General features: G+C 46.2%; 1 protein-coding gene across 1 annotated transcript; it reads right to left on the minus strand.

The window, feature by feature from the left end:
* Nucleotides 1–9,560: 9,560 nt before the first annotated feature.
* On the minus strand, nucleotides 9,561–105,031 carry LMX1B (LIM homeobox transcription factor 1 beta). The gene is made up of 8 exons (XM_057401645.1): nucleotides 104,596–105,031; nucleotides 104,077–104,263; nucleotides 18,065–18,297; nucleotides 14,569–14,747; nucleotides 13,637–13,714; nucleotides 13,168–13,234; nucleotides 12,206–12,367; nucleotides 9,561–10,698 (listed from the first exon to the last, which is right to left on the minus strand). Exons 1-8 carry the CDS (start codon nucleotides 104,732–104,734, stop codon nucleotides 10,541–10,543), a joined length of 1,203 nt encoding a protein of 400 aa, XP_057257628.1. The 5' UTR covers nucleotides 104,735–105,031; the 3' UTR covers nucleotides 9,561–10,540.
* Nucleotides 105,032–144,179: the final 39,148 nt, after the last annotated feature.

The following is a 144,179-nucleotide window of genomic DNA, read 5'->3' on the forward strand; positions in this document are numbered from 1 at the left end:
AGCTTTAAAACTCCATCATCCTGATCACTGTCATCTTCCCTGTGACTTTGTGTCTTTTGGCCACTACCATTACCTAACTTCTCAACACTGTTTTGTCACCTCTGTTTCTTCATAGTTCTCAAAACAATGTCCTGAACACTGAACTAAAGCAGCAGAAGAGCTAAAAGTATTTTAGCTAAAGTATTCTTGGGTAGAGCTCTGTTGAGCTGGTCATAGTCCTGATGCTGCAAAAGGAAGTTAGTTGTTTATGCAGGAAATAATATTTCAGGTAGAAAGCTGTAAGAAATCCTTCAGTGCCTTACCCTTTTCTACAGTAATTTGTATGGAAAAATGGCTCAGCTCTGACAAAAGCACTTGAATTCTGAATAAGCCTTTTTAGAAGTAAAATATTGCAGAATATAGAAGGATTTTTTTGGGAAGGGGAGGGACAATGTGAACAACCTGTGTGTCACTGACAAGACAACATGAGTGGTTTGAGCAATGGATCCAGGCTTCTGGGCTCTGCTCACAGCTCCAGCCTGTCATTCTTGATGTCAACTATTAAATACTTGTCATAAAAGCACTGCTTTTATCTGCTGTCTTCCAAAATCCTTTTTGCTTCAGACATCATCTGTGCTAGGGCCTAATCAAACCTGCTGCTGCTAGGGAAGGATCACTACCAGCTATCAGTGGGTAAGCTGGCACAAGTGGTGGGCAGGAAGGTTTTCGAGTGAGCATATGTCGTGTAAGTCCCCTGCATAGTTCCTTGTGGAAACAGCAGCCCAAAGGCCCACAAAAATATCACTGTTTCCTAAAAAAGAATGCAGTGCCCTCTTATTAACTCAAGGTCAAAAGATTATCAGTTAATGTAAATCCAGAGGGTAGAGAAGAGCAAAAGGGTAAATCTGGAGGGTAGAGAAGAGCAAATACTCTATCAAGACTCAGTAAAATGTGCATTGCTCATTGCTCTAATTCATGCTGTGTTTTACATAATTCTCCACTCGGTATTATTCTCTTTCCTCTGTATTTTGGGGGGCAGCTTTGGTTATGTATAATATCATGTCTTGCTCAGAGTGTGATACTAAAGAGCCAGTGGTCTGCAGGAGCTGCTGTGAGCCCTGAGCAGGGAGTCCCACCCCAGCCACCATCCCATGGGGTGGGAGCAGTCAGACCCAAGTGAGGAACTGTGGGCCAAGGAGATGAACATGTACAGATCATTCCTGAATTTAAGGTCTTCCACGCATACGACTGACCCTGTGCTTTCACTTCAGAGTAATTCATGTTTAGTTCTCAAAGAAAGCGAAAAACCAGTTTGAGAATGCAAATGGTGGCTGTTGCTTTGATAAATACTACAAGCCAAATTCATTAGCGGGCTTTCAAAGAGAATTGTTTTGTTTTCCCATCATAAGTAAGCAAAGAAATAGCATTCTCTATCATTACTCTCATTTCAGAATGTACCTGCTGGTTCTAGTGCTAATTACCACATTCCTTCTGTGATGGAAAATAGCCCCAGAGCATCTTAAGTGCAGAATTTGGTTTTCAGGAAAAGAAGAGTTTTCTGAGCATGTAAAAATGTGTCTTACAGAGTAATCAGTTTATATTTGAATATAAATGAGAGGCAAGTTTGCAATTTATTTATTTAATAGCATTTAATATACAATCATTTATACAGTGGGGCCATACGTGTAGTGGGTTTTTATGTTATTAAAAATATTGATAAAACACTAGACGTTCATTAGTTACACCATTTCCAAGTGCACAGAAGGATGAACAAATGCGTTTTCATTATAAGAGGTAATAATAATTAAGAGTGACAGCACCTTATCCTTGGGATCTGCCTCCCAGCAGCAGTTTGGCTGATAAAAAACCAGAAGTTAAGATAAGGCAGCAATTATTAAGACAAATCTTTTGAAGGGCTGTTTGAACTCCTGTGTCCAGCAGATAATCTGATTTTACAAGGTGCTCCAAGGGGGGGTAGACTGTATGGGAAGCAGTACCCAGGTGCAGGCCTTTAGCCCTTTGCACCGGCATTTTTACCTCTAGCCATTTCCCTGGTTGCTTCTTCTTTTGTTTGCTACAGCTGTGGCATATAAATCAGTCTTCATTCTGTCTCACTGACACCAAAGAGAAACACAGCACAAACAATGCAGAACACCAAGCCCCAAATGTATTAATCATCTTTTTTTCTTTTTTGCTGATCCCTTTCACCTATCTTTTTTGGGAGATTCAGAAATGGCTATGGGCAACTCAGTAATTCTTCCTTCATAAATATTAGATGCACAGAGCGCATGAATATTTGAGTAGCTAACTCTGACTTAGGTGAAACCAATTGCTAATGGCAATTCATTTTTCCTCTGTGACACTCCACCAATAACAAGCATGAGGGGGGACAGGATGATGCAGTTTGGAGCTGGACAGCAAAAGGGAAAGAAGGTGCTGAGTGGGAACAAAGATGTTTTATTGATCAGGCCTTCAGATGTATCCCCCCTTACCTTGGAGAGAGTTTTAGTAGAGAGGTCCCTGCTCAGCAGTTCCGTGCTTTAGGAACTTAATATTGGGAAAAAGTTTTAAACATAATTGATTTTGGTTATGTCACCGAGCTGCCACCTCTTGATGCGCTGTGCTGGCTGTGATGTTGCACACACAATGTGCAAACAGCAGTGGGAAAGAGCAGTCGTTTCTTTAACATCCTCCACCCGGGGTACCCCACATTCCCACTGCTAAAACTGGGGCTTGCCATGGGAAAGGGCAGTTGGGATTCCTCCAGCCCAGCCTCAGCTCCCCGGTGCGTGGCCTTTCTCTCATTGACTCTTGCAGCCCTGTGCTTAGAGCACAAGTCAGATTAAGCAGCTCTTCCAGGGGAAAAATGCTCTCATTTTGGTCCTTAATGGAGTGTTTTTCAAGCCAGGCGAACTCGCCCTGCTGCACGAGGATTGCAAAGGATGTGCTGGAATGGTGTGACTGGAAGAAACAGAGCTTTCCTTTTTGGTGCTACCAGCTTAGCTGTAAAACTGTATGGTTTGATTTTTAATGAAAAATAGAAATTGTGAATTTATGCCTGAGGCACAGAAATGTAGTGTGTCTGGACCTGGGGAATGGCAATGAGTGAGTAATCACATGTGACCAGATCAAACCTCAGCTGAAGTTCATGTTCATGTTTACATGGCCCAAGAGACACCAGCATGCATCTATCATTTTATATTGGTCTCAAATTTGCCATTCCTAGACCAGTACTTTATAATCTATCGGTAATACTTACACACATTTGTCTATTTTAGCACACAGCTCCCTTTGCATGTGTTTTGCCTCAGGAAAGACCCCGTTAGGTTGCTGAAATCACTCGAGCCTTTTTGTTAGGGCTTCTGCCAGTTCAGGGCAGCACTGGTGGTAGTTTGAACAGAAAGGATGCTCTGGGCTTGCAGCAAGGCCTGTGGCTGCTTGTGCTGCTCTGTGCTCCTCCTGTCCATCCTGGTGAGCCCCCAACCATATGGTCCTGCCAACCATGCAGGACAACGTGGGGACCCAGAGGGATGTGGTGCTTGGACAGGGCTGTAAGGCAGGACAGCTTGGTCCCTGTGTGCTGCCTGTACATACCATAACAACTGCCAGCAGAGAGGACTTTCTGAGCCCAAGCACAGAGGATACTAGCACTCTGTTTTCCAGTATGAACCCTCTGTGGCAGGGACCAGCAGAGCAGCACAGTTCCTGTGCCAAGGCAGGCTGTTTGGGTTGGCTCCCTGTCCCCAGGCACAGCTGCCTGAGGAGCCAGCCCAGCTCAGCAGCAGGATGGACCATTGGGCTTTCTCATAGCCCCTGCATGTCTCTTCTTGTGCTGCTGCTTCAAGTCAGCAATACCACTGGCCTTTCACTTAAGGATAAATAGCACTGGTTAAGGTAACAAAAGAATAGCCATGGCCACTTCTCTGTCACTTCAGCAGAGAAAAAGTGGTTAAACCCCTTGGCCCAGCTTATCTGGCTGCCTAGTCCTGGAGCTGGTTCACTTTCCACACCTGCATTTGCTTTGCTTTGCTTCGCTTCCCTTTAGAGGAAATCTTGCAGAATGCGTTCTTTTCTCACTGTGTCTGTTGAAAACCTAGCAGGTTTTGGTCAGAAATTTTCCATTTGAGATATTTTACTTCTTTAAAAGAAATCAAAATTTTTGCTGGAAAACTAAGCATGTGTTTTCTGTAGGTGAAGAGCAGCTTTTAGCCGGAAATCAGAATTCTCAGCTTAAAATAGTTTAAATGGCAAATTTTCAAGGGAGCCTAATAACAGTGTCTCACTCGCCTTACCATGAAACTGGACCTGATAGGACCAGTCCATGTCTCACGTGGTGAGGAAAGGCTCGAGGCAGCCTTTCCTTGCCGGACCACTGAGTGCTGGGAGGCTGCACCAAAGCACTGCTGCTAACAGCAGCAAACAGCCTTTAACTCTGCAAGCTCATCTGGCTCTTGGACATCACCACTGCAGGTGGTGGCAATGAGCACTGTTGTCTTGCCCTAAAGCAGTTCATGCAGAAACACTGCTCATTCTCCAGACTCTACAGTGAGTCGCTGTGTTCATGGTATAAGCTGTTTTCTGTAATGAATAGGTATTTCCTTGGTTTCTTCTATAGCTGCACCTGTGCCCAGTGGCAGAGGAGTGGTGCACTCAGGCTTGTCATGGCCCCAGGTATGCCCAAAATGCCACTGGGCTTATTGCAGTTGACTAGTCACATCCACGTGCTCCAGAATGAGCCTTCCTGGCACTGCCAGGAACAAGAAGTGCCTGCTCCACACATATCTTGCTCCTGACAGAGCTCTGTCTGAGTGACTGGGCTGGTTGCACCACCTCTAATTCCTACAGACTTTTCCTGCCCTAAACTAGGCCATGCGAAAATGGCAGAGGATTGTGATAGCATGGTTTGGGTTGGAAGGGACCTTAAAGCTCATCCAGTTCCAACCGCCTGCCACAGGCAGGGGGTATAAGAGAACGCGCTTTCAGTCTGCAAAAGCAAAGAAAGAACTGCACACTGAAAGAAAATCCTGCTTTGTTTACAGGTTGCTTTTATTTACAAATATACTGAAGTGTCATCTCTCTCTTTTTTTTTTCTTTTTCTGGTTTTGTTTAGAGTGTGTGTGTGTGTGCGTGCACGCACGTGGGAAGGAGCATAATGTATGAGAAACTCATCACGTATCTTAGGTGCCAGGCAATGGTGGCAGGAAAAAAAAATGCAGTGAATTGAAATTTCAAAACGCTAATAAATAATTTAACAATGACAAGTAATTAAATTAAAAAAAAAAAACAAACCAAAAAAACATAATAAGAATCCGATCTACATACATTATGGTGGTTTGTTACCAGCACAGAGGGAAAGGAGCAGAGAGTCTATGGTGAAAGGCAGCTGGTTAAGTATGAGAGAGCATAGTCATATTTTTTTACAAGTTAAACAAATTGTAACAGACAGCTACAAAATACTACATTTCGATAACATAAATACAGAATATATAAATATACAAGTAATACAGCCATACACAGCTAAAAAATAGGGTGTTCACTTAAAAACAGAGTTCCCAATGCAAAGGAGCTGGCAGTCCCTTCACAGTCACTGCTGAGCAGAAACAGGGTGTGCAGAACCAAGGGGACCTGGCTGCATCCTTGTGGAGGGCAAATAGTTGTCAGTTTATTCAGCTAGGCCTCAAACAAGCAAGACTGTGCTTAAATCCCATCAAAGCTGAAAGACTTCAGGTACCTGCCAAGAGGTACCAAGTCCCAGGTACCCCCCTAACCAAGAGAAGAGATGCCTGAAGCCCTGGCCACGCTGCTGTGGGTGCAGCACCCGTTGTCCCATGCCACTGGGCTGGTGATGGACCCAGACACACAGGGAGCATCTGCTGTTCAGAAACACATGACGTGGTTTGGGCATGGGGCTGTGTAAAGCACTATCCTGAGCACTTGAGACTGTGCATACTGTGGCTCCAGCTCCCATGGCTTTGACGTGCCTCAGTAGCTTCTCGGTCCTTTCACTGCTGTGACCAAGCTGCAGGCTTGTGAGAACCCTTCCCTTCCTCCTGGGTTCTGCTGTTAATTTCTAGTGGCTTTTAGGGACAACCAGAGTTATTATGACATGGTTCAAAGAGGAGCTCTCCCAAACCCCAGCTTGCAGCATCCCTAGCAGCATCACAGAGTCGGGTTCCCTGGGGCACCTGTGGTGGTGGCTTGGGATATACTTCTGATCCTTAAGGAAACTGGAAGGGAGTCCTGAGCACAGTAGGAAGAGGTAAGTGGGTTCACATCATCCCTGGAAGGTTTGCCAGCATGGAGTACCTTCCCCATGCAGTGACAGCACAGTGAGGTGGCTGAGTTGCTGCTGACAATGACCCCTTCAAAAGACCTGGTAACACTCATCTGACTTGTGCAGGGTGGCTTCCAGAGATCCACTCACAACCATCATAAGGACTAATTTGAGTCACATTTCAGGCATGGTTAGCAGCAACTGAGCCAAGTGATTAGGATGTTATTCATGACAGAGTTTAAAGAAGAAAAGGAGATAAAAATGCCTAGAATAGTGTTTGAGCCATAGTGATCGCAACCACCATTCTTTACTTGCAGTAATTTAACTGTCTTCCGTGTTGTGACTGTGATACAGATTTACCACCAGCCCCTAACTGCTTATGATACAGGGTTTAATCCGCAGTGCTGCGGTAAACAGGGGCTGAGAACAGCAGTGCACGGTAGGAATTGTCCTCTCAACAGTCAGCTGTGCAACGGAAAGGTGCTGCTGGTCAGGCAAGAGCCCAGTGGTGGGATCAAGGGCCACGCTGCTCAGCAGCCATTCCTGAATGCCAGCAAATCTCTCATGTGCCACTGCTACCACCTGGTAACTGCACGCTAAGGACCTTTGAGGGAGCTGGTGCTTGGTATATTCATTCTGATCTCACAACCATCTTTTTTAAACGTTACTGAGCAAACACTGAAACCTAATCAATCATCTTTTACTTAATTGCATCTTGTCACCACTTAAGCTTAACATGTATTCCTTGCTTAGCCAAAACAACATGATTGAAACGCCGTCAAGAGCTCACTTGATGCACTTATATTAGAGAGGGGTTAATTTCCTAGGGAAAATGATCACTGTAAGGTGCGTGTAATAAACTGCTGTCATGACCTCTAGCCTTCAAGCTCCCTTATGTGCAATCATTGTTTGTGGTTTCCGTGGAAGTGCCAGATGCTAAGAATTTTTGGCAAGACTTTATCAATTTGACTCAGTGTAAGATATTACTGTGATATGGCCCATTAAACATTTTACTTTCACCTGATCAGTGAAGTTCCCTTGACAATAGAAGAGTAAAGCAGAAATCAAAAAGGTCAGAGGTTGCTCTATAATCTTTTACTGCAGGTCCCAGGTTAAAACCACAATGATCACACTCCAGTAGGGTAATTCATTCCACAAAAAAAAAGTGACATTTATTTTGCTTTAATGAACTTTGGCCTTTGCCAGATATAACGGGTCCATTGGAAATCATTGGCTATGCATTCCTTCCCTTGACCAGCAGCAACCCACAGTGGCATGGGAAACGTTATGTGTGCCAGAGGGCTCGACCGTGTCGTGCATGTGGCACCAGAGATGGTAGAATATGGGGGAACAAACAGCTAAGGCATCATCATCCAACACAACAAGAGAAGCGGGGATGGTATGTACAAGCAATGAAAAGAAAAAGAAAAGGAAAAAAAGGGTAGCAGTCATCCAAAAAAAATCAGCAAAAGATTATGGTTACTTCAGCTATAAAATGGAATATCTGATTCTTTCCTTGGAAATGGATTGTTATTTCAACATCCAGCCCACAAGCAGAGGTAGAGTTGGGACAAGGCAGTTCTCCAAACTGTAGGTCACATTATAGTTCTCATATAAGTCCCTGTAAACACTAAAAATGCCATTTTGATCCTGCCAGTAATGAGGGATGAAGTAAGGTTGTGCCTATGTGTAGAGGCTATAAACCCAGTGTGTTTGAGATGGTGAAGATGCTTTTCTATGATTCTAAAGTAGCACAGCAGAAGGGTGGGGAGGAAAACTTGATGAATCCATTCAGATTGGTGGTGACAAATGCTTAAAATGTGCCGTATGAAATCTGCTTGCCGTCTGCCCTGCAAGCAGTGAGGATCACCTGAGTTCTTTATAGATGTTTGCGGTCATGCAGAGAGAAAGGAAATTGTTATTTATTTTGATACACAGGGAAAGGGAGAAATAATCAAAGGGGATGGGTAAGAAAAGAAAATTCTTCCAATTTCAAAACATATCCAGGGGCTCACAACCTTCGACTGAAAATCCACATCCCTGTCAGAAAGCGAGCAATGGTCACTAGCAAAAGCACAGGGGTGCAATGGCCCCTTTTCCCTGGGTATGGCAGTCTGCAGATAGGGCTGCTGCCACACAGGGAGGAGAGGGGAACCAACAGGGAGGGGAGTCATCCCAAATCCTCACTGAGACATTGGTTTGCTTGGGAAGAGCTGTGTGCGTGGCAGACAGTAGAGGGAGGGTTTGCCTGGGGTCTGCACTTGGCTGTCCTGCACTGCACACAGTTTCCTCCCTGCTGCTTTCCTCACCTCCACAGAGTGAAAACACATGCACCTTTTGCTTTCGCAACCTCTAACATGCTTGGTCCATGTTTCCATGCTTGGGTAGGGAATGTGATCTTATTTACTCCCTTAGACTTATCATCTGATCCTTGTTATCCACCCCTCTGGGGCACAAGGAGAACCTTCCTCCATCAGTGAAGGGGTGAGCCACTCTCTGAAAGGCTCCCCAGCAGGACACCCCCCTCTGCCAAGGCCATATGTTCTCTGTGCTCAGTGGATTTGCTTTCTTCCCAGTGGCACCCCCACCCCAATGGGTGTCCCAGAGAATCCCTACAGAAGGTGCTGAGTCCCACGGGAGACTCTGCAGCGCTGGCCTGGTACCAGTCCTCAGCGTGGAGAAATCGGATTAGCCAATGCTTTGGACTTGTTTTCAGCTATTATGGTCAATATATTAAAGGTATTTATTTAAGAAAGTTCCTATCCTGCCAATCTTTCCCCATGAGCTCTATTCTGAACACACCCTATAATTACTGATATTACCCTGGCAAATTTTCCCCATGAAGTTTTCTCCACTAAGAGCCATGACCGTACTTGTCTGCCTCTCCACATTATAATTATCACCAGGCAATATTTATAACTATACTATTATTATTTATGTTATTTTATGCCCTACGAAAACCTATATGACATATGCTCAAACTTCAGCATCTGAGACATTCAGACTTCAGCTGGGACATTACCTTCAATTTGTGTACTTGTTCATCTTACATTTGCACTAACAGGTTACTTGAGTATTTATTGTAAATACAGGAGTCCTGTCAGTGTGAAACCTGCAGGACTCAGCTTAGACTTCAGCTCAACATACCTAAACCTCCCATTGTGATCTCTTTCATGCTGTTTTTTTCTCCAGTTAGAGCACGTTTCAGGACTTCTGATGGTTCAGGCTAGAACTGTGTATCACAGATTCTTGCTGAGGCGAGATAATTAACTAAAGGAGTGCTTAATTATTCCAGATGGACAATGGAGCACATTTATGCCTCATGCAAAACATAAATAAACAGAACAGAATGAACAACACATGTTTGCCAGTCATGGTCTAGACTTGAATTTGGCACTGCAGTACTTCCAGACAAATGTAAATGGTTTATTCTCACACTTCAAAAAAAGAGAATTAAATAAAACTGTCTTGTAAGCACCTTTAGTTTTAATTATTTAAGATCAATACTAACCTAAATGCCTCTGTCCCTAACATGCATCTCCTCTCCAGGGTCATAGACCTTTCTTATTATGAAATCACTGGCTTTCTCCACAAATATTACTGTTAACCACTTTCCTCAGTATCATATGCGTAAGGGCTATAAACTAATGAGCAGATCTAGGTTATGTAGAAAAAGTGTAGAAAGGAAACAAATGTTGAACGTCACATTTACATTAACTTCTCACAGTTCAAATGGCAATTTATCCACAACATAGTATGAATCATGCAGTAAGAAAAGGGAGGAATCTCCAGTTTCCTTGATTTATTTGTCATATGGTCGACTAATGTCAGTATCAGTGGCTTTAAAAAAAACCCAAACAAAACAAACAAAGCTTAAACATCCAAAAGAAAGGAAGAGAGAAAGGAGGAAAAGGTCTAGCTTTCCGCAAAATCCATTTCCTGTACAACGATGAGCTCAAAACCAAACCAAAGGCTTCTGACGAGCAGGGTCTTCTGTTCCTTCCGTGCTTGTCTCGTGGTCTGGTGCAAGCTGGGAATCAAGGGGATGGGACTGGTGGATGCGTTTTGTTTATATATATATATGTATGTATGTAGGTAGGTATTAATATATATGTACATACATACACATATATGCACACAGATACAGTCTTCCTAAAAAATGCTCTTTGCAGTCCAGAGGCAACAGGAGTCACTGTGAAGGAAGAGCTGGGCAACATATGGCTGTAGAGTCTGCACTGGAAATAGTCACTGGCTAAATATACGCCGGCTGTTTGTTTTCTTTTATTTTCATGAGGCGAAATAGGAGCTCTGCATAGAGTACAGCCTGTCAATGGGATTTCCTACCCTAGCCTGCATGGAGTTAACTTCAGAAGAGGCAAGAAAACAGTCGCTCAAGCTAGTTAAAGAGGTATCACTGTCGATATCATGAAAAATGGAGTCGTTTCCTGCAAATGAAACGTATATGTTAAGCTGGATTCTGTGCAGGCAGAGGAGGACACAGTACACACGATGCTCACATGTTGCACGCTGCACCAAAAGGCAACGCTCCTGGTTTTGTTTTTACATGTTACCCTAATTTTGCTCTAAGGGTCTGACCTACAAAGAGGAAGGCCAGCAACCAATCTGCAGAGTTCAGCTGGCAGCAGTGCCACACGGAACTGCCAGGATTTAATTTCTACTGCAGTCAGCAGCACAAAAGAGAGTCTTGGCTGATGACGGGAGCAAACAGTGCTGGGGAGGAGGAGCAAGTCCCTGGCTCCCTCTGAGTTGGGATCTGGCATTTGCAGGGGCACCAAGGCCCCAAGGAAGGTGGGACCAGACATTGAGTGCCCATGATGGGAAAAGTGGTCTGAGAACCATAACCAGTAATGATCTTCATTTACACACAAGGTAAAAGACAGAGCTACAAATGCGATAGGACTCAGGAGGAGAGACCCAGCTTCCCTGGCTTCGAGTTAGCTACAGTTGTAAACATGCTTTCATTTAAGAAAATTCCACAATTCTGGGGCTAGTTTGGAACAGCACCTTTTATTTCCCTTAGCAAATAAGATTTCAACTTACTTCAACTCTGAAGGTACGAGACAGAGCTGTAGCTCAAGTCCTGTGAGCATTAAGAAAGTGTTAGTCTGGCTCTTTTTCCTCATGTGCCCATTTGAAATGGCTTTGTGCTCTCCCCTCTATAGTGAAGTGAAGTGCTCCTGGTCAGCAGAAACAAGTCTGACATAGCAGACCCTTGTGGGTTACAGCAAGGCCAATAACCAGAGTCTGAGAAATCCTCTTAAATTTTATTTAAATGCCACACTGCAATTGTCCAGAATCAATTATTAGGCATTTAATGCTTGTGATGCATTTAGGGTACCTATCCACTTGAAAGTGTGTGGTCAGGAAATCACGAAAGCAAACCATCATCTTGATTTTGGGCAGAGAATAAAATTACACAGGAAAAATGTGCTGTGGTGACACATCTCTTAGTAGCTTAAAAACCTGTTTTTAACAAATCCACACATCTAATCTGAGGGATCCTACAGGGGTGTTTATTCATTTCGGAATGAATAGATTGCTTCTTTTTATTGAAGGCACTTTTCCCCCAAAGCTTCTATGAAAAAGGAAAAACTTGTGAGGGAGCTAGAATTTGGTACTGTTTATTTTTCACTGTCTTGGATATTGGTTTAAAAGAGTGGAGCTGGAGAGGTGATGTTGCTTGGTTTATCATTTCTCAGAATTACACTGTGAAATAGTTCTGAAGGGTGTCCAGAGCCTTGGATGAGCTCTCTTCTACCCCTTTATGTGTACATGAAAATATATACATATACAAAACTGACTGGTACAAATTCCCTGGTACAAATCCAGAAAACAATACTATAAAAGCAAGTAACTCTACTGAACCTGTGGGGTGTGAACCAGCATACGAACCCTGCTATTTCTGATGCGGCAGAATGATGCATGCCTTACCATAAGGGTTCATGTGGTCGCCTGGCATTTGTGGAGGGGTGAGACCCTGCTGAAATGGGTCTGTGCCATAACTGCTTTGATCCATTGCTACAATCTGCTGCTGTGGTGGTGCAAGTGGTGTGTAAGATGTCATCATCCCTTCCATTCGGTTGGACATTACTTCTGCAAAGCAAACAGGAGGGCACAGTCACTACTTAGGAGTAAAGAGGCAGCACACAGTAGCATCAACAGCAATACAGAACCCAAGCACAGAGGAGATGCAGCTCAGTGTGTCCTGTCATTCAGAGGAGGCTTCCACATTTTGTCTGAGAGTACAACCCTGAGCAGTAAGTTGAAAGACTTGTAATTTCTGACTAAATAATTTCTGAAGTTATTATTTAACTCTGGGTGTGGAGTTAAATAATACTGCTGGACCATATCTTCCCAAAGTCTGTCCCATGTGCGACACAGCCCTATTAATATCTAACTTCTGTTGGTACCAGTTTTTCTGGCTCTTTGTAGAGGAGGATTTGAGGCTGCAAGACCTTGGGAGTTGGAGATGCTCAAGAGCATCCATGGAGCAGCAGGGTAAGCCCTGGTGCCTCTGTGCAGATCCCTCTGCCTTGGCTGGGGCAGCGATGCCGATGATACCTTTGCCGGCAGCCTGCAGGACTCCTTTCTCAGTATCTACCTGGAGAGAGCCTCCTGGAGGTTTCCTCCAATGAAAGCATCTCTGTACTGCAGATTTATTCTAGAAAGAAGGTAACAGCTTCTGTGTAAGCACCTCCAGGGCCTGGCCGCATGGAAGAACTCTGGGATACCCTGGGATGGGCACTCAGACGGAGCACTGATGGTGGCACACATTATCCACAGACTCATGCGTGCTCTGTGGGGTTGTACTTAAGGCATTATGTGGGAAAGGCACTTCAAGAAATGTGGCGGATTCTTTATCCATTTCTTTGCCTTCATCACAGAGGCCCTACCTTGCCCTAGTCGCTGCGAGTTTTGTTGCTCCTGCTGCTGCTGATGCCTTCGTGCTAGTTTTTTCATCTGATAAAAGAGAAAGAACAGAACAATCTCATGGCTCCAAATGCAACAATTTTGTTTCCTTACAAAACTCTCTACAAACATAAAATCTATTAAAGCAGGCCATTTATATTCATGCTGACACCACTGTGGGTTCAGTTTCATTTCTAAGCTTAAACATTTTAGTTTCTATTTCATATTTGCATGCAAAATTTACCCCCAGCTTCATGTTGCTTTGAACACATGAACTTAATATCTGTGTTTGAAAGTTGCCTTTCCTGTATGGATGCAGACAGCAGCGCATGCAAAATATGTACAGTTCAGTCCCTGGGATCCCTGTGGTAGGTACTACATCTAGGGTGAGGGGGAAACTTGTGTTGGAGGACAATTTGTGTTTTACGTTTGAGAACTTGACAAACAACCTACCTTTGCTCTTTGGTTTTGAAACCAGACCTGGACAACTCGCACACTGAGGCCTGTTTCAGCTGCTAGTGTTTCTCTGACCTACAGGAGAAAAAGTTTAACAATGTCAATTTTAATATTTTTTAGAAAAACTAATCAGTTATGTGTGGAGGATTATGCCTGTACTTACACTAAAAACTGCATGTGCAGAATTACTTCTAAAAGTTCCTCATATTTTTGCACAGTTCACTCAAGTTTTGCCCTTCATGTCACCACCAGTTTCATAAGTACTGAATCATAGAATAGGGTTGGAAAGCACCTTAAGATCATCCGGTTCCAACCCCCCTGCCATGGGCAGGGACACCTCACACTAAACCATGCTACCCAAGGCTCTGTCTCTGAACAAATAGTCTGAGCTGTGTAAAATGACACACAGGAGGAAACAGGGAGCTGGGTTGCTTTTTGCCACCTTCATCAGTGAAGAAATAGATTCTACCTTTCCCTAGCTGCTATAAACAAGATCAACAGAAGGGTTAAGTTTCATAGAAAAGCAAGACTGGAAGGACAACAGTTGGTCCAAAGCTGAGCACGCTCTCATTCCCTCTCACTCCCTCTGTAGTGAGAAAAAGAAGGGCAAAAACCACTTTTACTGATAGTCAAGGCCTATTTCATGTTTTATAACAGACAAGTATTGTTGTTCAGCAGGAATCAGTCATGGAGCTGTTCTGCATGCTGTGAATACCAAGGGACAGCAACGAGCTGGTTGGTCCTGAGCTGCTGGTTGCTCCAGGTGGAGATGGCATTTGGGTGAGTATTACCGAATGCTGGCATGGTCTCTGGAATCACCCCAAGGTACCTGCTGCTGTCCCAAGAAAGGGCAGGGAGCTGTGGCCTGACCCTGTCACCCCTGCAGCCTGGTGTCAGAGCTGACTTCTGGTCCCTGATGAAGCACTTACCTTCCTACAGGGCTTGGAAGACACTTCAAAGGATGCTTTGAATGCTCGTCTCTGCTGCGTAGTAAGTATTGTCCTTGGTCGTTTAGGTCTTCTTGGGTCCTTCCCATCATCACTTCCTTTTCCTTGTGTTACTTGTCCTTTGGTGGGCTTAACATCCCCATCTTCATCATCACTTTTAACTAATGGAAAATAAACAGGATATGAAATCATATTTGTTCCACCAAGATAACAGGGTGTTTGAGAACTGCTCTTCAGCTGCCAAGCTAGTTAGCAGGTTCAACATTATCCCATATTTCTCTGAATACCTAAAGCAACTGCAGGAAGGAAGAGACTGACTTACATTTGTGTGCACTGCCTAAATCAAATGCCATAAAAACATAAAAATGTGTTTGATTTTTAATTCAGGGGTTTGAAATCCAGAATATGCTTCAATATTTCCAGGAATCAGGCACATAGACACTTTGTGCCCTTCTGACATCACTTGGTCCCCCATGTGCTCACCTCCTGCAACCACATCAGCTGATGCACACCCTTTTCTTTACAGCAGAGCCACATCTGCTCCAGAAGCATTAGCTGCAGACAGGTACTACTGCCTGCACCACTATGGCAGCGAAACAGTGTAAGTGCACATATCACAAAAATATCTCAAGCTATATATAGTGTAGATTCCAGCTGTGGATTTGAACATTTTTAAGCTCTAGAGACAATATTCAATATCATCTTTGCCATCTCATTCATGTTTCCCACAGAAACATCGGAGTTCTTTCTCTATGTACTATAGCGTGTCTGTATGTGCATGCAGAAATCTTCTCTTTCTTGGTAAATACATACAAGTAAGTAGACCAAATGGATGATTTGTTAAACTCTGAATATTCACACAATCTGATGATACAATGTTTGTTAGTGTGTTGTAATAGAAAATACCAATTGCAGTGGCAAAGCGTGAAGAGTCAAGTACAAATTTTGTTCTGAAAAACAACTTTTCAACTCAGCATATTTTATTTCACCAGATTACTGATTTTTCTTCCAGAAAATGTTAATATACTATTATAGGGACTTCAGCATAAGCAAACACTCTGCAATTTTTATATACTCAAAGATCATGTTTGGGGAATTAACAAATTAGACTTAAATTCATTTTAGGGCCTGATTATTATACACCTATCAATCTAATCACCTTTTACTTTAATAAGCATCTCTGGCCTAATGATTAAAGAGAACTTCAGTCATTTTAATAACCATGACATTATTAACTTTCCAGCATGCTATTTCTAAGGAAAGGTTTGTGAGGATTAACATTGCTCATTGGAGAGTTACTTTTGTGTCCAGTGAATAAATATTTGATTGGAGAAGGACAAATTCTCAGCCAGGGCTATGCGAAATCATCTGCTCTCACACAGGCATCTGGGAGATCTGCGTTTTCTATGCATTAGACAACGGGAGACAAAACATCTCATTTAATTTGTCAACTTGTTTTTCAGGTTTGGGTTTGGCTAACAGAGAATAATGGGGGGGGGGGGGGGGGGGAGCATCTCCAGGAGTAAGAAACTACCCCTTGTGCCAAGGGGAAATGGAATTGAAACCAAGGTTGTTTTGTCCCACTCTGGTAGCTTGCTGATCATCACAAAATAGAATATGTGTCCTGAAGGAGAGCCCAAAGCACATCTCCAACGCAGCTACCAGTGCCAGCATGATGAGGGAGGAAGGCAAGGGAGAAGGATCCCCATGCCATTGCTACAGCACGGGGACAACCTTGTACATACAGCTTCTCAAAAGGGACTTTGAACACAGATAGGCTGACAGTGGAACTTTGAGGTTGGAGAGGAGAACGAAACGCTGAAGGACAAGTAGGAAACTCACAGGCCTGGGGCAAATTCACAGACCTTGTGACGTGAGATTTACAGAGCAGAGCACTCAAGGCCCTGCAAATACAGTATGGCAATAAATAACATGCTCCCCCAAGAAAGACCCCGGTCCCGCGTGTCCTGCTGAGTTAGCAGTGACCTTTGTCTTGCAGCATTCCTGACATCAAAATACAAATTTCAGTAATGGGGAGAATATGGCTCTCAGATTAGAGATTAAGATAATTACTGCTCTTACCTAAATTAGAATAATGCATTTTCCCATCAACCAGAGGCAAACATTCATGTCATTTGTTCACTTAATGGAATGATAATTGTTGATTTTCTTAGACATTTTCTTGGGAAAGAAGTGCACAGTTATGATGGCTGGCAGCAATTTGTGTACACACTGTCTCTACTTTGGGGATCAGCCAGGGCACACTGGCAGCAGTTTTCCAATCTCTTTGAGCATATATGGCACGGGAAGGAAGCATCCCATGTCTCCTGGAACTGGTTGTGATCTGAAAGCCAGTCCTCACTGTAACCCCTGCTAAGTCCCTGGGATTTGGACTGGAGAACCTGAGTCCAGTGTGTGACTTATCTGGCCTGTGCACTACTGTGTTCTTAACCCTGGATAGACAGCAAACGGATTTTGCTCACTCTCTTTTAAAACTTTCCCTGGGAAACAGGTGGAGGAAAGGAAGCATCTGTCTCTCCATCACTGTGAAGAACTTGGGGAAGACCCCCATCATCTGCTATCAGGTATGAGGGCTCCGCTGTCGTTTTCAGGAGAAGGTAAAAGCTCTGGTCACAGTGTGGTGACACTCGCCTTAGCCAAATGTGCAGACTCTTGCAATCACAGCATTCAAAGCCCAGGTCCCTCTGAAGGCAGAGATCACTGCAGATTTGTAGTAGACCATTTTACGAAGGTATCAAGCCTGACGTCCCTTGATCCTAAACAGTTTGCATTCATCAGGGACAGTGCAGGACCTCCAGGAAACTCTGGAGATCTGTAGCAGGCAAACTTTTTATTATTATTGCTTTTATTTCTCTTCTAGGTGAGCCCACTTGTCTGCCTTAACACGAGCACATTTGCAGGCAGCTTCACCAAGCAGGCAGCTGCCCTGGCTTCCTGCGCTACACATACTATTGCTGCAGCACAAACCCACTTCTCAGTTTCATTCAGATTCTCCCAGTACTTCTGTGTTGTACTTAAAGTTACTCTCTGTGATTGGCAGAAAGAATACACTTGAAAATTCTATTACTACTTTGTCCACTTTCCTAGCTCAGTGCTGAAAGTGTATGTGCAGAAGATCCCCTGAAAAATATGTTAAGTGGATAGAAGAATGCCTATGGAAAACAGCACATTTGAGTGAGGCCTCGGGTAACTGAAGTCAGGCTGATTCACATTTTGGGATCTTACAGAAAAATACATTGACAAAACCTAACTGCTTTTGTCCTTTACTAAGCAGCAAGTTCAGGGAGGGAATCAAGCTAGGGAGAGCAGACTGCAAGTAGGGATTTCTTTTAGCTGTGCTGCTAATTTGCATGTGTATATAAATAAAGTAGATGTGCAAATGGATATATGTTTCTATAGGAAAGCTCTACGAACCCTTGCGGCTTTTCCAGTTGGAGCAGGTGTGGGAAAAGCTCACCTGAGTCTGAGTCGTCTGGGCTGACCGAGCTCAACAAGTCTTTCTCTTTTTCATAGTCACTTTTGCAGAGCAATTGCCCTTCCTTAAGAACAAACTCGTCCCCTTTCCTCAGCTGCCGTTCGCAGACACAGCAGCAGAAGCAGCTTAAGTGGTAAACACACTCCAGGGCTCTCATCACGAATTCTGTTGGGGCGATCTTTTCCATGCAGCCACTGCACTTAGCAGCAAACAGCCTGTAATAAAGAGAGGCAGCAAAGTCAAAGGGAACGTCAGAGCATGAATTCAAACACAGCAAATTCTCTAATTTAACTGCAGATCTGTTTGGCTCATGCTTTTTCACACTGCAAGACTTGCATCCTTAGACTTGGAAACATCACAGGCATGCACTTTATTCAAATCCCAATCCCTCTGGTCTCAAGATTCCCAAATCACCTTTGCTGGAAAAAAAATACTAAGATTTGTTCTTATCTCACCGTTTTGTTCTTCTTCAAAATGAGAAACAAAAAGGAGCTCTCAGAGTATAGATACCTTGTTCGAAACCAAATTTACTTTAATGCACCTTATAGAGGAAGGACCAATTCACACATTGCTTTACACAGGCTCTCTGGTTTCAGCACTTCAACCCTATTCTGAGCAGATTTCATGACTTTCCATTTTTGGTATTGTCTGTCTCTGAGGAGGCTGATCAATGAACACAGAAACCAGCACAAAACCTCAGTGCAGTTGCTGAGAAGACGACCCGCACACATGTGCGATCGCACACATGCAATTGATAAAGTCAGGAGTGAAATAACATGGCTTTTCCTTGGATGTTGAGTTATTCCAGAACAACCTGTCTCTGAAGGGAGTACTGTGCATTCGAAATGGTGTGAAACATCCTTTGGCAGAGATAGGCAGTGATACAATCTGCTAAATTACCACTATAATCACAGGCTCTAGAATATACACTACTCAAGACTAGTTCTTATTAAACCTTTAAAAATCCCCTTTCCTCCATCATTAATTTTCTAAGATGAAGTTAGGATGATTCAGATTAATTTTATTTTGCTTTTCTAATGGCAACTGGGAATCTCCCTAAGTGAGCTTTTAGGAAGAGGGCTGCTTCAAATAAAGATGAATAGCCAAGTTACGTCCCTGTATCACGCAGTGGCCTTGGTGATTTGAAATTCAGTATCTTTTATAGCAATATATCAAAGTGCAAGGTGCATTAACATTTACAGTTTGGCAATGAAATTAACACAACTGCACCCATGTACTCACAGGAGGGAAAAAGGAGATTCTGCCTTTTGGGATGGGGTATGCTGGTGGTTGTTTCATCCTCAAAATTACCACTTTTTATAGAAAAGGGCAATTATCTTCAATTTTAGAAGGCACACACTGTGGTAGTTCCTGATTCCTCCAAAGCCTCCATTTTGTCTGAGCTCAGTAGTACAGCAAAATGGCAGTCACTAGCTCCTCAGCAAGCGATGGAGTCACAGAACGAGCAGGAGGGAAAGGAAAATGTAAATCTATTTACACATGGCATCTAAAGGAAGGCTCAGAGCCCAGTAACTTGTGGCATTTCCCCATCTGTATCTTCTGATCTAATAAAAGAGATCTACACTATTAACCTTGCAGTCTCGGTGCGTACCTCTGCATGGCCACAGCCACGAGGTAACAGCTGAGCACTGTACGAGCCACGCAAGGTGGACTGAGCAGCTCTTATTTGGCTACATAATGAATTAAATCTATTAAAGAGACATTGATGCTACACAGGACCCACGGGCACTGCTAGTAAATAGGCCATCTTATTTCACACGGGCTTGTCTGCGAGGTTTTTCTTACAATGCTTTAGCTAGCAAATTCCCAAGCAGGAAATATTTTTATCTAGCCACAGTAACATATCTGAAAGGATTAAAGGACAAAGGAAAAAAAAAAAAAAAAGAGCAAACAGATTTTCAGCACTTTAAAAAGTTGTTTCTATTTAACTGCTTAAACCGATTTGACTCAGTTTAATTAAGCTTGTATCTTTTGTCTGAAGCCTGTTGTTATGATGGAGCGCGCTTAAGCACTCCGCAGATTAGCAGGTCTGGTGTGAAGGCACCGGCTCATTCGCACCGCTGCGCCGGGTGACACCCGCTCGCTGCCGGCACGGACGGGACGGACCCGACGTGCGGGTCCCGCTTCGGGGGCCGCGGCCGGGGGGAAGCGGCGGCGCTTCAGATCGGTGCTGCTCGTCTGAGCCATCTGTCGCGACAGCGCTGCGATCGGACCAAACCGCTGCGCGCCGGGGTCTGCCTCCAGAGGGATACCGCGGGCGCACAGGGCACCGAGGGCGCATCGGAGACCCGCTCCCCCAGCCTGGCAGCGGGCAGGTTCCCACCTCCCCGCCGCAGAGAGGAGAGAACGGGGGGGGCCTTCCCCGGGATGAGGCTGGCGCCTGAGGGGCCGGTGCGCGGCCCGAAGCGAGCGGGAGCGGCGCTGCGGTGATGGGCGCATCCCCCCGAGCAGGGCTGCGGCGGCCGCCGGGCTTCTTCCAAGCAAACCGCAAAATACATGCAGTGAAAGTGAAAACACGAACGTCACACGGGTTACACTTCATTCCAAATAGGAAAGCGTATCCACCCTTCACATTCCTCCTAACTGGGACACAAAACCAACCTCCTCTCTTCTCAGCCTTGTGCTGCGGAGCATGTTGCTCACCTGAGGAGCCCCCTCACTGTCACACTGCTTTACTGAGTGGGGTTTTTCCCCCTTTTTGTTCAAAATAAGATGTCTAAAGCATAAATAGGAATATTTTATGTTACCTATTTGCAACTCACTATTGCCACGAAGATGGGGCTTTCAGCACCGTTTCCAAAGGCAGTCTTTTAGTTATAACGAATTACATTGTTGTCAACGTAGTATTAACTCGTTCAAATTACCATTAAATTGGCCTGACAATACTGCACGAACTTTCCACCTTTAACTTGTCTGTTGTCAACGTAAGAAAATTCCTTGCTCTGTATTCAGATGATACTCCCTGCGTTATAACACACACACAAATACACTGCACTGCGTTGGACTGGATTCTAGGATTATAAAATCTTCAGTAAATTTATCTTATAAAGTGTTTATGGGCATTTTTTCGGCTCCCAGAGAGTAACCCAAGGTTATGCACTTTTTTTTTTGCACGAGGCAATCTCACAACAGGAAACTAATCTTGACAAATGACCAGACTTTGATATCTGTGATCTAAAATACTGCTCATTAGACTGTTCATTTTATAAACGAAAGGTAATAAACCTGTTGAGAAGTGTAGGATAGCAGGAATACTTTACAGATCACCCCTTTACAGGTTTCAATCGCAGCCATAAATTTGAAGGGGAGCATGCAGATACTGTGTGTGGAGACAAAGCCTCTGTCCCACACCAACCACACTTAAAGAAAGAGTTCTTTTGCTTTCTATACATTTTACAAATAATTTGCATAACTCTGGCTTTTTACCCCCATGGCTGATTATCTCCAGCTCTCTTAAGTTAATGTCAAACCTCAAAATCCTTGGACTTGTTAAAGTATGTGGAGAGTGGAAATCAAATGCCTTTATTAGAAGCCCCAGGAAATCTCCGACTCCTAAGCACAACGAAAACATTCCAAAGAAAATTGTTCAAAGAGGACAAAGGAGAAAAGCAGAACAAGAAAACCTTGTTTTGAATCAACGATTGCAAGAGTTTTATAAATAAATTCTGTTGCCTGGACAATTCTGAAAGACAACTCAATAGGTTTAGAAGTTTTTAAGTATGTTTGCCTCTATGCCTGGAACACTTGGGGATTCGGCTGAGCTAAAGCTTGGAACAATGGCCTGCCTGTCCATCTGAGTATTTGTAATAAATGCTGTAAAGCAACTTTACAGTACTAGAGAGTCAAAAACTCTTCACCAGCTAAAACTGGGTGAACTCAACAAATTAATTTTGCATAGATATCAGGGGCAATGAAAACGCTGAGACATGTGGTCCCGTCTTTAAACAGTAGATGAAAATGTTCACCAGCGGAAGAGGCCATAAAGATTTTATTTGTTAGGATATCCCTGTGAAGTCAGGCTGAATCAGTAATCCTTAGAAACAACCACAGTTACATGATCCACCGTGCCTTCCTGCATGGGCACAACCATCTGGTGTTTAATACGTACTACTGATTTATTATCTCTCGCGTAGTTATCTTGCAGTAAGTTTGACCCTGCTCTGCTCCAGAGAATCACGGCTCTGCTGTTTACTCTTCTGATGTCCTGACAACCCACCCTTACCTTCCTATTGCTCACCCAGGTCCTTCATTTCCTCCTGTCTGTGGGCAAATAGATTTTAATTGTTTTATTATAACTAATTTAATCTGTGCTGAGAGATCTCCATGTGCAGTGCGAAATTTGCTGTTCATATTAAGTGTGGTTCAAGAGGTTCGTTATACAGGACTGAGGTATAAAAACAGACTAATTCAGTCAGGTTGGTTATTTACTGGACCTCTGCCGTGAAGCAGTAAATAGGAAGTTATTAAGCTGTGTTTGATATATGCAAGAGGACAGATGCTGCTGTCTACCTATCAGAGACATTAAATCATTTTCCCTTCTGTGTTATCCTGACGTTACGTGTTGCAAGAAACCGCAGCAGATACCTGGCTCTTCTTGATTTAATAAATATGCAAAGATGGTGGTCACAGGCTTTTGTAAATATTGTAGGTATAGTCTGTAGCTCTGATGCTTTTCCTCCTGATAATACCCTGCATATAACATCCCCATCATCCTTATATAGCCAGCTGGGAGTTCACTTTGTACTTGTACAGTACAAAATAAGAGCTGAAGTAAAACGTATTATGCTTTTCAAACAACTGAGTGTTATTAAAAGAAGAAATTAAATTATTAATGAATGACTCTTTCTTAGGGAAAATTTTCTATACTTCTCTCTCTTTAGCAGACATAGAAAGGGAAAACCACTATGCACGGGGTTTAGCCAGCACAGGACTTGGACATTTTTGTAGTGTCCTACAGCTCATGGGTGCTTACAAAAAAGAAAAACTGTTGCTTGGTTACACTGAATTCTGAACATTCAAAACATCTCGAGTGCACTAAAGCAAAACAGAAATAATTTTATGATTTGAAAAAAAAAAAGAACCCTAAAAAAAGAAACAATCCATTTCAAACATTTTCCCTGCAGAAAAAATAATTACATAGTTTATTGAAGCTGATTTCACAGCTGAAACTTCAGTAAAAGGAAGATAATTCCCTTTCAGTGAGTGGTAATAAAACATGTGCAAAAATTAAAAGTTTCTAGAAAAAAAAATTTAATATTTGGAGAGAAACTAAAACAAAGAAACCTTTTTCTTCTTCAGGGAGAACTGAAGAAAGTATTTATTAACCCTCTATCCACAGGTGCTGCAGTAAGAACACCAACTACTGGTGAAAGCTTGTGTTTAAAACTGTGCTTCACAATGTGGATCTGGATTCACAGGTTAAAACATAGCTTATCTGGGTACTGAGATACTTTTTCTGCCTGTGAACGTTTCACTTGTACTCTCACAAGTACCATGCAAAGGCAACCTAATGGATAAAATGATGATAGAGACCACATGTTATCCCATGCTAAGTGAGGTCTTGCTCTGAGGCTGGTGGGAATTTGACTATAGACATAGTCAGAGCCACAAGCTCACATAACTGCTCTGCACACCAAAAATGGACCCACCACACATGGGGCCGATGGTCATACCTGGATGATGGCTTGAGTCACAACCACATCCATAAAAATACTACCCTTCATTTGAATTCCTTCCCAATGGAATAAGAGGTAAAACTCCCGTTTGCCTCAATAGGAGCAGGATTTAGTTCATCCATTTTAGACCCTGCAGCAGGACAGCAGTGCTGTGTGTACCTCTGTGCCACCATCACCAGCCTCTACTGCAACAGCCAAATGACAACTGCCAAAAGCCTCCTGCCCTGTGTTCATCTTCTCTCTTTAACAAAGGAAAGAAGCAATCTGTGGTCGGCGAGCTGATGTCCCCTCGCTGAGCAGAGCTTAGGACCCCACAGGGGCTGCTCCAGAAGGAACCTCGTGCAGACCAGCCATTCCCAGCTCCCTCCCAGCACACCAGGACAAGTCTCAGATGGCGCCTGCTCTGATGGGGGATCTTTGGCAGGGGAATGGACTGGCACAGCTGCCCCCTCACGTGGTCATGTGTCACCTTCTCGAGAGGTCCTCAGGCCATCAGGCACAGGACTCCCACTGCCCAGTCCCAGCTCCTGCAGCTGAGGCATCCCAAAATCCCTTCCAAGGGTGGGCCAAGCATTCGCTGGCCGCACCAAAGCTCTGCACAGTGGCAGTTCTGGGGTCAGGACAGTGATGCCGAGACAAACGGAAAAGACCCACAGATGGATTCACCAACATGTATTAAGACACACAGTTCAAAGCTGTCATCCTAACCTAACTTGCTCAAGTAGGGCCAGAATGACCTGAAAAGTTACATCTTCCTTAACTATAAAGTAAAACATAAAATGTAAAGTGCAGAGGAGTTTCTCGCTTCGAGCAAAATGTGACAGAACAGATTCTTCTCTTTGCTTAATTTTCATCCCCTAATTGACCCCTTTGTTCAACTGTCTTCCATCACTGCCATGCAATTCTATTTTATAGCATTTTTCCTTACAACACTTTGATGGAAAAATTTATGAAGAATCGAATTATTGCTGTTAGAAGGGAATTAAAACAATTTTTCATTTACAAAGTCACTGATATTGCTCTACTGTGCTCCACCTTTGGGAATCCAATTGCTCTTCTCAGCTACTCCCATTCCTCTTTATAGCACGGCAATTGCACTGTACAGATTATGGCTGCAATTTTCTCCTAATCTGTTCTGTAGAATAGAAACTGTTATAAAAGTTAAGGGCGCCAATTGAATTGATAAAGCCAGGGCTGCAATTAAGAAGCCTAATGGATTAACAAAATATGAAGATTTCGTTAGAATTATATTTTTAGGGAGGGCAAACATTTGGGAGACAATGTTATTTCTGTCTACGGGCTTAAAAAAAGGTTGAAGAGGCTTCTGCTGTTGTGCTTTTTGTACTGCTTCAAATGATACTGAAGTGCTATAAAAGCACAGTACGTGTTGGGGAGTTTGTACTTCTGCTGCAGCTCATTACCAAAACCCAAGGTTTTCTTCACTTTTCTTCCTGGAGTTTTATTCAGTTATTTACACATACTAAATCAAATCCATCTGTATATCCTACCTGTACAACCTGACTGACTTCCGCTGGGTGAAATGGCTTGTGCCCGGCATAGAGCTGGGCCTTATCCCATCACCCAGCTCGGTGCCAGGACCTCCTGCCTCCAGTGTGCTGGATATGCACTGGACCGGTCAGATGTCTTATCCTTCTTGTTCACTAAGTGGCACACTGAATTTACATCGCCAACAACGCAGGGAAATTCTTCTAATATAATTTTTATATGAAAATTCACCCTAAAGGCCCTCTAAAGCAGGGAAATTGTACTTCATTGTGATTCACTGCCCCGGCCTTCACTTTTACAGGAAAAAATAATCGTGTGTCAAACCCATTCAAATGTCATTCCTAAGTTATTTCTCGGCTGGCAAGAATGACTTAGGGAAAGAATTTACACAGGGCCTTTCCTCTCAACTAAGAACATTAAGAGGAAGAAACGTTATTTGCCAGTATAAAACAAAATAACTTCCTGTGCCTGCTGCACTGATGCTGTGCAAGAGCTTGTGCCCAAACCCATCAGCACAGCCAATTTAGCAACTGATTTGCAAGGGAAAGATACCTTAGTCCTGTGGTGTTAATGTCTTTACAGTGGGGGGTCTATTGCCAGCTTCTCCAAACTCATCAACACAATCTATTATTAATACCCAGAAAGGCTTTATAGTATCTTTATAGCACAAGGCAATGAAAGCTCTGTGGTGTAATCTGTTATCTATATTGCAAAAACATGTGAAATAAAACAAAACACAGACACTTCATAAACAAAATGTTTCATCTGTTACATCTCTCTGCCTCTCCTATATATAAAGCAGTAGGGTGCAGGAAAGGCATTCAGAGAGATTTGCTGTTAGATGTGGGACTGGCTTCTTTTTAGATATTATTTGTAATGTGACAAACTTTAAACAATGAAATTTCTGCTTCTTTCAGAGATGAAAATGCTCAAGATCTTTGCAAAACAGGCTGCCTTTGAACAGCAGAGCAAAGGGCTCTCAAAGCAAAATATAGCATCTAAACATCCTAAAGGTACACGATGAGCTGGTCAACACAGCGCAGGGACACAGCCCCTGCTCCCACAGCACCCAGGCAGAGGCAGGTACTTATGGTAGGGGTATTGCCATGGTAAGAGCTCAAGAATTTGCCTCCAGTAAGCAGCAGCAAAACCAAGAGCCCACTGGCATCGTCCTGGAAGCAGTTATTTGTCTGGAAAACATTCCAGAACAGAGTTTGAACAGTTGTTTTTTTTTTTCTTCTGTTATTGATCTACATGTCAATATTCTGTATGAAAAGCCCAGAATTGCCCTAGACTTAGTCCCTAGGAACAGACACAATCAGAAATATCATTTAGCAGCAAATAAGTACACTCACAGTTTAAAACCCAAGAAGATCTTCTTTGGAATAAACAGACTGTGGTAAAGGTGGAGGTGAGAAGGGGGTATGGAGGAAGTTTTGTATACTTTGTGCATATATGTTTGCAATACAGTAAAGAACCAAAAAAGCCCTCAGCACAGGCCTGTGCCTTATTTCCCAGATGCCCTTTTATGTTCTTTGCCTGCTGAAACTAAATTGTTCTTTTGTAGTGTTTTTCTTTTCAGTCCGACTGTCAGCTATTATTTTTCTATTTCCTCTTTTTGTCACTTTGCATTATTTTTGGTGCTGTAATTCCCATTTGTTCCCACTCCTATCTTCCTGTCTCCCATTGTTCCATTTTTTAATCCCCAGTTTTACTCTTCTTCGGCTCTTTTTTGGCCCATTCTCAGTAGGGTTTGAGAGAATACCCAGGCGTGACTCCCTGCTATAGCAACCACACCTCCCCAGGAAAGCCACAACAATCTCTTCGGGAGGAGGAAAGTCTTTCACAAGCTGGCAGCAAAAGTAAATCCTTCTTCAAGGAACAAGAAGGATTAGCAGAGAGCAGTGGGCTGCAGACTTAACCCTACCCCTCATTTCTTTAGAGCACCAGTCACTCAGAACCCTGCTGGGATGTACAATTAAATAGAACCCAAAAAAATCCTGAATGACACAAGAGCCGGATTGTGTAGAGGTTTAATTCCACTTTAATACCTTTCCAAGTTCAGAACTCAAAGATAGCAATTTAACCCAAGAATCCCCATCTGAGCATGAAAAGTTGCTGCTTGTCTTACAAAAGTCCCGCTATATTGTGCTCTAAATCATGCTCTATTAGCCTGACCTTTAATGGATGATTTTTACCCCCCCATCATCTCACGTAGTTTCTCTTTACTGTCCTTTCACAAACTTTGTTCTTCTGACAAGACACTGAGGGGAACTGTAAAAAGGACCACTGGAAAAGGAAAAGGAACACTGCAGAAAGAACAAAGTCCCAAAACTCAGGCAACTAAAGGTGTGTCCTGCAACATCTAAGGATAATTTATTCTTGTAATGTCAAGTCACTCTTATTAACATCATGTCAATCCCTTATTATTGTTAATACTATGATGGAAAATAAATAGCTCTCTTAATACAGGCTTTTTTTAAAACTCCAAACATCTGATTCATCTTTTACATTAATGAACAGACCAGCCTGGTTATTCTAGTATGGACAGTTACTGTAGCTGCTCTATGAACTGAATTTTTAGATTAACAGAAAACTACCAAAACTCCCTAGCTTCTCTAAGGCCAAATATGGTTGTTAGAGTCTTAAAGACTCAGCTATCAGCATCTGTGTTTGTATTCAGGCTTTGGTAAACTAGACCCTCTAAACCCATACAAAAAGATTTAGCAATAGGCAAGGCCCTATAGCATGTCCAGACCCTCCTTTTCCTGGAACGTTAGCACAGGTTTTAAGTTATTCCAGCAGTTAAACATATATCATGCAGGACACTTCCACATGTGTGAAAATGAAATCCCATTAGACACCAACAACATTATTAGGCATGCAAAGAGGATTATTTCCTTAAGCTCACAGGACTGAAAGGTTTGTCTAAACATTTTATTAACTTTTTCAGGACTTTTTTCTTTTTAATTAAATGAAAACTTGTAAGTCAGTCAAAGCTGGAAAATACTTAACTTTTGTGGATGTATATTATGCACACACATGGATACAGGAGGAAAAAACAGAGGTGCCTGTTAGAAAGTGTACAAAATCCCCACTACATCATATCAGCACAGCATTCCTTTCTTCTGGTGAGAAAATTTGTATGGCTTAGAATTGTTCTCTAAAAGCACAGAAATATCCCATGGTATTCCTGAGGGTTCCATAATTCTTTCCAAAAATTAGGTGCTTTGCTGAATATTGGGCTGGGAAAAAAGTCCTGCTCTGACTGTACTGTCCTTTGTACAAAGTTGACAAAGCACTTTTCAACCAGAATATGTGCTGAAATGGAATGCTGTTTCCTCACCCGTAATTCTGAGGTTCTTAAGATCATCTGCTAAAGATAAACAGGAGGAGAAGCTGTGTCATTTTTTGCTTCAAGTAAGTGATATGAAGAACTTCAGTGACACCATCAGGTCCTCATTTACAGGCAAGAGACTTTAAAACCACTCAGCCCCGTTGAGAGTTTGGTCCTAAATCCGTCTTCTACTACTCCCTTACAGAACCCCCAGCTTTGGCATTAAAGTTGTTAGCAGTGTCTCAATTTGCTGTTGGAAGGAAAACGATTCCTTTTTCGGGATCTCACATCAGCACATCACACTTCACCAAGCAGCTTGCGCTGGAAATCCTGGGAATGCCATAGGCGACGCTGCAGCACAGGCTCGTATGTGCTACCTGCCAGTCGCGAGGGACACGTCAGATGGCCACAACCGACCTGCGCATTCCTCTTGGTCTCATTTCACTGACAATAGGCATTAAAATATTTACGATTTGCTTCTAGCGCTGCACGAAGCAGGCAGGAAATGTAGAAGCTTGGGTGTACAAGTTAATGAAATATGGTTGGGTGAACATAAGCTCTTCATTTAGACAATAACAGTTACCGCTGCAGTTTCTTTGTACCCGCTTTATGAAAGTCATAAACTCTCCAAAGAAAAGCATGAGCTATTTTACCCTGATGGTCTTTGACTCCCTCTCACTACCTGCTGGCGCAGTTAGAAAGTATGAACTGCCTTTGAACAGATTAGGACCAAGTTAAAGTGTGACAACATCTTAAGCTTTCTCCACATGTTGCCAATGATTTCCAACTAAAGATGTTACCCTCATCACTTCTGCCACAATGATAAGAATCTATAGCCCACTCACTTGAGGAGATAAAAGCAGTTTAGCTGGAAGTATAAAGTACTCTGACTTGCTAAGCCAGTGGCTGGCTGTCCCAACCTAGCTGATTTTTTTTCCTCTACAAAGCACAAAATCCTTATCATTAGGGACTTAAGCTGCTTTTTATTTTGAGACAAAAAGAATACTGTTTATTGGCATCCAACTCAAACCAGCTGTAAACAGTTGCTTTGATGAAGAAGCAGCTACAACTTCACTATGCCTGAAGGCACACAGCCACTGAGTGTCAATCATTAAAGGAAGAATGTAAGGTGTATGCAGGGTCAAAAGAAGGCCAAGGGACATTTAAGACCTCAGGGATCCTGGATAGCCCAGCTTCCATTTAGAACCAAAAGAGGATTTTAAGCTATTCTGCTGCATGACCTTTATCTCCAGAGGCAGCTCTGTGGCTGGGCTCAGCCCCGAGTTTACCCAAGGGAGAAAGACTTGCAAAGTCAGGCTTCTCTTGCCAATGTACTGTGGAAGCAACAGGGTGAATTTTGATTTGACAGAGCCTAAATGGCTCCAGAATGCACATCATGACAAGCCCAGAAGACTTGGACAGCAAAATCCTGACGGTGTCTATAGATGTTTGAAGTCAGAGATGTGCAAGGCACTCTAGGTAATTTTAGTTCTTATACTGACCCTTTATGTAACTTATTTCTTTCATCAAAAATAACTTTACTGACTGCAACTACTATTTAAGTTAGAGATGCCCACCAACCATTTTGGTGCAAGAAGTATAAAGCTGTTACAGAATTAAAGATGAAATGGAAGGAAGATGAGAAATTTGAGTTTGAGAACCAACAGCAATAGCTCTGTCATGAAACGTGTCTCTACACTTATAAATCCTCTTGTAATCAGATACATAGCAGCAAAAAACTAAACCTCAGGACAAAAGTCTCAAAGAGTGCCCAGGCAACTCACAGATTCTGCTTGGAAAACAGTTGTTCTTGGATGTGGAAGTGGAAAGAGTTCATAGTCATCAGAAGAAAGCAAAATAGTCCCATTGTTGTCATACAGTTCATTCTTCTATGTGTCCTGGAGTAGGTCAGCCCAGTTACTACTGTCATCAGACTTGGATGAGGTCTGAAGCAAATAAACGGCACAAATGGTGCGCATTTCTTACACCTGCTTGTTCACATTACACTTGAACACCTTTATGTGGATGGTAGTACCTATTAAACACTTTTTAAACAGAGAAAAATGCAAATCCTGGCCCCATAAATGTAAAATTAAGAGAGAGAAGATCATGGCTGGACAGGTGAAACGGGTCCGTTGTTGCCAGGCCCCTGATTTCTCAGTTGCGGACTTCAACACTAGCAGGAAAAAAATCCCACTTCTTGCAGATCCCCTGTACTGTCTCCACTCACACCATTCCCTGATACAGACAATTAGGAGAGGCTAGTTGAGGGGGCAGATCCATCCCGTCATCCCCCAGGTAAACCTCAGCAAGGCACCATGTACGAGAAGCACATCCCATTCCAGCAGGGAAGAAAGGCCTGAAGAAATGTGCAAGTGATGCTGACGAAGGGCATACAACAGCATCACTGAGTGGTGACCCCTGAGGAGGGTCTGCAGAGTCCTGGGGACTGGTCTCTTGCACGACTCCAAGCCGGGGGGATCTTGAGCACAGACAAACCCAGCACACCCAGTGCAGGGCTGCTGCTTAGCTCTGTGCTCTTGGCACCGTGGCAGGGCATAGGTGGGACAGACTGCACTTCAGGCAGCCGGTGCCTCATTCCTGCAGCCCTGCACTACCCAAGTGCCCTGATGTGGCTCCATTTGCAACACTGCTCATCTTGTGCTGCTGCCTGCGCCTCCAGTGCTCATCAACTCCTCCCTGCAGGAGCTATACATAAGTATCTGCAGTCTGCACAGTTGCAAGAGACCCAGCCCACGGCCTGCATCTGCACACACCAGTCTCATGGCCAAGACTTAGCTCCCATAGCTAAGAAATAAGAGACCCCAAGGCCAGTCCTAAGCTCCACCATTGGTCTTCTGCCGGTGGGAAGAAAGCAGAGTGCCTGTCCTATGGCGTGCTGGAGAGAACAGGCCCTGGAAACACCAGGGGCATGGATGTAGATGCTCACTTGTCAGGGGAGCAAAGACATTCTGGGGAAGCTACAGCTTCGTGCTGCACCCAGACTGACAGAGACCCTTGAGGGAGGCCCCTCTGGTCACCTTTCCTCCCCATCACACCTTCTGCCTGGTGGATGCTGAAGTCTGAGAGCTGGCCCAGGCTTCCTCCGCTCCCCATCCCCAGCACAGCAAAATGAGCAGCAATACAAAGGGCTTCAGCACTGAACTGCAGTGCTTTGTCATTGAGTTGCAGAGTTTATGCTCTTTTAAAAGACCAGAGCAACTGTTTCAGTGTGAATTAACTTAGCTATGAGGTGGGCCAGGCTAACCAGATCTTATTCATGCCACATGAGCTGGAACAACTACATATTTTATAGGAAAATGTTATTTCTATATAGAAGGTCCTGGTGCCACCAGAGATGTGGCTCCTCCAGGCGCAGACTCAGCACCTCCTCCTCTCATGGCTGGGAAGACACACACCAGTTTTACCAGTTCCTGTGGCAGACACCGGGTGCATCTCTCTGCCCACATCCTCACAGACACCACACAAAGATACCCTTGTTTGGGGGCTTCAGTTCAAAATCGCTTCCCCAGGCTCAGAGCCCTCTCCTGGGCTCTTGCCAACCTCACAGCCTCTCCCAGACCATACCAGTACCCACAGCAGCATCTTCCCACTGCCAACACTAAACTGGGAGCCAGGCTTCCCACTGCTGCTCACCACCACCCCTTCACAGACCACATCCACAGAAACGTCCCCAGCCCCTGCTGCGCTGGTACCTGCCTTCCATTCAGCTTCTGCCATCATTCCACACAGCCATTCCCTCCCAGGTACACCTGGAATTGCATCTATTATTTTGGGCTCTCGTGACAGGCAAAAGAGAGTAGGAAGTCTGTGGCACTGTTAGATTGTACAGCATCACCTACACGGTATAAAGAAAAATAAGCCTTTGCAATTTATTCTGTTAAGAAATTTTCCTGCAGAAAACCTCATAAAATCTGTTTTAAAAGGGACAGTAGCTCATCTTTATCGTCACATTGATATCTTTATAAACTTACTCCAGTGATCTATAGGAAAAGCAAACCAGACAGCTCGGTATTTATGGGCATATTTTAAAGGGCTCTTATATTTAACAACTGCATTTAGCTGCGTTAACTGCAAGTTGCAGTAATAAAGGCTCTGTGCACTTCGATGCTAAATTAAAAAAAGTTCTGCTCTTCAATAATACATAGATGCTGCTTTTTTCATTACTCTTTAATATCATTTCCATTTAGTTTATAAATAATTGTAGCTAGCTAATGAAACGAAATAAAACCTGCCTCCAACCCATTCCCTAGAGCAAAGTAAACTCCTCTTTTTAAAGCTTCTTAATCACCGCCCAGTTCTTACAAAATTAGCATAGTAATGGGCTTTAAATTGAGCCTCTTTGTTTTTTAATTAAGCTCCCAGCAGGTAAAAATAAAACAGATTATTGAAGAATATGCCAACTCTAATAGCCTGAAACTCTTTTGACAATTAAAAAGATCCCATGTTAACCCTTTTGAGGAATCCTGCATGCTAATTAGTCACTCTGAGGCCCAAATCCATCAATATTCCATCTAGACACCTTGTAAAGTTGAGATGGTGAAGCCTGTCTCAATACCAGATAACATTTCCAAAAGGAAGGTGAGGCCCAAGCTCCCTGTGGCAGCAGAGCTGTGCAGTTACGGACCCACATGCCATTGCCACAGTGGCTGGTGCTGGACACACATGGGCTGGGAAGCCATGGGATGATGCATGTTTTGATGGCATCCACTGGATGCCCATGGCTGGCTGGACTTGCCAATGGGGAGTACCAGAACAGAGCACGGGGGGGGACACACAGCGGCCACAGATGAGGGGAAGATGGCACAGGTACCACTGGACCAGGCGCCAGGTCCACTCTGAATCCCAGCTCCACACCAGCAGCATCCCAGCCCCAGGGCCTCTGCTTCCAGCTCGTAGCTGCCTTACAGCTCACTCTGGTGCCCTGAAAGCCCCTCTCCACTCTTCACTCACTGTTTGGCGATGCCTCCTTGGAGCCTCTGCTGCATTTTGTACAAAAACATTAACTGGATGCCAGAGGTAGCAGCAGCCCTGGTCGGCATTTCAGCCCTGGAGGCTTATTTGAAGTGTCTGCCTAGCAGCGAGTGCCCCAAACATGCCGGAGACACAACCACTCTTCTTTTGCTTAGCAACATCAAGCTGCCCTCGAGGCAAAGGTAAATCTTGAGCAGAACAACGGGGGGTTAAGAAAGAGCAATGTTGAAGCCATGTCGTGGACAGCAGTGATTCTCTGGGAAAATTTAGTAGATATTGCTGGCAGCCAAGAGAAAGGAGCAGCACAAAGTTCCACTGGTAGCTCTCTGTCAAATATTTGGAAAGCTCTTTCTGAGTCCCACGCTTTATTTTCAGGGTCTGATTCAAGAGTCGGAGTGTGAAGTGCTGGCTGCACTCTGCTCACATCCAGCCAGGACTATTAATCCCTCGCTTTCAGGAGTGCTTGTGTCCATCCCCAGAAATGAAATCAACCACATGAAAAGCCCATTCATTCCCAAGAACGCTGATCACTCTGCATCCTTCAGAGACTCGCAATAAATGGTACCGAATGCTCTTGTGTACTCAGTAAAACCCTGTCAGGTCTTAGGCAGCTGCAGTAACTACTGTCAGCCGCTGCTTTATATTATACCTTATACCACAAGGGTCACCGTGATGGAATTAGGGGCCGACAGAGAATGTGATCAGATTTAAGGGCAGACTCCAGCCATGAATATATGCTGCCTTCTTACACTGAAGCATTTGGGAGCTGCTGACACATGTCCTAACGTTTCATTTTCAAAGACAAATGACATTTCTTGTGTCTCTTAACCGATACCAGATAATTTGGAGAAAGAAAGATGCATTTGGTTTATAATGGAATATAAATTCATTAGGTTAAGACCTTCATTTACCTTCTGCGCAGGGACAAGCATTACAAACTTCACTGGACATCTCTGGATCATGCCCTGTCACAAATAAATATCACCAGCAGAACCATTTAAAACAACATAAATCCATCACAACTGAATTAACTTCCCCTAACTACCCTGGAGTAGATCACGTAACTCATATAAGAGCCAGAGAGGCTGGACTGATGACTTAGGGTTTCTCAGATAGGATCCTCAGTCCCACAACCCCAGCTCCTCACTGCCTCTGCTGGACCTGATGAAGAGAGAGTTTGAGCGTACAGAAATGCTAATTCCTCCTGGGAGCATTTCAATTACAGGGACCTTTCCAGGAATATATTGTCTTTAAAGCAAAAAGCTGCAATGTTGAGAATAAGCTTGCAATGTTTTCAGCACATCTGGTTGAGAGCAGCTGCAGAGGCAATATGCTGTACTAATGTCTATATCCTTGTGCTTAGGGTTTGTGAGCTATTGGTGGGGCTCCAGGGTGGATGGAAAAGAGAGCAGCAACTTGTAAGTGAGGTATATCTCATATTCCCAGAGAACCCACCGCAGCAAACAACTGAACTCCAACCATTTCACACTGAAAACTTCCCAGCAAACTGAGGGCAACAGTTCCCGTGCCTACCAAACTGGAAAGCGTGCGTATGTACATTTTGCATGACATACCTTGTTCCATGTCACATTAAACAAGCTCTTGTATGAAACTGTGCTGGCATAACCACTTTGAAGCCATGCATTCGTCCCTGTGCATTTCAAGAACATGGAAATACAAGAGGAGCTCAGCACAATGGTGCATTAAAAACCACTTCTGCCTTCCTTTGACAGTTTTACCAGGCCCAGAGACATTCCTGACTGTATGAATAATCCCTCTCCCACCGCAGAATCAGCCAAAATGGAAGAAACTTTCTTTCCATGTCTAATCCCGATAGGTTTTCAGCTGCGGCTACAGATGGGACTACCAAGAACCTACCAACTTCTGCTGTGTGTGCACAGGCTGTTATCTCCACCAGCGTCTGACCTTTTGCAAGCGTGATCCAAGGTGACCTTTTACTATTATTGCAGCAGTACATGCAGTTTTTCAGGGAATTCTCACTGGAGCATGTTTTACATTAGTAGCTGGTATGCATCAGAAAATCCAACTTCTCTGCTATGCCGGGTTTATTAACAGCTATCTCTGTACAGGGGTACAATTTTATATGAACCTCATATGAAACCAGCATTATTATCACCAAGCCATTATCAAGCAGCACCTTTCAATGGGCATTGCAGCTGTCCAAACAGTGCCTGTGGTACCTGGCAGCATATAGGTACTTGTTTACTCTCCTCCAGCAGAATACACAGAGGTAATTCTTCTGGATTTCATCACTGTCCCTTGTTTTATGCTTTATATTCAACCTCTCAGGAAATCAGAGAAAGGTATTATTTCCTAACAAATATATCTGTCATCTGATCGTGGCTGGCAGCTTCAGCCTCCCCCCAGCCCCCCAAATGAGTGCTTTTGTTTAATGTCTCCTTGGCGGGAGTGTGTTTTATACTGCAAAGTGTAATACAGTTTCTTTTGGATAAAGAATATCCAGCCATTGCTTGGTGAAAGCTCACACCATCCTTTGTCTCAGAATGAAGCTGGACTTACAGGCTGCTCAATAGGGAAGAGGCTATGCAGGGATTTTCTGGTTGAAGTTAAGACTCTCAACAGATCTAAATGTCAGCCCAGAACCAATTCTGCTGATCAGGCAAAGGGCTCTCTCATAACTCAGCAGCACATTCAGAAGTTACCAAACCCAAATAACAACAATAAAATGTTAAGAACGGTGTTTGGTTCCCAATGGTCTAAGAGCTCAAGTATGGGGTAAAACACATCTGCAAGAGACCAGGCTCAGAAATGGACAGCACAGACTTCAACTGTTCACTCACCCTTCTTTCTGCACCCATCTGGTTCACTGAAACAATCACACAGCCCGGTCCATGCTAATCAGAAATGGGCACGGAGTTTATTCCTTCATGGCACACGTTTTAATCACTTCCAAAGAGCATCTGTGAAGCCTGTGGGACCCCAGAAGCCCTCACACAGCTTTGCTCCACTCCTGCTCCACCAATGTACAGAGCTCCCAGGTCCTCAGCACCCTGCAAAACCTCGGTGATTCTGCAGAGGTGCCCGTGGGCTCACCAGGACTCTGCAGATCTGTTGTTGGGGAGCAGGGATGATGCTTGCCCTGCGCCTCGGTCATTACTTGTTCACAGAACACATTTAAGGATCATCTGGCACACCCGCAAAGGTGGGACTTCCATTTCCTGCTGTTTAACTCTATTCAGAAACCTTTAACTCCTTTATCACCACATCACACTGTCTCATCCCACCACTGCATTCCCTCCACCTGTGCCCACCCCACAAGGGACTGGGACTCCAATGCAGTATTCACCTCCCTTTCACTGCGCACTCTTTGCCTGGCTTTTCCATGTATATTCTTAAGTTCTCCATGAAAGCAGCGTTCCTGTGCTGTACGGTGCCGAGCACAGCCAGCAAGGATCACTTCTGTAATAACCGTGACTGACAGGTCTGATGTAACCCAGCAGTGAGCATGGGAATGCCAGGGCTGGGGAAGGGCTGGAGGAGCCTGTTCCGGGGCACAGGGCCAGCTCCCTCCTCCTGCTGATCCACATTGTGTCCCGATGGCAGAGGGTTATGGCTCCTGTATTCCTCTTGCTTATAATAAAAGCTGACTTTGGTCATCAGCTGCCAAACGGCAGAAAAGGAATAGGATAAATGTACCTGGAGCTAAGCACCAAGCCCGCAAGTGCCATTTAGCCCCATGGTTGCTTTTGCTCCCACGCACACTTCAGTATTTGACATTTCACAGAATGTATCAGTCAAAGCTATCACCTAATTGCAGTAATGATCTCTTGGTTAAGAGCAAGCTCTTGGCAAAGCTTCAAGCCCTGATCATTTCAACTGAATCCAACTGCAAGAAAACAACTACCTTTAAAGCTGTCATGTCTTATAGCACGACCGTTCCTGCCACCCCATGAAGCATACATGCCACATCCTCTAAGTCCATCCTCTAGCTGACCCACGTCAGCCCACAGAATTCCAGTGGGTTTGTGATTCCCATTAAAAGGGCCAAACTCTGGACAGTTTCATGCATAAGGCAGACTTTTACCTGGCAGAAACTCAGCAAACAATTTTGTAAATCTGAAAAAATAGAATTAAAGAAAACACAGCAAAATCTGTCTCTGCACTCAAAACATCGTCTTCAAGTTTTCTCTCCTATTTTTGAAGCAATGTTTTCCAGTGTATTTTTGTCTATCTTAAATTACCTGAAAGCAAGATAAACAACCCATGAATATTTTATTAGACTTGACATTATGCAAATTAAAGAAGTTTGGACTTCACCATAAATTAGCTCTCAGCACCCCCCCAAAGGACTCCTCATGATTTCCCACCTACTAAACACTGACCCTCAGCATTCTTCTGCTCTGGAGGGGCTGAATGCAATTCCTGACTTGACCCTGCAGAGACAGAGAGACCGAGATAGGTTGGGGCTTTAAAAGGCAGCCTGGAAAGCAGACCTCCTCCGGCTGCCGATGGAGGTGTAATTATTTTTATAAACCTTTCAATGTGAGTGACATACAGAACAGCGGCACGAACCCTCCACGATTTCCACACCGAAACAGCGATTTTGATTGGGCTCATAGCACTGCAGTGGTTTCCTTCAGCAATTCTGCCCACTCATCTCACAAAATAACAGGGAAATACATAATTAAAGGCAGATTGCAATGCTGAACTCCAAGCCTTCTGACTTGGCTGTTCCTCCCCTTCAGTGTACGAGCAGGAATTAGGGCACCTAAGCGCAAATACAGCCTTGCAGAAACCATCTACATACGGCTCCTGATCCAAAAGGGAAAGAAACAAAAAGGTATTTCTTAGGGAACTATTAAACCGACTGCTACTTACAGCACACAGTTTATTTGCAATCTCCGAACGCTACAGGCTGGATGAATCTCCAAGCTCTTCTTTTCGTTACCCACCAGAATTATAAGTATGATATGCTTAATTTAAACCACGTTTCTCAAACCTCTAAGTGGTTTAGCAGAGCTGAAAAGCTTGTCACCCTGTAGAAATGATTTTATGCCATTTTTCTATCAAAAATTCACAAAAGTTACTATCACCCTGAAAACATAAATTACAAATGTGTTCTTCCCAACACATGTATTCTCCCTTTAACACATTTTCTTGAGCTCATGGCAGACTTTCTATACAAGCACGTTACAGCACAGCGAGATGCATTTGCTACAGGTATGTAACTTAAAACTGTTTGTAAGAAACATCCTAAACATGTCCCTTGCTATAAATGTGACATCTTTACAGCATATGCTTAGTAAATGAAAGCCCTGGGAAAAGGAGGAAAGTCAGGATACCTCCCATATAACTGATTGTAAATTCTTGGGCACCAGGTTTATATTCTTAATAACCTACTAGTTAGACTTAGTGTGTCTGTTCCATCTAAGTCAATTTAAATGAGGTGTACCAGATACAGTACATAAAGTGTTTCATACTTGTGGAGATATGTTTAACTATTGTTTCTTTAGGAAAATCTAATAGCTAGCTCCATTTAATCACTGTCAGATGTTCTACATGTTGCAAGTGGTAACTTCCTTGACACAAACTGCTTTTAATCAGGAATCTCCGACATATCTTGCATACATCTCAGACTGACTTTTGTGATACATTAAAAAGTTTTTATAGTATGTATTTTTTGGTTTACTTTTTGCTTTACTGAGTACTTAGGAAAAAAAACACAAGGTAACTTCTTCTTTCTCTGGAAAAGACCATGAATTCCATGGGGTTTCATAAAAATTAAACCACAAACGCAACACCCCCCACCTCCCTCTCTTCGCAAGCTCTCATTGCACTTACATGGAGCCTGGGTTAATACAATCAGTTCTGTCAAACCCAGCCAGGGCCCAGCGCAGCGTTACTGTTCTCCCTGATCTCAACTGTTGTTTGTAAACACATCCTGGGCTGAGAGCACGCGGATGGAGCACTGATAATAACAGCCTTCAAACTATGTTCTTTAACTTCTCTGCCTCCAAAAAGGCAATCAAAGCCACCCCCCAATGTGTGATTAAATATACGCAGGGGATAATCTCGCCTCCGAAAAGCTGGAGAAAAGGTGGTGTCGAGACGGGTTTGAAGTGGCCTCCTTAAGAGAAAAGGACGGTCCCTTTCTGTGTACATCATGATTTGCTTTGGGATTTCTGTTGTGCCCCGTAAGCCTACAGGATATTACAGCAGCTTTTGTGTCGCTGGTGACCCAGCTGTTCATTATTGAAAAATTCCACTGCTTGATGCTGAGGGCAGGAAGGCTGACCCCTCATCGTATGGACGTTACTATCTTTCAAAAGATACAGGATTAAAGGGCCGAGCAAAATCTGGAGGAAAGCTATGTCTGGTTTTCTGTGTTTTCATTGTCTTTCGCTATATTGGCCCAGAGAGGGATGTTTGTACAGGATTTAATTAGTTGGAATCAGGCTGAGATTATTGTTGAGACTATTTACTCAGCAAATCTCCAGTCTGAGCCGGAGCTCGAAATGAGTCTGAATAAGAAAATGCAGGAGTGCTCAGTCTTACCACTCATATTCTGTAACAAGCAGCAAGACACGGATGTGAAGAGTCTGATCATGTGAGGTGCCGAGTGCCCTTCGTTCCCACTGGGATCAATATAGCATGAGGGGAACTATCATTATACCACATGATTAAGCCTTAATCAGCTATAAATAGCAAGTGAGAAGATCACAAAAGCCCCTGAGGTTCAAGGAGAGCTTTTAGTGCATTCTCTCAGGGAGCATGGCTATAATACTAGCGTGTGATACAGCACACGAAGCAATAAAAGGCGTGTTGTTATCACTCCTACAGTGGTGGGGATCCAGTCATTCCACAGAGTTCAACTTCCTATAATAAAAAAATGTTAGTAATATATATTTAACATATTTTTTTTTTCTAAATGAAAGCATCAAGATTTGGATATGAGACCCTGGATGTGTCAGCTTCAATGGGAAAGAATACCCAGCATCTTCTAGATACAAGGTAGGCAGCTGGAAGTAGAAGCTGGAGGGGAAATCAACATGGGAGAAAGCAAGGGATGTTGTTCTGCAGTAGGAGATGAGCATCTCTGAGAACACAGCACATTCACTGGTGGGCCTCCCCTGGTTCAGGGAGGGAGGAGATTCTGGCAGGAGATTCCCTGGGAGACACATATTAAACTCCTCAATAATTCAAGGCTCTGAGCTCTCTGCATTTCAAGGGGAGGGTAGTCACTGTTAGGAAAGGTTTGTAGAGATCAATAAGCTGCTGTTCATACTTTGTACAATAACACGGGTGATTCAGTCACCATGTGCAAACACAGAGATACCGGAGGGAGCAGAAGCAGTTCCTCCATGCACCCTTCCAACAGGGCTCCACAGTGCAAGCACTCAGGTGGAAAGCCACTGCAACACACAGTTATTGGACTGTGTATTTCCTTGGAGAACGACCTCCACCAAAATGAATAGCTGCTTGGAGATGCAAGTGGTCATTATCCAGCGTACTAGACGAGATACCAAGATTGCCAGAGATGAGAAAAACATGTGGACTCAGCTCCCTTTAGCCAGGCATAAAACTCATCAAGAAATCACTCCCTGAGATTTATTATTCTTTGATGATGACCCACACCTAGCTGCCAGGACCTCATGTCTTGAGCACTAAGCAAGCCCAACAGTATTACTGCAGCAGCATCCCATGCTGAGATGAGAGTGCACAGAAACCAAGAAACTTCTACCACATAGAAGGATGTTTAAGGTAAGGAGGCTGTTGCTTTGGTTGCACTGGTTACTGTGGCATGAACCTGGCCCTGCCTGTGAGGGGACAGGATGCTCTGCAGGCATGTTGGTCTGCGGATGTTCCCATTCATGGAGCTGCTCTCCACGGAGGGGAAAAGCTCTTCCCGGAGGCACAAGGCCCCTTGTTGCCTGGCTGCGTTAGTTCAGTCCAAATAATATTGTTCTAAAGTCACACTTGCCAGACTGAAGAGTAACAGACACCAAGAAAGCAAACACAGGAACTCCAGCAGATCCTCACCCAGTCAGACACCAGTGACCGCCCGCTTCAAAAGACAAAGGCAGGCTCTGACCCATGCCTCAAAGCAGAAGGCAGCAGGCATACTGAGCATCTCCTCAACTACTGGAACACTGAAATAAAGCAAGGAAGTAGAGGAAAACTTAGCGCTGCCCTCAGATCCCAGCTCTGACTTCTTACCAGTTTTGAGTAAATTCTTGGCACTGGCTCAAAAGGCTTTCTGTGAGCAAGCATGTTGTCAGCATTTTTCCTTTAAAGACATATAACCTAAAGTAAAAGAATAAAGCCAGACTGAGATTTATGTTGCAGCTTTCTTTCACTACTCCCCTCTACCCCCTTTTGGTAAAGTACTGATGTTGATGTATTAGTGAGCTCTGCAAGCTGTGGGCATGCGACTTCAAAGGCAGAGGTTTAGCCCGCCAGGAAAGATGACAGGATGGACCTCTCCAGTGCTGGGGGTGTGGATCCTGCAGCTGAGCAAGGCAGAAAGGCATCTTATCTGTAGCTGCTGTGTAGCACTGGGGACTTCCCCAGACCTTTGCCAACTGTTCTCAACATGCCTGACGGATCACAGGGCCTAAGGAAATTATTGCCATGTTTATATTACATGATTATCTGCTTGCAGAAACCATAGCCCCCTTGTGCACTCAGACTCTTCTCCTTAAAGAAAGGGAGAGAATCTGAATAGAACAGAGTCTGAGCAGAAGCAAGATGCAACAGACAATGAACAGAAAAACCGCTTTCAAATATTATTGCCAGTGGTGCTGTATGAAGTGGCAGGTATGCCTTGCTCCCTGAAATGCACTGTGAGCTTCCAGAAACAACGATTCTTCTGAAAGTTAAGATATTATATAGATCAGAGTATGGAGGAAGAGCTGCATGGCTCAGCTCAGCTCACAGACACAAACCCGAGGGCACCACGCAGAGCTCTGTGGTTGGAGCGGGTCGTGCTGCTGCTCAGGCTTCAGGGGAGAGATGGCTTGGCTGAATGGCTTCCCATTCTCAGCCATTCCTGGACATGCTATATGTGTCTTGTAAAACTGGGTAAACCGTTTATCTCCTCCCAGGAAAATGGTATATATTTGCTGAATTATTAGTTAAGAAATTAAATGTGAATGTTTCTTTTTATAAGTACTCAGGAAAAAATGATAATTGTAAACAGGGTAAAGGACTCATTTAAAATAGCCATGCCACAGAGGTTTAGCTGTGTCCAAGCTGCAGTGAGACTCAAAGCCGCCTGTTTTAAAACACTGAAGCACAAAGGAACACCTCAGTAACACAGCATGGACTGTGAGCATGTCAGTTCCACTGTGAATGAACTGAAAGCAGGTTTTGGGCTCGAATATATGTGGGACATGGGGTTTTGGTGTGCTGTGGCAGATACAGATAGATGGTGGACACACAGAAGCACCCCAAGGGCAAACCATTTGAATCCTTTACTACTGATGTAAACAAAGACACCACTGAGTATCCATGATGTGAATGATGTGGAGATGAGCTACATCTCCAGCTCCAGGCCAACAGCACATCAGACCTTCACAGCCATTCTGACAGGCAAATCCCTGCACGGCACTGGCAGCACCAGGACCCTTGGTAGTTTCAGGACCTCCTGCCCTGACAAGGTGGGTTCCCTGTGCACACCAGCACCAAATAAAGGGGCTCTGTGAAGGTGAGGGCAGCCATGTCTCACACACCAGCACGGGCAGGAGGGACCCTACACAGTGCCAGCACCCCATGTGGCGCAGCATCCACCCAGGATGCTGCAGCAGCGTGGATGCAGTGGTGGAAAGCACAGGCTGCAAATTCAGCGCTGCGGCTGCACGGTTATTCATCAGATAACCAGAAAAACACTGCAGCAAACGCTCGTTTGTCTGGCTGTGAAGCCACACTTGCTCCTTTGCTGAGCTGACACACACAAGAACAGGGCATAAAATGACAGCGCTCAGGCTGCCAGTGCCACGCACCGTGTGCTGCGGTCACCAGGAGAAAACCCTTCCCCATCTTTTTTTTCCTCCCTCTCTCCCCTTTCTCCCCCTTTTCACAAAGAGCAAATGGATGTTTAAAAACCCCTGATCTGATCGCTCCGTCCAAGCTGCGGTGCACCTTGAGAGATTCGACATCCAAGCTGTTGACAGCGCCATTTCCCTTATCGGCTCATCCTCCCATGGAGAGCGACCAGGGCCAACGCTCCTGGTGATTTATAAAGAAAACTGTTTTCACAGACAGAACATGAAAGACACAAGCTCTAGATTACCACCGAGATTAGCATGCAAAAATGTATTTGAATTTCTGATCAGCAGGAGGCTTCAAAGGGGACCAAGTGCAGATTAGCAGGTGTTACGTGAAAAAAGGAGAGAGGGCTTTTGTGCTACAAAGTTGCACGAGCAAAACAAATATGTCTTTCACTTTGAAGAGCTAGGGAGGAATTTGTTGGCCATTGCCATGGAAACTCAACAGGCCTTAACGTTGTAAAGCCAGATTTTGGAGACAGAACTGCTGTTATGGCTCTATGCTGCTGAATACAGCGTGTCTTTATCAGAAGACTGGTGGGGAAAGTTAAATGACAACGTGACACCATTACGACACCTTTGTTTGCATCAGCTGAGTTTCCATTATCTGAAAAGAGAAAGGGCACAGCAGGCACTTGCTTTCTGTAACGGACACCCGGAAATTACATTGATTTGGAGAAAAATATAGAGGGCCTTGATTATCATAGAATGGCTTGGGTTGGAAAGGACCTTAAGACCATCCAGTTCCAACCCCCCTGCCATAGGCAGGTATGCCTTACCCTAAACCATGTCCCTTATCACTAACACCTAGCTAAGTTTTCTGGGCCGGTATGGTCCTACCCAAACATTGCGTAGGGTTGGTCTTTGGCTATATGTTTGTTAATCCTTTTTCCTCTTCTCTCTGCAGTCATCCCATCTCTGCATTGTAACTGACCGACACTCATGTGAATCACCAAGTCCTGACTAGTCTGCAATGGTCTTCAACCAAACCAGTTGTCTGGAGAGCACCATGATGCTGTTTTCAATCAGTGACCATGCTCGAGCTGTTACAAGTCCACATCCTTGGGCCCTGCAAATGGTGCTTTGCTGTGGTGCGGGCTGCTGCAGCCTATTGAGGGTGTCCCCATGCACCCACTGAGGGTGCAGCAACAGCAGGCTCAGGCTGCAGAGCTTCTGCCTACATGCCTCTGCCTTCGGCTGCCCAGTGTACCCAGCCCAGTTAGGGGTATTGTTTTATAAACAGAACACGTCCACAATTAACCAGTTAGTCCACCACCAACTCATCACCATCAGCACTCTTGAAACACACAATTAATTAACTGATGCCAAGATATTAAGCTTAAAGGTCACCGTATCTCACAGCTTCCTCTACACCGTTCAGTCTGTGCTTATCAAGCAGCCCAGCAGGACTGATGACAGATTTTGTGACTGGGGAGCCTGCAAATCCCTGCTGCTGGGGGCAAGACCAGTTCTGAGGCCAGACCTCCACCAATATGACCCCTCCATGCAAAGAGCCACTGCAGATGCTAGATACCAGTAGGCAAGGTCTCCTGCTTGCTCCCATCAAGGTCTGGCTGGACATTGCTTCCCAGAGGGAGCAGCAACATGAACACACTGGATGCAGGGCATTGGGGCACCTCCCCAGAGACGCTGGGGGCAGCTGGGGGCCACGCAGACAGCAGGAAGGAGGCATTAGGCTAGTGCCCATGAGAAAGGTGCTGTGGCTCCTGCCAGCCACCGCCAGCCCTGGCAAGGGGCACTGTGCCAAAGAGGCCAGTGCTTTGCTGGGGATCCTGTATACATAAAAAAGACTATTTTCTTAGTGAAAACATGCCCCTCAGTGTGGCTGAGGTCCATGGTGGATGGCAGCAGAGCCATCGGCACTGGGGCCATAGGGCCTCCTTCCCCAGAGGGCACACAGCTGTAGGGCCCTGCAACCACAGAGCAGGTCACTTCATGCACACTGGGAAGTAAGGCAGCAGTAAAGGCAGAAGCTGTTGATTTTCCCCTGGTTTGGATCCCTCCACGGGGAGGCTGCTGGCGCTGCTGCCTATAACTAGCCTTACCAGCAAGGAACGAGTGCTCAGGGCACCCGGGAGCTCCTCCCATGGGGTACAAAATATAAAGGAAACAAAAATCATGGAAGACTTGAAAAGGCAGGATTCAGAACCCCCTCCAGGGCCCGGGGTCAGCAGGGGACCACGCAGCGCTCTGCTGTGCTTGTGTTTCCACAGGCAGGATCCTGCCTCCAGGCACCTCTCTGAAGTGTGTTCAAGATTCTGTGCAATCCCTCCGGAGGAAGTTGCACTCCCTGGGGAACCTCTGGCTCTTGGGGGCTTGAGGAGAAGTGGGTTAAAAGCAGTAATTAGTTCTGCTCCACTTACAACTGGCCTTGATAGAAAACCATGGGAAGAGGGACCTGGCACCACGTCAGACACGAGGCCCGTTTGGAATTCCAGGGGGAATCTGCTTTCCTAGCTCTAAGATTAGCAGCGTCAGAAGACGCTTCTTGGGCACACTGGGGTTTGGCTAGTTTGTTCCTGTTTACGATCTGAATTGTTATTTAAGACGGCATGATCTACTGGTGCTTGAGTGAGAGCGAGCCTCACAAAACACCTTAAGATGCCCTGTAATGTAATGCACTACATTAAGGACATATTCTGCGCAAGGCGGAAGCAGCAGCACTGTCCAGACATTAGATATCAACTGCCCGTGAAAAGAAATGAGTGCAACAATAGTCAGTGGGAGCGCTTGAAACCCAGTATACTTGCTTGAACATGTATCCCCTGCCTTAGATCTCATTTTTAACTTCCACAACTACTTGCATAAGAATACTGACTTCCTTTCCAGCTTGACTTACCTTAGCCTACTTCATTCATATTTGCAAGTATGCATTTTGCCCCCGAGAAATCTGGCAGAAAACGAAAGTGCTGTCCTCTTCTACTTGTTGGCTACTTATGAAAAGACTCACAGTATTAAAAGCTAAAGAACTGGTTCCACAGAATTCCACAGAGATAAAGCACACAATTTGTTGCAGATACTGACTGAATTTCAGTAGCATTTACATTCAAGCTAAGAGGGAGCAAAAACTTTTGTTTTTTAATCACTAACGAGTCACAGGCCTGTTTACACGAAGTAAAGGGCAAGCAACACTTGCATGTGAAGAAAAGAAGCATGCTTTAGAATAAAAATCCTTGACGCATATTTCATATGGGACAGGCACTTTTAAACTAATTAGGTACATTGGAAGGGAATATTTAGATCTTACTCCACGCCATGGGTCTCTGAAAAACTACTCCTTCAAGTGTAAGCACACAAGAAATACGCAAACGCATCTTTACCTAAGGAATAAAAAATGTAGTCCTTACATTTATTGCCTGTTCACATTTCTAGTAAAAAAATACTCAAATTCATAGGTAATTCTAAGGCAGATGTGACACAACAATCGACTCAAACCAAACGAACATCATTGCAAAGTACGCATTGGAAATACCCAAAGATTATTCTGAACAAATGAAGCAAGAAAGAGATTTTATGACATGGAGCTAAGAAGTTGCGAGAATAACTTACAGTCAAATGCCAAGGTTTTACACTGTCAGTTATGTAAAACAGCGTAAGACAAGGCAGCTGAATTTGTACCTCACAAAGCCCTGACAAGTGTGGTCAACCTCCTGAAAGCAATAATTTATTATCAGAAATGTCACGCCTACACAATAGCCTTATTGTTGATTCATTAGGTAATTTCCCTTGAAGACCAGCTGTTTCTAGTGTGGTAGGATGAATAATGAGGAAGATATTCAATGTTCAGGGTACAAATGACAGACATAAGGAGGTTCTAACACCACCAGCGTCCCACTGCCTACGGCACCGGCTCTGTTCCAGGGGGTAAAGGTCCTACACCTCCCACTTGCACAGAAAACCTCCCAGGTGTCAGATTTGCTCAGAGGGCAGGTTGCTGTGCAATACCTTCAATAGAATCAGGAGACCCATGTGATATGGCCATGCAGGCCTTGGGCTCATTGTCACCTTCTATTTCCATTGACGTGCCCTGAGGGTAGATACTTTCTCCTCCCAGCAGACTCAATTTATTCCCAGGTGCTCTAGTGAATGTCTCACCACCAGTATAGCTTGCAAAAGACAGTCCCGATGGCTGCGCTCCAGGCAAGCCTTTATCCTATTTTCCAGAAGTGCCTCTTTTTTAACCTTAAGCCAAATGCTATCTAGATAATAATTATTAAACTATAATTTACTACAGCTAGTAGTACTATCCGCTACTTGTTCGTTTTGTGGTTGGTTGGTTCTGTGTATTTTTTTCTCGTAATTTTACACAAATACATTATTAGCCCCTCAAATGATCCCTCTGAGGGCTACATCTCCATCACGTTAAGTAACACTGCAATTAAAGTGAGTTAAATTCACCAATAAGCAGACAAGCACCATGTGCTGTATGGTTGGTGTTCATTATGCTCAGTACATTAATGCTAACAGTTTGTCAAGTCTTTTCATGCTACAGCCACGTAAACTACATTAACCAGAAAAGAAAAAAGGGCAGAACTTGTCTAAAGCCCCTTAAAGTGAACCTGGAATACAAAACTCAGGTGGACCCATTCCTTTGTCTTTCAGAATGTATTTATTTGGAAACAAACGCATGCTGAGCAGCATGTGGAAACACAAATGCATGCTACAGGCAGAAGCACGAACACAAGCTGCACAGAGCAGGATCAGATTAGAATCGCCCCTGCTTTTGTTGTGCTCCTGAAGGCTGCAGCAGGATGGAAGTCTGGATGTTGACAGTCACCTCTATAGCAGATTCAATGAATATAACCGGTGTGTTGACAGAATGCACACAATTTTAGGTGAAACTTTAAAAGAAAATAAACCCTCTCTCTACCTTGCCTAGTGACAGCTTAAGCTTTGAGACGATGGAAGAATAATTCAATTTCTAAAGGCCTGTCATTTGCAAGTGTCCCTATTCCTGCTACATTGCCCTTTGAGTTGCAGTTATATTAACACTTTCAATTATACATGGCTTTACTAAAGCCAAAAGGAACCCCAGCCAGTAAGCGTTACTTAAGTATTTTTCTGTTTTAAGTCGCACCTACACAGTACTGTACTAATGGTACATAAAACACAATTGTTTTTCAGTGAAAGTGTTGTGTAAGATACATACTTTAGTAAGTATCTTTGTCTGAAATCTTACTTGTGCTGCAGCCGAGATCAAAATCAAGCTATTGTCCTTACCTACCGGGGAAAGGGGTGTAATAAAACCCTGGATTTACTGTTAATCAGATCTGCTGACTTCGTGACTTCCCTGTGTGTTTTAATACTGTACCATAGGTGCATAACTGCATCCTTAGTCACCAGAACAGGTCCTCTCTTTCACCACAACTACACTGTAGTAATTTAGTTGCTTTTAGAACTGTACCTTTTTATGCTTCAACTGAATACAAAACAGTATTTTTAATATCAGAAGAAAATGTGTGAGAAAATATATGTGAAGACTTTGCGTCCATCCCCCCCCAACAAGGGGGAACACTAGTCCCTGTTGCAAGCTCCCCACTCTCGAGCTCTCCATCCCATCCCATGGAAAGGCAGCCCATCGCTTTGGGTGTTCTGGCCTCACCTGGCAAGCTTTAAGAAACCTCCCTCCACATTTGAAGCCTCCAGACTTTAAGAGTTTCCAATGGTCAGTAAAACATTTGCCTAATTCATGGCCTGATCCTATTCTCCGTAGCAGGATTTTAAATTTGAAGTCACCCCTGGTCGACATTTAAGTAGAGCTGAGAGAGTCGTTTGGGATTTATATTTAAAACATAAATTTAAATCCTGGTTTGCTGAAGTCATAGGAAAAATCACAGCTACTAGGGCAGCACTGCAGCCTCTGTGTGCCCCTCAGGCTTGTATCCTCCACCACCTTGTCCTGGGGAAGGTGGGAACATGGTCCTCCAGAAACATCCTGCAGCAAGAACTGCGGACATCAGTCACTAGCTGAAGCTGCTGTCAAAGTAAAACCTCACTGCAACTAAGATTTAACCATATCCTCCTTTCTATCAGCAAAAGCACAGCACTGACAATTGTGACTATCAAAAATCCAACCTTAGGAGCAGTTTGCACTTCTCAAAAGCCTCCCACAGCAGGAGCATCTCTTCTACCTTGCTACAAGACTCCTTTCCATGAATTACAGAGTATATTGCTTTAATATTAGCAGACTTTAAGTACAACCAAGACTTGGAGAACTCCTCCCTGGTCACCCAGCTCAGCAGTCTACTGGGACAGGAGCAGTGCCACTGACTCCTGTGAGACTTCACAGTGTTTCGGAAGGAGGGGATCTCTTTTCCTATTGTTTTTACCTATTCAAGTCAAAATGTGAAGATGTGCTCAGGACGACTTCTCCATGCAGAAATTCATACACTGCGCCCCACTACAGACAGTTGTGTCAGCAGAAGTAGTTTTGCAATTAACAAAATCTTGTCCATGGCTCCGTTTTAGAATCTGATTATTGTTCTACATTTATCTTAAGCAAAGTGGCTGACAAATAACTGCAAAATAATGTGATAAAAACCATTTATAATGCCAGCTTATTCCAGGTCTTTCTCCCTAACTATTTATGACAAGGTAATAATGCTGGTTATGCATTTGTCTGACTTTAAATTGGTTACTTATAGCCATGATGGATGAGGGGAAAGATCGCCTTATTCTGAAAAGCAGCTCTTGATTTCTGATCTCATTTCTGCAGGTAATGAATTATATCTAATTAGTAGGTTCCAAATCTAATCAAGAGGTTGAGATGTTGACCCAGAGACAGCAAAAGAGGGTGAGGAGGCCTCCTTTTATGTTTTTTTGCTTATCTTAAATAAAGAATTCCCCATATATAGTCTTCAGTACTTCACTAACTACACCGGCTAAAGATGGAATCAATTCTAAAAGTCACTGTTTCAGTTAACAGTTTAATGAAACTCATCTCCACAGATGTATTCTTTCCATTGGGAATGTAAACTCCTTATTCACCATTACAGTCTATTTAGTTTATTATCTAGGAAATGTACAAGAAATTGTGGTTGTTCTTGCAACCAAATCGGGCTCCGAATGAAAGAAATTACTTTTGATGAAAGAATTTTGTGACTTAAGAAAAATTTCCATCATAAATAAACAATTAAAAAATATCAAGGACCTGAAGTGGAAAAAACAGCACAAGCAATGGGTGGATGGATGGATAGATTAGATAGATAGGAAAATGTTTACAGTTTTACATCATAGTAACCATAAAACAAATAAAAAAGCTACATTTCTAATGACATTTTGCTCTTATAAGTGCAATTTTCCCCACCAGAGCCAGCAAAGTAAACAGAATATATCAGTACAAAACCTACCCCAAAAGACAGTCAATTGTCTACTCCTGTTTGTTATTCTTTGGCTTTCACACTAGACCCAAACTCACTGTTTTACACATAAAAAGGTTCAAATGTATCTTTGCAATGTTAATACATGCGCATCAGTGAATCATCTCCCTCTAAGACTGCTCTGAACCTCCCACAATTAGAGTACTGGAGGTTTGACAACCACTGTATTAAGCCCTGAAACACCAGTGTACAGCATGTAGAGCTTTCGTCACAGCTTCCCTCTTACTTTCCCCTTATGATTATTTTTAAATCTATGTTAAGATCTTTTAAAGAGAATTAGCTATTAAAATAAAAAGGGCATTTAAAAGACAAATATCTTATGAATTAATAATGAGGACCTATGCCGCAAAGTTTATGCTCATTAAAAAACCCAATACATTATACAAGTTCTTCAGATACTGTTGCTAAAGCTAGAATAAATCCCTTTAACTGAAGTCCTACATAGGCCTAAATTTCTCCTAAATATTCCTAAAATATTGATCATCTGTCTATCTAAAACTTCCACAGCTCCTAAATCCAGCAAGATAGCTTAGTTTGTAAAGGACAAAATCCTAATCCCTTATTTATAACTTGTGGCTCTATCCCTGCCAGCAAGCTCTATCTGAACATAGTTACAGAGCACCAAGCTCTGCAAACAAGAGTTGTGCCCCTCGCAGCCCACGGGGCACAGAGGCAAAGGCGTTTGGCAATGAAGTCTGCAAGAGGGAAAGTGAACAAAGTCAATTCCAGAAAGTGCAATGGCATCAGGAAAACTGGGAAAATCAGGGAAAACCCCACTAAGTGTTCGGCTGAGCCTGATGCTTTAACATGATCTGTTCTGTAGGGAAGATGCAATCTCTGCGCTCAGGCTGGGCATCCCTTGCCCTGCTCCCAGGACATGCCGGTACCAGCAACCCAGAGAAAGCCTGACTTCGGCTTGGTCAAGACTTTCTTGCTTCTGCAAGTGCCTTCTGCTGGATAAAACTCTCCCCCAGAGATGGATTTTGAGTGCAGCAGCTACAGTTCCCCAAGCCTGAGGGAAGGTGAGAGAGATAAAAAGGGCTAAACACAAACTGCAACTCAAACACACACAGGTTGTGCTGTACCTGCAGTGAATGCTTTGGGGTAATAAGCCATCAGCTTTCAGAGCTTGCAGGGATCAGAGGACACGAGACTAGAAAGCTGAGGTAATATACTTCTGATTCATTACAGCCAAACTTTTCCACAGCAGAACACAGATGTACTTGGAGGCCTTCAAGCGTACCGGGGTGATCTAAATTCCTGCTTTTGTGTGGTGACACTGCGGGCATGTGGAAGCTCAGAGGACACAGACTCCCTGCGTGACCTGTGCAGGCTGCATGCACCAGCCTGAAAACTGCTGACCCATCTCTGCTTTCCCAGGAGCAAGCACAATTTTATGTGATCTATTAAAAGTCAAATAATCATCAGTCTTCTGCTATTTTTTACCTGCCAGGCTCTACATAACCTTTATTTCTTGTTTTGATCATAATTTGAGAGTCTTTTCAGTGCTTGTGACACAGCGTCCAGATCACCACCCTTTCCAAGACTGTTCTGACAGGCCACAATCCAGCTTCACGCAGTCAAACTCAACACAACAAGACACTCAAAACCCCTGATGACTGCAGAGGGAGTGCTGGACTGAATAAACTGGAGCCATCCAGTGTTCCGCTTATGCTTAACATTGCTAAGATGATGCTACCTCTTGATTAGTATATTACTGAAAGGAACCATACTTTGTTTTTCATATTGGAGCACCCTGAAAACTCCTGGTACTTTGTTTGGATTTGCCAAGTGTAAAAAGAGAGAACATGCTGTTCTAAAATACACTGGTAAGACATCTGGATCAGGAGGTCCAGGGGCCACATAATTACTGAAAGGGAGACATTATTCCATGTTGTACTCACTTGTACTCACTTCATTACATGCCTGTCCTGCTCTTAAGCTCTTCCTGATCCTGCTGTCAAGCACTTTAGATCCTACAGTAGAAAAATGTAATGAAGGAACACTGTTATAATTTATAAGCACATATTGCACAGCAATAGCAGCCAAGGTGTTGCTCAGTGTAATTCCTTAACTAAAGGAATGGCTTAACAGACCATTGCAGTGTTACAGATAAAGCAACAGCAGCTCTCCTGTTATGAGCCTTAATTTTACATGATTTATAACTGGGCTGCAAAGCTATTATTGATTTAAATCCACCTATGCAAAGTCTCAGCATGGAAACTTCATCAGACATCTGAGGAATATGGCAAGATAGCCATAACAAGCTCTGTTAGGTTAAACTGGACATTTAAAACGAGGATTCAGCCATCCTTTCAGTTCTGTTTCTGACACCAGGTTAATTCCGTTTCAAAAGAAAAACCTTTTTTCTAGGAAAGTCTACTTCCTTCTCCTGCCTTAACGTGTTAAACCGTGCTTAAGAGCCCTGTGCAAGAACGGCAGTTTTGGTCTCAAAGCTTCTGCAGGTAGGCAGAGTTCATCTCTATGTGCTCCAGGCAGCTCGCTACCCCAGTGCCCAGAGGTGTCCTGCACAGGCTGTGATGTGCACACCCATCTGCCCGACAACAGTCTCCTAATCCTTAGCTTTTGTAGCCTGAAGTCACTCCTAAGAGAAGTATTTGATCCGCTGAAGCAAGTGAATAAGAGAAGGATAATCTTAGGGGATGCACCACTGCTTCCTGACTCACTGCCCCGAGCCTATGGCGCTGCTTTGGTATGAGCCAAGGCACGGCTCTTCCCTGGACCCCCTGACCAGTGATGCTCCTGGCCATCAATCCAAATACTGCTGCTTCAAAGAAACCTGCTTGTCTCTGAGCACACATCCACTTAGAGTGAAACTCTGCGCTACCTCCTGCTGTTTTGTGATCGCCAGAGACAGGCTTGTAAACTGTGTGGGTAATAGCAGTGGAGTCTTCGGGCAACAAGCAGGAAGATTCTGAACTCCCTGACTTCACATGGGTAAATGAACGTGTGTAAAAGGCATTCAGCACTGTCACTGCAAAGGGTTTTAAAACAATTAAAACGAAGAAGCATCAAGACAAAGGAATTCCCATTATACTGTAGGAAACAATGAGGATTTTTATTATTTTTATTTTAAAGGAAAAGAGGTATGCTTTAAAAATCTGTCAAGCTATTCATGCTTATTCTCCAGAAATACTCAGAAGAGTTCCCAGTATTTAACTCCTGGAACCCAACCACCTCAGAAGGGCTGGCCCTGTGCTCCCAGCTATTAAGTTTGCACAGCTCACCTTGTTGCAGGGCACTGCAAACACGCACCGTGCAATACCTGTTTGGGAAGGGTACCATTTGCTTGCCAGGCAGACTAGTAAAATGATGGATTCATAGAACTATGTCTTTCATCTGAAGAGGTTAAGTGACCAGTTCCAACTATGCCTGTTTCTCAGGCAATACCAGTTTTAAGAGCTCATTTTTAAAGCCAGACAACTCTATTTTGTGCATTTATCTATTTATTTATGCATTTCCAAAGATCACCACAATATTTACTCTGTTATTAAACTCCATGTGTCAGGCACTAATGGCCTGTAATTATCTTTGAAACTGGATTTGATGTTGCAAAGTTACATAGTGTAGACAAGTGTCTTAATGATGAATGTCAGTGTCAGGGCTGCTGTTAGGGTTTCATCATGAAAAACACTGTTCTGCTTCTGCAATTTACTCAGAAAACACACCTGCCATGCAGAGCATATGAAAACAGATCAACAAGAAGCCTTGCTTAAAAACTAAAACCAAATCTCAAACACCCTAAACCTGTATGTCAATCAATTTCAGAATAGCATAGAAAAGAAAACCTACAGTTACCACTGCTCATAGCCTGCAGCTCATACTCAACTGCACAGACTAACGTAATACTACTTTTCTTATTCAACGGAATAGTTCACAACATAATTCCACAAAATTAGCATAAAATCAGATGTCTGTGAGCAGTATTTCCTTTGTTCCCCCTCGAGTTTGGCCAAACCAGCGTGTTCTGTGTCATTCTTTTTGTGAACAAATGGCTGAGAGCTATCCCTGCCAATTCCCCATTATGTCCCTTTGCCCTCACTCATTCTGTCTTCATAGAGAACAGAAACCCCCCAGCAGCAGGAACACACTGCCATTAATTCAGTTACCCAGGGAATTTCACACCTTTGCCAGGCCCTTTACGGTTCTCATTTTAGTGCAACCTAATCTCAAATGGATGCAGAAAGCTGTGAAGAAGGGCAGCTCAAGCTGAAGGCAGCAATTAAATGATAATTAGGGCTTTACTTCATCTTGTGATTGATAGAGGCTTACAGGGCCCAAACTGCATCTTGTCATCTACTAATAGGCTAGGCAAGATACTCCACTAGAGTCTGAAGGATTTTGTCTTATCTCAAGAGAGATAATCTACTCAACAAGTAATCTCCTGCCTCTGGTAAAGTGCCACTGTATATTTACCAGGCCAGTATTCTTCACGGTTCAGCTCTAAACAAGCCTTAGGACTTCCTTAGGAGCAAGAAAGCTGGGGCTTTTCTTCCCCATATTCAGGCATTTGCGTGTCTCCCAGCTCAACTGGGAAATGGGAGCTGGCTGCTCCACCTCCCCTCCAGCCCAGACCCTTGCAAGAGCCACCACCCTGGAATCTCAGCAATGGAAAGCTTTCAAACTGGTTTTAATCTTCACTATTCCTGAGAAAGTGAACTGCATCGCAAAGATCAGCCCCGGCACCAGCTCCAAGCCAAACACAAGCTGGGCAGTTGGGAAGCAGGAGCCAAAGCACATGATCTGGGGCACCTGAAGTTCCTGTGCCTCTACACTTGTGTACTCATCTGTGTCATTTGGGCCTTAGCAGACCCAATTACTTATTATAAACAATTCAGTTTATCTTTATCAGAATCATTATCTAAATTGGCTACATGACACATACTGTTTTCCTAACTGCACTCCTGGGAAAATCTGCTATAAAATCTGTGATTTTGTACTTTGTAATTATCCCTCTATGGGCTATAAAACATTACACTTGTGTTTAAAATAGGTATAAGCTAGCATTTTCCACTGCTCAAAATGGAACATTCATTCTACCTCAGAAAATAAAATGCAGCAACATATTTGGTGCAAGCAACACGCACAGAGTTTCTGCAGCAGCCATGTTGAGGCTGCTGATCTGATTCCAAAGGCACAGGAGTTTCTCGTGATGCACTCCATTTTTATTATAGAGTTTCGATCTACTGCTTGATGTTTCTTTTTCTTTGGGCAAGGTAAAGATGACCTAAGTTAGTGTCAAGTGAAACATGGCCTTAGCTGGCATTTTAGACTGGAAATGATGAGGTGTCAACAATAACAGCTAACAGGATCGTACTCCCAGTGTCATTAATTTTTCTCTTTTCAGTATCCTCCACATTTCCTGCTGTAAAAACGCTGGCCAATTCTTCCCTGTTGCTGACTTTTGTTATCCTTACTGTTTTGAGAAATTCCTCCTTCCTCAGGATTTAGAAATCCATTTCACACAGTGCCAAGCCAGCAGCTCTCCCCATGATTAAAACAAAACACTTTAGTTCTAAAGAGCAAAGACCTAACCTCCCATCTCGCACAACATGAGGTGTCCCCAGCCTCCCTTTTTAGCTGATTCTGCTTGCTTGACGTACTTTCAGAAGTTCAGTAACTAGCAGTGGAGGGGTCATGTTTGCCCTCAAGTTGCTGCTTTTCATGCTTGACATGTTTTTCTACTGTCCGGTCCCTTAGCTGCAGCAGGGTCATGAGGATGGAGAAAAGGGTGGGGGTTACAGAAAGGGTATTGTATTACACAAACCCCAAAAGGTTTCGGTTACAGAATGTATATTGTCCATGCCTATTGGGCTTGTGGAGAAGTATCAAGTTCAACACATTCTCATTTGAGGACTTTGATCCTTTCAGTTAAAAAGAAGCTGCTTAGAATTACTCTGCAGAGCAAAGAAATGAATCAGTTGTACTCACTCACCCAGCACTGAGGAATGCCAATATTTCTGTTAGCCAGCCCAATCCTAGGGAGATTTACCCAGCTGCAGAGAGGCTGGAAGGGGCTTAAGTCTATCAACACAACCACAGGCTCCCCCCTCCTTTCAGAAAGGCCCAAGCACCTTTTATGTTGCCTGACTTTCAATGATGTGGAGCCTCTTTACACTTCTAGAGAAGTGTGTGTAGTGTCACACTGGGTTTGAGTATTTTCATGTTCCTTTCAAACTGGAGTATTTTTATGCTCCTTCTGTAGCCAAAGCAGCAATGTGAGCTACAGCCATGCATCGTACCTCCTCTCCTCTTTCTCTAGGTTATCCATGATCTACCAGGTATTCCTGCTTAGGTAGTTTATCAGATAAAAATACACATGGTTAATGTGACAGTGCAGTCAGCTCCCAATCCAAAGGACACTGACTTTGCCAACCCAACATAAACCTACGTCACCTACCACGAAATGTATTTCTGCTTCAGCTACGGATTCTTCTGTTACTGCTGTAGCTCAGGTGACTCCCTTAGCACCAACTAAATGGCCAAATAACACCCGCATGGAGAACATGCTGATGACCTGCTCTCAGCCCCCATGCATTCCTCCTTCAGTAGCAGCAGGCAAGGGGAACAAAAGCTACACCAAAGATCCCTCAGTCCTCTGGCTTCCCCCTGACCAGGACACTAGACTGAGCTTTGCTGGAGAGCTGCAATCCCCAATGTGATGCTTTGTTGAGTGATTGGAAGAGGAAAAAAGCACATAACAACAGGGAGCAGCAGCAGCAGACACCCAAGCAGCTCCTCTGATCTGCAACTGTTCTGTGGGAAGCAATGCTCTTGTGAATGGGGTCAAAAGGGACCCAGAAAGGCATAATGAAGAGTTAGCTGATTTTTCAAGGGGCTCTGTTTTGTTGCATTAGCAATTTTCTACAGCATTAAGCAGTTTCATGGTACATTGTACTGCGTTGCCTGAAATGGCACACAGACTATTTTCAGCCCAGAAGCTGGAGGATATGGGACTAGAACATGGTACTAACATCACAAGGAGACTAAGAACGGCCGCAACACACCAAAGCTTTCTACTGCAACAAAACCGCTCCTCCTTGCAGCAGCCCCATCAGGAGTCCTGCTCCAGCCTTCCAATGAACCGCATCAGTGCCTGAAGAACCTACATCTTTACTAATCACTACCTATGTGTAACCTGTACTCTCTCTTTGCTCCAACCCTCCATCCTTTCCCTCTTTCTTCCTTTCTCACCTTTTCTCCTTAAACAGGCTTCCTTCTTATTCTTTTTCTCAGTGAAATTGTCCAGAGATAGTAGTAAAAGAAACAGTTTCACTATGGGGCCAACTCTTCATATAACAAATGCAATATATACACTTCAATCACAATTTTCAGTTAAATTCGGATCTATACTTGTCCATTCTAGTTACACAAGGAAAACAGCAAGTTACTGGCATGTCCACAGTGAGCGAGGCTGTCACACAAGTGTCTTGGGATGATCACGCTGATATTCAGAGAGAACTCTGGACTCAGAGCAAAAAGCAAGGTTTCAAAAGGGCTAGAAGACGTATCGCCTATAGGCCGTAAGCAGCACTCCTGACTAAGAAACAACCTGGACCACATCAGTCATGGCATTTTAAAAACAACACACTCAAGAATAGAAAGTGGTATCAAGTGACATGATACAATATGTACAACATGGCTGTACTCCTCTAAATGGTCTATCACAAAGGGTCATGTCAATGCACAGAAGCTGCACTGCTCCTGCCTGAGCCTCTTCAAATAGGACATGGAGAAGAATTCAGGAGTATCTGCAGCTTGAAGGGAGATGAGAAACCCATGTGGCTACTGGGGGTCTTTATTCTTTAAGACCTTGCCTTTTAGACTCACGCAGCACTTCTAATAACAGTAATATTTTTTATTGCTGCTTGATTTGCAGTATTTGAATCAGGCTGGAATCAATGTCTTCGGCAAGGAAGAATTCCATACAGTGTTCTCCAATCTCTCCTTTTTATTTACAACTATAATCCTAAAATCATAGTTGCCTCACACTGAAAGAGTAAAGGAGCAAAGTGTTCCAGACACAGCCTGGTAAAAGGAGAGCTCTCATCTGTTACAGGGAGTTCTTAAAATTTCATGAACATTATTAGAGTTTATGATGTTACATTTGTCACTAGAATATTTCTCAACTATTAAACTTCATAGACCAAACTACAAAACAAACCCCCAAAACAGAGCCCCACCAAGATGCTCAGCACCCTTTGCACATGCTGCTGAGGGATCTGCCCCATGCCCTCCCTGTCAGCCAAACTCAGACTGGCTTCAGCTCAGGGAGACCTGCCCGGTAACAACAGGATAGGTCCCTTTGGATTACATCAAGAGAGAGGGATCTCTTTGTGGAGCACTCGATGGTCACAGCCAGCGTGGCTGCTCTGTGGGCAGTCACTTCATGAGCCTCAAAACACACAGACACCACCACAGGGTCTCCAGGGCCCCATCCTGCCTGACATCCATGCGGAGATGCTCCTTCACACAAAAGTACCTCTATAATCTTGTGGATAACACGCATTCTGATGTTACCCTGCCACAAACTGGGAACCACGAAACAAAAAAAGGCCTGGAGGTCTGGATCCATTTCCAAGACTTCTCACTAACTTTGTGCCTCCCCCCAGAGACGTGACTCCTGGTTCCCAGTGCTCAGGTGGAGCAATGCTTGTGGAGAGAAGGTCACTGCATGGGTCCAACAGCACAGAACACAGATGGAGGGGAGAGCAGGACCCGGGTGACTCCTGCCTGTCCTCCTCAGACAGGCACTCAAAAAAGACATTATCCATTTGAAGAATGAGACTGTGCATGCCAGAGAACCAGAGGAACATCTGTGCTCCAGTGCAGTGGAGGAGAGGGCGGAACCATGTCACAGTGTCAGTGAACTGCTGATCCATGTAAAATGCCAGGCATGGTATCAAGCACTGTGCAGAAAGCACTGCTCGTGAAAGCTGTGCCTACATGGTGGGACGGCCTCTGTGGAACTGTCTCCTAGCTGCTTACTGGGATGAGACCTGGAAATAACACATCCTTCTCTGCACCTTGATCGCCTTTGGAAAAGGGCCCAGACACAGAGGAGTGGCAGCCTGGTTGCTCCAATCCCAGCCACGCAGTGAGGGTGCAGCAGCACTCTGCATACAAGAGGTTTCTCGTCAAGTCTGCATGGGAGTAACCAAGCACAGAAGCTGGCCCGGCACCATCAAGTCATTAAGGGTATGTTCTGGTCAGGACTGAGCTGTACAAACATTTCTACTTCAGAGTGTGTTTTCTGCTGAAGCCTTGAGTTAATCCTCTAGGCGCACTTTCTCCAGCCTCAACATCCATCCTGCAAACCTCTATTCTAATGCTGAGGAAGTCAAGGTGCTTACATAGCTGATTGCCTTCTCACAGCAAACTGCTGTGCATTCAATTGCATCTGCTAATATCCTCTGTAATCTAAACTATGCGGGTGAAAGCAACCACCAAGGCTCAGATTAAACAGCAACAAAGCTTGTTGCTCCTGTTGGGCTGTACTGTCCTAAGTATTTACTCCAAACTGCACTTCACTTAACATTCATACTGCTTTTCTCCCAAGCAATAGAATCTTTCTGTATTTAAAGACAGCAAATTCTGTTCTTTGTCACCTTCTAGACAACAACTTGACTAAATGGAACTAGCCAAAACCAAACTCTCATTGCAGAGAACTAGAAGGCTGCCTTTTTTTGCTAATCTACATCAATCCTTACTGAAGGGACATTTTTAATAGGCAACCTACCCTTCTCAGCAATAAAGACTGAATAAAGGAACACATTAAAAGGAATACAAAAGTGTGTATGAAGAGCTGCTCACTGGAAACAGCCACAGATAAAAATCCCTGGAAATGTCATCTTACACTGTTTGTAGATACAGCTGTACCCATATCTCTAAATTACAAATGATAATGAGGTGTAAAGATTTTATCAGGTACCTAGCCTGCTTGAAAGGCCTTTGTGTGTTGGCTGGTGTAGTCTCATATGAGGTGGTAGGAATTTTGTTTTCTTTTCTAAGTGGAACATCAGATTACACAGGTCTTATTTCACTGCTGATTGCAGTCGTCCACTTAACATCTTGACAGATATTCAAGAACGGAGCAAGGCTGGTGGCGCTGCCGAGTGAGGTGCGCATTCATCCATCATCTGCTAACAGATCACTTGGAGGGCCAGGCCTTATGTCATTAGCCTGCTGCACTCCACAACTCAGTGGCTTTTTTTCCTTTTTAATTCCTGCTAACTAGGTTTCTGAACAATTCTGTGACAGCCTGTTAGCTTTTGTTCCTACAAACAAAAACGCCAACTGAAAACATCTTAGGCCAGAGCTTGAATAATACAGTATGGGGTTTGATAGATTTGCTGCAGATAACAAGAGCTGCGTGATGCTTTGGCCTATTTGCAGTGAGGATTGCCACTGCACAGCCTCTGTACTGTCGGGGAGTCTCCAAACACTTTGTTTTCCCCAGCAGCAGGACTGTGACTGCCTGCTGTGCCATCTCCTGCACTCCCATCCCAGCCCCTCCTATAGAGGAGATTGACTCCAGTAGAGCCTGTGATTCTGCCATCTAAGGGTCAGTCAGAAAGTAAGAAGGGACACTTTGGTGTCCAAACAGATGATGGACACTGGCTCAAATACAGGAATAACTAACCAGGACCTGAATGCATCACCAAGCCCCAGGCAGGGCACCACGGGGGGCTGGCAGCAGAGCAAGCCCTAGGCAGGACAGCAAGCTCAGCAGTGCCAACACCCTGCCAAAGCCCGGTGCTGCTCTCACCTCTGCTTCAGCTCAAAGGTGAAGATGCCCCAAGAACAATCTCTGCCCATGATCCCCGACTGGTCTTCCTGAAAAGCAGTTTTCCAGAGGGTCTGGCAGAGGATTTCCCTGATTCCAGATGACCTCTGCGGTCACAACCACACCAAGTGCCCAACCTCTCCGGACCCATCAGCACTGTGCAACAGTATGGGAATCTGTTGGTTGGTATGAACCTCATCCTGAAAGGAAACCGGTCCATCAGTCCAACATGAAATGTTCTGTGAAACACAAAGCTGATTGTTCTATACCCATTTATTAGCACTTTTGGCGCCTCATTCAGCCTCTACCTGGTTACATTAGAAGAGGAACTCTCTTGAACCTCTTTAATGTTCTTAAGCTCTTAAACCACAAAGCATGTACTATTTGTGGCAGCCTGTAAGATTTATTACACAGGCTGGCCTTGTGTTCACACCTCTGTTGAAAGACAGAAACAAACTCTTCAGCATTCAACAAAGAGAATTGTTGCTTGTCAACATGCCGCTGCATAGTTTGACTTCACTGGACTTATGAGGAGAGTAAGGTTTCTCTCTAACACTGCTGTCTGTGAAATAGCCCTGAACAAGAAGCAACGAACACAGAAAGTTGAAGCTACCTGTGTGCGTGACATAGTTATCATCCTGCTTGCTTTTGTCTAGCGCTCAGTGGAAAAATACATTTGCTCCTATTTGGGAAACACTCAGTAAAATCATTAAAAGCCATGGATGAAACCCTATAAAATAGATTTGTGTTTCCTTGTCCCAGCACACTTGACATAACAAAGGGCATATACTCCTTAATGTAAATAGATCACACTTGCACAACACTATTCTAAATAAATCTGGGGCTAATGTAGTTTATGAGATACACTGAGGAGGTTAAATTGTTTCTGACTAGGTGGTTAATTAAAGGATTTATTTTGCAATTGCAGAGGACCCATAACTCATGAGTTACTACACAATAAAAGTGTTGTAGATGTGTAAAATAACACCACGATTAACTCCCCCAAGCCACCTAGCCCCATGCAGCTTTGTGTGCCCCTTTTCCTTGTGCCAATGGCCTCAGACCAAAGCTCAAGACCTTCTACCAAACTGTGGCTTGGGGTTGGGCTTGCGTTGTTGTTGTTGGGTTTGGGGTTTTGGTTTGGTTTTTTCCTAGTGAAATAGATGCATCTGATGTAGTGGTGCTCAAGGCTTCTGCCAGCTACATCAGAGGAAGGAAAAACACATAGAAAGGATTAATTATCAAGCAAAAGTGGTCTGGAACAGAAGAGAGAAAAAGCCCAGTAAGACTTTTTAATAGATGGCTCTCATTCCATTTCTCTCTCAAAAGACTCCTGAGGATCTTTGAGCTGTAACAGTGAAGCCACCATCAGAAGTCATACTGCATTTGTATTTCGCTTGGCAAGGTCTAGCATTTGCTTTACCATTTCCTCAAAGTAATCTTAATGTTTAATGAAAAGTGACAAAGAGGAAGTGTGAAAAAAATAGAGCATGGTTTTCCTTTTAGTTAAAACTCTGATTGTTTTGGTCCATATTAAAAAAAATTATTTTCCTATATATTTAAGCCCTCTAAAATCCATGCCATTCGGCTACCAGCATTAATGACGTTAGGGTGAATTATAAAGAGAAATCAAATTTTCCATAGCATTTGAACGCCATTAAAATGCCAAACAATAAACTACCAGACTGCAAATTAGATCAGTGGAAATATCAAACACATTGCGGTATAAAATCCATAATTGCATTTAGCGCTTCGGCTCCCAGGGGACAGGCTGCTAAAGATCATCACCGTGCCACATATGAGAAGCTATTGACAGAACGATAAAAATCGACAGGCTAACCAAATAAACACTGCAGGCTTCATTAAATATTCAGCAACTGAAATTTGACTATCATGGGCCTTTTTTCTCCCCCCCCCACGAGATGGGTCCTGCTGCAGCGCTCAGGGTTTTCCCTGTGACAGCAATATGGGCTGCTGTGCCCTGCAGGCCTGCGCAGCGCCGAGCGGCGGCAGGACACGGGCAGCACCGTCAGGTACCGGCGCCATCAATAAACATGCTGCAGCTCAGACAGGGTTATTATTCTTCTGAATACATTATTAGCCTTGGCCCCAGGAATATCTGGCTCCAAAGGCTTTAATTAGAGGAAGTGTAATATTTACCAAAGTTTAACACTTCTCCTGTGAGGACAGGGACATCTCGTCCCTAACAAGGTGCTCTTTTAAGGAGCTGAGCACTAAATTACCTCCTTTCTCGCCCTCCTTCTGCATGGTGGGGTGATGCTGTGACTGGATGGTCCTGCACACCCTAAGAAGAGATGATCAGGATGTTCCAGGCTAGCCAATGCCAAATGGCCACCTGCATTTAAAAGGCTTGTGGTTGCCTCAAACAGCTCTCCACCAAGCCCAGAGAGTGCCTGCTGGCTTGGGTGCTGGGATGCTCATCACTGTATGGCTCTGATCTAGGGAAGGGTAGTTTGCTTTTCACAGCTGTAAAAGGGACACAAAGGGAGTGAGCATCCCTGGTAGAAGATGGGATGGTGCTAATTTTGAGTTTTATCAACCACTTATTTCTTGTTTCTCTCTACCTGCTGCCAGGAAAAGCCATGCCTGTGGCTTACACAGCCATTCTTCCTGCTCACAGAGAGATAAATGGAGCTACAGGAGAGCCTGGTACAGGCAGAGGGCAAGGAGCATTGCTACATGCTTGTGGAAGAAAAAGGCACCTAAGAAAAGCCAGTTCTGCAAGCAGAACAACACTTGCTGCTTATGGACCTGGCCCAACCAAAAGGGTGAGAAACTGAGACCTGGGACAGAGTTTGAGTATCAATGTGCATAAAATGCTTAATATATACTGGCATGTTACTTAAAATTACACTGAACATTTCAAGCCCCACTATCCTGTCAAGATCCATTTTAGCCTGCTTGCACGATCGTGTGTGCCGAGGGACACACTCACTGCTGCAATAGAAAAACCACGAAAAGCCTGCATGTTTCCTCTCTGTTCCTACAGGCCTTGGAGTCTGAAATTAGAACAAATAAAATGTATAATGCATGCTCTGGAAGCACCCAATAGGGTTATAAGCAGCCATTCCCTCTTCATGGAGAAAAAGTTTATGTAAATGACTGATGACAGTGTTATTGTGTGAGGAATATCAATGGAGTAATTACAGTTACATAGCTTGCTGCTGCACTGCTGCTCTAAGCCTGTGTTAATTTTTCACACCACTCCCTTGGGAAAGATCGCAGTGTGCTCCTAAGAGCAGAGCTAATAATCGGAGCTCTGAGCCACTGCCGCTGAAACTAGCCCCAAGGTCTTTCTGAGCAGACTGCTAAACACTGACTGTCTCCCCAGAGAGAAGAGAACAGAGATAAAATGATTAAAAACTGCCAAATTGGACTGGCAATCACTTGGCTGTACTGTCAGCCCAAGACAAGACAAATCTCAGTTATTTTTTCTTTTGTGAGCTGGAGAACCAGGAGAGCACAAAGCGGCGTGGCTGCAAACAGAGCAGCGGACTTGCCACATTTCGGGTCTTCACAAGTACTGTGTCAACATCTGCAGACACAGATGATGTGTCAGTGGTTGTATTTAACACCAACACAAATCAAGAATCTGAGAAAACCAATTTCTATTTAGGCCTACTGGGACCCTTATTATTATGAGTCAATTCCACTTGTTTGATCCCAGGAATAATTTCAGGAAGGAGCAGATCACAGACTCAATAACTACATCTTACTCTATATGAGCAGTTCCCTGAGGTTAGATACTGCTGATACTATTTGTCCTAAGATTTTAAACAAATGACATACCCTGGTCAGTTCTGCACAGCGAAAGGCAGTGCAAGGATAAAGTGACAGAACACATCTCCAACTTTGTACCTCTGCACCTCAGCAGTGCGAGAGCTATGAGAGGATCACAAGCCACATGTGATGACCAGTAAAACAAGGTTGAAAGAAGTACTGGGTTGGAAGAAATAATCCATATCAAGAGAGGCAAGTGTACCACAATTAACCTAGCAGCTAGAAAACAACAGCCCACAGCAAAACAAGCATGCAGTACTGCCATAAACCACTTCAGAAAGGGATGTCAGCCTTTCCTGGTGATGAGATGCAGAAGAACAGCCTGAAACATCTGTGGGTAATCCCACTGACCTAGCATGTTGGTGGTCAGCAACCCAGCATCTCCTGTGTATATCATGCCAAAATCAGCTGGCATAACTCCATCACAGTAAAGGGGCAAAAGCATGACAGCCGTGGACCTCTCCTACCTTCCAACCACAGCTTTTATAGCTTGAATTAACTGCATGAATTCATAAGTGCAGGTGTAAGCATTCATGTAACCACCCACCCAGGCCCTTTACTGGAGTCAAATTGTCAAGTGGCTCATGTATAATAAGGGAAAAGCTGTCCAGTCTGGAACCGGGGCCCACCGACTCCCCCCTTTCTACACACAGAAAAAAAAGATGATACAGGGATTTTCCTCCCCTGCCCTGCAAATTCCTCAAGCACTTGTTTGTGATTAAAAATACTTCTAGGCTGTTCCCTTCTGAAGCAAGGGGAAGAAATCTGGCAACACTGAACACTGGCAGCTGGCTGGGATAACGTTGGGCTACAGGAGGCAACTTCCTTTGATAAATTCTCAAACATTTCCAGTTTACACCAAAACACCCATTGCCACGTCTGTTCCTCAAATACCTCATTTACAGGACAACTACTGGAAGCTTCTGATAGAGTTTCACAGGGATTATGATGATGCCTCAGCTCTGGCTTTTTTCTTTCCAGGGCTGTGCCAACACTGATGCCCTTTACAGGGCTGCCTGGGGACTGCAGTCCCCTGCTACCTATGTAGGACTCGCATCTGCTGCAGCAACAGAGGGTACCCTGCATGTGGATCTTCACCAGCCCCTAAAACCTTGCCCAGAACCCTGCCTGACATCAGTTTCTTGTATGAGCAATGGGCAAGAGAACAGGTTTGGTCCATCTGAGCCTAACAGAGATCTGCATTTTGGAAACAGGGTACATTTGAAAGCCTGCACATGAAGGAGGGAAGGAAGCAAAGCAATCCTAACACAGGAATTATTTTGTTTCCATCTCAGAACAGCCCTGTTTAATGTTTTTGCTCTAGCTCAGCATCACATGGAATGGGCGGAAGGGGGATTCACGACAAGCCAAGGGATTTGCAAGGTCTGCGTCAAGTCCTCCTCTCTTCCCTCCCAGAGAGGGAAGTGCAAAAACAGGAGGTGAGAGCTGTGCCCCGAGGTGAGGGGCACACAGGGACACTTTGGGGCCTGGGGCTGAAACACATCCCCATAGGACATCAGCAGGCGCTGCTGAACTCCCAAGAGCAGCCTTTTCCACAGGAAAGCTGCGTGCCAGGGCTGGACTCGGGATTGCTGAACTAAAACCACATCTAAGGCTGAGTATACTGCAGTCATTAAATAAGTTTTAGTTTATTTCATTGATAGCTCATTTTTAGCTGATTCTTTTTGATCTGTCTCAGTGCCTTGTCTGACGCGTCCTGCAGGTTCACCCCGACTCGCCCTGGCTGTGTTGAAAAGAACTATCCCCTCCCATTAAACCCTATGGCTTCTCCTTTACATCAGAGTAAGACAAGCAGAACCCTTTCCACCTATTCTAAAACCGGTCTTGCACAGAGAAACAGCAGAACTATGACACAGAGCCCTGCAAAGTTCCTTTTATCACCTCCATGTTATCAAACAGTTAAAGCCAATGTTTCCTGCCTGTAAAAGCAGCTGTTAGGGTGAGCCTCTAAAATAAATTCAGGAATTATACAGCCACATCTACAACCCCTTCCCACTCAGTTACACAGACTGATAGATTCACACACAAACTACTCAATTAAAAGAGTCTAAATGGGCATATACCTGCAGCCTGGGAAAGTCTAAGCTACTGGAGCCCTCTCTGTAGGGCATCTGTGGAGTGGAAATGCTTTAGGCTGCTGCAGATTCAGTCTGGTCTGTGTGGATGTGACACAGGCCTGCTGGACAGCCCTCCCCTCCTGTCTTCAACATAACACAGTCATCTTGCCAGCTGACAGACCTTCTGCAGTGGGTTTCCTTACTGTGCTTGTTTTCTCATTCCCAGCCTTCAAAAAAGAAACCACTAAAAATCTTAACCTTCATACACAAAAATATACCTTTTCACAAACTAAATATATAGGCTACAACACGCAAGATGCACACTTACCATGCACTTAAACAGCGTTATTATGAGCAGAAGGTCATATTGTAAACAGAAAAACAACTTTCTACTTCAGCTGCTATAGATCCAGATGCTTTCTCTGCTGTGCAACACTCCAGACACGTATGATTAAAAAGAACATACCAGGTATTACAACTATTAAACTGTTAGATACAATTTACAATGGCAATAACCCCCTTGTCGTTGGTCTTTGCTAAAGTTAACCAGAAGTTTGTCAGATATTTAACAGCCCGTGGAGTGAGCCCAGTCTGTGACTCGTTTCACAGAAGTTTGGTCAGTTGTATCTTACAACCACCAGCTTTTGTTTTAACTCTGTTTGCTCAAGTTCAGAAAAATGTGAGGCTAACTGGTGCAAGGATTTTTATTTTGGGTCCACTTATACAAAGTGTTCCATTTCATTTGTACCCAGAGAAGCTGAGACCTGATTTCCTCCTGTGTCCTTGCCAAGAGCTGAGCACTAACAGTGCAGGCTGGCAAGCCACACTGGAGCAGCATGAGCCAAGCAAATACCTCAAGGACTTGGCTCTGGACAAAATGACCACTGGGCTTTAAGGGCAGAGGCTGCTGAGACATATCTGGGCACCAGCCTGGGCCCTCTGGACCACGCAGCTCCATGTGCCGTCACAACTGGGGAAGGCGAGCTTGGTGGCCCTCCTGGGAGTGCTTGATAGCATCCCAAGGGATCAGTTCTGAGGCAGAGGGATGGCAGGAGAAGACAGCAGGCTAGCCAGTTTGATGCACCTCCCTGGCTCTCCAACAGCACTGGGTAGATACAGTGCACCGATGCTGGCACAGACTTACATGGACAAGTGTGGTAGGACTGGCCAGAAGACAAGAGGGGACTGAGCATCCAGCAGAGTCCTCACTTCATGGGAAATTTTATTACCTTTGGTAGGGATGCATGAACCAGGAAAGCTGCCAGCGCTCATTCGCTGAGAGTAATGAGGTTTGACAAGATTTTTCTCAAGGCTTACGGGATACAGGCTCCCCCAGTCCTCAGAAGCAAGATGTTGCCTGGGTGATATCCATCTTTCCCACAAAATCTGAGCAATTTAAACATGTGAGAGCGTGTACAAATCACAACAAACTTACTCTGTGTCCCCACCGGGACGAGCACCGCAAACTCAAACCAGCCTCAGAGTGCCCACCAGCAAGATGAAGCAGTAAGAGCTGACGATGAAACAATGCCCAAATGAACTTTATCTCACTCCAAGTCTTGCAGCTCGCTGCCTGCCACCTCTGGCTAAATCCACACAGAATTTAGCCCCAAATTTCCCTGGATTTTTTGCTTAACAAAGCATCCCTGGGCTTAGCAGTTCTACCAGATGATAAGACCTCCAGTTTACGGAAATGTCTTAACTTTCCGTATTTATTTCTGGAGAGCTGGTAATTTAGGGCCTGACACCACGTGCAAGTCTTGCCTGAGCAGGAACCCTGCATGGTGTAATCGTTTCCTGCTGCGAGGGCACGGTGTCTGGATCAAGGCTCAGCAGCCGACACGCTGCTGCCTGACATCAGGCTGGATCAGCTGCTTCTCCGTGCCATCAGCACCATCCTGCAACCAGTCCTCACCCGCCAACTTTCTCTTTCAGTGGCACAAGTGTTGTCAGTGTATGAGCTGCCTTCCACCCCCCCCTTTTGCTTCAGTTCTCAGAGGAATGAGCTGGGAGGTGCAGATTTTATTACGCTAACGAAATAAGAACACAACAGCCCTCTGAAGCGTGCAAGCCAGAGTCGAGGGGCAGCGCTCAAAACTTCTCCCACAGGAAAAACAGATACAAGGCTGGCTTTGAAAAGTGGGCGTCTTCTACACTAACCACCGCATTGTCAGCAAGCCACAGCTGTCCACCACATGAGCAAGCTCCAAGTGGAACCGCGCCGGGGCGTGCTGACAGTATAGTGCCCACAGTGCGGTGCACCCCCAGGGTGCTCCGGCACAAGCAGGGGCAGCTCCTTCAGCTTCACTGCTCCATGCTGATGGCCTCACAGACCAGGATGTGGAAGAAGTAACAGCAGGCACCAGGTCAAACTGTGCCAGACTTTGTCGTCACAAGGTGAGGTGCAGTAGAGGATCCTCTGGGTGTTCCTAACATAGGAAGTTCTCACACACACACACACTTCTTTTTGACTCTTGTATATGACTCAATGCTTATCAGTGTCTATCTTGCAATGCAACACCAACAGCAGCAGCAATCTTCAGCTAAGAAGCTGCACGGCTCCTGCTGGATGCCTGATCTTACGAGATGCTGTGCATTACACCCCTCTGCACCAGCTGTTTGCCCTGTCGTGCTTTTACAGTACACACAGAACGGCTCAGATCTTCCAGAAGAAAAGGAAAAAAACCCAACAGGCCATTATTAAAATGAGTTTAGTAAACAACAATCATAGGAATATAGTTAATAAGCACAGCCTTTCTGTGTTAAGCAGGAAATTAGATCCGCTGCCCCATTACTATTTTGAGTGAGAAAGCAATGATGCCTTTAATTATGCATAGTCTGCTTTATTTGAACTGTGTTGGCTGTTGTGAGGGAAATAATCAATGTAAACGCCTCCTGAGGTCGCTCCTGAGGCAGACGTGAAATGAACTAAGTGAGCAGAGCAGTGTGTATAATCATATCAAGCAAATCCCCAGGTACTAGCCTGAGAATCACACATACATATGATTTATACACTCTCAACAACTCAACACTGACACCCCGAGCCATTTTAACAGCAGAGCTCGCATATTGCTTTGAATTCTCATCTACACATGACAAGTTGAATTCCTGAAGTTGGAATTAATTCTGTGCCTTTTAAAATGAATACAGCCTACACCGAGTTCAGTGCAAAGCCTGTGTGATTACAGGTCAGGGATCTCAATTCCTTTTTAAAGCACCATTTATGTTTTTTAAAGTTTGTATTCTAGGTGGTTTTTTTTTTTAAGCAGGGCCACCCAAAGAATTTCTTCAGAGTAAAGATAATCTTCAGTAGAAGTTTAATATGAAAACAGTTTTAAACCAAACTGCTTTAGTGAGAGATGCAAGCATCAATCTGGAGGCAATACCTTTTAATTCCTATATTGCTATAGTATTTATCCAATAACAAACTTTGATCTAACTTTGTTTCAAAGCAACTTGTTATTTTTCAAGTTTTTGAGTTCAAGCAAGTAGTTTAAATAGGAATACCTCTTTTTAGTGGTGATTGGCAGCATATGTGTAAAAATTGTGAAGGAGAGAATACAACACCAAAACAAGACTTTATTTTAACAAGACAAGGGTCAGAGTCTGTTACCAGTCATAACCCAGACATCACGGCCGTGGCACAGCTCACACCTTTGCAGGCACAATTTACTGCTGTAGGAAGCCTTCACCTAGAAGCAGAGTTAAAAACACAGGAACTGTGCTGTGATTCAAAGAATCTATTTGGCTGCTACAGCTTGTAGGAAAAACTGCACTGTACAAAATCTAGTCCTGGAACAACCACTAAAGCTTCTTCCAGCTCTGCTGGGAAGGAATTCGCTCCAGAATTCCTCAGAGCCTGACATTCCCTCCCCAGCAGCACAATCACTGCCACCGCTCCCAGCTGCGGGGCTTCCCTCTCACATACCCACTGCACTGCTGAAGAACAGCACTGATAGCTCAGGGAAGGATGAATCCTGACTGATTTACACCCATGTGAACCTAATGGCTTCAGTTTGCACCCTGTAAATCACACCTGACAGTGAAATGATCCTGCCACTCCCTCGCACACCGCCCAAGCCTGTGATGGATTTGGCAACAGGACTCAGGTATCACAAGTCCCAGGTCAACACATCCATCATTTATTGGAGATGTCACAGAAGTCCTACGCTAAAACCATTTTTCACAGCTGCTTGCTGTAAGAACTCTTCTTGGTTAACCCTGATGAGCTTGTTTTCTCCAACCCATCTGCTGCAGCTAAGAAAACATGATGCTGCACCTGTGACATCACCTCCATTGCCATGGCAACAGGCATGTCCTCAGCATCCCAGGCCCGCCTTGCAATGCAGATTTCTGTAGAGCAGGAGCACACACCACTCCTCTGCGCACAGCTGATGGGGACAGAACCAGGTCCTGTGGCCTCAGACACATTATCCTCACCAGGAAAAGGCCATTTCAGAGAGCTGGGCCAGCCCAACCTACCATGGGATTAGGCAGCATAAGCAGCAGGCAGCTCAGAGACAGTGATGCTCAACTGACTACATATTCAGCAGGAAGCTTTCTGCCTTGTTAGTTGTTTTCCTTCTGTGGCAACTGCATCCTCACACAGCTCAGAAACTCTGCTGAACTGTGAAATTTGTGTCATTTTTTCCCCCAAGAATAAAGTTTCTAAGCTGTCTCATGCAAAACCTTCTACTCTGAAGAGCACACCCGAAAAGATCTACTCACCGCTGAACTACCATAGCATTTACTCAACGCAGTTTCCTACCATGTCCTCACTGCCAGTGAAGGAACCATATCACAGTTATAAAGAAATGTCTTGGCACACGTTTGGATGTTTGTGCATGGACATCTGCTCTCCACTCTGAATGCAAGATTTCTGCAGGTCCCTTATCCATGTGTTAACGGGAGTTTGATCTTTCACAGAGACATGCACTGGCGTGAACTTCACCCTAAGGAGTTAAATCAGCTTTTGCTATGGAAACTCTCATGATAAAAATAGATCCTCCTGCTCTAAGGGATTTGTACTGTGCATGATTTAAGGGGGCTTATTGAACTATCCTGTGCAGTTGGTTTTGTGGCACAGAATCATCTTTGTCAAAAATTTCTTTCTTTCACCAAGATTGTTTGACTAGGTTCCCCTGTACTGGCCATACTGTGGGAAAACACTGGCATGTCCTTTTCAAATGGAAAAGCCAAGCTTATGCTTCCTAGTATTTTGGCTAGAAATGGAAGTTTTACAGAGTAAGAGCATGTGGTGGTCTATTATTATTATACATAATCCTCCAACCTATCCCTTTAGCATGTTACCATAAATCTTTAACAGTAAGTCTGAATAGATGTATCCAGGATCATGAAGAAGTAGAATTTCGTGTGACTGAAGACTTTTCAAGTCTACAAACCAAAACAGCTATTCCCAAAACATGCTAAAAAACATCCAGCAAGAGACTACAAGCTATTATTTATGTTCTTTGATGGATTTGACTATCTAATGCTCTAAAATAGAAACACTACAATGGTGATTCTAGAAAATGACATTCAGACCAGTTTTTCATGACAGTTGGCCAGACACAGAGCTGGGTATCAGGAGTTTAAGATTATTTGAATGCAGAAATTATTGCTTGATTTTTGTTTTATTTTTTAAGACTGCTGTTCTAGGCACCCAGAAATAAACCACAAAGGCAAAGGCACATCCAGTCACCAGGCAGGCCTGGAACAAAGTGACTGGCATGAGTTTCGAGTGAGGCGCAAGGCAATGGCCCAAAGAATTATCACCTTACTACCTGCCTAGGTAGTGCAACACGCTGAGGATATGATCATTTGAGTAAGTGGTATAGCATTGCTAATCCCAGCTTCTCACTTTACCCCTATATAGCATGTACAAGACATGAAAGTATTTTCTCAACACTTTATGGACTGCAAGCACCAGTGAGACGATGCATGTCGGCACTGCGATGCTTTAGCACGGCTGCCAGAAGAACTATAACAATGGGCTTTGTCAGCGCACGCAACCACAGAACGTGGAGATGCTCCAGGAGCGTTGAATAGGCTCCTATGCCACACACACAGCTGGAATGACCTGAAATTCCTGTCCCCTCTCTTGAAATACTATGGGCAGAAGCAAACAAGGTTTCCAGGATGGAGAGGCCAGCCTGTCTGTGGGACGGTGCGTCACAGGCAGCAGCAGCCCTCCTCCACCTGCGGGTCTGCGCTGCCCAATGCACAGCAGCCATTCCCAAGGGGTTACCCTTCAGGCAGAGCTTGGGGGATCACACAGCCGTACACACATGTGCACACAAACACATCTGCACACACTCACATTTTCCAGCCCCTTAAAGAAAATAAATTGCATGAACGTCATGCATATTTTAAGCTGATACCCTGGGGGATTTTCAGACCAAAAATGCCTTAACCAGAAAACTTTGTATTTTCCTTGCTCTGAAAAACTCAGAAGAATTCATATACAAACGATGACAAATACTTCATTCAAAGAGACAGTTACTCCCAGAGCAGAGGGAATAGGGCCAGCTCAAGTAGTTAGAATGGCTGCATGCAGCTAGCCCCTTCGCTTCAAGACCACAGGAATTGTTTATCACTGAGACTCTCCCAGGCTAATTGAAACCAGCCCTGACTTTTGAACCTGCCAGCACTAAAGAAACTTTAAGTGTTTTCTCCTACTGAGATTTGGCCTATAGGGACTGCTCATTGCTCACCCCTCAGTCATTTTCAGTTCACTTTATTTCCACCTTGAATGAATCCTTACTCTAAAAGATGCTTAAGTAATTCTGTGGAAAAAAACTTCACTTACAGGACAACAAAGTTTTGAGACTGTGCTGCTCATGTTGCATCCTTCTAAGAACACTAAGTAAGCTTGAGCCTGTACATTAAGGACCCCCATTATAAGACAGTTTCAACAGTATCTTTGCAATTTACATTTTACAACTGTAACTTACATCTGCAGCGTGCATCATCCTCTCACTTATGATTTCCACAAGCTCTTTGTAGCAGGAATTTGCACAGGGAATTGGAAAGAGAGTCCAGTCAACCTGAAGCTAGTTTAACATTTGCTAAAACCAACCTGAAAGACATGCCCAGCTAAAGGCAAACTTCCCCAGTGGTACATGCTACAGTAGTCAGGTATGCTGCCTGCCCTACACACCAACGGGGAATGAAGTTTTTTCCAGTCCATATCTTCATTTGGATGCAGTGATAACAGGACATGAATGTAAAATGCCTTCCTACACAAAAAACATGTTGGAAAGCTTTGCCACCATGACGCTCTACTGCTAACATGCAATCCACAGCCTTATCATTGATAGAGAAACCGATACAGGTCACAGCACCAGGTCCTGGCAGCTTGACATCCCAAGCTCTCTTCCAGCCCTCCCAATCCCCCCAGGACACTGCTCAGCGCATCACAGATTAAGTCAGGACAAGCAGGCAGGCAGCAGCACATTTATCTTCTCTGCAAACATCAGTTCCAAGAGAGATTCCACAGATAAGACAAGTTCATTCAAATTCATTCATCTGAGAATAGAAACCTGAGCCAAAACTAACATGCGTTTTATGCTTATTTACAGACCACCAGAGACTAAAGGATTCACCAAGAAATTCACAGGTACCTTCTCTGCAACTGCAGTGAAATGCCACAGACTTGTCCTCCTGGGAGGTTTCACCGCACTCCAGCCCGAGGTTCAGCTCCTTCCCAGGGCTTTTCTTCTTCGGTCCTGCTCCCATCCTCAGTCATGCTGTGGAATTGACCTTTGCCCATTCAGCAGCAAGGAGGACACTCTATGTCTGTTGCTGTCTGGACAGACAATCCATCTCATTACCACAGGAGCTACAGAAGCCCACAGGCCCCAAGAAAGCCTTGCAACTAGATCACAAAAATAACTTCTCTGTGCTCTTAGTTAAGCACATGCATCTGTTCAGAACCTTGGGACCCCCTGAAGAGCAGCCCTACTCTTGTGCTGCAGCCGCTCTAGTCCTACAGCCCAGCACATCACTCAGGAAACAGACCTGTGGTCAAGTCAGCATTTTCAAGCTTCTGAAGAGCTTGGCAGCATGTGAAGGTAATGAAGGGGAGCTACAGGCCTCACCTGTGCCTCTTGGGAGAAAAGAAGCAGAGTCTCAGGGAGGAGTAATAAAATGGTTTAGATCTTTGTCTCCAGGATGATTCCAATATGCAGTGACCACGCTCTGCTAGATCTCTTGTGTAAAGTCCCTGCAAAGATCAGCTCTTTCTCTGACATCTTCTCTATATGGTGCATGCAGCTATTAGTTGCCTCTGTATATGGAATACAATTAATAGCTTAGAAAGAAAGAGACCAGTTAAGTTGAAACATTCATGCAAGTTGTGTCCAGAGGAACCCATGTTCTCAGTTCATAAACAGTTAGTAGCCAGGTCATGTCATACATGAATAAGATAGCAGTGATGTCAATGAACAAGAGAGAGGGAAGAAAACTTTCTCAGTGAACCTATGTCACAATCTCCTTCAGAATAAAGGACAAACCCAACCTTCTTTTTCTCATTATACACCTTTTACCAGCTTTGCCTCTTTTGAGTGTGTAGCCAGCAGTCTGAGAACCTCATCAAAAGAGGGCACAGAACAGCCATACGTCTCCTTGTGGGAATGACATGGGAGAGCGAACAGCATGTGACAGAGGTTGGTCATAGGGCTTACACATAGCTAGATGGTGTTTGGGTCTGCAGACTCTACGTGCTGAAACATTTCACTATGAAAATCAGGAGGGTGAGAGGACTATGTGCCTTGGAGCTCTTTGTGCCCTGAGCCTCAGCCACTGCAGCAGTGAGTACTAGAGCAGGGGCTGGGGAAATAAAACCATCCAGGGATGTAATGGAGCCCCAGTGGAACGGGGCACACAGATCCAGCTGAAATGTGCCCACATCTAGGGTCCTGCTCACTGCTCTCACTGACACCACTAACCACGAGGCTGATGGCTGCTCCCTGGTCACCTCACTAAGAGGCTGCCGGCAATGCTGATGTGCATCATGAGGAGTAACAACTTCCAGGAACCCTGCAGGCCACAGCACCAGTATTTTCCACACATGCCAATACTTTTGAACTATGGGTACTCCCCCTTGACAGGAATGCTTGGGGGCTTTGGATTAGCTCCTGGATCTGGAACAGTCATGTCAGCACGGCACTGTGCCCAGGCTGAGAAAACTGGGGGCGTAAGAGTGAAGTTCACCTGGAAGTGGGACAGGGGGTAAAACAGCTTGGGAAATGCTGACAGAGGCTGGTTGACACTCAGCCTGTCCCAAGGAAGCCTCAGGAATGCCTTCTTGCTCAGTATCGAGCAGGGATCAGCCTGGCAGGCTTACACGTGCACACTGCTTGTTTCCCCTGGGACTGGAGCAGCAGCACCAACATCCCATCACCCTACGCGTGGGAGCAATCCCAGTGCGAGTGTTGAGGCAAGTGGAGAGTCACCCCCAGCTTGATCACCTCTTCATGTCCTCAGCCCTCACGAAGGGAAGAGCTTTATACCATGCTGCTGCTCCTTCTCCACAGTGGGTATTTGTGCCCAAGCCTGTGGACATGTGCATATGCCATCTCACAACATGCAGCAAATCAACTACCAAGATGATGTTGCCTTTGACAACAGTGCAAATGGACTCTGCCCGTGCTCTCTGTGTGCTCCCAGTTACCATATACAGCCCAGGTGCCCAGAACAAACCATGCAGAGCAACTTTGCTGGTAGAGCATGAAGATGTCCTTCCAGGTGCTGAGGCTTCCTTTGCGGGACACATTAACATGTGTCAGCCTACAACAGCACAAAAAGTAACTAGGACTGAACTGCATGGTACTATGGAGAAGTCTTCACCTTTAGGCTGCAAAAATGAGATTGTGGGCTGCAAGTTTGTGTGTTAAGGAAGCAGGAGATGTCAATTCAATCCTCCCCACCCCTTGAGGGGGTTCACACCTTTCACCACCCTGGAAAACACCCTCACCTGCAAGCTACAAGGTGTCTGGGGCAGGTCCCATCTCCACCCTCCTGCAGCTCGCTCCACCATGCACAGAAGGGTGAGCATCCTGGGTGCAATCTGTGCACACGAGGGGTGAGGGCACTCACCCAGGGGTGCCGATCCCCACCTAGGGCTGCCCAGGGCTCTTTCCAGGGCGCAGGCTCCCGTGAGCACTCCAGGCTGATGCAGGAAGTGGGGGGGGGGAGCGGGAGAAGCAGCACCACCACCGGCTCCTCCTCTGGCAGCGCTTTCAGAGGAGGTTTTGGCTGCCGCTGCACTCTGTACGAAACCTGATCTTGTCAGCGTGCGGTGCGCTCTCGGCCTGCCTCCCACAGCGAGCCCCGCAGGGCCGGGCGCTGGGTGCAGGCAGCTGGGTGCGAGCCAAAGCCTCTGGAAGGAACGGGGCACCCCAGCACCAGCACTCAGCACCCGCGCCGCGACAACTGCAGGCAGCGGGTATGGGATCGAGGACAGGCAGCCGCTCACCTCACGTGTGTCCACCCCACAGCACGCTGCCTCTGAGACCTCTGCATCGGTGATGAACTGGGACAAACCGTCACCCCCACCAGAGCCTGGGCTGCAGTGGCTCTGCTGGATTCTCCCCTCCACAAGCAGCACACGGGGTGACAAGGTTTATTTTCCCATCTCCCCACAACCACCAGCATAAACTGCGTTTGGGGTGTCTGCAGGAATAGGACCAGGTTCACTGGACTGCCCCAGTAAGTGCGGTGCCTTGCAACACAGCTCACACTGCCCCATGGCATCACCACTGCCAAAACCACCCCAGCCCCTCAGTCCTGTGCTAGAACGACAGAGTAACACCCAGGCACATTATTTATAACAATAGACATACCCTAACTGTTGCCTGCATGTACATCCTTCATGAGAATGAGATGAAAAATGAGATTTGAACCCAACCTTTAGAATAAACATTTAAATATTAAAACCGCAGTCCAAAGCTTCTAAAGAGTCAATCCCCCACCTTGGAAGTCTCCAAGTCACAAATCTCCTAAGGCTGAAGGAGATTGTGGGGCAGGATCCCCCCCAACCATCCTGTCACTGACCCCCACAGACACTCACGCTTCTTATGTTCTTCAAGTAAATTCCCTGTCTTCAAAATGGAAACACAAAACCACTTTCTATTCATTTAAAACAACCACACACATTAATTACAGCTATTAGAAGCTACTATGTATTTATACTTAATAACAGCATCTTTATTGGGGGCTTCAGAGTTCACACTCATCTGACAGCCCTTTTCTGGAAGGGCTGAGCTAGATAAAGTTGCATAAACTTCACACTCACTTTGCTCTGCTTCTGTGAAAGGGTTGTAGATTTACACTGCTGTGAGACAAAAATCTCCCTCTAAAGCCATGAAATCACAAATCCGGCCTCTACAGCACAACACGATTCAAATGCAGGCACAAAATATTTTCTTTTAAAAATTCTTGTGTTTTTAAGCAGGAATTCGTTCCAGCCCATGTGACTGCAGCTGGCAGCCAGCTTAGCACTGCTCCCTACTGTCAGTACTAAAACAAACAGAAATTTACTGCCTCTCCTCCATTCAACGCTGTCACAGAGCAAGTTCCTAAAAGCAAGCAGCCTATCTGTTGATTACACCCCTTCTGCAGGTCAGAGGGTTCTCTATTCATTAAAAATAGGTAAGCAGTGTAAACACCCCTCTTTGTAACCTCTCTTCCTTATCAGAATGACTCTTTTTTTTTGCCCATTTTCCATATTCTACCCCAGCATTTGCACTCTGTTTATTATCCACCGTAAGTCATAGCACGCCGCATCCACACATTGCCTTGGACAGCTTCTGTTCCCCACCATCATGGCCTTACTAAATGCACATTGTGAGATTCATTTTGACGATTAAGCAAGACTCTATTTGTTTTGTTTTTCACAAACACATGTACAAACAGAGCTTAATTGCCAGAGCAATGTGTTTCAGAAAGGGTATGGAAAAGCATATTGAAAACAACAGCTTTAAAATAAAAAGCTAAAGGATGTGTGTGATGGGTCTTTGAGCAACCTGGTCTAGTGGAAGGTGTCCGTGCCTGAGGGTTGGAACTGGACGAGCTTTAACATCCCTTCCAACCCAAACCACTCTGTGATTCTATGATTCCGTGTTTCTCACCCTTCCCTGCTCACACGACATGGCAAGTGCTGCCCTAACATCAGTCGGGGGGGAACCAGGGTAACATCCCTGCCTCTGGTCACTTGCTTTCTTAAGCTGCAAGTCTTTGACTTGTCTGGAAGAATGGAGACTGAGGAAAAAGAGAGAAAACTGCAGAAAAGGGGATGCAGAAGGGCCAGAAAAGTATGCTCACATCTGCCTGCCGAGCCTCAGTAATAGAGAAGATGCACAGAGATTCACTCCAAGAGGAAGATTCAACTATTTCCCACTTCTTCGTACAGCAGCTGGCTAAATGTGGCACTGCCCATTTCTGCATATCAGCTAACGGAAATGCTGCACCTTTAGATGGGAAATGTAGGATCAAGATTTTTGTTGTCTCCTTTTCCTTCACAGCACCCCAGTTCTGGTGTTTTAACAGCACCTCAGGCCCATTCCCCTGTCCACTGTAGCAGGAGTGCACAGCTACAACACAAGACAGCGCTGATCCTGAGCCTGACTGACCCCTGCTTGATAGCTCCATTTTTTTTCATGGGGTATTAGTTCATAAAAGATGCTGCAGATCCACCTAAAGCTCCTTCCTCTCCGAATTTCCTCATGATGCAAGCCATTGAAGTTTCAGGATGGATGGCCTTTATTACAGCATATGCTGAGGCTTCAAATGTAAAGCAACATTTTGAAAAGGCAGCATCTGTCTCTGCAGGCAGGAAAACCCTTTTGTTACCATATTGAGCTGCTACACATAGCAAGGGATGGAGTTCAAGCAGTAAACTCTTGATCTTCACTCGAAAGTCTCTACTTTCACTTATCAGCCTGACATCTCACAGTGGGGCCACCTGACCAGACTGTGGGGTTGGCTCCAGGGCTTGCAGACTGGAACCAGACCTCCGAGGGAACCGGGGCGGACGGAGGTGGCCAGCTCCCTGGGACCCTCCAACACAGTTCAAAGTGACATGTTTCAAACAGTCCTTCCCTCCGTACCCCATCGCCTTCAAAGCACAAACAGCTTTATAGCCTGGAGCATGTAAAGGATTCACTCGGGGATGCACGGCAGTTGCTTTTAGGAGGAAGGAGTGTGGCTCTGCAGAGACATCCTCGTCCTGTGCGCTCCCAGGACTTTTTCTAAAGGAGTTTAAAGCTGAATCCGTTCTTTTGATTTCTGCCATCCCATTTCTGCCAAATCCTTGCAGTTCTCTGTCAGAGCTCACACACAAAGAATTCGAAGCAGAAAGACACCAACCTCCAGGAAAAGAAATCATTTTTAGAAAGAGAAATAAAAGCTCCCCAGCAATTGGGCTCCGAAGTTCAAGACAAAACTTCTCTGAAGTCGAAAATGAGTTAACACATAATTAGGGGTTTTCCCAAAGAGACTGAATAATTTATGGAAAGTTACTGACATGTTCCTGACATGTTTAGTCCAGTTACGCCTTTGTACAATATTGGGCTGTGACATCACAGCGCCAAAAGACAATGTTTTCAAAAGAAAAATCAGTTCTTGTGAAGCCAAGAGAGCAGAAGCTCCAGAAAGTGCTAAACTTAGAGCGTCCTCCTAAATTGCTATTTTATAAAAGGAAAAGGAAAACATTCCTGGCTGCATGCAATGTGTGCTGAAGTCACAGGATCCCACTTGTAACAACTTTCCTTCCCCTTGTCACAGCTTAAATTCACTGCGCTCAGGAGGCAAATGAATAGAAGCAGAGCGCTCTGCCCGACTCGTTCAGCAATTTGTTACCAGAATCGCTCCTGGAGCAAAGACCTACCCACCACTGGTCAGAGAGAGGCACTCTAAATCTGAATGGGCAACTTTGCCGCTTTGATAAATGGACTAATGGAGCACATATTTTGCAGAGAGCTGCAGGAGAGCAACTGTCCTTAAACAAAGAGAGGGTGCTTCTTTCTGTGTGAAGATACAGACACTGTTTATCTAATGGTTGGAAAGTTTACAAGAAAACAGCAAACTTCGTGCTGTGGTTGTTGAACTGAAGTAGTACTTTACTAGAACCAGGTTTTTTCGGTAATTTTGCGGTTGTAACAACTATTTTCTTTACATACTGCTATAGAAAAGGGACTCTTTTTAACTTAATTGAAGACACTATCAAGAGTAAATATACTGGGGCTTTTAATAAAAACAGTATGAGGAGAACATTCAAAGCTAAATAATCAGAAGCAATTTGTGTTCATGAGCAGAATGATGTGTCATTTTTTTCCCTTGCAACGCTCTGTACTGGATCAGTTTTGAGACTGTGGCAAACTTTAAACCTATCTTAAAATAATGAACAGCAGTGAGGGTTGAAGATAGTTTGAAAAATACGCTGGAAAGAGAAAACATATGCCACAGAGTGTGGTGCAAAAGTCATATTTCATGCATGACTTTAGAGAATGTTAATAAGGATTAGAACCATACTTCAGCAGAATAACAATCAGTCAAAGAAGTGTAATTAATTTTTCTTTAGATCTCTGTTAGACAAAAATACAGGAGAGATAGCATTGTTGCCTATGGATTTTGCTCCAGCTAAGAAATATAGCCCTTAAATACATGTTGTAATTGTACACTATAACTGGAGTGTAGTACATGACTCATTTGCTTTATAGTTGCTGGTTTTATAATATTATGAATCCAAAAATATTTTAAACTTCAATTTTTTTGCTTTGGCCAATAAATATGATTAAGATAATACATCCAGAAACATATGTAAGCTGTGTATGTGGGACATATGGAAAGCAGATGTGTTCTTAATTTACATATGACCTAAAAAAATCAGCTGATTACCAGAGATGGTACTTTGTGAAGCTGTTTTGGACTCAGAAGCATTGTTGCTAGCTCAGCACCATTTAGGCAGTTTGCTTCTCTTGTGCCTGAAACCCCAAACGCAGTGCTGCAGAAAGACTCCATCCCTGGAACAGCGATCACTTGGCTCCACGCAGAACAGCCCAGAAATGGAAAACCAAGATCATTTGTTTCTAAACACAATTGTTATTGAAAACCTCTCTTTAACATTTTAAGTGTATGTTCCAGCATATGCTTACAAAACTTCAGTTGTGCCCTTAATAAATGCTCTTTCAACCATAATGATCATAAAGGCTGTGCTCGGTTTCCATTATAAGCCTGACTCTGAATGCCAAAAGGCAAAGAGAAATCACAGCGAGTCACCTTCACCCACATCACAAACTCACTTTGTTCAAAATCACAACAGATCAGGGAAGCAGTTTCTTAACTATAACCCCTCGTGACAGAGGTTCTCTGGGGACCATGTTCTGGTTTTTGTTTTTTTAGCCATACCCAAGAAGAAAACAGTAACTTACCACCAGACACAAGAGGCAGGGAAAAGCTTCACTTATGAGGCTCTCGGTAGCACATACAGCCAGGAAGGAACATCCCCATGGCAGTTCACATCAGAAGGAGTCAAAGCTGCAAACTGGGGCACCAGAAATACAGGGTTCCTAAGCCTTTTTAAAGCAAAACATTTTTGAGCCTTTTTCTGAGAAGAGGTGGTTCAAATCGCGGGGGACGAGACAGCTTTTCCAAAACACAGCCTCAATGAACGCACCACTGGTAAATAAAGACACATTTTTTCAAGCAGGCGTTTGTCACAGTTAGGGAATTCTCGCTCTTCTGCCAGGCTCCAGCTTGGCAGCATCCACGGGAATGGCTCCAGCCAGAGTCCCCCTTGCAGAGGTGCCAAGATGCAAACCCGCCTCCCCCTGATGCTCCGCAGCCGTGCCCAGAGCCACAGTGAGGGGTTGGGCAGGATGAGGGGCTCAAGGCTCGCACCAAGGGCGATAGCTCCATCCCCTTCCTCACCCAGTCTTGCAGCAGCATAGGGAGGTAGCCTCCTCCCAGCGAGGCAGACACCGGGAAGGCCTCGCATGGCCTCTGCACTCCCTCAAGCCAACAGACAATATTATTCTCTCTTTTTTTTTTAAGCAAACAATATTTCAAAATCTGTCTCCTCTCTCCTCCCTGCCGACGTGTAATCCGGGATGTGCCAGCGCAGCCGTGGCTGCAGCAGACCCGGGGAAGCAAGTCCATGCCCAGCTCCATTGCTACGAAGGGAGCACAGAACACGGGTTTTCTCCATGGCTTTGGGGAGTCCACCCGCCCCCCTAGGAAACAGTGGCCACTGCTGCTTCCACAGTGGGGACTGCCTGGAGAGGGCAAGAGGTGTTTGCAGGATGCACCAGCCTTGATGCCGCAACACAGTCCACAGGGCATCTTCCCACTGCAATTCCCACCTGGAGCAGAGGCCACAGCCCCATGCCAGGAGACATCCTTATGCCACACATGGCCCCAGGGACCAGAGCCCAGCACTGCGGCTTTTCTATGGACAGGGCTTTGTCTAGCACAGACCCCATCATGAACCCACCCATGGCAGGACTGCTGTCTTCTGCTTCTCATGCACTAAGCTTTAAACCAGATACAACTGGGGGTTGTTTCCCCAGCTTGGGCTCAGCCTATGCTGTTCTCCTGTTGTTCAAGTATACATTATGTATATAACACCGGTGTACTCTCTCACAGCAGAGCTGAGGTCTAAAATTCCTATGACACTCTAGCCCAGCAGCCGTGATGCTGAGAGATGCTTTGCCCTGGCTGCAGGACAAGCTCACATCCACATGGCAAGGGCTGGGTCTCAGAGCTCCCACCCACAGAGTTCATTGCTGCCCCACATCTTCACTGCTCTGAGTGCAGGGACATGGAGATCGACAAGCAGGGACCAGGCAGTGTGAGCTGGTGCAAGCAGTGTCACAGGCACCCGACAGACCTACTGCTGAATTAGGATCCTGAATGATTTCTCCTCCTTCTCCCCTCTGCCAGTATTTTTCTTCCCTTGTCCCAGAATCTGTCCTCCTTCCAGGAAATCTCTGTTTATATCAGACAAGGCAATGGGACATGCAGTTATTGTTGGACTCTTGTCCGAAAACTATTGCTCCTCTGGCTCTGCTCCTCTGCAGACAACCCCGCTCCACAGGCTGCTGCCACGACTGGCAGCACACACAGCACAGCCCCATCACCACCACAATCAGTGCCCCTGACACCTATGGGACAGCACTGGAAACAGACTCTCCCAAGAGAAATTAAAACCCCACCCTACTTGCCAGAGGTACCTAATAGAATAAGCACAGAGATTTCCCCATGATAAACCCTAAAAACTTAATCCTGAGAGACACGGCATCACTACAGCAAGGAAAAGAAAAAAAGGTCTGTAGAGAAGAACCCAGGCTGCTGGGGGCATTTTCTCATCATCAGAGACCTCCTGATCTGAAACATCTGCACTGTCTTACACTGGTCATCAAGACCCACTGTCCCTCTGAACTCCAAATGTTTCCCTTCTTTGCTGTTCGATGCCTCCCTGGGTCACGGGCCCTCGCACACAAATCATTTCAGCCCTCAGAGGGGGCTGAGAGGAAGGCAGGGAAGCTCTGAAATTCAATCCCCAAAGGTTTTTTTCTTTCCTTTTTTTTTCCTTTTTGGTCCAAACAAACGTTATTTTTCTTTCAATGAGAACGCTTTAGTATCAAGTGCTGCTAACATGGAACCACCGCCCTGGACTCCCAGTGGGTGGATGGTTATTTCTCCCGTCTACTGATTGTCTTGCTCAGAGAAAGGCAGGACATGTCCACAGGAGCTGCTGTGTAAAGCTTCAGGGCACACAGTGAGGGTTTGGTTCTCTCTGGAAGATGCAGAACATTGTTAGTTCCTGCAGGATACCCTGTGCAGGCAACATGCTGACAAGAGTTGCTGCCTTATACCACCAGCCATATTAGTGAAGATCCCCAAAGCTTAAACCCATGAAATGAATGGGATTCCAGCTTGCTTTCTGAAGTCACCTCTTCTGAAACACACACAGCCTCATTCCACACTCCTTTGGTTTGCATTCAACATTTCCAACGTGTTAGAATACTCCTGTTCTTGCATTTTCAGTGAGGCTTTCTCTGGATGTTTTGACGCTCGTTTAGTTTTACTGAGCCTTGTCCCTGAGCACGCCCTGACATTACGCTGTCTGCTGCAATCACCTCTTAGTTAACTGACCTTAAAAGTTTACAGACGTTTTATGGACTCGTTTGCCAGCCTCACTGATTAGCTGGGTATTTAACATGGTTTTCAGCACACCACCTCCAGCCCTGTCCTTGATGCAGAGACTGCTGCCAAAGTGGTACCTGGTAACTGATGCTGAGATATAAGCAGAGCTGTGTGTTTAAAGCAAATATGTTCTGCTAAAGGAAAAGCCTCTACCTTGTACGATCCTGTTTTGTTTTAAAATCAGGCAGTGGATCTGTTCCCTTATTTGTAGGGTATGGCTGCAGCCAGTAACTGCTTAAGGTGGAAAAACAAATCCAGACGAAGCAGCGGCAAACTGCTCCACACAGCCCAGACATGAGAACTTTCCCATCCCGACTGCCGGTGCAGCCCAGTCCTCAGAAGACATGGGAAGAAACAGTGTGTCCCAGGGATGAGCGCGCCCAGGACAGGCCCCAGCCTGCAGGAACCCTGGGCAGGTCGCTTTGCAAAGGACTTTGATATCTGCTGGAGGAAAGCGCCATGAGAGATGCAAGCATCTCTGGAGAGGAGATGTGTGCTCAAAGTGGGGAGCATGAGGTCGCCAGGAGACGGGGCGGGGGGGACGGAGGGAGAAAGGGGAATTCCTGAAAGATAATTTCTGGAAAGGTTTAATTAACGCTGACTTTTAACATCTAAAATTACTTCAGAAGTGTGCATAGAGATGAAAAATACAGAGGAGCTGGACACGCCTTCTAAAACAAGGACTGGTGAGTAGTGCCGACGGAACCAGCTTGGAGTAGATTAGCTGAAGGAAGTTTCAGGCGGTATCTCCCTACTAGTGGTGCCAGGCTGGACGAAAGGAAATAAAACCTTAAGACTTTCCCATTCCCTTGCTTTTGATTACAGCTTGAAAAAAACACTTAACACAAGGAAAAAAAAACCAATTAATCTATCCCCCAGAATGCAGCATTCTGTTAAAATTTCCCAGACTTCTGTTTCAAAAATTACAGCAACCAGTACAAACCTCCCAAATCCACTGAGGAGGCAACTCTTCAAATACCTGTGGTTTCCCACATTTTCCAAGGAAAACAAAAAGATTTATAGTTTCTCATGTTAAATCTGAGAGGCTAAACTTTGGGAGACATACTTGCCCACCTGCTGCATGTGTATTAGTTCTAGCTGAAGAGAAGTCAATAAAAATAGAGAAGGAAGAATTTGCAGAGCTGGTTAAAGTAATAAGATTTGTTTCAGAGCATCTGATCTTTAGACTAACAGACTTCCAAACAGTTGGACAAGTAAATAAAGCACCACAGGGAACCGCTAGTTGAAATGGGTTACCGCAGGGATACACACAAAGGAATTCCTACAACTAAGAAAGGGCCGGAGCTATGAAACTTATAATACCAGTGATTGGGATGAATTGCTGACTTCTAGGAGTGAATTCTGAAGGTACCCAGGGTTTGAGGAGCACAGGAAACTCTGTTCTGAGCTTCGGGAAATATTACACTCAATAACAATTACCACTGAGCAACAACAGTATTTTGCACTTTGTGTTGCTTCTGAAAAGGCAGGGTTTTAGTTCCACTTACTCTTTTTTCTGGATGAAAGGTTTAAAGAAGCTTAGTGAGACATTTCACTACATGGTCGTACACACAGGACGCAAAAGGAAATATTTCCTTTCAAGGCCAAACTTTCTTTAGAGACATAAAAAGAAAATCCCAACAAAAGAAGTTACCCTGCGAATCCTCCTACCATCTCCCTGGGACTTTTCTGCAGCACATACACGGCTTCCCCTGGACGGAAGCAGGACAGCAGACACAGGGCAGAACAAGACAGGACACGTGAAAGCCATGCAGCATCCCCAGCTCCCAGGAACTGGGGCTGTGCAGTACAGCAGGCAGCAGCCCTGCTCTGACAGCGAACAAAGCAGGAGATGTCCCGTGTCCGTCCAGCGACGAGGGGGTGGAGGTGACACTGTTGTAAGGTGCCATCTGATCAGGACTTCTTTTCTGTGCTTGACATGAATAAGGGGATTAGGATGGCAAGTTTCCGTGAGCTCACTCTATCGGACAAAAGGCCCTGAGGTTTAGTGTCACACTGCCTGATAAAAGTACAGGAGGCTGTCAATCAAGGGTTCCTAGATACTTGTGTCGGTGACATAATCTTGTTAGAAGATAAACCAGTGAAATCCTTTTCATGATGAAAAGTTACATTTAATTGCTGCTTTGCTTTTCTCCTCTTTCCCTTGTTCATTTAACTTTGTTAATGTTAGCTGTTACAAGAACATAACGGCCCAAAGATGCAAGCCATCTACACTACAGCCATGCTCATAATAAATGAACAGCTAAGGATCCTGAAGGATGGCAGTGTCTGTGCAGAAACAGCATCACTTGTGATCTTTTAAACAGAAGGTCAGAAGTGCTACTGAATTAATTAGCATGAGTGCTCACGCACAAGGATAAAGTTAAATGTTATGTCAGTTGCTTTAATACCAAAGTAAGCTGACAAAAAGACTCAAAAATGGTAAAGCTTAGCCTCCGTGCAACAAACAAAAGGAGACTTTTAATATCCTCTCACGGGAGCAAATCCATGTTAGCCTTAGTAAGGTGAGTGTTTCACTTCCAGCCAATTTCAGGTTCTTTTTGGTTTCACAAACAGGCAGCTGATGCTGATAGCATGAATCACCGCACACTGCTGGGAATGAATCAGGAGAAACTTCACTAGAGCCTGGAGGGGCAAGTCGGGAGCGTCAGTGTCTGCATCCCCCGTGTGCCTGCCAGGAGCTCACCTGGGATCAGGTCAGGATCCATCCTGTGTCACAGGCCAGGGTGACCAGAGGAGCCCTGGCAGTACAGAAGCTCTGTTGTGCCCAAGAGGAAGGCTGGAGAGGGCACACACGAGCTGTGTGTCTTCTCTTTTCTGGGAATAAGGGAAGGGCAGGATGCTCTGCCCGATCAGAAGACCCTGAACCCTGGTGCAGAAGAGACGGATGTGATACCCTGACCATTGTGCTCGCAGCTGGGAGACAGTCTATGTGCATGTCTGCAGTCTGGCACTCTGGCAAGGAAAGGAAAGAGGATGAGCTGCCCTTGCTGCCATCACTGCTGAGCAGTCCCTGTTCTCTGCCCACAGCCAGGGACTTGGAGCCATCAGCCACCGCTGAGCAGCAGTGGAACTATTTGGTCTGACCTGAACTCCCCAGCAGTGCCAGAAGCAGCAGAGTAGCAGGAAGCCATGCAAAGTTTTAAAGCTACTTTACAAATATTTTCAGTTTGGGAAAGAGAGCTTGGACATGATCTTGGTTTAACAGGACTAATCCAGCAAAGGCTGAACTGGAAGGTCAAGGAGTCTGTCCTGTAAAAATCAAAACGGACACAAAGATTAGCCAACCCTTTGCTGCTGCAGAAGAGGAGAGAGTTGCTCAGGTTACTGTGACCCAGACTGCCCCAGAAAATGCCCCTGGGAAGTCAGTGAGCATTCACCATGCAGTTTAGTCACCCTACGGTCCCTGGTTCTTCAACTAGTTTGCACTGAACTTTACCTTGTAAATAGCTACTGAAGAGACTGAGTAAAATTAACCACCTTATTAATGCAGGAATACAGCTCAAGCGAGATGCTATGCTTCTCAAAAGATATATATTTTTAAAGCATCATATAATTGTCACAGTTAATAAACTATGAATATATTCTTATAACATCAAGAGCCATTTAGTGCCACGGAGTCCCACTAAAGTGAATTTTACACAAAGCACCTGAGTGTGAATATTATCCCAATAATGTAGCTCTACAAAAGTGAAATGTTTAAAGAAAAAATGAATTCCATTCATTTCACACATACTGTTCCTGATTTTATACATGTGCCTGTCTAACTGAGAACAAACTAGCACTTCCAGCTGAAATGCTTTGAGAAATTAAATGTGTAATTCTCTCCCGTAACTCAGTTGATCTTAAAAAAAATAAGTCCTCCAGAGTTCTTCAAGAAAACCACATTTTCATTTAAGGACTAACAAAAAAACTCTGACAAATGTCTTAATACTTTGCTTTCTTAGTAAAAGTACACATGAAACATCATAAGAGAGAAGGATCAGAGTGGTTGATGGCAGAACAAAAGCAGCTGAAAAATGTGATTTAACTTTGGTTAAATCAGTGGTAGTTGGTGATTTAGTGAAAAGACAATTGTTACATTACTGGGCTGCTGATCACATGTCACTGGCATTCCACAAACGCTTTGCCAGTGGAAATCTAACTCCAGCTTTTGGGAAGGCAATTTCAAAACAGCACAACGTCTTATAAATTAATTACCCGAGTTACAAGTTTCTCTCAAACCAACAGTTTCTGTATTATGCATATTGACAAAATCCTTTACTGCGCTTTCAAATACTTAATCCCACATATTTCCTACCTGCCAGTTCTGTGTTAGACTCTAGAGACTCCAATTACTAAATTGATAAAGCCTATCAAAACCAATTGCATACAAGTTAATTGCTATGCACCCAGATTCCTCTCATGTTTTGTTCTGAAATCAACCCAAGATGTGGAAGGAGACCAGCCCCTCCTCAGGTCCAGCAGGTAGTTGTCCTGGTCATCCCCATTTGAAATGGTGCAGGGCATGGGCTAATCAATGAAACCAAACTCCTACAAACGAATGTTTAAATGCTTCCAGAGCAGCAAAGAGGAAAGAACAATGGGTGAGCTAAGAGGAGAAATTTATTTTTACTGATAAAACTTAAGCAAATCCAAGGAACCATTAGGAAGTGCTGTCAACTAAAGCTTGAAATCTAAGAAAGTAGCCATTCAAAGCACAGTAGGCCCTTATAAACAGTTAATCCACGCAGCTGCAGTAGTTAAAGCAAACACACTACCCTTCACTGCGCCATCAATTACACCTTCCCAGAAAAAATTACACAAACTTTGTAGGATTTTTCAGAGAGAAGATGGATTCTTTTGGAGACTTGAGGTCAAGACTGGGCTGTTTAAAGTATATTATTAACAAATAAACATTTATTGCAAAAAAACCCTATAGGCCTTTGGGGAGGAAAATTGTGTTATTTTTGGCATCAAATGACACAAGCCATTTATGACATGAATGGCTATCACCAACAGACTGATGAAATGGCAAATGTCTCCCACTTAACTTCCCCTGGCTTCCTGAATAAACTTTTTCAAACACTTTTTTCCTTCTGAAATGGCAATAAACTCCATGTAATTTTGGTTTTCTCTCTGTTCTAGCTATTTCAAGATCCGTAGCTGGAAAGGGGTGAAGGTACTTCCAGATGGAAGCTGAAGACTCCCCAAAGACTGGTAAGGCGATGAAAATCACATTGTTAGGATCCGGGGCTATGTACTGCCCTTGTTTATATGTATTCTTGTTTGAGTGACAACTTGCAATTGGCTTTCAGATGGCTGGGTGAAAAAGCTGAGGTTTAATTGTGGCATCCAACAAATTGAATGTTATAGCTCTTGTCATTGAATGTATCCGCTACGCGCTCAGACAAACCCCTGCCAAAATATGAGCTGAACTTTTAAGTAAGAAAAAAAAGCCACAAATGGAACAGGCTTCAATTATGCTAGACAACCAATATTCATAGGACATGTATGAAATGAAGACAGCTTGCTTGCCTTGGGCTTGTTTTCCAACCTTTCTGTAAGACATGGGTCACCACAGTGGGCTCTACTACTGCCTGGCGCTCAGTCCCACCACCCTGGGCCCATTACGGACCATGGACCATCCTGCTCCGGCCTCTGCCACGAGGGATGATGCAGGCAGTGGGCACAGCTGGAGTGCTGGTGCTGCCTCATGGAGCCCTTCCGTCTCCTCCATGGAAGCAGCGGGTGGATGGGGAGGACGCCATGCTGGGCAAAGCTGCTTTCCCTGTAATTGCCCTGGAATCTCTGGGGATTCTCCCACATAAAATTAATGCAGGCGCCATCGAGGCTAATTTATTCCACACCCACAAAACCATGCTGGGGAACTGGCCCGGGCATGGGCAGCGAGGCCGAGGCAGCACGACTTTGAGGACCACGCTAGCAGGAGCTGTGTACCCCAGAGACACGGGGTACCCTGGAGCTCAGGGGTGCCGTGAAGGCCACGTGTGTCCCCACAGCCCCCAGTACAGGACATGGTGGAAAGCTGCTGCTGAAGCACAAACTGCCTCCTCCATGCAGCTCCTGCCAGGGCATCCACAGCCCTGAGCAGCCCCGGCACAGCAGCTGCCGTGGGGGATCCCCCCAGCAGTGGGATTCTGCTGGTTCCTCCATTAACAAAGTAGCTGTCGGCTGTAACGCTTTCTGCTCCCATCAGCTGAATCACTTGTTTTGTTGCAGCTCCAACCACCAAGCCTGGCAGGTTCAAACCAACGATACCAAGTAGAGATAGTATCACTGCAGCATTTCACATGCCATTTATTCCCTCGAATAGTTTTACTCCAGTTGTACTTCTGCAGCGTTTCGTAAACTGCTCTTAACAATAACCTGTCTTTCATACTACAGGTACTTCCATCACTGTGTCTCATCTGTAAAAACCCCAGTGTTGGCTTTACACAACCCACACACAAACCAAAAGGCGCAGGACACTGTAGTATCTGTTGTGAGCATCAGCACTCATACAAATGTCACAATGAACACCAAAAGCACGCGGCTACAACACTGTTACTGTCACCCATTCACGACTCTCCCTGGAATATGTGTGGACAGCTTCCTTGTGGCTTGGGAAAGTGTTGGTAAGTGAAGTAATGAAGTAAATCATTTCTCACATGTGTGTGTAAATAAATAGAAGTGAGAAAGCACCCAGATATCGCAAAGCTTCAGCACGTTTGGCTGACAAGAAAGGGAATCCTTACAAGAGCAGCACTGCCCCTGGCACAAAACAATGCCCAGAACACAGGAATTCTTCCTCCCTAGACCTCAGAGACAAACAGGTTATGAAAATTCAGGTGGCTGAGGCTGCAGTACTGCCTGCCCCAGCCCCGGGCGGGCAGAGGCACCGGCACAGCAGCAAGGCTTCCCAGCACCGGTGGGTGACGGCACCAGCGCCCGTGCTTGTCGGCTGTGTGCCTCCGACCGCAGGGCAGACCCTCGCCAAGCCGGAGCCTGCGGATGCAGGGCAGGATCCGCCCGACGCCAGGCAGCACAATGTGAGCCTCCAGCTCCTTTCCTCCTTTTGGCAAAGGGAGGGCTGGAAAGGGGCGCAATGGCAGTGGCAGGGCTCAGATCCACTTCATGTCACCCAGACAGACTGCACAGGACATCAAAGCAGATCACTCCAGTCCTCTCTTGGCAGCCTGTGCTGGGGACATCCACCCACAGCCACCACCAAGCTCCAGCAGTGCAGGAGGGTACCAGGTTCCCTGCTGCCCGCCTTAGCAGGGTCTGCACCTTGAGCCACTGCGCTTCTCCCTGCCCAAGTGCAAATGCAAGGTCTGTTGGCAGGATAACTCAGGGTACTTCCTCTGTACAGCTTTAGTCACCTCAATTTCAGTGAGCCTCAGTCAGCTCTGTCACTGTTACCAAGTTGAGATGCCGAGTATGTGTCTGCATGTAATATAAACCAGACTGACATATAAGAATATTAGCATCAATAGAATCACTTTGGGAAAACATTTTCTCATAAGATTTCAAGAGAGAGGCCCACAATATGCAAAATTTGTTCATTGGGACTTACAGCAGACAGGCTTTGTGTAGACCTCTGCAGAGAGGTAGGTTTCGTTCTCTTCCCTCTTCCTTCCTCACTCTGGACTCTAGTTATTAATGACCAGAAGGTGACTGGGAAGCACTTGAAATACCGTATTAGCACTTCCCCAGGGCAGTCACAAACAGAGGACCACAGAGCCACCGGAGCAGCAAGGACCACATGCTCATCTTTGTCAGAAAGCTTAATAAAGGAAAAGGGTTTCTAAAGCCTCACTGCTGGTACTAACGTTCATATGGGGCCCCACCACACTTTCTTTATCAACTCTGGTGTGAGTGAGAGCTGACCCATAGGGTCATGCTCCACATGTGAAACTTTTCTTGTCATCAGATGAAGCCCATGCCAAGATCCAACTGTGAAGACAACTCACAGCATTACACTGCAGCTTCTATTTAGGGTGGGTTTGGCCTATGAAGAGCTCCATCTCCGAAACCCTCAGTGAGCGGCTCCACCGAGCTCCCTCTAGACACTTGCTGTCAGGTAAGTAAATTGACCTTGCATGACACTGCAAGCTGCTGCATGCCAGGGCAATTGGCTTCAATGGCATTACTCATGGGAGCCCTGCGAGTGGGGATTTGCTGGCTCAGGCCCCCGCTGGGGCCCATGAACTGGCAGCGTCAGCCCCTCTGCACAGGGAGTGTTCCGGCACTAGTGACTGCTGCAGGAGGAATGCGCTGCCAAACCTCCACGAGCACCCCCAGCCCGCTGCATGCACTGGTAATGTGGAGAGAGCTCTCTAAAAGTATAAGAGATAGGTACTGACTCAAGCCTGCATGTACATACAAACCTTTGTGTGGTGGGTATGCAGTCTGAAAACCACCATTATTAATAGCAGGGGGCGGGGAGGGAGGATCAGCTCCTTCTCTCCTGAAAAGCCAGAAACGCCAGCCTCCCCATGCCCAGGAATTACCTGAATGGGAACTGCCTGACCCCATCCCACACACACAGGGAACCCCACAGCCAGGAAGGGCCAACCCATGGCTTTTGATCCATGTGAGCTCATGTGCAGCGCCAGCAGAGCTCCAATATCCTGAACACGTCATTCAACTGGTAAGGAGGACAGACCAGATAACCTGGATCCCCAGCTGCTGGAAGAGGTAACCGAGGTGGAAACGGGGCTGTGTGCCTCATCCCCTCCGCTCACCACCTTCCCAGAGCTCCCTGCAGCACCTCGTACCTCTCCTGTGGCTCCTCACCACCTGAAAAGCTCATGATGAAGCTCATGAGCTAGGCAGGTAGGCCTGCTCCCAGCCAAGATCTGCCACGGAACCGAGGGCACAGCACCACTAAAGTAAATAGCGGAGGCACTGCTGCACTAGAGGTGGTTTAGCACAGATCATCAACTACAAAGAAACGCCTGCAGAAGATCCCAAATATTCATGAATAGTGCTGGGGCTGGCAGACTGTCATGTACAGCTGGACTTTATCACACCAAAGCTTTGCCCTAGCTGAAGGTAGCTCACCATTTCTGCGGTCATTTCGGTGTTTTGGTTTGCATTTTTTGTCTTAGTTTCACGATTTTCTGCTTTACTGTGATTTGCTAATAAACCTCTTTGTACCATACAGAATGAAATACTTGCCTCATTTCACACACGTTACCAAAAGTAGCCTCAGCAAGCACTCCCATATCCCCTCCCCATGAAACTGGATTAAAGCTGTGACATGAGAGAATAAAATCAGAAACCAGGGAAGCTGCTTCCATTGAGAAGCTGCAGGAATAGCTCTATCAGGTGATAGGAAACTGCTAGCTGTAGGCAAGCTGATTGTATAAAGGATAGGATCATGCAGGTTGAGAACAACTGTTCTTCAGAATGGATGTTAATGAGAACTGTAACCTTTCTCACTAATGAGCCTTGGCAGGTATTGTGCTGCAGCCCAAAGGTCGGGTCCCATGGAGCTCCTGGTGACCCTAACTCCAGCTGTGACAGGCAACGGTGCCCATCTCTGTGCCCACTTCTGGAAAGCAAACACTGTCCCTGCTCATACTGTCCTCATCCACACAATGCACCAAACGTGCTTGCTCACTAACACACAAGGAATGCACCAGTGCTCGACTGGTCTGAGAGAAGAAGGAGTAAGCACCGGCTGTAATTAGAAATGCTTTAAAACAACATTCAGGATTTCTTCTGCAAATTCAAATTTGCTTGCTTCCTATCATAATAATAACCTATGGTAAAAGTAACAACTGCTAAGGAAAATATTATTGATGCAGACTATTATTGTTTTTTCTGGTTTTGTTTTGTAATCAGTGAATGGTGATTCAGGTTACAAACACATGAAAGTAAACTTCCTAACAGCTACCAGGAGGATTTGGTCCTCAGCATGTGCACATAAATTCCATTAGCTCTTACTGGGAGGGTGCACGTGCACTCTTGTACATTATAAATAATACACTGATTGCAGTAAAATCAAGAGCCAAATTCTGTCCTTTGATGAGCGAGGACGGCTCTCATTGAAGTCAATAGGGATTGCATGTTCACAAGTTCATGTCAACATTTGCAAAGGAAAATTCCGTGCATATTAAAAAAACATATTATGTTTTGGAAGCAAAGCAAATGACCTCCACGACAAGTGTTCTCCGTAAATGTATTGCCTCGTTACAGGAGCATCAGGTTAGAAACCCTTATAAAATTCTCAAGAAATACGTTATTCCTTGTTTATGTTGGTATTAAGGGACTTATCAATTTGTGCCCTCGCAGTTCTGCTGTATCTATAAAGAAGATCACTGTAAAACTGCAAAACCAGCAAAATAGTACACTGGAATTAATCACATTAATGATTCCTTTACTGTAATACAATCTCACAAATGTCTACTTGTTCAGTTGCCCACAGGCAAACAGTTTTTGAAAGGCAAGTAAAATACCCCAGTTCTGTGTGAGCATCGCAATGGGAAGCACATAGGTAGGTTTGGCTGGGCTGAGATTCCCACCTCGGACACAATAGTTGGTGTAACAGACTCTGGGTTCCTCTGGTAATACTGGTCTGAATGTTTTACCTTCTCAAGACAGTCAGAATGCACAATGTTGCATACAAGACACTTAAATTTTAAGGGGTTTGTTTCTACATAATCTTCATTAAAATCGCATCATATGTCACACATGGTGCTTTCTACTTACAAGGTATATTTAGCATCCAATAAGGGGCAATGGCAACACAGGTATTCTGTGAATGTGCAGGTCATATAAAAGGAGAAAATATTTGTTATCAGTAATCTGTTTTGCAAAATGGCTGGTTTGAGTGTGAACTGCCTGTTCCGGAACAGGGGACAGGAGTCCCCATCCCCTCCTCATGCCCCCCTCACAGCAATAACCTGCCCTCACCATCCACAGAGCCCGTGGACACCAGGGGCTGGCTCTGGTCTCGGCGACTGCATTAGACACAGCACGTGGACGAGTTTGCAAAGGTCTGTTCAAAGCAATTGCCGACATACCAAGAAGTAAAACAAGAGTAAGACAGTGTTTCACTTGAGGAATATTGGTCTGGAGAAAGCAAGTCCAGGAACGTAAAGCAAATGTAAGTTTAGCATTTTAAAAAAATAAATAAAGACAAAAAAAGGCAAATATCTGCCTCAATTTTATGTTGGATTTAAAGAGGCATCTAGAAACAGTGAATAATTTGCCTGAACAAAGCATGCAAGATTTAGATCTGTATTAGAACGCATGTTATAAACACCAAAGAGCATTATATTTAAAACAAAAAGTCAGCTCATTTTACCTCACAAGTATTGTCATCTCTTTCTCTCTTATGGCCTCTACTCTCAAACTCAGAAGCCCAGCCTTACTTTTATCATTCATTTTAAATTAGATATGCAGTTGTACACGTATTTTTTTTACTTGTTACTAATGGAGAAAAGTGGTGTCTGGTTCCCTAAACATCACCAGTGCTGTTCAAACTCCCACTGCTGCAAAATAGCCTTCTCTCCCCGTTTCATTTTTAAAACTATCTTGACACAGAAAACACCTCTGCTTTCTAAAACAAAAATTCTAATACTTCCTTCATCAAACAAAAATCAGTCTAAATTCATAGCTTTAGGTATAGCACACCACAACTGCAAGGTGTGTATTCGATAGACATTCCCTGCCCACTTCACACGTCCATTCCAGTTCACTTGAAGGAAATTTCTGCTCTTAATTGCACCCATCTGAATCCAAAGCAACTCCTCTAATGTCATTATTTGGCTGCTGGAGACTCGGCTGTCGAGGATCACGTCACATTGTTACGAATAACCTTATTCTTTGTTTCCGAACAAATCTGGAGTTTTTATATTTTGCAACGAACAAGAAACTGTCATTTCATTATGAGTCAATCTCTGCCTCCTGAGTAACGCAATCATCCTCAAATCATGCCAAAAACCCCTTTCTACCGCACTAACTCGTCCAAGAGCAATACCAAGCTTGTTTACCTTTACTGGAGATTACTGTACCATTCACTTCACAGTTTTATTTATTTACTTGCTTGCTTTCTTACCTCATTGAGCAATAACATGACATATCATGCGGGGAAAAAAAGACGTAGGCAAAGAGAAGCATTTATCCTTGTTTTTTCTGCAAGTACATTGCTTGACCTAGTGCACCCTTTAGAGAGGACACTGTAATGGTCTTTCTCCATCTTGCTGGGGTTGAAAATTTGCAGCCTTTTTGGGGAATCTGCATTTTATGCAACTCATGATGCGGTTTAAACCAGCCTAAGCAGTAGAACCCCCCCTTCTAATATTCTCATGAAATATTGCTGTTATATTTACCCACCATTTTCTACCACAAGAACTGAACAACACAAGGAGTACTTTGCAAACCAAACAGTAAATGTACTTGCCTACTCCTAGCCTAGCAATGGTAAGAATGAAGTATTTTACTAACTCTTTCCGCCCCCAGATCACCCCATGAGCACACCGGCAGACGTCCGTGGGCCTCTCTGGGTCTGTGTGTCGGTCGGAGGTGCACGCACATGTGCCCCAGTACAGAGCAGCCAGCACGGTGGCTCCCGGCGCCTGTTTCCTTACACCCAAGGAGGCCCCCGTTCACTTTGTGGTGCACTGAAACCTCCTGCTGACCTGCACACTGAGCTCAAGCAATCCTCTAGCAATTTACTATATCCTACTCCATTCCAGGAGAAGGAGGTACTAAATAGAATGAAATCAATTCCTGTTACAACAAGAAGTACCAGATTTAGTGCAAATTCGAATTTTGACTGGAATGAAAAATAAAAATCACAGCTACATTATGAAAAGCATACTCCTGGATATTCCTTCACAACTGACTGTATCAACCAGCCTCTACTCGTTACTAAATATGCAAGAGCTCACTACGACGTACCATGCTTTATAGGTTGCTCCACAATGGAGGCGAGCAAAAGGGGTACATATTTACAACTGAAATACACTAATGACATAATTAGTCTAAGGAGAGAGGCATTACAATCCAGCTATTTAATCATGATATATTATTGATGGTTGAAAATGTATGATGTATGCCTTTGAACTAGTTCGAAAGTTCAAAAAATAACAGACGTGATTTCTGAACAGAATACACAATGTTCCTGTTTCTTATATACAGCAGTGAAGATATTTTTGCAGTGAATTTTGTATTTGTTAGCTATTTTTTCCCAGGTTGGTAGTTAAGCATTATAAATTATCCTCTTATTAATCTAATTGCATACTGCCTGTATTACAAAAAGATCCCCCTATCATTTTCTACCACGGATTAGTGCAAATTACCTACCACCATTGCAATTATTTTGTCCAATAAGGTTACCATGATTGCAGCAGAAAACCAAAATGTCTCCCCAAATTCTTAAACCATGCTCCATTCCAGATCCCCTATTTTAAGTATATCCTAAGGCTAACCTGGAGCCACCTCTGGGCTCCAGTGCCGGTATCTGCCCTGTGTGCTACGGGATAAATTCCTGCCAGCACGGGGGGACCTGTGGGGGCTCAGCCCAACTACAGCGACTCTGCTGACGTCAGAAATAACAGCTACGTTTCCTCAGCATTCCCGCTTTTGGAACTGTGTCGAGGTGCTTACGGAAACCTGACAGTACTGAGGGTTTTGAACCAGGCTGATGTGGCTGAGAGTGCAGGGCTGCTTGGATTGTCAGCAAAAATGCCAGTGTTTCAGCGACTTTTAAAAGCATTTTTAGCGCATGACATAACTTTAATCATTACTCCATGTCCTGGGCATGTGCTTAGGTTACTCCTCACCTCTAAGTTTCACTCTGTTTTTATGCCATTTCCTAATAACACAAAGACAAGCACCAGCCTGACACGAGACGCAAATGACACCGGGGGGGGCCACCAGCGCCCTGCACAATTCTGCTGAGTTCCCATGAGGAGCAATTGCACCAGTGAGTGTAACAACACGCCTGGTTCTCCTTGGTTTAAAAAATGAAAAGCAAGTACAACTGAAGACAAATAAAACCTTCCTGTTAGCAAATGGTTATTGTCCATTCTGCATGTAGCAGAATCTGGGAGCTCAAGTCACCTCCTGCACCGCTGATCCTGCCTACATTCCTCAGCCCGCACTCCCCACGGACATGCGCGCGCTCTCTCTGGATGAAAAATAACAGTCATGAAAATAAGAGACATTTACTAATAGGAAGCTTTTGTCTTACTGCAACGTAAAACGCAACTGAACTGGGAAACATCAGCCTCGGTATTATACTCCTATGAAAGAACTTTCGAAGTGTGGAGAGGGGGAACATTCCCCTACAGCAACGGGGCTTCGCAGCGTTTTCTTTCCTTCCTGCGAGGTACATGCTGCTCCGTGCTGACTGCACATAAAAAATAAGCCCAGTCACTGACAAGAAAGGACTTACAGATGAAGAACAGTATAAAGACGTACCAGAAATATACAGCAAGGCTTTTTTAACAGCACCCAATAATGATGCTAAAACAACGCCTGACATATCTGGAAGAATCTAACAAAAAACTATTTCTCTAAGCAAAACTTAGAATGCATTAACGTAACATTCTGAAATAGCAACTGTGATTGTTTGCTCTCCTACCTCTTGAATAACTGACCTCTTCTACAGCCTTTCTTTCCAAAGCTAGAATAGGAATATGGATCTTTCTAGAAATTATATGCATTTCTTACATATGAAATATGTAACCTGAAACGGTTATTTTTCATAGCATATCTTTTTGTTTAATGTCAGCAATAACTAGGGTATATTGTTACATAGTGCTGGATAGTGAGATAAAAACAAACCAGGAAAGCACAATCACAAAACAAATGAAAATATACAAATGGGAAAGAAATGTAATATTTATAATTACTAATGTTTTATAGCAGGAAGCACTGTTACGAGTGGCACAATAAATAAATTCATTTAAGCAAAGAACCAGAACGTAACTACTGCAAACCCCTTGTTTTTGATAAATATTCCTTCTGAAGGCTTCCGTTTGTCAGAAAGAAAACTTCTTTTAAAGGAAAAAAGTGTAAGGGTAAGGTTCCAAGTGTGCAACACTCCCCCTGCCATTTGGCAAAGCTCTCATTAAAATCAGAGATATTCTGTTTGACTCGGGTTTGCAGAGCCAGCCTCCCTGGTGCCACTGGACTGCTCTGGTTTCCCCCCCCACACAAAAAGCTTGCAATCAAACATACCTGTGACCCTCAAAATCTTACATTTTAGCAAAAGAAGTGCGCTGATTGAATTAAATCAGAAGATCAGGATGTGCTCATGCAAAAAAATTGTTGAATCTTTTGTATAAACCCAGTGTAAAACGCATGCACAGCTTGTCCCACCAGTCCCACTGATGTACCGATGATATTTTGTGATAAATTACACCTATCAGGCACCTCTGACTACCTCAAACTGTGCCTGGGCCACTAATCCATCTCCCCCGGGATTTGTTCTAACATTCCAAGCATAGGGGCAGCTTCAAACAGGCAACATTTTCATAAAAAAAAAAAAAAAAAGAAAAAAAAAGAAAAATGTTTTCCCCCTTCCCCCTAATGTGAAATGCCCTCATCCAAGGATGGGCAGGAATCATTCCTGACCCAGTGAAAGGTTTAAGGTCTGATATCTGACCCATCAGAAGCTTGCTTTCATTAGAAAGACGAGACACCAGTTTTCCAAAGATACACACACAGCATTTGATTATAGTCCTGGGAGTTCTGGAGAAATCTGACCTTTAAATTACATTACTATTTACAGAAAAACCTATTTAAAGCAAATTTCAGTAACTAAGATATTTAAGTAATCTTTATTCTCCCTTTTTTCTTTTTTTCCCCCTTTTTCTCCCCCCCCTTCCCCCCCCAAGGTCAGTAAATAGGACTCAGGATAACAAAAAGCATCAGATTTTGCTGATACCGGTCTTCCTCTGCACTGATACCATTTCATCTCACTACTCCAAATCAAGCTTTCTTAGTGCAGAGGCATTTTCCACCCCGGAATGCTACAGCCCAGGACGATGGTTGCTCCCGCACATTGGAGACGACTTGCACAACTTGCTCATGGCTTCACTCCTCCCTCCACTCCCTTACTGATCAAACCGATTGCCTGCACCGCACAGCCCAGAACCGCTTGCCATGTACGAGTAGCTATTTTTATCCTTCAGCTATCAGAAAAGGGTATTTCTCCAGGTCTAAAAGGCAGCAGGCAGGGGAAGCACACAAACAGCATCAGCGCAGTTTCACGTGCTTGCTTTTTTGGACTAATAAAATTTCATGGAAAACAAATTTGGATTTACGGTGGCTGCCCTCCCCTTTCCACGAGCCGCTGCTGCTGTCAGTCCGGAGGGGCACACACAGCAGGTGACCATGTCATGTCACGCGAGGTGCTGGGATTCAACAAAGGCCAACATGTTGATATCTTTTTATTGCTCGTCAGCCTGGTTACCCCATTTCCCCCCTATACAATTGGACACCTTTGATAACACGGAAAGTTCTGAAGCGGTGACATTTCTATTTTCAGTCAGGAAAGTGTTTTTGCATTTACAAAGGAGCAGCCTGTAATCTTGCTTTTTAAAGTCACGAAGCACAATCCTCTATTTCGCAGAAACTAAAGATGGGATTCAGAGGGTACACGGGTGTGTAATTAATGTAAATATCTACACAGCCAAATGATGCTTTTTTTAGGTAGCCTAAAGACTATTATAAACTCTTCACGAATTAACCAAAATACCTAAGTAGTACTACCTACAGAGGCAGAGGTTTCATTGATTTACAACTACAGCTCTCACGGGGTGGTTTATTTTGTATAGAAGTAAAAGATAAAGTCTGTGGATCTGCTCTCTGCACAGGGGTATGAGAAAACCCGGCCAGCACCAGGCCCTGGCCCAGTGAGGGTGGCTGCAGCAGCGAGCTTTGAGCTTTTCTCATGTGAAGAACCCGGGCCCATGGAAGAGTCTCTGGTGAGGGCTGCAGCATGAAATAACACATTTTGTTGTAATTCCTAAACAGGGGGACATTTATCTGGGCCGTTTATACAAGAGTTATAACCCTAACAATATTTATACCCAGCATGTCATGTTAGCATTTACTACCAGTTTCCATGGAGATGGATTTTCATGCTGTAGCTATGAAATGCACATTGTTGCCACTAAGCCACTTCAGGCCTTTCTGGAAGCCTGCTGAATGCCTGACAAAAGTTGATGCAAACCAATAGTTGTTGTTCTTTGTTTGTTGCCAGACTTCTAGCAGAGCCATATTATGTCCCAGTGATTGAAGTGCCCATGTTCGCCCCCCTCCCGGCACAAAAAGGATCCTCAATTTCGGTGACAAGCATGAAGTGGGCTTCTGCAGGGGAGGACAAGCGCGGCGCGGGCAGGGCTCTGTCTCCGCGCAGGGACGCGGCGCGGCGGGGGGCAGCCGCCCGACAAAGCCTGACATTTGGGGATAAAGCCTAAATCACAGAAAGCGCCCGGGCCGGGCGGGCCGGGGCCAGCGCCGGGCTCCTCCTGCCGAGCCCGGCCGCGGAGCCTCGACCGGCGCCAGTCCCCGCGGCTGGGCCCCGCGGCCGCCCGCGCACCCTCCGCGCCCGGCGGCGGCTCGGCTCGGCGGCTCTGCCGGGATAGCCCGGGGCAGCGGACAGACGGCCCCGCCGCCGGGCAGCCGGCACGGACCGCTCCGCTCCACGGATGTCCCGGAGCTGCGGGCGGCGGTGGGACGGGGTTCGTCCCGGGAAGGAGGGCCCTGCGGGGCTGTCCCGAGAGCGGCGCTGCCTGAGCTGTCCGAGTGGAGCTGAGCCGGGCCGAAACGGGCCGCCCCGCTGCTGGACCGCTCCGACGGCGCCGCAGGGTGCCGGACAGCGGCGGAGCCGGGGGACAGGCGGCAGCTCCCTGCTTAGGACGGGCGAAATGGCTCAAAGTCTCTCCGGTCCCGCCCGCTGCCTGGGTCCCCGCTTGCCGGGGCCGCCACCCGCAGCCTCGGGCCCGGGCCGGTGATTCCCCGCTCCGCAAGGCTCGGGACGGCGGCCCGCTCTGAAACACGCTCCGAGCCCGCGGCGCGACGCCGTGCCGTGCCGTGCCGGGCTGCCAGTGCTCCCCGCCGGCGGCGGCACCGCGCCGGGCCCCGCTGAGCCCCGCCGCGCTCTTACTGTTGGTAGTCCTGCTTGCAGTAGAGCTTTCGGTCCCGGAAGTAGCAGCTGGTGGTGAGGGCTTGCTGACACGCCGCGCACTGCAGGCACTCCTCGTGCCAGGAGGACTCGTTCACCCGCATCAGAAACCGGTCCGAGATGGGCCGCTGGCAGCCCTCGCAGACGGCCTGGTGCTGGCAGTCCGACCCTGCGAACGGCAGACAGCGGCATGAAGCGCCTGTCCCGGCCCCCATCCCCTGTCCCGACGCCGGCCCCACTCCCCCGGTCCCGCTTCCCGGCCCCGGGACAGCCAGCGGGCAGCGGAAGCCCGGCCCCAGCCCCGGGAGCTCAGCGACACTGAGCCTGACGGCCGCTGCCGAATCCGCACCCCACAAACGCCGGTGAGACGATTATGTGCCCGGCTGCAGCCCGAGGCGAGGCGGCCGCATCAGTCCGGCAGGGCCCCGCCGCAGCCGGCCCCGGGCCCCGCGAAGCTCCGGGGCCGCTTTAGGCGCAGACGAGAAGCGAACGGCAACTCACCCAGCAGCACTCCTAACGTGGCCGGACCCGAGCGCAGAGGGTGGTCTTCCATTTTAATACCGTCCAGCATCTTTGAGCAGTCCGACTGGCCCCGCGTAAAGCACCTTTCCAAGGACTCGGGACCTGTTGCGATATCCATGGGGCGGGCGACGGCGGGGAGAGGCGCTCCGGGCGGCGGCGAGAAGCGCTGCCGGGCGGCGGGGCCGGCTCAGCCCCGCGTCTGGCCGATCGCGGGGGCACTCTGCGGCCGGGAAGAGGGAGTCGCTTTTATTTTTATCTGGGAGACATGAGGAGCGTTTCCTGCCTGCACTTCCAGAGACGGGGGGCAGAGGAAGGAGCCGGCGCCGCTGCCCATGGGGGCAGCCCGCGCTAAGCGGGCGCGCACATGCCGCGCACACGGCGCAGGGCAGCCCGCGGTGTCACCTGCTCGCCGGCAGCGCCGGAGCCCCACGCCCTCCGCGGAGGGCCCTCCCGGGGCTGGGCCGGGCGGAGCGGCGGGGCCGGGCGGGGCGGCGGGGCTTCCCCGGCGCTCCGCAGCCCATGTGCCATGCGGCGTCCCGAGGAGCCGCGCCGTTTAGAGCAGGGGCCGCGGCGGAGGAACACACCCCCCGGTGCCTCACCCCTCCTCAAACTTGCTGACATTTGAACTCCATTGGTGCGCGCCGTATCGCTGCGCCGCGGTGATTCGTCTCCTCGACGTCAAATAGTGCCCTGGCCCCGCCGGGCCCCCGCGGCCCCCGAAGCGCAGCGGCGCCCGGGGCGCGGGGCTGGCGGGCTCCGCGCACCCCGGCGCAGCGAGCGGCAAACGGGGCTGGGACCGGCACCGGAGCGGGCCGGGTGGCAGAGCGAGCGCGGCCGCCGAGGATCGCGGCGGAGCGGGGACCCGGCCGCTCCGCTTCCCGCCCCGCTACCGGCCCGACGGCGGCTCCTGGCTCCTGCCCTGTCGGGGTAGGTAGCAGCGCGCGTTCCCCGCCGGGCCGTGGGCAGGTGGTGACGGGACCGTCCATCAGGGCGGCCGGGCCTGGCGGGGACGTGGGTCTGTCGCGCGGGCGGTGGCTGCGCGACCGGTCCCGGAGGGAACGCGGGATGGGTTGCAGGGATGAGGGAATTGTTGCCGGGCAGCCCCGTGCGGTCGTGGCGGAGCTGCCCACGAGTGGACCCGGAGAAGCGTCCGGGGGCCCCGCTCCTGCCCGCAGAGGCCCGAGAGCTGCGGAAACCTCCCGCGGAGACGGCAGCCCGGGTGAGATCGTGGCATTCCCGGACCGGCGTTTACCGGGAGCGGTACCGCTAAGCTGCGTGCCTGCGGTATCGCGTGTTAGTGCGTGCGGTGCGGGAGTCCGCGGACAGCGCGCAGAAGGAACCGCACCGTAACGCACTGCGCTCTGCTTCCCGCTCCCCGTGCGGAACCGCAACGGCCGGGAAAGGCGATCCCCACCGGCCGCCGTGCATGGGGGGGAGCGCGGTTGCGCTACCCCGGCTTCCCGTTCCTTTCGGTTTTGTTGTTGGGGGTTTTCTCCTGCCGATACCGTTAAAAATCTAAACCCGAGGAAATGAAAATCCGGGCGGGATTCCGCGCGGGGTTTCTTAATGTGACCCGCGATATGCCGTGACCCCGCCGAGGGAAGGGAGTTTGTTTTGTAACGCTCCCAAAATATTGATACTTAATAAGCGAGACAAGTGTTAACTTGAATTACTTAATGCTTTTTTTCCCTGGGTCTTAAGATAAAGCCTTTTCGTACAGAAACATCTCTCAAAGAAATTCTTGTTTTACTTAAATATTTTGGAAAGGGGTTTTGGTAATGGAGCATATTTGGTTTTTGTTCTGGACAGTACAAATCTGAAAACCTTTGTAGCTAATGCTGAAAAAATAATATATGATTATTCAATTCTAAGATCAAGATAAAACCTGCTTAGATTTCAGAGTTCAATCAGTGGAGAGGAAAGCTTCTCGTTCACATTAATTTTTTATGTTCCCTTCCTATTTTCCGTGACGGATTCCGTGTTCTCCATCACACGGGATTTCCCTCAAATTATCTTCTACAATTGCGAGGAAAATTAGAGCTCCTCTTTCTGCAGCAGTTTTCGTAACTTCTTAATTTAAAAAAAAAGGAAAAAAAAAACCAAAAGCGAAGAGCAGAGCTGTGCGGCGGGGCCGTGGAGAGCAGAGCAGGAACCCTCCCAAATCGTACCCGCAGCAATAATTCCATCTTTGTTCGTAGGCTTTTACTCGCAAATATCACACCAAAGATTTGTTGTTTCTTGCCGTGTGTGTGTACGAACGCTGCACCGGATAATTATTATCCCTGCCTCTTCCCCGAGAACAATTCGATGAGGTGTTATATTCGGTTTATATAGCGCTTTTAACGAAAACAAAATACAATTAAAACACCCACGCGCAAAACCATCACAGAAATAAAACCAAACCAAGACTAACGCAACCCCACCTCCCCGTGGCTTCGTTCTAATTCTCCCTTGATTTGCAAGGCAAATCTTTTTGTTTTGAGGTGTTTTGGTTTAATTTTGAGACTCGAGCGAGGAACGCAGCCAGGCACAACTCCACATCTCCTAAACGAGGCAGGGGAGAACGGAGCACCGGGATAAGTACTGGATAGCTGAGCCTCCGGGGGCCGGTGCCACTGAGTGCTCCTGGCCAAGCTCAGCCGCGGCCGGTGCCGCTCCGGCGGGACAGGGCGTCCCGTCCCTTCACCCCGCCCGTTGCATCCATGCGTGTGCCAGAACCCCGGGGGGAGCTGCGGGTTCTCTGCTGAGGGTTCTCGAGGAAAGCCCCCTTACTTTGTGGGTCTGCAGATGTGTGCCTGACAGAACCGCCTCTGTGCTCGGGACAGCGCGGGGCCGCGGGAGGCTCGACAGCAGGAACAGAGGAAGTCCCTGTGTCTCTGTGTGAGCATGCCGGCCCCGGTGAGGAGACCGCGGCTGCCGTCACGCACGTGTAACCCCGGCTCCGTGGGCATTCCCGGCTCCCTGCTTGGGGGCAGCCCAGCCGGACACAGCTCGGGCTCCCCATGGTACCGATCTCACCGCCCGCTGCCCCTGTGGGACCGGGGATGTTGCGCTGGGAGCTGAGTCTGCTTCCTGCGGGGAGCTCCGGAGGCTGTGCGGTTTGCCGCGCCGGCGAGGGCCGGGCCAGCCGTGCAGCCCGTGGGTGCGCTGCCTGATCCGCGGATGCACCCAGTCGGGGGGGGGGCAATGGATGGCCCGGCCTGGTCCGGCCCGGCTGACCCCGGCCCGGCTGCCCGGTGCGGCGGGGCCTCGGGCGCAGCCTGCCCCCTGCCGGCGTGCGGCGGCACGGCCGGGGCTCCCGCGGGCGCGGCGGGGCTGGGCCGGGAGCAGGGCCGGGGTCAACCGGGGCGAGCAGAGCCCGCGGGGCCGTGCACCCCGGTAGCTACACCGGCCACAAGCCGGCAGCGCTGGCCGCCCCACAACGAGGTGGACCGCCCGCTCGCTGTTGTGCGGCCGCCGGTCTCCGACTCTGTCCGCGGCACCCCGACGACGGGTTGCGGGGTGAGAACGGCAGGGCAACAACGGTGGGGGTGTCCCTGCTCACTTTGTCCTATTTTCTTCACTCACAGCTGCACTCTGCACCTTCCCCGCCTGCCAACTGCCTACTGCGAAACACCGCTGACTGGGAGCCCGCCGTAGCGGGCAGCGCTCGGAGAACGCAGGGACACCAGGCCGACCGCACGGTGAACAGAGCCTGAGCTCGTGGCCGGTGCACGGGATGGAGACCTCCGAGTTTCCCCCACACCGGGCGCTGCTAACGGCTCTGCAGCCCGCGGTCTTCGACCGAGCCCCCGGGGGCTCCCCACCGACGGCCCCGGGCCCCAGAGCCGTCACCGCCGGGAAAAGAGGCCGGCGGCTGTGCTCGGCTGTGACTGATTCAGCTGCTCTCCCTCCTTCGGAAGGACAAATGTAAGCGAGCTGCAAAGTGTAGTTACTAATAACAATAACAATAAATTATCGGGCTCTTGCTCAGTAGCACAAACAAACGCTCGCCGTGAACCACGCAGAGTCCCCTCGGGGATAAGCCTGTCGGCCAGACCGGCTGCGCCTTGGGTAAGCGAGGGTCCCGATCGCCCGGCAGCCTCACGGAGCCGGTGACCGGACCCGGGCCGCCAAAGTGCCCACCGAAAAGCGGCCGGTGGATGGCGAGGGTGGGTTGGGGGCAGCGGGGGCCGCACTCGGTGCCGGTGCAGCCTTCAAACGCGTAGACCCCCGCCCGGGGAGCCAGGAACCCCCGCACAATCCCTGGGGGAGCGGAGCCGGCACTGAGCGGTCTGAGGCCGCGCCGCGTAGAAGGCGGCGAACACGGAGCCGGTATTTTAATTAAGCAGGGTCTCTTTGATATAGGCAGGCTGATGCTATCTCTGCGCGCTGTTCCCTTCACGGCAGCTTTTGGGTAGGAAAATTGCTGAGAGAGCGGGATCTCACGGGGCGCCGGGGCCGCGCCAGACGCCCCGGGGTGGCGGCGGGTGCGGGTGCGCGGCGCGCTGGGAGTTCCAGCTCTGCTGTGGTGCGGTGCATTTTCGGGGGGCCTGGAGGAACTAGAGTCAATTTACCATGATTAAAGGCACAAGCAAGGAGGCGCCACACATTTGCATGCGCCTTCATCTTTCTGAAGCGGATTTTTGAGGGCAGCTCGGCAGACAGGCTTTGGGCTTCGCGTCCCGCTCCGCCACGGGAGCGCCTCACCGTGCGGCTGCGGGAACGGGAGGTCTCGGACTCCTCGCCCGAGGGAGCTGTGGATCTGGCCTCGGCACCGGGACCCCATAGGGTCCGGTCCACCGCCCGGTGCGTCCTGCAGCTACAGGCGCGGCTCTGCGCTGTCCTCCCTGTCGCCGTGGGCCATGGCTCACCCGGCGCCGGGCTCGACGCGCAGGAGCCGCGCCCGCGGAGAAGGGCTGCGCTGACGGCGTTCACCGGGCGCCCTGTCGCCCGCTCCAATCTCGCCCGGCGCAGCCCTTGCCCCCGGCCCCGCTTTCCGGCGCGTACCGGGTGGCCGGCGCAATCTCGTCCCTCGCCCGGTAGCACTGCGGAACTGCGGTCGCGCTCGGCCCGTGCAGGCGGCGAACGCCGGGAAAAGCAGCGTTGATATCGAGACCGGGTCCGGCTCGGGCCTAAGAGCAGCGCTACCGGTGCCGACGTGCCCCCTCCCTCTCCGGGGGCTCCGTGAGCGCCAGGCGCGGGCCGGGCCCAGACGGGGAGTCCGGGGCAGGCCGGGCCCGGCTGGCAGTGGCGTGGTGCGCACATGTGCCCCCGCGGCGGCCGGTGCCAGGTGCAGGGCTGGGGGCAGGGTTTACCACCAGGCCCTGACGGCTCCGCGGGTTCCCCAGCCCGGGGGCTGGGGGGGCTTTTCCCATTTCAGGGCAAATACCTTCGTTTCACTGGGAAATTTAACCTCTCCTTGGAGCTGGATCCATTATACGGGTTTAATATCCGCTCTTTTACAGCTCAGTGTTGTAAAGGCAGCAGCCAGGTCTGTGAACTCTGACATGTGCACCCGCTGGGGGGGGGGGGGGGGAGGACGGGGGACTGGACCTGCCGGCGTGGGACGCGCCTCCGAGCGCTGCCTTTCATCTTGCGGGAACGCCGCACTGGCCCCGACGGCCGATCGCGGGAGGGGGGCGGCGGCGCTCCCCACCCGGGACCCCCGCCGAAGCCCCAAGATTCCGCGGCCCCGAGCCGGTCCCGGCAGGTGCCCCCGGGGCTCGGGCCGGCACTGGGAGCCCCGTTTGGCCGGTCCCGGAGCTGTCCGTGGCCGGCGGACGTGCTCCCGCAGAGACCCGCTCCAGAGAGCCGCCTCTCCCGTACGGGCGTGAACGGGGCGGTGCATCGCAGGGACTGGAAGGGACGCAGAGACCCCGAACCTTCGCGTTTTCTCCCGCGAATTGGCAGGTGCGTGGGGCGGCCCGGGCCCGAGCACCGGGCCTGCGCTGACCGCGGTCCAAGCTCGGGCCTCGCTAACCGGCAGGAAGGACCGGCGGTAGCGGCCCAGCCCCGAGGGGCACGGCGGAGCGCTCAGCCCGGCACTGTGCTGTGCAGCGGCGGCGAGAACCCCGGCGGGAGCCTGCTCTGCCCGTCCCGACGGCAGCGCCAGGCTAGCCAACAGCCTCCCGGTGCTCCTACGGCGGCGGGGAGCGGGTCCCGTTGAAGGGGCCCGCAGGAGAGCTCCTCTGCTTAGCAAACGCGCCGCGGGATCAGTTCTATCCATTTAATCGAGAAATCGAAAAAAGACTCAATTTTCAGGAAAATAAAAATCTCCAAATTCCAACAACGAGAACTCATTTTCTCCTGGGGCTGGGCTGTCCCTCGGTTACGACTAACGTTACCCTCACCGTGCCGACGACAGCGTGGCCGGTCTGAGCCGCCCTTCTCCCTCCCCACCGTGCCGGGGCCCACCGAAACCAGCTTCATTGGCCACCGCGGCGCCGCGCATCCGCGTTCCCTCCGCTTCTCCCCTCCCCGATCACCTAGAGTCCCGGTACGGTCGCGTGGCCCAGGCAGGGCCGCGTTCCGGGCCGTGCAAAGCAGCCGGCCCTACGCGGAGGCCGCGAGATGACCGGCCTTGATCGGTCCGCCGGCGGGCCCCTTCCGCGCCCGCACAGCGCTACCCGCGGGCAGGCTGCAGCCAGGACCCTCCACCGGGGCAGCGTCCTCCAGATCGGCGCTGGTCCGGCTCCCCTGTTCTGCCCCGCCGTCCCGGAGAGACCGGTGCTGTCCCCTAGCCCCCACTGGAGCATCCTCTCCGGTCCTGTCCCGAGGGCGGCCCCGGTAGCCGGGATGGACCGGTTCCCGCTCCCTCCGGCGCGGCTGCTCCGGCCGGTGCTTCTGAAAGGAGAAACGGAAACCAGAGAATTCGGAGGGGAAGAGGAGAGGGCTTTGCCTGCAAGACGGTGCAGCTTTCTACGTAAAGATATTAACAGCTGGCAGAAAACGCCGTCGGTGGGTAATGGTGTTACATTATCCGATTGGGCTTTTCTGCGGCGTTCTCCTGAACCGCCTTTGTAAATAGACAACGATCGCGTCAAGTGGGGACACATCAGAAGCTGCGAATGAGCCGCGTTGTAACCGCTCCTGCCTGGGTTGTGTCAGTGGTTATCGCACTGGCTTTGGGGACTGCAGGGCTAGAAGTGTCCGCCTCGGGACTCTGACCACATGAGCAAGAAAGAAGCAAGATGCTGAGGCGCAATAAGGTTCGACGAACGCTGAGAATACCCAAGGGCAGAAGAGCCTGGGAGCGCGGGGGGGGGGGGGGGGGGGGGCGCTGCCGGGGAGAGGCCTCCACCCCCCGGAGCCCCTCCGGCCTCTCCCCACTTCAGCCCCATCTTGCTTACAGGCTCCTGTCCCCAGCCCCTCGCACACATGCCCGGCAGCTTGTCCTGCAGGGTGGCTGCGTGATGTAATTCCCCGGCGTGACATGTTCTCACCTGATGCCAGCTGATCACTCTGAAGATGCACACTCGGCTGCGGGCTCTTCTGGCAGCATCTCCTTGTCCCCTCTCCCTCTCGCATGTCTGCGTTCTAATCTGACACGCCGGGTGCTGGCAAGACGAGACCGGAGCCGCCCTTGGAGGTCCCGGGGACTGCGCTTGCCCGGCCCCAGCGGCCTTCGCCTCTTTCCCCTCCGCTGCCCCCGGCCATGCCCCGTTCTGGGACACCGGCGGGAGCGGAAAAGCGCGATGATTATTTCTTCCATGATCAATAGGCACAAAGCTTGCTATTTCTAGTTATCTCGGGACGTGAGTTTACATAAACTGAGCTGTGGCATCGGGTTGGGGAGGAATCCCTTCTAAAGGTGTTTTCCTAAAAGAAATCCTCTGATCCCGGGCTCAAAGGTTATCACGAACAATAAACACTTTCGCCCTCAGCCTCATTTAGACAATGACAGATGAGCCAATTTGACACCCTTCTCCGCACTACAGATTTGCTCCTCTATTTTAGCGTTTCCATTTTGGATCAGAATGAGCGATCCGTGGCATTTTCTCTGGGTTTACCTCGGTTGCATGTTTGAGCGCACGGGAAAAACGGGGGAGAACAGCCGGAGGGCGATGGAGCTCGTCCCTCTCTCCCAGCCCCAGCCCCGGTTCTGCTCTTCCCATAGAGACTCCCCGGGTATTCTCGAGGTTCAGCGTTTGCACAATACACGAGGAAAGGTGTTTCCCCGAAAGCAGTCGGTTACCGGTAAGCGTGTGCCGAAGCAGTGATACGTAGCACGGATTCGGGGCACCCCTCGGCATAGGTGAGGAGCGGCTGTGGAGCCGGTAACGGGAACGGCGGATGCACAACCCCGACCCCTGATTTTCGATGGGATCTTGCGAAAGGGAACACATTCAGACGCAGCCCCGTTCCCCAAAAGTTCAGGGGGTAACGTGGCACCCCCGGCCGGAGGTGCTGGGCTTTTGAAGCCGAGAGCTTCAAAGCGTAAATTCTGATTTATGTGCTCAGTCCCTTCTCCACACAAAGCGAGTTTAAAGTCTTGTTTAACCAGTGGCATTGTTTAAGCCCGATTTAAAACAAAACAAAACCTAGAATACACACACACACACAAATACCCACACAACGCCAAGCAAGCCGTCATATCAACTAATCAATAAATACATTTGCGTTTCTGATTTTAGCTGCAGCAGTGGGATCATAGCGGCAGGGCTGTGACACCGGAGCCGAGGTTCAGCTCAGTACCCCCGAACCGCCTGGCTCGGAATAGCGAGAGGAGGAAGAGGAGGAGAGGCAAGAAAGCTCCGGCTGTCCCCGTTCCCTGCAGACTCTGCAATTTCTCAGTGGAGGGGGCAGCCCCTGGCCGGTTGTGCTGGACCCCGGCCTCAGCACCTCGACGGCTGCGGAGCTGGGCTCTACCGGGACAGGCACCCAGGCTGGGCACAGATTCTTAAACACCGACAGCATACAAGCGCCCGGGTCTTAATTTTTACTGGTGTCAAGGAATAAACCCATTGCTCATAAAACCGAGGGAAGACTGAGTACGTTGATGTTTTTTATATGACAGGTTATAAGATTACTCGGGAGGCCAATACAGCACGTTAAAGGGGCTCCCACGTCCCGTTTTCCTCAGCTGTGAAAGTTGGTGTGGTGATAGGATTAGGGGTCACACACATTTAGGTTCCCTTTATCACACGGAGAAATTTCACAGCAGAACACAGGCAAAGCAGGAAACCCCAATTCGTTGATCTCAAGCTATCACCAGACAGCATGCAGTATATTTTACATTTTGTTTTGGACACTTTTTATGCTCGAGATTGTTTTCCCTGTCTTTGTGTGGAAAGAAAGAGTTTGCGATCAAAGACGCTAAGAAACAGTGTAGTTAATTAGGAAAATGTGATATTAAAATATTAGTTAGATATATTAAACTATTGATACTAAAATGCTGCTCTTAAAATGGGAAAATACAGTTGTGAAGCCCTCAAGACTAAATTTTAAACCTTAATTAGCCGAAGAAGGAGAATTGCTGCACAGCGCTAATGTTTCGTAGTGAAATCCTCTCTGCTGCCAGAGCAGCCTCTGCTCACTGAAGGAACCGATCCCCCGGCTCTATCCCCCGAGGACAAGCAGGAGAGCTCCGGGAGACCCTGCCCATCACTGCCCGCTATCCTTGGTGCAGCCCCGTCAAAGGCAGCTTCCTGCAAAGAGGCAGAGGAACTCAGGAGAAAGCTGGGGAAGGGCAAACAGCAGGGTCCATGAAGGGCAAAACGTGGTAAAGACGAATAGGGATTTTCAGGGAACATTTTGTTTCTGTTCGGCAGGTGAATGACGCACAGCACAGTTGTTACTGGTGGCTAAAGAGAGTTCTGAGTGCTCCGAGATACAGAGCTGAGCACATCCTATGTCCACCAGCAAGAATGTATGCTTCTAAAATATAATTACCTCGGAAAAAAAACCCCCACATTTTAATTTCAATTACAATTGTTCTATGAGAGACAGATGTGAGCTGCTAAAATGTTTATAACGTGGCTTAACAGTAAAAAACCCCAAATATTAATGAAATGTGTTTCACTGATGGGATTTGATTGGCATGCTGTATTAATTACAGGCCTTTCACCCTTGAAACTGCAGTTCCAATCCTGTCAGTGCCCAGGGAAAACAATATAAAGCTTGTTTATATATTCTAAAATGATATAGAATCATGTCGGCATTTAAGAAAAAAAGAGGAAGGAGAACGAATTTCAGCCTTGGTTTCACTGCAGTGAAATACTTGGAAACGAACATCTGCGAATGTATACATTCTGGTCACCATCCCATGAGCTCGAAGCACCTAGAACATTTACAGACACTACTATGTGCAAATAATATCTACCGGTTCCATAATTTGGAATGAAAATTAAAACGTTAAGTGAATGTTCTCCAGCATGACACAGCCGAGACCTGTGGGTCTCCAGCAGGTGGAGACAAGAAAACTGGTTTCCTTTATTTAAATGATAATAAAATAATCAATGGAGGGCACCTGATTTCATTATCGCTAAACCAAGGTGTTTTCAAAATCTAACATTTAGCATTAAAAAGAGCTTAAACCATCCTCTATTTTTATTCCTAGTGGCTAAAGCAGAGGGTACTTTCTGGTCACGTTTGTAAGTTTTTTCTGTGCAGCCAGAAGGACTTTCTTAACCCCAGGGGTAAAGCATTGCTTGGGATGTGCCAAACTTCTCTCCACTGAGCATCCCATGTGGATTCAGTACAGACAGACAGGAGAGCATGGAGCCAGAACTCAGGTTAAGACTAGGCAGCTTCTCCCTGTGCCAGCCAGAGACCTTCTGAAGTGCTTAGGGCCACTGTCCCCTTCCAGCCTTGGGCACCCCCTGTGCCTGTGCACCCACAACAGGGAGGCACCAGGGCCCTCTCCTTTCTGCGCCAGTAAGATTATCTGCTGCTCTGGCAGGCACTACATGGCAGAGGGGAGGGAAGCTGGAGGAGTCTCTACCAAAGGGACAGTGTTTTAACCCTTTCCATAAGCAGAAAAGTAAATCAAGAGAGAATAAGGCATTTATTTAGGGCTCAGAGACATCAAGTGCTTCCACCAAGCTAATGTTAAGGTACCCCATGCACAAGAAAGAGCAGAATTTACCAACCAGCGCTACCAATACACAGGGATAGAAGGCAGCACAAGCAGCCTAAATCCTGCAGTAACGTACTCCAAGACCTCACCCCTCTCCCTGCTCGTGCTGGGGGTTGCATCCCATGTAACTCAGACCCTCACAGGTGACACAGAGAGCAGACAGACCATCCACTGCTTGCTGAGAAAACCCATGCGAGACACAAAGTGGGCAGCATAACCCATGTACTGACTCAGGTGAACAAAGATACTGAGATCACAAAGACAAGGATATGTTTTTTGCTGTAGGAAAACCACTAACATTTAAAGCACCATAATACAGTAAGCAACTATATTGTGTGTCAAATGGAAATAGGAAGACACCCCCCCCAACTCCCCCCCCTTAATAGGATAATGTTTTGAGTGGGAAACCCCATTTTAGTTTACTCTACATGCTGTATGGCAGGGCACTTTATGTGATTTGGATACAACTCCACTAGCACATTAAAGTTTATTGGCCTTGAAAAAAAATGGATGCATCACTGATGATAGAAGACTTGGTGTTATGCTGTCAATGCATATTTTATTTTATCTGTGTCTTAAATACAACTCAGACCTTTGGACTCCATACAGAGTTGGACTTTAGCCTTTTCCTGTAATTATTTGGTGTCTTGTTAACATTTTATGAGCATGTCTGTTTAAATAAACTTATTTGATGCACATTTGTTTTGGCTGTAGCCTGCTGTATAGGATGGATGTGCTTTTCTCTTTGTCTTTCAAAAGAAATCAAAATAAAGCTGAACAATGGCACTGCCAGGGGAATAAATTTAAATATAGTGTTTGCTTCATTTAAAAACAATACCATCAAAATCAAATAGATCTGACAACATTATTTATGAGGATTTAATATTTATAAGCTAAGTGGAGAGCATTTGGGTAATTACAACTGTAAAGCATCGGTTTGTTTGCCAGTTGCATTGACTGACTTACATTTGAGCACTACGGGCACTATCTGTTTGAGTAATGGACTGTAAAAAAGGCTGGGGTTTTGGAGAGCTTTTTAAAACCACCATTCTATCCTCTTTTTAGTCATCTTCTGAATACTTGCAGAGTAAAAGAATACCTGCAGATTTTTTACCTTTTTGCTTGAAAAGATACAACTTAGTAATTTCTGTCTCTGCAATGCTGGCATGCAGAGAAGAAGCACAGAATGATGCTGGCCTTGTTACAACCAACACAGTCTCAGGAAGAGCGGAAGACAGGTAATAGCAGAGGAAGCTTGGAATAATGTTAAGCTGTTTTTCTCTATAGCTTGACATGCAATGTATTCCTTAGGCTGAAAATAAAACAAATGCAGAAACAAAAAGAACCGTACCAAATTACCTCTTGCCTTTCTTTATCACCTTTCACCACCTGACATTCCAGAGAACTTGCAGTCAGAGAGATGTGTTTGCTGACCACTAGAATGCAGCAACTTCCAAAATAAACAGCATCTGCATAGAGCAACATTCAGCAAGAGCTGAATATAACAAAATAAACAAGGAAATAGTCTCAGTTTCTTTGAATTGCAGAGAGGGTTCAATACTATCTCCTTTGTTCTTCGCTATTTCCAGTCCAGCAGCAGCCCCTTAAACTGCTGTGGGCTGCTTGGAGGTGAGGGTACAATGGTTGATGGCCATCTCCTCCAACCTCATCCTGCTCACATTCCTTTTGCTTTGGGGTCCCCATAGCTTGTGCAAGCCCAGGACAGAGGACGAACTTCACTTCCCATGTGCCTCCTGCTATCACTGCAAGCAGACAGCTTGGGAAGCTCTGTGAAAGCGGGCGATGGCCTTGATGCTGCACCTACTCTCTGAATCTGCTTCCCAGGCAGCAACAACATCAAGAGTTCATCCTCAGAGATGCTGAGGATAACTAACACCTAGCTGAGAAACCTTCCAGGGCTCACTGAAGATGAATACTTCAGTCCTTAAAACCCTGTTGCCACCCTCACAGATTATTCTTCTTATCTCTCATTTCCCAGAAAAATAACAACTATCCTCTTTCCCTTCCCCTGTATACTTTGTCCCTCAGGCTAAACTGCCTCCAAGTCTCTACTTTTCCAAAAGTCACTGTTTTCCACTGGGTATCATGCTGGCACAGCTACACATAACTATTCCCTAGATTACTTTCAAAGCATCAGGAACTGAATGAGAGATTTTTTTCCTAATGGGGTCAAATCAAGAGCTAAACCTGCACCGTGGGAGAAACACTCAAATCTTTCTTTTCTCCCTTAGCTCCATCTACTGATATTACAGTAGATTGCACACAGTTGCAGAGCTGTGTTACACATACCAGACATGCTCTGTCTTCCATCAATAACAATTTTAAGGTTAATTCTTCAAGAGATTAGGAAAAAACCTGCCATCAAGCCAAAGACAAGTGCTTGTGTATGTTTACCCCGCGGGGTTTTTACATCAGAAGTGTGAAGTGAATTACAGGGTACGATAACCCAGTGGAAAGTTAGCTGCTTCTTGGTGAAAAGCATTTTGGAGCCAGTTTAATAACCCACCATGAGACCACACATCAGAATTGTATTTATTTAGGGAGCTAATTGAAATGGAGCCTGTAAGGAGGAGCCGACATCAGAAGCAAGACACAGTTAAGATCTGAGGAAAGGCGGTGTTTGTGGGCAGAGTGTATGTGAGGCCAAACCTGGTAGCCCTCACCCAGGCAGAGTTCCCACTGAATGGGATGGGCTGAAGTCACGAGGTGGTTTGCCAGCGAAAGGCTTGTTAGCTCAAGCCTCTGGGTGATTTTCCCGGGCTGTGGTGCAGGTCTGCTCTCACAAGTGCTGGCACTCTCCCTGCCTCTTGGCTCTTCCGAATCCCATCTCCACTTTGCCAAGAATCCAACCATGGAGCCAAACCGTGTCCTCCTCCCAGTGCGAACCGATCAGATGAGTGATTCCATTTCACATTTGGTTTAGTGGTATTGTTTGGTTGCCATAATTTTGCTAGTTTCTGCTGCAGGATGTTCTAAGCTTGTTTTTGGCAAAGGAAAAAAAACAGGAATGTCAGACTGAAGAAGCTTGTCCCCATTGAAACTTGAACAAGCATTTTGGGGCAAAATGATGAACTGCTTGTTCAGACAAAAGCTTGAAAATCAGGCTCCTAAAATCCACCCAGGTGACTTAAAACCATTGAGATAAATAAATAACGACTGAGTTTGCCTCCTGCCCTCAGAGTACCATGAGTCACACAGTCAGCTCTTAGCAGAGGACTAAAATCTCACATTTTAAAGTAAGCAAAAGGAGTCCCATATAGACCAAGGCATCCTGGAGCTGAGGCTTTAAAGGCAGTACTGAATCCCATGACACTTATGATAAAACCCCAATATTGTATATAGGGGGGTCATAGTCCCTCATTTAAGAAAAGGCTGAATAAAAGTGTGGTGGGATCACAAACAGCTGCATTTTGCCTTCTATTTTCACTTTGGAACAGCACTTTGAGGGCCTATTTTGCAGAATTTAGTTAGAAAAAACATAGTTGGTTTGGGGGCAAACAGCTTCAAGGAGAAGCAAATATTGCCAACCATTTCCCTCCACTGTGGTCCCCTCCTCCTAGCACTGGGCATACACTCCAAGGTAGAACGTGCTCTACTTATGTTAAACTGATAGTGTAAGTAGTGAAGTCTTTTCCCTTTTGGTTTAAATGAATCCTTGCCACTTAAGTTCATGTTTATTTTTATAATATGGGCTCTCTGTCGTTTATTGCTCCCAAAGGGACTCCAAATACCATGATGGTTATGAGTGAACCTGGGAATATACTTCTGAATTGCTTGTGATTTATCCTGGTTCTGATGCACATAATAACAGAGCTCTTCCAAAGCCCATTCAAGGCTTTTAATTATTAATTTCTGTACTTTGTGTGGCACCACGTGACAGTTATTGCTACTGTGGGTGGGAATTACTGTGTCTGTGCTTTCCAGTAGCAGCACTGTCATTGGGAATTTCATATTTTAGGCTAAATGCTGAATAGCTTTGGAAGAGCTCGAACCTATCCCTGGAATGATTGTCAGTTAAAACCCAGCCCTTTGCAGCATCAGGACACTGAGGAGAGGCAAAAGATGAGATCAACAGGAACTATGAAGATACATGGCTGGAGCAGAAGGGTGCCTCGCTCTGTACACAAGCAGCACGGCTTCAGAGCTGACCCAGGATTCACTATACCTCTTGCTAAAGACAATCAGGAATAGGATTACTTTACATATAAGCAAATGTTTACTTTTCAGCTCCAGTTGCCAGCAGCTCTACTAACCCTACGTAACTTTGAAAACCCAATAGGTCCTATACTCGTTCACCCTGCTGAGGCTGACCTCAAACACCGTGGATAAACAGTGCACACAGGTAAGCACTCATCCTCCTGAGCAGCACAGGATTCATCCTATTGCAGAGTCTGCATTGCCCTGTGTGGTAAAATGGGTCCATGTTTTTTTCCAGCTCCAGGCTCCCTGCTCTGCCTTCTGCACTTGGCTTGTCTTAGGAGAGATGGAGATTTTACCACCCCAGAGATGCACCAGGCGCTGCATGCAGGGCTGGACCCTTACACCAAGGAAGCTGCAGAACAGAGTCCATGCAGAGGACCTTCAGCAGCGACAAGAGGAGAAGCCCTCCCTCCCCCCTTCCTCTTCAGTTACTAAATCTGTTTAAACTATGGGAGAGGGGTGAGGAAGTGAGACCTTTTGGAGAAGCCACATAGCTGTTTGTTTTCCTTGGGGGTTTATATCAACACCGGTCTTGACATTTTGCCTCTTATTATGTGTGGCTCTTTAAAGGGTGAAATAATATTTTCTTTTGCTTGAGAAAAGGACAAAGTTCAGACAAAGCGTTCAACCCAAAATCATTTTCTTCTTTCCCAACAGTTTACACATTGTCTACACTATGGCTCTGTGTAAAGCACCACTCTGCAAACAAAGGAGACTGGCAGGAAGACACTGCTGCCCAGGCCCACCCAGCCCCATACGGACCCACACTGCTCATGTCCCTGCCTGCTCCATAGGAGGAGGGCACACACAAATCCACTCTGGTACACTTCCAAGAGACCAACTTTAATAGGTTTCATAACTGGCAAAGTGTGCTTTGAAGTTTTTCTCTCTTCCAGTCTAATCTCCCTTCCTCTGGCAAAAGCCCATTCCCAGCACAAGCTGCTCATCTGTGCACCCATAGTGCTAAGGAAGTCCCCAGTCACAGTGTTTAGTAGCAACCTCATGGCATCTCTTCCAAGATGCCCAGAAACAGCATCCTATACCTTTTCCAGCTACAACCTCTAACCACACAGCTCTGGAGGGGAAACAGCAGGACAGGGAAGGGTCAGGCGTGAAGTTACTGCCTCTAAGCAGAAATTACAGGATCGGTAGGCACCTTAGCCCATAGTGATGCTTAATGAGAGACAATCTAACTCCTGTGACTCTTCACCTTAATGCCAAAGGCAGCCAGAGAAGGCTGACAAGTCAGTGCAGAAATGGGGTCACTCCTTCTGCACCATGGAAGGATGACGGAAGGAGCTGAGGATCAAAATTAATTTGATGGAGGAATTCATAAGACAAAGTTGCAAAGGACCTAAGCCAGAGGAAAGCAAGTTTGGGAAGAAGGACGCTGCTGGGCCTCAGACTTTGGGTATCACCAAGGGTCAGTGGGATGGGGCAGAGTGGAGATGCAAGCAAGAGGGGCGTGGGGAGGAGAATGGGCCAGGGTGAAATGGTCTGTGACTGATGATGCAGGCGGGAAGTCAGAGACAAAAGAAAGCTCATCTTTGCCACAGCATCCTCTGAACACACATCACACCACAGCACATTTATCTGTCAGGGCACACTGCCTCTCACATGCTCAAAACCTAATTAATGCCCTTTTGGGCATTACAATAACTCCTATTGCCTTTTGTAGACAGATTCTACTTTGTGAAAGATGCTGGAGTCCTCCTGTTTGATTACAGTCATTATAAAGCTAAATACAATGCTTCAACTGTAATATACTAATTGCTATAGATACAGAGCATGATGTTATAAACATGATACACCACTTATTTGCAGAATAATTTTACCCCACCATTTAATTGTAACCTAATAAAATCTGCATAGTGTGAAATCAAGTGAAAACAGACCCAAATAATACTCTGCAAACCTCTGGTAGTAAAATGGGATTTTTCTGTAACTCATGCATTTTTATTTCAGACATATTTTTTTTATTCAGTGTTCTCTTTAGGAATGTATTACACAGACAGTCTGAGCAATACAAGCCCATAAAACACATATCAACAGAAAGTTAGCCAATGTTTTATAGAGTCACATAACTAGTTGTGATAAGAAATAAACACAAGGCCTATGCTCTGCTCTCTCAGTGGGATGGAAGGGGTTGCCCTACTAAGTTTCCTCACCACGATGTAACCCACCCAAGCAACTCTATTACCTCAAAACAGCTGTTCAAATGCTGTAGGACATACAGCGGACCTCTGACCCACAGGTGAAGAGGGAATGAATGCAAATCATAATTCCCCAATTATTTGGGGGCGAAATGTGACACTGGAGTTAGTGCTCACCAATCAGGTTAACAAGTTAGCTGAAACTTTATCTTTCTGTACTTAAATTACTGGGAAATCATCTCACTGCCCTGATTGAAGAGATATCGATCATCCCTTGTTTACAGAAGGGCTGCAGGGGTCGGATGCTGTCCCTACAGCATCCCTGGCCCCACAGGACTGCTGGGCTATGGCTGTCCTGGGCACGGCCCTGGCTGCCCTCATCCCCCCAGCTTAGTCACTGCATCCCACACTCCGCAACAGGAAGCATCATGCCTTGCACATGTGGGAGCTGGAGCAAGCATAGCAACACATCTCTGGTATCGAAGCCAGAGTGAGCCAAGTGGTCAAGTTCATTAGGCATTTATCTACAGACAACAAGAGTAGCTTGCTGCAAATGAGAAGCTAGTGAGAAACTCAGCACTCTATGTCTCCAGCACATCCAGGGTCTCCAGCCTTGTTTGGGAATGGGCAAGCAAGATTGGGAACAGCTCCTAAGCACTCACAAATAGCCACAGCTCTGCTGGGGAGCCAAAGGCTTCTACACAACAGTGCCTGGATGGAGCAGCACCGCACACACAAGGACCACGGGCACACCCCAGCACCCACAGAGCAAACCTCTCCTCCCCCAACAACTGCACAGTAATTTAAGGGCCCCCTTACAGCAGTAATGGTATTCTGGGTGAAGGCTGATGCTTCTCTAACAGCTTATGGTAAATATGGTGTATGTTGTCAGGGTAAGATTTATCCTTTCCTTTCATTCTACCAGCTGTCAAATGTGTTTGATTTTTCTCAAGCTTTGAGTGTAGCAGGAATTTAGCCAATAAATACAACTGATGATGATTTTCACTTCGGTTTCAAGCATCTGCCATTCATAACAAAGCCTGATTAAAAATGTAAGAAGATTATTTTTAGTTTTAGAATGTGGCAGAGCCTTGCTGCAAAACATGGTGTGAGGCATGAATAATTAACTTGGAGAAAATCAAGGTATATCCAGCCCCATAAAGCCAATGAGCGAATCCTCCCCGGAGCGCTGCCTGTGTCCTGTGTGCAGCGCAGGGTAGCAGACGTGCCTCCTGCACAACAGCCTGCTCCTCAGCTCTCATTGAAATCTGTGCTTTTTCTGTGCCTGATTGCCAGCAAGTTGCAAGTCAGTGGCTCCCTGCCCTGTGAACAACTTCAGTTTGTGTTTAGAGCCTATGAATCCTTTGGAAAGAGGAGGGGGAAATGCAAGAGCCGCTCTCCAGGTGGTGGCAGGAGACAGGGCTGCTGGAATTCAGTTTTTCTCTCCATAGGGCTTGGTGGCTCTGCATAGAGAGAGGCTCCCCTCCCTGCCTCTCCCTATTTTCACAGGATGGATGTTAAAAAGTGCTTTTCCTAGAAGCTGTGCAGCAGGTAGGAAGCTGTGGCACAGAGCGAGGACTGTGCCAGGAGCCAGTGGGCAATCCCATGGCATGATGCAGGAGATGCTGTGAGAAGACAAAGGATGGTGACAGGGCTGCAGCCCCGACTCTGGTGGTGGCTGCTTTTATGCCTGTCATACTGTTTACTCTCAAATGTTAAGTATATGAAGAGGTAAACAATGAGGGTTGGTTGTTTTAGGGATTCACTTACTTTTACTCATGTTACAAAACCACCTCTTGTCTCTTGGAAGGAGTTGACATCGACAGGACTGAATTGTCTGATAATAAATTTATCAAGATGTTAATGATCATCAGCTTCTCTGTGTACTACTTGGCAAAATCACTACAGGTCTTCCTATTAGCTGGAGCTGCTACCCATTTAGGGCTTGCTTTGAAATTTTATCTTTCCATCTTGTTTTCTGTTTCCTCTTTTTTTTTTTCCCTTTTTCAGAGACCTCATCTGTTTGCCAGCATTCTCTGATCAACATCTCTCATGTGTTTCCTATTAAGGCTATGATGTGTCTAGCCATTTTACTTCTCCTGCCCTTTTAAGTGGTGTCAGTCTTTTTGCTTTGCTACTAGTTGCCTTTTATCTCTGCAGTCTCCAATTCTCAGCGCACATCATTACCTAACTCTTGAACTATCTTTCTCTTACTCACTATGACAAATCTCAGAGGCCTGTGGAAAACCCTTGCTAGGATGTAGCTAACGATGCTTGACCGGCCATCAGGAGAGGTGGCTTCCCATTAAAAGTCAGAAACTCCCTGATTTTGTGATTTCAGCTATGGATGCGGGTGTCTGCCAGGCATCTCTGGTGCTGGGCATCATCTGAGCATAAGCTCTTTGCTAAACTTCAAATGTCTATTGGGACCACAGCACAGAAACCTGCATTCCTCCTGCCAGTGCGAGCTGCTGGTGTATGTGGCACTGGGGATGGCAGCTCTGCCAACCCATGGGTGCTCAATCCTGTCCTCAGTTCCCCAGACTCCAGGGTGTCAGGGTCTGCTCCATAGCAGGGTAGCACACTCAGCTAGCTTGGGAACTCGAGATGCACCTGACGGCTGGAGCCCCCAGAGACCTTGCTTAAAAAAGGAAAACTCCATCAAACATTATCCAGGACTGATCAGGGGGGTCCTTATGGCCCCGTGAGCTCTCAAAGTGTGAGAATCGAGGTGTCTATTTTGGCTAGTCTCTATGCTTTCATGATTATTGTTCTTCCAGGCTTTTTCTCACTGCTTTCCTGCATGGTGCACAGTGTACAATCACCTTAACGTCTGGCTCATTTATTTATATTTCACACTGCATTTAGTTCAAAAGTGGTTGTCACTAATGATCCACAGACACCACCACAGAGCACCACATAAGCTCAATCTGTAACTGACTATGGATAGTGTTATCCTACACCGTTACTAAGAATAGCCTCTAACTATAATAACCAAACCCCAGACTCAAGGGCCTCCCTCATCTCCAATGACTGGTAATCTTTCCATCCCAGCTGTCACAGCCCTTCTAGTGGCACTAGGCTCTGACACTCTGCCAGGGACTGTCCCTGAGCTTGCAGGTGTTATCCGGTATCTGCATGGACAGGATTATTACAGGGCTCATCTGCAGGCAGGGGACATACGTTACCAGCCGCTGTCTCTGCAAGTCCATGGGACCGTGCCAGAGAAATCAGACACTGGCATTCCCTGACTCCCAAAGCAATGCAAGGCTGGGAACTCAGCTGGTAGCACACAGGAGTAGAACAGGCAAGAGGCCACATGCATGGCTCCTCATGAGGCTGCTGGTGATGGACTCAAGGTCACCTTTCACAGGCTGGCAGAAGTGAGCAGAAGGCTCAAAATCATGACTTGGAGTTAATACAGCAGCTTTTCCCATGCCCTTTGCAAAGTAGTGCACTCTCCTGAGTAGGATGGTGTTTTATAGCCAAGGTGCTGGATATCGCTTAGAATCAGCTAAAATTCAGTCAAAACATGGTTGGGTTTTTTCTCAATTCTGAATTGAGAAAAAATTATGAAGAAAATTTTCATTAAAATAATTTCAGCATAACCCCATTTGTTTTTCTCACACTAAATTATAAATTAAAAAGGCATCTAAAATCCAAACGCAACAACAATTTTAGAGCTTTATTTCTGAAGGAAATCATAAAAATCCAATGAGAACTGACATTTTCCACAATGAAATTAGTTTAAAAAAATCTTTTGCAAAATCCTGCTTCTGGCATTACTTGAGTTCTAACAGCTCTGTTACAAACGTGATGCCCAATTCAGAAAATGAAGAGAAAGCATTCTGTGAACAAGTCCCTGTCATGCTTACACTGGTACTTTCCTCCCATTGACATGAGCCAGCACTTTCTAAGCAGCCTTGTGTGAATGACAACTGATGGATCTCCTGCTGCAGCTACCCACGAGGGATGCACATAAAATCATGCTGCTGGTTCATGTGCTGAGAGCTGGTTGCTGCTGTGGGAAGCTGCAGGAGAACCCCAAAGGTTCTGACAGCATCAAAACGTTTGTGTTGCTCTGGGTTGGTAACAGCTTATTTGCACGCTTCATTCTGAAAGCAAAGACCTTCCCCTCTGTCCATAGTTGTATTGGAATCCTGCCCCCCGTAACTCAGTCACCGGTGAGGCTGTCACCACTTGTCCCGCAGCAGCTCGGGGCCATGCTACACCCATGGGAGCTATTGCTGCAGTGTTAGCACACATAACTCTCAGCAATCCCCTCCTGCTCCTGGAAAGGGCTTCTGTCCCCTGCACAGCAACACCGCAAGAGGATGAGCCTGCAAAGCCCCACCACCCATGGCCAGGGATGACTGCACACCAGCATCCCTGCTTGCCATAGGGACCAGATCTGAGCCAGGCCTGCTCAATGCACCCCTGCCTCTGCTCCCCACACAGCGGGCTCCTGGATGGGTCTGCAATTACACCTTCTTCTGCGCCGGCATTCCCAGCTTCAGGAGCCCTGGAAATCTCCTTTGAGAATACCCAGCCCACCACAGCAACTTGCCATTTCACCTGGCACCCCTCGCTGCCTTCTCCCTTCTTACGAACTTGCCAAGCTTGTGCTTTAAGGATTCACAGATACTAAAGTGGTAATTGGAGTAAAAGCACAGACCTGCTTTTGCTCTAGTTGGAATAAAATCCACTCATTACTCCTTGGAAAAAAACCCAAAGCTTTCTATTTTTATAGGAATAGGAGTAAGTGAAGTAGAAGGCAGCAGATAGCCTCTTTGCATGGCTCTGTCTTTAGTGGGCAAGTGCCCTTAGTTTCACCATGCACCTGGGTGTGCAAAGCCTCTGGCATTTCTCACAATGCCACAGGAAGGGCTGCACAGTGACACCGAGGACGCTGAGAAATCACAAGACAGTCCTCATTTCTCAAGTGCAAAGTGAGTGATAACTGCTTCAGAATTCAGCCCCATACACTGAACCAGAAAGGTGTTCCAGCTCAGTTTTCCAGGGGGTATGAAAAGGATTTCCTGCAGTGTGGTTCATTCAACTCACTTTTCATAAGCTAGTTTTCAACAACATCATCCAAAAGCCATTAGTTTCATTGTATGTATCATGCAGGGTTATTTAGTAGGTCAGAAGGAAAATTTAAATGGACAGGTGCTTTAAATTACAAGATGGTGGAGGTGGTTAATAAAAAAATACTAGAAAACATTGGTAACCTTATTTGGGGCTTGAAGTGGGTTCTGTAACTGATGGGCAAATGGCTTGGAGAAACACCGAGATCTGTCAGAAGTGGTAGGTTCAAAACGCATTCAGGAAATCAAGCTGCTCCCCAGAGATCAGAGCGCAGTGCGTGCTTCCCAGACTTCACGCACCTTTAAAACTATTTCCTCTTGAATATTTGCACCGTGGGGACAATTAATTACATGACGCGAATGTCCTTTATGTGTGACAAGAGAGAAACCTCAAAACACTTGTATTTCTTGTCATGACCTGAAAGGTGTGAGAACCGCGGTGGGCTGCCTCCAGGTACGCTGCAGCTGAGATGGGGAGGGACCAAACCCATCTCTGCACTTGTGTCTTGGCTGCACAGACATGAGGAAGGAAGAGGAGACTGTCCCAGTCTCAGGGTGCTGTAGCCCATAACCCACCTCCATCCTGCTCAGAGTATCCAGCTTGTACGAAGACTGTGTAACAGGTTCTACCGTCTAACAAGAATGAAGCAAAAGGTTTCTTGCAGATGAGCATCTGTGGTGTGCACTGGCCACCCAGCGAACGACCTCAGCAACAGCATATGGATATAGCACATACACAAAGGCAGAGCGGGGCCATGATACAAGGACACAGGCACACGCATGTGCCACTGTACGCACAAGGGATGTAACCACTCAGAAATCCAACCAACGTCAGTGAGACAGCTCAAGATGAGAGGTACTCACACAAAGGAGGAAAACACAGGAAGGATTTAACTGGGAGATGATTTAATTATTCCATACATTGGAGGCTACTTATGGAGATGTCTACTGAAAGATCGGTGCTTGTAACTTGCTTATGTATACAGCATGAAAGAAGGGAGAGTCTGGTTTGTGTAAGCATTCCCCAACATCACCACATCTTATCTGATTCCTTTGGCTCAGAGATCAGGCTGGAAACCTAATGGGAGTCAACTGCTTTCCAAGATGCTTGATATTTCCTAATTATTCGAGGTTGGAAACATGTCAACAGTTAGAGCAGAGATGCTTCAGTATCTATTAATTCCTGGCCAGATTCAGGCTGTTCCTCTGTTTTGAAACTCAGGGCACAGGAGGAAGGAGGAAAGCAATTAAGTTGTAGGAAAAACAGTGCAGCAGGTAGGAACAGAAATGGGCAAATCACTGAAAGCATGACTGGCAGCCAGGACAGCAAAAGGTTTGGGCTGCCCCTCTGTTGCTTTCCACCCTGACCAGGACAGCTCAGGACCAGGGAATCCCCCCAACAGGGTTAAAGACTCACAAACCACTTCCACACATGTGCTCTGCAGGAAGCTCTCCAGCTTCAAATGCTATTCCCTTCATCTTTATTTGTCTAGTTTGTCTTGTGGGACTGCAGAAAGCTTAGCATTTTCAACTAGTTCTGTTGCTGTTGCTCCAACCTAACTGCCCTAGCAAAGGCCAAGCCTAAACCTTGTTAGGATCTAACCTTGAGGCTGTGCAGAGAGGAAGTCATGAACAACAGGAAATAAAAGGAACAAACCCCAGTATTTTTCTGCCTTGGACACCCTGGTGATGTAGCCTCAGATGATGATGATGTGCAGCCAGTGTTTAGGTTAAAGGAGAGGATTACTGTCTGAGCCCTGGAAAGCGAGGCTGCGTGCTCTGTGCTTCATTAGACCACTCATCCTGTGAGACATGCTCCGGACTGCATGACTTGCAGTCACTGGAAATTCCAGCTTTCTTCTTTTTCCTCTGCATCTTTCCCCCCTGTGTGCATAGTTTGCATGCCAGGGGATGAGCTCTCTGCCTGCATGCTTTCCTGACTGTTCGGTTTGTGGACATGAAAAGATTGAACAACTTGTGCCAAGGCGTCATGGAAACTTCTGAACTAATGCTGCAGGAGAACATGGTGGTTTGGGCTTTGGTCTGGAAAAGACACATTCATGAATATTATGATACGGTATAGCATGCCTAGTGTCACCTCCTTTCTAGCAAGGAAGGATGGAAGAATCTATAGGATGCCTTTGCTTCAAGCAGTGCAGTGTATATATGTCATTATGCAGACAACACATACTTTAGAAATGGATACTACATGCTGCCAAAACAACAAACGCATTCTGTACCCAAGAAAGTGGCAGTTTAGTCTGCCATGGTGGGCCAAATCCCTCTGCTGCCTGGTTATTTGGGGTTCTGATGGCATTGGTGAATTGATTTGAAGCTTGAACATACAGTCTAGTTGTGAGATGCTAAACACAGACTTCAATCTTACTAAGATGCATCACAATAAGATGAAAGGAAAACGCCATTGAGGATTGTATGGTTTTGAGGAGTAAATATGCTTTAGAAGCCAAACTTTGCTTATTTCACCCCTTCTAGAAACCTATTGAAAAAACTGTGATATTAAATAGTTGAGAAAGGCAGAATTTGGCCTGGAATCTGGATTTCATATCTGAGGTTTTTAAAATCAAAGGAACAGACACAGTAAAATAAAAGCAGCCTTTTAAAATGAAGGAATAACACACAATTTTCTAGTGAGCCCCTTCTAACACTGATTCTCACTTCTACTCTTATTGCAGGAAAAACAATTTCATTATTGTAATGGAACTGGTCAGTGTTGCCAGAAACAAACTGCAATCTACCCTAGAACTATATTTGTTCCTAATGAAGCTTGAAAATAACATTTCCTTCCTAACTACTCAACTCTGGGGATAACTTTCCCACCTTCAGATTTTAAACATCCTGAATATAACTCCTACTTTTGCTTTCACATCTAAATGTACTAGCATGTGTCAGATCCCCAGATATCATCTACTTTACATCAGTAATTCAATGCCGCTGTGAATACTGAAAACTTTCAGCTATGTCTATGAAAAAGCAGGCAGTATGCTGGAGTTTTAATGCTGTTTTAGTGTCAGATGTAACCTGAAGGGCCAATTCCTTTCTATGAGGTCTCACACAGCTGATTTTAGCACAGGGACAGATTCTGAATCTGTCTCTAGGGATGCTGTGACCTGCTGGCTGCTCCTCACCAGTGCTGGTCCTGCCTGTCCCATGGACTCAGGAAGCACTTTCCCTAGGCTGGGAGCACCCAGGATGCCCCTATGTCTCAGCCGCTGCCTTGCCAACCTCAAGGCTGCACCCTGGGAGTGTCCCCTGCTGTCTCAATCCCTTTTCCCCCATCAGATTTACACAACCACACTAGATGTTCCTACTCTGATCAAAGAGCTCGAGCTGCTCTCATGAGAGCAGTAAATGAGGCATCATGAACATGACCAATTATGAAACTGGCAACACTGTTGGGCAAACTCCAGCACCTGCAGCTGGGGTTGGCCTGTGCCTGTCTCCAGCACTGATGAACAAGCAAAGATGGAATGAAAAGGAAAGGCAGGGCACCCGCAGGGCTGCCCCATGCTGTGGGTGCCATTACGGTGCAGGGGGGGAAAAAGGGTGGCCCCTAAGGACAAAGCCAGTGGTGAGATCTGCTCCCAGTCCTCACCTAGCACCCCAGTCATGCCACAGCAGAAGTAGCCATCACCCTGACAGTGAGCCCATCTGCCTGGCCTCAGGGCATAGAGATTTCACAAGGTTTTCATTAAACTTAGTGTGCAGGAGTAAAACCCAAGCAGATTACACGTAGGCACAGATACTGCCCTGGGCAGCATCCTGACATGTTTCAAAGTGAGCCTAAACTAACATGGGATCATACATGTGTTTTGAATGTTTCTGGCATTTCTGTAGCGTGCTCGCAGTGTTTGTACTACTGAACTACAGCTTCCTTCTTTGGGGAAAATAAGAACATCAGATATTCCTCTGAGCTAACACAAGCAGAAAAACAAGTCAGATGCATTTTGCATCCTGATGGTATTTAACTGAAAGGCTCAAGCTATCAGGAAAGTGCAGCTGTGGGTCTGCTCACTGCAACCACCCAGCATGGATTCGTGGCTGAAAAGGGACCTGTTCTCTGGTCACACTGCACCACCACAGCAGCAGGGTAGATGCTGTGAGCTGAGAGACAAGGGATGTTAGAAACCATCCTGTCTGATAAGAAAGAGGGTTTTAAGCTATTTCAGTTGGGGTTCAAACATGAACAATGAAGCTAAGTCTATGAAGTTTCCCAGGTTAAAATCTGACATGGGAACTTTAGTGTGCAGAAGAGAAGAGGAAAAAACCTCAGTCTATATATTTTCCTATGTTTTATCCTCAGAAAATTATTTGGAAAATCTAGCTTCAGCTTTCACTGATTTCTGCACTGATTTGGATAAGTTACACTTGCATTAAGGTGAACCTGTGCCTCATCTAGACTTGAAACTACCACAGAAAGCAGTGTTTGCCCTGTCTTTTGTTATGGTAGAAAAGCTTTGTTACTCTTACTACTACTACTACTAAATTATGTCTTATTTCAGTGCATTTGGTGTGGTTGGTCTCCTAGCTCCACATGCCAGGTAGAAGTTGTTGAAACTTTGGTTAAATAGTTTGTTTTCCTTTTCTTTGTTGTAGTTGTTGAAACATTCACCATTATGTTACACTTCCCGAGAGAAAACATCCCGATTTTCACAAAACATTACTCTGAAATGAACAACCAGCACTGCTCAAAATGCTGCATTTACATTTTGCATTGTCATGCAGCCAGTCAAATAGCCTTAAACAAAAGAAAATAGGTGCAAGAGTAGCTGCTATTTTTCTGTTTTTTAAAAGCAAACAACAAAAAAATATTACTTCCTCTCCCAGTTTTCCTCATGGAAAAGGAAATGAAATGAGACAGTTCTTCCACTTCTTTTCTGCAAGTTTCTCTTCCTAAGTATCCAAAAGGAGAACACAAGTAAAAATGCAGAAAAAATGATTTTGAAAATGAGAGATTAATCCTTAATACAAATTTTATAGTAATAAAGCCCTATCACAAAATGTATATTCCTGCACAAGAATTACTTGAATGTAACAGGATGCTCTTAAAAAAAAAATTTTCTTATGGCAAATGGTTAGACTGGGGGGGGGTGTGGGGGGTGTGTGTGTGTGTCTGAACAATCATCTGAGGTGGTTTTATTCCAAGCATAAAGCATCCTCTGCTTTCAAGCATCCTCTCCTGTCTGGGTGCCTATGAACTGAGTGGTCTGAACCCTGCCACCCTCTCCACACCCCACTGTGGTCCTTCAAGTCCTTAGCACTGGATGACAATCCCATGCCTGTGTCATGGGATGGAAAGAGGGCAAAAGGCGATTTAGAAGCAGGGAGCCAGCACACAAATCCCAGACAAGGAGAACAGCAGCTATCCTGCCAATAGCACTAGACTGGTACCTTCATTGCACAAGAAAGCATCTTATGTACAAGAAACCTTGTCTCTCTTATTCCAGTAGTATTGCAACTGCAAAAATCACACCTACGAAATTTTATATCAGATGGATTAAGAGGAATTCACTACAGTAAAACTTGATGAGAGTAAATCTTGCAGTTTTATGGTGTTTATATGTGAATTTTCTGTTCTCTTGATGACTGTTTCTTGCTCGCAACCAGAGCTCAAACTTGCACTGAGCTGGCACATGACAGTGACTAAGTACATCGCCAGCCTGTTGTGACTTAAGGCAGAAGCCAGCCCCAGGGCAGCTTAAGCCAGCAAAGTTCATCCAAGGAGGAACAGCCTCAAATGAATGGTTTTCAATCTGCCTCATTCAAAAAGGCCCCCAAACAGTGAAATCCAGAGCACTCAGACTTGGTTTTGTGTATCAAGCTAAAAATAAACCTAAAATTGAAACGAAGGATCGGGTGAAATCAGTTAATTTTGCCTGGTTTCCATCCAAAGCCTCAAAGCCACTCAGGTCATACCAAAACTCACACAGGTTCACCAAGAGCTCACCTGGTTTCCAGTTTCAGTGCCAAAGTTCTGCATAGCTTTATAGGAATCCCAATTAAATCCTGAGTGAATCCCTTGTGAAGCCCTAACTATAATACTACTATATTCTGCCTTTTTTAAATGCCTATACCCAAATTACTGCCAAATCAAGGCATCTATAAGGATTGGAAACACTTCAATTATTTAAGAGTACATGCACAGTGGAGAGTCAATTAAAATCACTGACGTGGGGTTTTTTTGTGTTGTAAGTGTTTCCATTTGGAAGCAATTCAACCTGAATTCTAGCAAAGCCCTTCCGAACATATTGAACTGATTTAAGGAGTTTGCATCCAAAAAATCTGAAATTTAAACAATGAAAAAAAAGAGGTTAAAAGGCACATTAATGGTTGTTTATAAATCATGCCCTCAAATGTTAAGAAAACACACTACCTTCCTTAGGAGAATAAAAGAACATACAGTAGATGCACAGATGTGGGCAGGGGATTAGGTGAGGCCAGTGTGTTCTCACTTGTCTCTACGGGGACAGCCGGAAGCATGGCCATGCCATCAACCTGCTGGAACCCATTTTTGGGAGATACGTTAAACCCACATCACTTCTGCTATTCTAACATCTCATTTCCAGACCAGTTGAAAGCAAGCTCCACCAAGACAGAGCCTGAATCCAAGAGGATAGTATTAGCACACCTGAACAGTGGTTTTCTTTCTTCCCTTTGCGTGCACTTACGGAAAATGAAAGGGATCTGCTTTCATCTGCCTGAAAACAACAATTTCCTATGAAAGATCTTTAGCCCTGGGGGTGCTGTGAATATCTCTGCCCCTCCCCATCAATATTCTTTTGCCTGCACAAATGCAAAAAATTGGGGCAGCCCTCAGGCTATTAATACTTCTCCAAAGGTTTCTCTCAGAACAAAAAACAAAAGCATAAAGAACGCCCCTAGTGACTGCTGCAGATTATGTATGGAAAACCCAGAGACTTCCCAGAATTGCTCCAAATTCAACCCCCCCTGGGGAAACAGGCCTTGTTTTATAACTAGCACTGGAGCTGGTGACTCTGAAAGGGGTGGAGGCACACACGCAGAGACACAGGAAGAGATGGAATTGAGGGAATTCACCCACAGGCTGCGAAGGGGAGGGAGAAAAGGAGGGACACGGGGAATGATCACAGACCTGCTCCGGAGCTCATAGCAAGTGATATCTGTGCCTTTTACTCACAGCTCTTCCCCATGGGCACCATCCCTACTACTCCCAGGGCTGTATCAGCATGCTGCCAGAGGGACTGGGCAGGCAGGAGGGCAGTGTCTGCTCCGACAGAGGTGGATGTCAAGGGCTGCCCTTGTTCTTCGGACTGGGAATGTTTGCTGTTTCCAACAACTGTCTTGGTGCTCCTGGCACCATTGGAAATTAGGGACCAAGACTTCTGGGGTCCCAAAATTAGAGGCAGCTTGGAAAATGTGCCTGTGGTTAAATAAGTGACTCCCATAGCAAGCACAGCAAAGCCACCATCTCTCACTTATGCCCTTCATGCAAACACAGTTTTTGCTTACACACATCTTAAGCTGCTGCTAGGCATTCTGCTGACACCTTTGTGTCTATTTATGCCTCCTGCAGAGCTGCATAATTACCTTTCTAACAAAAAACACTGATGGAAGCTTGAGGAAAACTCAATGCTTTTCTTGTTCAGTTCTCCCTGTAAGTACATTTCATTACACATGAGGACAGATGCACAGGGAATCACCCCTGCACTGGGACAAGGAGCCCTGTTCCCTGTGCATCCAGCTGCTCCCTTCCTGTTAGGCAGCTCTGCCTTGGTCCTACCTGCTAGCATTGTAGCAGGCAGGTCACCATGCTCCCCAAACCCCTTGCATCAGTAAGAGCCACAGTACCTCCACAGACATGTGCTTCTAGTGTTAACAAAACAGCTGCCGAGACCTCCAAATCCCTCCTGCATGGAGAATGCCATTACCAGAGCAGTCAGGAGACAGCTCAGCTCCCTCTGTCTGGCTACAGCACTCCTCTTCCTTTCCATAGTGTTTCTCCACTGGAACTTTGCTTTTCTCACAGCTTGATGAGTGTGGAGGAGTGACTTCCTTTAAGGGTATCCTGAATAGACCAAAGCTGCAATTCCCACCCTATTTCTTTGCTCCCATCTTCTGCCATCCCTTACCTTTCTACTTATCATCAAGAGAGGGACATTTCTCCCCAAAAGAATAAAACAGCAATCTGCAAACGGATAGTTTGCAAATCATCATTGCAAACGATGGTGTAGTGGGCTACCGGCACCAGCAGACCCTCAGAGCTCCAAAGGTCTTTGCAGTGGGATGTTCTGCCTCGTGATATCCCAAACTGGGCTAGCTAGGATTTAACACATGGAAGATGGAGGTCCCCATGGTTTCAGTGCTTCAGGCACGTGTTTACTCTTGAGACCAGGCTCACCAACAGCTTACCAACAGCTCTGCTTACAAAGCGGTTGTTTCATAGCTGGGATCAGAAAACCACTGAAAACTCACTTTGTGATGGATTTCCTGGGAAAATCCCATGGTTTCTGAACAGGAGATGCCTAAGACAAGCCCTGAAACCTCCTGTGATTTGGCATGACAAACAGGGACAGCTACAGCACTGGGTGATGCTTCTGCGTGTGCATAACCCCTACCAAGACACCGGGGGCATCCTGCTGTGCAAGAGCCGCGAGCAAACATCATGCCTGTGCTGAGTCTAGCACAGCGCAGACCTCAGCTCTTTAATCTGCTCCCCTCCTCCTCGCTGTTATTTATAACTGTTTAAAGCACCTATTGAGCCCTGTCTGTAAAAGGCCTGGGTGCTTTTTGATCATGCCATGAATCTTTTCCTCACAGACTTCTCCTGGACCTACGCCGTTTCCCTGCAGAGCTGCACACACTTCTGTTCTTTTCAGAGGAGGAGTCCCAGGCGAGGATTACGGAGCTATAAAAGCGGAAGCGGGCTGCTTGGCAGAGCATTCCTTGAGATTTGCCAGCCTAAGCGCACAGATGTTTCTCAGATGGGTGAATTTGGAAATGAAGATCTACGTGGCATCTGTCAAAGGGCTGGTGTTTCTGATCTGTGACAAACACTGCACAGGATCCCGTCTGTCCTGCCAGGCTAAGGCTGCACACAGCAGATCTGCCCCTCGCTGGAGCTAATCTCAAGTAATTTATTAATCTTCTTGTGCACACTCGTTTGTACCTCATAATTCTCTTGTCCATAATGAAAAATTATCTCTTGTTGCAGTTGTCCTTCCAGAGCCAAGAAGACCTGCAGCAAAGGCACCCAAATGCTTTTGGGATGATAGACCACCCCTTAACTACATGTTTGTCTGTACAGTAATCCTCCATGTGCCTCAAGGCCTTGGAGGGAGGTGTTTCTGAATTGTAGCTGCAGCAACTTTCTCAAGGAGTTTCTCACAGAGGAGATGGGCTGCTGTTCTGTCAGACCCCAGCAGCACACCCAGTGCCTGCTGCTGCAGGAGAGGGAGCTTTTGGGTCTCCAACCAGTCTCACATTTACTCCTCCCAATGGTCTTGTTCTCACTGAGGCACAGGCATTCACCCCAAGCTACTCAAGTGGTGACCACACTCAAGGCTGAATCACTGCTTGGGGCTGATATGGTGTTTAGGGTCCAGGGCCAGGGCAAAATGGGTACAACAGAGGAAACCTGTGCTGCGCCCACTACAGGGCTTCCCCTTGGTCCCCCCACTGCTGAGGGTCCTGTGGGTCCTATCCAGCAAGCTGGAATGTGCCTAGAGCTTTCATCTGCACCCAGAGCTGGTTTGCTCAGGGAGAGGGCAGCACCTCCTGCTTCACCTCTCACAAGCACAATGAGAAAACTGCTTCAGTAGGTTCCCTGCTCTGAGCTACAGGCAGGGGCACAGCAGATGAAAAGGATGTACAAACACCAGAACACATTTGCTCACGGCGAATCCTGAACCATAATTCTTCACTTTGGAGTACGCAATAAAAACCCAACTGCAAAGTGCTTACAGTTGTTGTCATATTCAGTAAATCACAAAAGAAAGAGAAAAGAATTAGGCTACAGGTTTCTGAGGAGTTATGAATAATGGATTGTCAGCCTCAGTTCAGGCCCATGCTAAAAGTCTTTTTAACTAATGCATTAACTCTTTCGCTGCTCCTGCAGATGAAAGCATTAGGGTCACAAGATGTTACAGATTCAACATCCTGCTCCATTTCATGCAGATATATTGTAGGCGCCTGTTGGACCCAACTCACCTTTCTACAGTGAGATTTCACATTCGGAGCTGCTGAGTGTTAATTAATCATTAGAGTATTGCAGAAAATCAGAGGGAACTCAAGTGCCTACATAAAAGTCTGCCAAAAGTCATCAAATGAAGCAACCATGAAAACAGGAAAAGGACTACTGCTAATCCCTCGTAATGATAACTCAGCCTGCAACATGCAGTGTTTGCAGAGAGGCTAAAATAATAATAAATAATTATCTGTAGTTGTTATCCAATGCTTTGTCCTCAAACAGTGCTGCTGAAGGGCTCCTGTGGTATACTTCAGGATGGCTTTATATCTGCTGATGAGACAAACACCCACACTGAAGAGAATTCCACTCCTGCCAATGCCCTACCCGCATGAGCTCTGGTGTAGCCTCGCACCATGGGCTGTAGGAGCAGTGGACACGTCTCTGCCTTTGCTGGGCTAAAGCTCAAACAGATCCACTGCTCCGAGAGCCCAGCTCTGTGCCCTTGGCTGCAGTGAGGAAATGGGTGACTTCCAGCAGCAGGTGAGGAGATGAGAGCTTCCTAAGGTGACCTTGCCTGCCTGCTTGTTTCTCACTGTTGGAAACCCCATTAGCTTCCTGGAGCCCCTGAATGCTGGTGTCCTGCACTGCAGAGCCTGCCTGCTCCCTTCAGGAAGCCAAAAGGCAGCCATGCAAGCAAGGGTGAGCAGGGGCCTGCTGCCAAGCAAGCATACCAGACAGCACATCTGACCTCAGCAGTACTGATTAACATGGACATGACTGTCTGCAGAACGTCTAGCAAAGACCAGTGCTGAATTTCATTCATAAACATTTTTTAAGAGTCATAAATCCATCTGTGAGCCTACCAAGACTCACACTGTGTTCACTGCCCTCCTTCCCCACAAGTCAGCCTGAGCACTGGGCAGGTAGCAGTAGCAGAGGTGACGTCTACTTGGTACCACTCCCCTCCAACCACCCAGAACCCCACATGTGCCTTCAGCAGTGTCAGTAAACACATTAAATATTAAAATAGTATAACGGCAATAGTAAATAGCGTTTTGACCTCACACACTCTTTGATCAGGGGATAATAAACATTTACAAACAGGATTTAGTGAGGAACAGGCCCTTCAGTGTCAAGTGCCTCTGCTCTAGACCACACTCTCACAGCTGAAGAAACCCACAATATGTTTTTATTTCTCTTATATCTTTATGTCTTTGACCTGCCAGAGTTCATTCTCCAAGTGTTACAAAGGACCACAGTTAAAGACAGATGTGGCTAATAGGAAGAGATGCTCAGAGTCCCATGCAATGGAATATGGGGAGCTTGGAAAGGCCACCCCAACTTATAGGTCACAAAGGATGCAGCTGCAGGATGAAGTGATGACTCCAGCTGAACAACTGTCCCTGGTGCTAAAGTAATTTCTGATTTTGAAGAGTACTTACACTGCTATTGTAAAGGCTGCTGAAGAAGCAGCTGCTTGGACTGTCATTAAGGGCTCGATCACTGAGGCTTGGTAACTTGGTACCTCTCACCTGCATCCTCCAGCCAACAGCATCACCTGTCCTTGCACGTTTGGGAAAGGAGCAAAACTCCCCAGCCTCTGGTTCATTGATAGAAACGGGGATCCCGGCACTCATAACTGGGAGACAAACCCGGACGTGTGCCACGACTGCTTTCAGGTGGCTTCTTCCATCAGAGCAGCATCAGCGCGGCTCCGCGGGGCGCTTGTGCAGTTCACCCGACAGGCGGTCAGAGAACGCCTCCAGAGCCCTGCCGAGCAGACTGCAGAGGAACGCGCGGGTACCAGATCGCCGTGGCGCGCTGCATTCGTTACTGGGGGCTATCGCAACAGCCGGTGCTCCTCCCGAGGACCCCCCTGGGCCGGGGCTGTGCAATGGGAGCGGGTGTCCCGTGTCCCTCACCGCATTCTCCTCGCCCATCACCGCACTTCGCGGCTCCTCCTCTCCCGGAGCACCTCCACCCCGGCCCCGACGCAGCCGTCCCGCCTCTGCCACCTAGCGGCCGGTCCGCGACATGCACCGCGCCGCAGCTGTCACCGCTCCTGTGCCGGGCGGAACCGGGTCCCTACGGACATCCCCTCCGCACGCCCGCCAGCACAGGAGGATGCGGGAAGAGCAGAGGGAATCCCCCGCCCTGCCCTTAGCTCCCATGGGAAGACGAACTGAAGTTCTACCCACATCGTTCCCCCCCGCACACGTTGGGATGAGAAGGGGCTGTGGCGAGTTAGGAGCACAAAACTATTCTCCCACATCACAAGTAAAAAAATCATAGTAAATCAAAGACAAAACTAAGACCACCCAAACCAAAGTTGTATGGAAAATGTTCCGTTCATTCGTGTTTAAGTTGCAGTTCCCTTCCCTGGCAGCTTTACAGGTACACAGGGAGATTTATGCACGTTCAAATCTTGCCTGTCCTCGTCCCTTCACTGCTCTCAGAGCCTCGGAAGAGGCCTTCTGATGAACCACAAGATGTGTGTTATCACATTGAGAATCACCCTGTATCATGTTAGGAATCAGCTCACAATTTATAGGAGGGCTTTAGGCTCCCGCAGGTCCCACATTGGCCTGGCTGTGGTCAGTGCTAGAGACCTGCCTGGATGCAGGAGATCCACTGATGGATACACCGAGCAGCATGGGGGTCCCAGCCCACTGGGGGTAGGCAGGATGGATGCCCTGTGCTGGGGGCTGAAATGTCTGGCTCCTAAAGGCTGCTGGGCTACAGAGCCTGCACACAAACAGCTCTTCTTGGTAAGCAGCTGCCCCTGAGAATCGTGTCCTGCTGGACTACATATCAGCCTTAGCACCCTGGCTCACTGAAGGGTCCCAGATCACCTCACACCACAAATGAAAGTATTTTTGAGATGGACAATTTGAGATTCCTCTCAAAACTGAGATTTGAGATGGAATTTTGAGATTCCTCTCTTGGGACGGACAGAGAAATTAGAACAACAAAGTACCCTGCATTTAGCACAGCTGCCAAGAACCTGATCCCTGGCCATGGGGCTGCCTGGAGTGACACACATGGGAACACCGGCATACAGCTATCGAGGGTCATGATATTCTTTCATGGCTCATTTCCCACCCAGAGATTAGTGAGCACTGGACATAGGAGTTGAGGGGACCCATCACACATTTCTCTGGTCTCTGATCTTCCACACAGGCCTTTAGCTTCAGTTATCATGGACAAAGTTAGACACAAACCAAGTCTCCTCCTCTTCTCATCCACTAAAGCACAAGTGTTAGTGTCCTTCTCTCAGGGATACCCCGGTCAGATGAACACTAAGAAAGCCTAGCACCTCTCTGACAGCAGGGTAACAAGATGTCCATCGAGCCAGATGTTACCTCCAGCCCATGCAGCCCCAGCTGCAGGTGCCAAACTGAACCTGCAGCAGAGACTTGGCAGAACCCACCTAGCAGCATCACTCAGGAACAGGTACTGCATAAAGCAATCTAATAGGCAACATATGCAATTATTATTACTTATACCATGCTAGAAGCATGCATGCTGCTTTACAGATTAATAAAGGGAAATTCTTTGCCACTGTGGTTTGCAATTGTAGAGATGCTGCAGTGGGAATCAGTAGAAATAATTAATACAGCTGGTATAGGAGAAAGTGGAAACACATGTTCTGTCTGCAGCATACAGTACTCCCACTAAAGTTATGTTATTTATCTCTAGGTACAGGTACAGAAATGTTCTAAGACCATATTCCTGGCAAATATATCTGCTAGTAAGCACCTATGAATTTTCATCCCTATGGCTGTTTGGGCTCAGTGGTGCTGTGATCCCCTAAGTGAGACAGGGCTGGTCCAGTACCTTAAGATGGTCAGGACACCCCTCTCTGTTTGTAAAAGGCAGGGACGGTATTTCACACTGGAAGCCAACAGCTAAAGCAGAACTCCAAGGAATATCAGACTTGCAAACCCAAACTGATTTGGGGTTTAATTATTAGTAATTTTTACAAATTCAATGAATAAAATATTCCAAAATAGACCCCACACATGTCAGCAGCTGATGGTGCAGAGTCTAATCCAGCCTGGCTGTTAATATCCGAGTGACGCATTGGTCATTCTTATTCATTGTGATGTTCATTAGTACCTGGGGAATTCATTACTAAACACATACAGGTTACCTCCATTGTAGCTACTGGAAGAAACAGGCACTTCTGTCCTCAGTTATATATTTTACAACTGCAATGACATCAGTAAAAGGCATTTTTTGGACGGGGTTTCAAACTGGAAAGTCAAGGCAAAGCTTAGATGCTGCAGTTGTGAGAAACTGCCACAAATACCTTCAGCAGAGCTGGATATTAAAACCTGTGAGCTTGTTTGGTCAGAGCAAAGTAATAAACCACTATGTTCAATCACATTGGAATGCAAGGGCTGCGGTGAGCATGGTGATGCCTCAGTGCTGCCATGCCCTTTCCATCCGCTGCTCCATGCAAACTTCCCAGCAAAAAAATCTGAAGGAAAAGTAAACTCTCATGCAGAGAATACACAAAACAAAGTTGCAAAGAGCAGCAATGACCAAAAACTAATCATTGTGACACTTCAGCATGTATGAGCACAGAACAAGAGACCTGTTGCTGAGAGGCAAAGGGCAGCTGGGCTAAATTAGCTGAGCAAGTTTGAGTCTGGATAGTGTCATTAGGAGAAAAGCAGAACTATGCCATAAACTCTAATGAATGCATTAATGGATGGCTTGTGCCTCTCAAAAGGGGAAAAAACGGTTTAAATAAAGTTATTAACACAGCCCACCTGTGTTTGGCTCTTGGACTATGTTGTTTAAATAGCCCATTAACTCTTGGAGTAACTAATCTTGAAAGTGAATATAGCCTTTCTGAAGTAGACATTTAACTACATTCATATAATTCAATTAGATTGAGCATTCTTAGTCCAAAGCCAGTATTCTATGCTTTCATCTCTAATGGTGCACAGCAAACTCTGTTAATACAGTGTTAAAAAAGGAAAATTTGTATTTGTAATGGTAGCCAAAAAGAAATTGTTGGACTGAACCCTGAAATATAACGCGAAATTTAAGTGGTGTGAGTTGGCATTATTATAATAATACAGATTTTAAGGGTGTATTTTATTCTAAAATCAGTATTACACAAGAGAGCCGAGTTTCATGGCTCTGCCTTAAACTCCAAAGGAAAAGTAATGATTCTTTCTAAACTGATATGGAGGCAAAGCTTTTTTTTTGTGGGTACCAGAGCTCACACCAGTTCACAGACAATACCCTTGACTGCTTCTGCTTGGGTTTTTTGGGGGGCAAGGGAGAAGACGAGGGAGGTGAGGAAGAAGAAAAACAAGTCACGGCCTGAACAAGTTCAACCAGTTAATAAATAGTTAAAACAAATTCATTAGGAAACAGGAATTTTATAGATTTAGTTAAAGGTTTCTTCCTATTTATGTCACTGAGAAATGATAAAATTCCTTTTATCACTCTACAACTTGTTAATGTTTTACCCCAGGACCACTTCATCTGTAATAAACATCTTAACAAAATATGCATCCCTAGGGAGGAACCGTTAATTTCCTTAAGGCCTCACACATGTAATAGGTTTTTATTGCATGCAGGTGCTTTGTGAAATTGCATTGACTTGTAATAAACGTCCAGTAAAGAGCAGGTAGCACCTAAAAGGGGGAAGTGTTTGTGCACCTGTCTGAGGAGAGACTTAACACACCCTAATCCTCCACGGGCTTCTTCTGACTGCACATCACCAAGACTCACCTTCTGCTGCCTCTAATCACTGCAAGGTAAATGCTTGGATTTTTACAGTTGTGTTTAGCCAGCTTAACAAATCAATGCTAAGTGAATTTAATATATATTCAAGATATTTATTGCTGCTTCGGTTAAAATTGCAGCATAAATTACAATCAAACACACTCTAAAGGGCAGGGGAAATAATGCATGGCAGATTTTCCTTTTTGTTTGTAGGAAGTTGTCTGTGTAAGGCTCTTAATGGAATTAATATGTTTTATTAAACTGTTCAGAATTAAGTATAAAGAAAGTTTAATGTAATTCTTACAGGTAGTAACATACCTCAGGTATTTCAACGAGGATAGCTTTGACTAAAGTGTTTAATTTTGAGACATTGTTTTTCAAAGCCTATTTGAACAAAGATGCACCAATTATTTTCCATGGATGCTTATTGAAAAGGTCTATTTTACCTGTCACAGTAATTAACCAGAATGAAAACTGTGTTTCAAGACATCTAGCAGCAGCATGTACCTATACTGAAGCTCTTTCTGGCTCAAACAATCACTTTGCCAATTCTCAGTGCTCCATTGGAACACTCGCAATACCTGTGAGCATGGAGATTGCTCCCCCTCCTAACCTAGAGGGATGCGATTGGTATGGACAAGAGCCACAGAAAATCAGGGGGTTTGTGTTTTTTTTTAATCACCATTTGAGGCAATACAACAGATTTTGTACCTTTGAGGAATTTCTGAGTTTAGTTACAAAGTCCAGAGCTCACCCTGTTCTTCAGTAAAAATCTCTGCTTATTTCCTTTCTCTCCCCCCCTCTATTTTTATCCTTTCTAAATACAATTCCTCAGTGACGGGAGGTCAGGCAAAATTGCACTAGAAACCAAATAAATGGTTCTGGGGATCTCAAATAGCTCAGATTAGAAATCGTTGAGATGAGATGGGATCAAATGCCTCAGTCTGAAACTGCCAAGGCTACAGGGTACCAGAAGCCACTTGCAAAGGGCACTGGTACAAGCACTCGATGCACCCCTTGGTGAAACATAGGGCAAACTTTTCCAAGGGCTCCTGAGACACTTAAAATCCAAGTTTAGTTCAATTTTTCACCCAAGTGCATAGGAGAGAGCC

Source organism: Pezoporus wallicus, unplaced genomic scaffold, assembly GCF_028554395.1.
Source record: "Pezoporus wallicus isolate ANWC-B61680 ecotype Strahan unplaced genomic scaffold, APGP_CSIRO_Pwel_v1 contig_8013, whole genome shotgun sequence".
NCBI lineage: Eukaryota > Metazoa > Chordata > Aves > Psittaciformes > Psittacidae > Pezoporus > Pezoporus wallicus.

Bases quoted from the DNA above. Each gene is read 5' to 3' on its own strand.
- LMX1B (XM_057401645.1), bottom strand. From the start codon at position 104,734: ATGGATATCGCAACAGGTCCCGAGTCCTTGGAAAGGTGCTTTACGCGG. The intron at 18,298-104,076 runs GTAAGAGCGCGG...TCTTTATTACAG, and splicing joins TGCAAGCAGGACTACCAACA to GCTGTTTGCTGCTAAGTGCA. The intron at 14,748-18,064 runs GTGAGCTTTTCC...ATTTTCCATTAG, and splicing joins CCCAGACGACTCAGACTCAG to TTAAAAGTGATGATGAAGAT.